Raw genomic sequence first — 144,179 nt, 5'->3', positions numbered from 1 at the left:
TGACTGTAAGAGACGTTAACAAGGGTTAGTAACGTCCTCAGTTTCCGAATGTGAATTACATCTTTTGAAGTTCTGCTTTTCATTAAAAAAAAAAAGCACTCCGTCTTCAGGCCACGAGTGGCCTACCGGGTCCATCAGACCGCCGTGTCTTCCTCCGTGGAGGATGCGGTCAGGAGGGGCGTGGGGTCAGCGCACCGCTCTCCCGGTCGTTATGATGGTATTCTTGACTGAAGCCGCTACTATTCGGTGGAGTAGCTCCTCAATTGGCATCACGAGGCTGAATGCCTCTCGAGAAATGGCACCATCGCATGGCGGCTGGATGGTCACCCATCCAAGTGCCAACCACGTCCGACAGCGTTTAACTTCGGTGATCTCACGGGAATCGGTGTAGCCACTGCGGCAAGGACGTTGCCTTGCTTTTCATGCATATGTGAAGTTATTGTGTAAAGGAATCGTGAGTCTTCAGCGACGGAATATTAACAGGGCACACAGCTTAAAAATACTTAAGTCTTGCAAACGAATGGAAACATGATTCAATGTTCAGTGCAACTAGCGTCCTATGTAGTCTCCGTCTGCTTTATTGCGGATTACACCTATCCTTCCACATTTATATGCGAATGCCGAACGCACTAGGGGCCTAGTTGTCCTGTGCCCCTCTAAGTTTCTAACTGTCCACCTACCTGATGTCACCTAAAGGTGTCCCCGCACAGGTGCAGCACTCACATCGTAGGTTCGTCTTTCTTGAGGTGAGACTCTACAGTAATTAAAAAGTTGTTGTCATCAGCTCCGAATACGTTTCTTTCCACTTGTATGGTACATTCTGTGTAATCGTTAATGCAAACGTGGAATAATATTGTCAAGGGTAATAGTTGGGCCTGGGAAGATGCCTATTGCATATTCTTCTTCGTCTGATTTTTCTGGAACTGGTATTGTAAATGGTGACTACACAGAGAACCTCTGCGCGTTTTAGATATGGTGGGTTGTAATTAAATATCAGTAATATATTACCCATGTTCAGTAAAGACTCTTTATGCATTGTCTTGGCAAGTACACTGTCGGTTAAAGCTCTAGAAGTTTTATTTTTAATACTGAACACTATTTTACTGATTGGCTGCTCCTAGGCGGTAGGACAGGCACTAGTGCAAGCATAGAGTTATAAAGCGTACAATAGCCTGGTTTTGTAATATTTGTGGTTTTGAGAAATTCTGTGGCAGGTAAAATTTAGCGCTGCTAAAACATTTGCTTACAAGTATCCCCTTTCTGTAGGATGAAGTGTCATATCAATTTCTTTCCTAATTTTTGTTTATACCAATTTTTAGTATCATGTGATCCTTCTTTTGGATATTTTTCCACATTGTGTGTAATGAAAACGAATTTCAGTAATTGCATCCAGCTATTCTGTATGTGTATACTCTTGATGTATTTTGATCTCATTTATGTCGTTTAAATGAAACCTTAATTTAATGTGTGTTGTTAACTGGCGACAAATAGAGATATTACATTCTACACACATCAAAAAAAGTTTTGCACCACTTCGGTTCCGAGAGTTCCGGAAACTGTACAGAAAATTGGAATAGAGATCCTTCAGAGGTGATTGTCCAGATTGCGAACACACCAGTACCTTTAATACCCAGTAGCACGTCCTCTTGCAATACGCGTGACTGTATTCATCGTGGCATACTATCCACAAGTTCATCAAGGCATTGTTGGTCCAGATTGTCCCACTCCTCAATGGCGGTTCGGCGTAGACCCCTCAGAGTGGTTGGTGGGTCACGCCGTCTCTAAACAGCCCTTTTCAGACCATCCCAGGCATGTTCGGTAGGGTTCATGTCTGGAGAATATGCTGGCCACTCTAGTCGAGCGATGTCGTTATCCTGATAGAAGTCATTCACAAGATGTGGACGATGGGAGCGCGAATTGTTGACGAATGCCTCGCCAATATGCTGCCGATGTCGTTGCACTGCCTGTCAGAGGATGGCATTCACGTATCATACAGCCGTTACGGCGCCTTCTATGACCACCAGCGGCGTTCGTCGGCCCCACATAATGCCACCCCAAAACAGCAGGGAACCTCCACCTTGCTGCACTCGCTGGACTGTGCGTCTAAGGCGTTCAGCCTGACCGAGTTGCCTCCAAACACGTCTTCTACGATTGTCTGGTTGAAGGCATATACGACACTCATCGGTGAAGAGAACGTGATGCCAATCCTGAATGGTCCATTCAGCATGTTGTTGGGACCATCTGTACCGCACTACATGGTATCGTCGTTGCAAATATGGACCTCGCCATGGACGCTGGCAGTAAAGTTGCGCATCAAGCAGCATATTGCGCACAGTTTGAGTCGTAACACGACCTCCCGTGGCTGTACGAAAAGCATTATTCAAAATGGTGGCGTTGCTGTCAGGGTTCCTCCCAGCCATAATCCGTAGGTAGCGGTTATCCACTGCAGTAGTAGCCCTTGAGCGGCTTGAGCGAGGCATGTCATCGACAGTTCCTGTCTCTCTGTATCTCCTCCATGACCGAAAAACACCACTTTGGTTCACTCTGAGATGCCTGAACACTTCCCTTGTTGAGAGCCCTTCCTGGCACAAAGTAACAATGCTGACGTGATGGAACTGCAGTATTGACCATCTAGGCATGGTTGAACTACAAACAACACGAGCCATGTACCTCCTCCCTGGTGGAATGACTGGAAGTGATCGGCTGTTAGACCCCCTCCGTCTAATAGGCGCTGCTTATGCATGGTTGTTTACATCTTTGGGCTGATTTAGTGACATCTATGAACAGTCAAAGGGGCTGTGTCTGTGATACAGTATCCACAGTCAACGTCCTGGGAACTGGGATGATGCAAAACTTTTTTTGATGTGTGTATTTACTTACTTGTTCATAAGCCTACTTTCTTACTGACGTAAACTTTGTTATATATCTGTTTGTTAAATCGAAAACAAAGTAAGAAATATGGGTCTTTATGCACGTTCTTAATAGGCCTGAGATGGTTGGAAAACCGAATTCAGTATTTCCTAAATGTTTCCTCAAATATTTGGTTGAATACTGTCATGTATTTACACATTTAAACATTAATGTCTCATTATGTTCTGTGATTCCTCCTCTTTCTTCCTTCGACTAAAAAATATTTTAAGTGGGCAGGAGGGAGTGTTTTCCGCCTGTCCACAATATTCCATTCTGTTACATGAATAAAAGAATACAACAAATGATGCTAAGCCTGTCCCATATTATTATAAACATTATGAAAATGAGGACAGGTCACTGTTTACCAGCCAGAGAAAGAAGCACTCAACAGCAGACAGTTCTCTACTTGGAGAGTTCTTTAGGTTTGCCTGTATGCCCCTCAGTGCCTTCTGTGTCTGGTGAGCAACAGCCTCTCCTCATGTGGACTTTTTCCTTATTGGGCATATATCGGCCAGTGAATCTAATCTGATTTAGTAATGTTGGCGAAGGCCATGTAGAAAGGAAGCTATATAACGTGGCAAAAAGGGAAACAGCATATCAAAACTCCAGGCCATCTCGTATCCATTCACTGCATGGGCCAGTTGAGAAGTGCAGCTCTCCACTGGTGCATGCAATTAGAAGTTTCATATTATGTGTAAAAAAGAGTGTAGGGACATATTTTCTACTAGACTCAACATAAATTTGTCAATATGCAACTATTGTTTGCAATTTTCACCTCCTTGCTGCATTCTGAAATGTCCAATCAGGAGGAAGTAAGTGACCCAGAATTTCACATATTTGAATGCATGACACAGCAGATCTGAGGTAAGATGTTGGCACATGTTTTTAGCATTTGCAGTTGGATGCTTCAGCAGTATTCACTGTAAATAAATGTCCACTGGCTGAACAAATCATCAAGTCAAACTATTTCAGTCTACAGGGTATCTGGAAAGAAGGTTCTGATATTTACATAGCCTGTAGTGTACAACAGTGGAAGGAAAAAAGTTCCTATAAACATTGTTCATAAACCTCATATTTTCAGACACATGGTCTGCTACCACTACTGTCAGTTATCACCATGCCTCTGCGCTACTCTGCGCAACGTGTGCTCGATGTGACTGCCAGCCATTGCATTGCAGCCTTCCTACAAACAAAAATTAGGAAAGAAGTTGATATGACACTTCATCCTACAGAAAGGGGATACTTGTAAGCAAATGTTTTAGCAGCGCTAAATTTTACCTGCCACAGAATTTCTCAAAACCACAAATATTACAAAACCAGGCTATTGTACGCTTTATAACTCTATGCTTGCACTAGTGCCTGTCCTACTGCCTAGGAGCAGCCAATCAGTAAAATAGTGTTCAGTATTAAAAATAAAATTTTTAGAGCTTTAACCGACAGTGTACTTGCCAAGACAATGCATAAAGAGTCTTTACTGAACATGGGTAATATATTACTGATATTTAATTACAACCCACCATATCTAAAACGCGCAAAGGTTCTCTGTGTAGTCACCATTTACAATACCAGTTCCAGAAAAATCAGACGAAGAAGAATATGCAATAGGCATCTTCCCAGGCCCAACTATTACCCTCATAGAATCGTGGATTCATTGGAACACCCCTGGTTGAGGCCAGATTCTATTACAGGCATTGAAGACATGTTCTCACAGTGTAGCCACATCATTTATGGAGATCGCATACACTAAAGTCGTTACATGTATCTAAAGCTAAGAATCCACAGTATTAAGGACAGGAGAGTGGGAAGACCAAGGTTTTGGTCCTCCGCTATCAAACCATTGCTTCCGAAAGATTCGTGTTAGATGTCGTCTCACCCAAAGTTGCAAGGGGACCAGTGCCCCATCATGAATGGACCCCATTGCCAGTCGTTCATGTAATGGCTCATTATACAGCAACACAGGTAATTAGTTCCAAAGGAAGTGACGATACCTAGCACCATTCCATGTGTTGTGTAGAATGTAGGGACGTAGCAATCCGTCCTCGTGGATGCATGCCCAAATGTTGACACTAAATTGGTACTTGTGTACTCTCTCTTCAAGTGGACATGGGTTGGAATTGGCCCATATGTGCATATAATGGCAATTTATGATATCAGTAAACAACACGTTTGCCATGAACTGCAGATTATGAACACACGTTTGGAGAAACCATGGGACAGAATTGCAATCCGGAGGGCCAATAGTGTGGCAGCAGAGTCTGGACTCACTGCACATGGTAGGGATAGAGCAACTGTTCATGGAGGACTGGCCAGATAACAGACTAAGAAACCCCTTCCGCTTCAGCTATGCTGCAGACACTCGTCCCATGGTTGTCCTCCACATGTTCTAATACCCATTGTTCTGTATCAGGTTTGCGAGTTGTCCAAGGCCTGAAACGAACCTGTGTTTGTTGCGCAAAGGATCTTGTTTCTGAAAACAGGTTACTAAACATCTATACAGGGGTAGCTCGCATACGGTGTCATGGATATTTGGCAACATACAGGTCACATGTGTGTAGGAGGTTTCCATTTGCTTGTCCTTTACGGAAGACCATATATGCTATCTCCTGTGTTGTATAGTAGGCCTCCATTGGGAGCCGTGCGTCCAGTGGCGGAACGGAAACAAATTACAGTAATGTACTGCTGTGTCATGACAAACACTGCGCCATATGAACACTGTGGTTACACCAAATGAAAATAACGTACCTGACTGGTACACTACTTACTGTAGTACACTGTGAAATATGCGTTGCACGTCGCTGCTCTCCTGACGTTAACTACAGCCTGCCTGTAACGAATTAGTTAACAATAGGGACTTTTAGCATATAGTTGCTGTTGTGATCAAGTGTCGCCACGCCGCAGTTCCAAACTATAGTATATCAGGACTCAGGAGAACCCGCAATGACATTAAGTAAAATCTTCTATTTAAATACTATTCTCCAATAGCAGACCCTTTTCCCCAACAAAGAGTAGACGCAGGGATGATTTGGACGTAGAACATTGAATTACGTTCGTGGGAGATGTTTGCGATACCGTTAAAGAACCGAAGTCGCCATACAGCAATGTTCCCACGACACGTTACTCTCTGGTTGTCAATGTCCTCTTTCATATACACTACCAATTCCGCATGGAGGTGTACTTCCATGAAGTTGTGTTCCTTCGACATTTCAAGAAACTTTCTTTGTATCTGACAATAAGCCTTTTCTTGAGTATGTAAGTGCTTAACTGACTTAATACCATTAACTGCATCTCATTAGCACATTTTGAAATCATCTCAATCGCAAGCACTTACAATCCTCATCTGTAACGTGATTCATGGCCCGTAATATTTTTGAAGAATCAAAAATACCCTCCATCATTATTCTTTTCCTTTTAGTTGTATTATGCGCAGGACTGGAATGTTCATATTCATTCTCTGACATTTGTGATGCTTTCATTTCATTTAAGAAATAACTTAACGCACAATGTCGGTAATAGAGTGTTTCTGCTCAACTTATCGAGAAAAACTTCTTTTCCAACCTAGTTAGGACGCACAATGTGGTGGTTTTTGTTTTATTATTAAACAATGTAGGAGGTATTAGTTTAAATAATCATTAATCGTATCAGAACTGCCTATGGTGGCATATATTGAATTGCAAAATACGTAACATGGTTTCAAAAATGAATTCATACGTTTTTGCTATTATTGACCACACAGTGAATGACTTCATAGGTAAGATTTCAGAGTGAGAATATGTGTAAACTACAATGACATTGACGGACTGTAGGTCTAATGAAACAAGAACCCAGTTCCGCATAAAGGTGTACTTCCATGCAGTTCTGTTCCTTCGACATTTCAAGAATCTTTCACTTTGTTGTTATCAAAAAGTCATGAAAGCATGCCTAGCTTAGGTACTCCTTTCCTCATTGCACAGATTTTTGTGCTAACAAAGGAAACATACATAATTTTTTGCAGACTTGAACTTTAAACGTGCAGTGCATATGATTTGAAGATTTAAAATGTAATGAGTAAGAATCTATACCAGTAAGCAAGTAAGCATTGTTTTCGGTGTTCTAGCTTCGTCAGCTGTTGACATAAATGCAGTAAAAGAGGATTTAAATGGATTACGAAAGCATCCTTTTCTCATCACATACTTCCTTTCCTTGTTATCTAAATGAGTAAACAAAAAGTTACATTTACCAGAGAAAATATGTCGTACTATCACATTAAATACGCATTTAAGACCAGAAAAACATTAGCAAATGCCTTCCTGACATAATATTATTAGCATTAACACTGTAATACTAACTATTTAGAACAACTGTTATGTGCTCATGAAAAATATTACCAGAAAAAAAAAACAATCGTAAATAATGTCCACGTAAATAATCATTTCACTCAGTACCGCACCTATGCTTATTGCCAAAGGTACGATCGTATGGGTTATAAAAGTGGAATTTGTGACTGGAGTCATCATCAGATGTAAAAACAACTTCGGATGTGCCCCATAGAAGTGTGCTAGGACCCTTGCTGTTCATGTTGTACATTAATGACCTTGCAGACAATATTAATAGCAAAATCAGGCTTTTTGCAGATGATGCAATTATCTGTTATGAAGTACTGTCTGAAAGAAGGTGCATAAATATTCAGTCAGATCTCGATATGATTTCAACATGGTGTAGAGATTGGCAACTTGCTCTAAATGTTCAGAAATGTAAAATTTTGCACTTCACAAAACGAAAAATCTTTTACCCTATGACTATAATATCAGTGAGTCACTGTTGGAATCGTCTATCTCATATAAATACCTGGGTGTAACACTTTGTAAGGATATGATCTGGAATGATCACATAGGTTCAGTCGAGGGTAAAGTAGGTGGTAGACTTCGGTTTATTGATAGAATACTGGGGAAATGCAATCAATCTACAAAAGAAATTGCTTACAAATCACTCTTACAACCCATACTAGAATACTGCTCAAAAATGTGAGACCCATTCCAGCCAGGGCTTACAGGATATTGAATGTATACCGAGAAGGACTCCACGAAAGGTCACAAGTTTGTTTAATCCGTGGGTGAGTTTCACAGGGATAGTGAAGGAACTAAAATGGCACTCTTGAAGACAGACGTAAAGTATCCCAAGAAAGTCTATTAACAAAGATTCAGGAACTGGCTTTAAATGATTATTCTAGGGATATACTATAACCCACTACATATCGCTCACACAGGGATTGTGCGGATAATATAAGAATAATTACTGCACGCACAGAGGCATTCAAACAATCACTCTTCCCGCGCTCTGTATGTGAATGGAACAGGAAGAAACCCAAATAACTGATACAATGGGACGTACCCTCTGTTATGCACCTCACTGTGGTTTGCAGAGTATAGATGTAGATGTAGAAATAATAATCTGCTAATGTTTTGGGTCATCTAACATGGCGGCGCCAGCTTCATAACAACGTCCAATGTAAGTCTGGAGCTCACTTGCTATTTTACAGTCTTTTTTTAGATGGTCACATTGACCACACTGGGAGTGTATTGTTTGTTTTCTCAAAAGTATTTTTCAATGTGTCCACTGTCGTGGCAGTTACAGCATTTGGTGACTGTGCGAGATAGCAGACCCTCTGGCTCTTCATACACTTATTAAGGGCCATCAGATCAGACTGCCTTGCATTTCAGTCTTGCAAACCTGAATTTGCACACATGCAAATTAACGTCATTGCTCTACCGTATTATACTGTCATGCAAAGTAGGCAACAGGATTCATTGTACCAGAATGTACATAACAAGGAGTAGGATGCATGCATATCATAATTCTGTTCATTTCACGTAGTAGACGAGTGGGAACTTTCGGTCTGTAAGGAGACCAACAGCCCACAGTAACAGGAAGTCGAGGGATATGCTGTCACTGGGGTTTTGTTGATGCAACACCTATATACTTGTGTTTAATCCTTTTATTTCAGCTCTAAGAGGAGTAGATATTAATTGTATATTTGAATGTTTTTCCTGTACCTACATCGCCGCTGCTGGCATGACACTGGACAGTGTGTCCTTCAAGAGGGTGATGATAGTTCCTGATCATCACACAACTAACCAATTCATTCGAGTATGACTACCACAACCCCGCACCAGATCCACTATACCAAGAATTATTTTCATTTCATCACTGCAGGCAGCAATCGTTGTGGCGTTCTTCTTTTATAATTATGCTGGAACGAATTATCCAGCTGTAACTCCAGGTTAACTTCAAAGTACACAGTCAACAGATGGAGTCTTGGTTAAAAATGCTCGAAGGAATACTCAAAGATAGTATCTAAAAATGACTAGTATTAATACAAAATTTAAATTATTTAAAGTAACTTTCAAGTTTGAGTCATTAAGTTATTAGACTCAAAGTTGGAATGTGTTCTGAATATACCAACATATCTAATACCATTTAATATCAACGTATTGGGTATCAAGATAATCGCATAAACTGACAGATTTTTTAATTTTATGTAAGCTTTTGCTATGCAATAGAGTGGGGCCAATAAATTGAGAAAATTGGTCACGATAGGCTGGATTTCTCTGGACAGTGAACGAGGATTACTCCCTGGAATTAAAACAAACAGTATTGTTAGGGACCTCTAATTGAGATTAAGTACGAGGCACATTAGAAATCAATGTCTCAAAGAGATCAATGTTAATGCTGCATGTTTTGTAGAAAACCACTGTACAAGAAATTGTAACTTAATGAAATACATGGAATGGGCCTGAGTATTCTGTAATGATATACATACACACATCAAAAAGAGTTTTGCATGACCCCCCTTCCCAGAACTCCTGAAGATAGATGTTGACTGTGGATATTGTATCACAGACACAGTCACTTTGACTGTTCAGAGACGACATTAAACCCACCCAAAGATGCAAACAACCATTGATGAGCAGCGACTATTAGACGGAGGAGGTCTAACAGCTGATCACTTCGAGTTTTCAAATGGTTCAAATGGCTCTGAGCACTATGGGACTTAACATCTATGGTCATCAGTCCCCTAGAACAGAACTACTTAAACCTAACTAACATAAGGACATCACACAACACCCAGTCATCACGAGGCAGAGAAAATCCCTGACCCCGCCGGGAATCGAACCCGGGAACCCGGGCGTGGGAAGCGAGAACGCTACCGCACGACCACGAGCTGCGGACTCACTTCGAGTCATTCCACCAGGAAGGAGGTACGAGGCTCATGTTGTCTGTAGTTCAACCATGCCTAGACGGTCAATATCGCGGTTCGATCGCATGTACATTGTTACTTTGTGCCAGGACGGGCTCTCAACAAGGGAAGTCTCCAGGCGTCTCAGAGTGAACCAAAGCGATGTTGTTCGGACATGGAGGAGATGCAGAGAGACAGGAACTGTCGATGACATGCTTCGCTCTACTGCAGTGGATGGCCGCCACCTACGGATTATGGCTCGGAGGAACCCTGACAGCAAAGCCACCATGTTGAATAATGGTTTTCATGCAGCCACAGGACGTCGTATTACGACTCAAACTGTGAGCAATATTCTGCATTATTCGCAACTTCACTCCCGACATCCATGGCGAGGTCCATCTTTGCAACCATGATACCTTGCAGCGTAGTACAGACTGGCCTAACAACATGCCAAATGGATCACTCAGGACTGGCATCACGTTCTCTTCACTGAGGAGTGTTGAATATGCCTTCAACCAGACAATCGTCAGAGACGTGTTTGGAGGCAACCCGGTCAGGCTGAACGCCTTAGATACACTGTCCACCGAGGACAGCAAAGTGGAGGGTCAATGCTGTATTGAGGTGACATTATGTGGGGCCGACGTACGCCGCTGGTGGTCATGGAAGGCTAAGTAATGGCTGTACGATACATGAAGGACATCCTCTGACCGATAGTGCAACCATATCAGCAGCATACTGGCGAGACATTTATCTTTATGGAGTGGGACAATCTAGACCAACAACGCCTTGATCTACATCTACTACATCTATACTCCGCGAGCCACCTTACGGTGTGTGGCGGAGGGTACTTATTGTACCACTATCTGATCCCCCCTTCCCTGTTCCATTCACGAATTGTGCGTGGGAAGAACGACTGCTTGTAAGTCTCCGTATTTGCTCTAATTTCTCGGATCTTTTCGTTGTGATCATTACGCGAGATATATGTGGGCGGTAGTAATATGTTGCCCATCTCTTCCCGGAATGTGCTCTCTCGTAATTTCGATAATAAACCTCTCCATATTGCGTAACGCCTTTCTTGAAGTGTCCGCCACTGGAGCTTGTTCAGCATCTCCGTAACGCTCTCGCGCTGACTAAATGTCCCCATGACGAATCGCGCTGCTTTTCGCTGGATCATGTCTATCTCTTCTATTAATCCAACCTGGTAAGGGTCCCATACTGATGAGCAATACTCAAGAATCGGACGAACAAGCGTTTTGTAAGCTACTTCTTTCGTCGATGAGTCACATTTTCTTAGAATTCTTCCTATGAATCTCAACCTGGCGCCTGCTTTTCCCACTATTTGTTTTATGTGATCATTCCACTTCAGATCGCTCCGGATAGTAACTCCTAAGTATTTTACGGTCGTTACCGCTTCCAATGATTTACCACCTATGGCATAATCGTACTGGAATGGATTTCTGCCCCTATGTATGCGCATTATATTACATTTATCTACGTTTAGGGAAAGCTGCCAGCTGTCGCACCATGCATTAATCCTCTGCAGGTCTTCCTGGAGTACGTACGAGTCTTCTGATGTTGCTACTTTCTTGTAGACAACCGTGTCATCTGCAAATAGCCTCACGGAGCTACCGATGTTGTCAACTAAGTCATTTATGTATATTGTAAACAATAAAGGTCCTATCACGCTTCCTTGCGGTACTCCCGAAATTACCTCTACATCTGCAGATGAACTTGTGGATAGTATGCCATGATGAATACAGGCATGCGTCAATGCAAGAGGACATGCTACTGGGTATTAAAGGTACTGGTGTGTTCGCAATCTGGACCATCACCTCAGAAGGTCTCACTGTATGGTGGTGCAACATTCAGTGTATGGTTTTCATGAGCAATAGAAAGAACGGAAATGATGTTTATGTTGATATCTATTCCAATTTTCTGCACAGGTTGCAGAAAAAGAGGTGATGCAAAACTTTTTTTGATGTGTGTATGTAATATGTGAGGTACGTTTAACTAATTTGTGTTATCTTCCTTTGATTCCATATTTCGTACAAAGGGCTCTTATCTGCATAAGTCACAGGGATGTGTGAAGGATGACTTGTTAGTCGAATCATACTCCACATTCCTTGCAACTCTGCGTGAGTGTATAATTAACATCCTCTACACGGTGCTCAATGTGGTGACTGGACTGATGACCCCAAAGAGTACAGCATCACACACACGGTGCTCCATGTGGAGACTGGACTGGTGACCCCAAAGAGTACGACAGCACAATCGATAAGCCACACTCGAAACACTTGTAGTACAGCGGTTGCATGGGTTGGCAGTGCGAATTACACTGAGGTCCGCCAGGTGCCAGCGCTGCGAACCCATGGGCATCACGTGTGTGGATAGCTATTGGTCGATGCCTCGTTAAATACCGGAGTGCTGAGCTACGGCGGACATTTCTCTTCAGTGCGCCGAGTTGTGTACAGTGTCCCAGTTACCACCGAGTCCACAAGCTGCAGTGATCGCCCGTCATCTCAGAGACTCTGCCTCCGTAGACATAGTAGGCGTGTTCTGGACTCTACGTAGGCAACACTCAGAGGCACAGTGACAGGACTGTAACATTTTAGAGAACTTGTGATAATTTGAAACGTCTAATTGTGCTGTACATTTCACAAGAAGAAGCATCATATATTTATTTCTTCATATTTAATGAATATCATTTTATTACTAATTAATGGGAATCTTTCTGATGGAAGATAACCTTCACCGACCTCCTGCATTCCCAACACTCCACACTAGCACAGATATATGGACTCCCTGTTTCTTTATTAAAATGTAGCAAATAAAATCCAAAGATAGTCGATTCACTAACAAGCACTATTCCTCAGGGAAAAATATTCGATAAATCTGTAATTTGAAGAAGATCTAGTGAGTCTCTTCGATACACAAGTGACAGATTAAATTATTCAGAATGACAACGCAATTGTACAATATGTTATTGTAATTTTAGCGTTTCATGTAGATATATAACACCCCCACACGACTCCTTATGCATAACAAGTATATTTCTCAGCTCTGTTGCATATTTTAATGACAACACACCACCAGTTATAACCCAGATATTTGCAAGAACAAAGGTTTTACAACAATTGTTTAAGTTATCTATACTTTAAGGTATCTGCTATTGATCTTGAAGCACCTCCACTGTATAATTAACTTTACTTCTTGTTCAGCTTTTTGAACAGATCCATGTACAGGTAATGTCTCCTCTTGATGGCTGTGCTTCTGGAACGAATCTCAGTATCTACAGCGCACATAATTTTTCCTCAGTGTCAGACTGTAGAGGCAATTGTAATATTTAATTATAGTTACACTGGTAAATACAGTATGTTCCTGGCTTCCAAAATTCTTGTAAGTCTCGTACATATTTGAAGATCTGTAGACAACTTTGCAGGTTTAATTGTCAAAGCAATTTGGCGATCTGTGCAAAATAATTTTACCTCTGAAAGTCCTGTCTTCAGAATGAAAGAAAAGGTCGATGGTGTTTCGATACCGATGGCATCAGTAATTCAGCGGGTAAATTCGATAAGAGCCAATCATAATGTTCAATTTATTCACATTCTTTGTGCTAGGATATAGGAGCTTCTGCATAGTGGTGGGAAAGTTAGTGTGTGTTGAAAGCAGGAAGTGTAACACGTGAAGGACTGGGGTATCATGTTAGGACTGCTGGGAAGAGTGCATTCGATGTTATTCTGTGCTATTTGCAGTTAAGCATGGTTAGATATGTGTCTCATGTCGCGCTAGGAATAATGCGCACTGGACTACTCTGTCATCAGGTGTAAAGACATGTGCTGCCCAGAGGCATATCGCGTATGAGACCAGCGTGAGCGTGCCTTGGAGTTCTGTGATGATAGCATAACACTGGCTGTATACTCGAAAATAGAAACAACTTTCACCTGCATACGGCAGGAGCTCTTCGCTGTGACAGCTCGTGTGCCCATGGAGCGTCTGCGCCTCCACCTGGTCACGTCAGCAATGGTGCCTAGGTGAACACGTATTTCGAGAAGGCAGGTGTAAAGTATGATAGGGATGCCGCCGCCTCATGCTTGAGGGGACCCTAATGGACGTCTGTGTGTGGTTTGACAGCTGATGATCGTGTCACTTTGCAGGACTGCCACTAACCTCCTGTGCGGTCCAGTGGACAGGATGTTTGTGTGTGTGTGTGTGTGTGTGTGGGGAGGGGGGTGTTATGTCTGTGTACGTTGTTTGCATGTCTGCTGCATTATTTTGTGAGCAGGTCTGTAGGGTGTGCTATGCGTTGTTTGGACAGTTTTTGTTTTCGTGTCTGCACATCAGTGTACTGCTTTATCTAGGAGCAGTTTGCATGTTAGTGTTGAAATTATTTCCATAAATTAGGAGTTGTTCATGTGTCTGGAGAGCGTTATTTAGAATTAGTTTACAGGTCTGCAGACTGTGTACTGTGACTCAAGCACATTAGGGCGAGTGTTTTGCATCAGTGTGATAAATATACTCTATCCATAAATAAAATGTTCCTAAATAAATGAAGTACATTCCTTCCTTACACTCCCCAGCAGCCCAGTGCAGGCTGAGTAATTCTTGTGTCATTTCCCCCTCCAGACCACCATCTTGGATTACGTCACGGTAGGGCTGAGAGCACCCTCTGGTGGCAGTACTGTGTACTAGGTCAGTTGGACTCTAGATCTCGTGGTGGATAGGCTGCCTGCAATATAAAGACTCATGTCCAGCACAGGCAGAGACCTTTTCCTCTGCCATTCCCCCCCACCATCTTGGATTACATCACAAAACAGACGACAGTGCCCTCTGGTGGTGGTACTGTATGCTAGGTCTAGATCTCGTGGTGAACACACTGTTTGCCGCCATCTTGGATAACAGTCCTTGCGTCATCAGCTGACGTCATGGCTGTCATCTTACATTACGTCATGGAATGGAAAACAGCGCCTTCTGGTGGTGGTACTGTGTACTAGGTCAGTTGGAGTGCGGATAAACCTGGCAAACACACTGAATGGTGGTGTGGTGCTGTCTCTAATTGTTTAAATAAAGACTGGCGCATGATTTCGACAGTTGACGATTATCAAGCATGTTTGCAGAGTGTTTTAGGTGGATTATTATTTTGACAATTTACGAGTTGTTTGGCTCTCTGGACGTAAATGTATTGCAATATTTACGAGTGGCTGGATGCCTGTAGGCTGTGCAATGCGCTATTTTGACAGTTTACAATTAGCAGGTGCGTGTGTAGAGCATTATATATGAATTACTTTCGAGTAGTTTGCAGGTCTGTATACTGTGTGGCATGTCATAGCGTATGTTCTGTATCACTGTGATAAATATACCTCATCCCTAAATAAATTGTCCCAAAATAAATAAAGTACACTCCTTCCTTTCTCCAGCAGCCCAGTGCAGGCTGAGTCCTTTTCCCACAAATCCCTAGGAGGAGGTGGCGGTAGGGTGACTTAGGTTAGTGGAGGTAGTCCAAGTGTCCCGTTTTCCGCGCCATTTCTTAGCTTAGCGGCTCAGAGACGCAGACGCTGTACCTAGGCTTGTCAACTGCAGTGGATGACTAACAATGGCAAAGATCTTCATTTACCTAATAACTGTCGATGTGTCTGCATATTATCTGAACTGTCGATGGTCTTGGAGAGGCTATATCACATGTGCGTTCCACGCTAGGTGGAAAACGGACGTCTGAACTTTACTTCATAAAATGACGCGTCACAGTTGTTCAGATACGTGTAGTGATGGTAATAATTAAACATCTTCAATACTTTGGAATGACCATATAAAATTAATCGTCGGTAAAGCAGATGCCAGACTGAGATTCATTGGAAGAATCCTAAGAAAATGCAGTCCGAAAACAAAGGAAGTAGGTTACTGTACACTTATTTGCTCACTGCTTGAATACTGCTCACCGGTGTAGGATCCGTTCCAGATATGGTTGATAGAAGAGATAGAGAAGATCCAACGGAGAGCAGCGCGATTCGTTACATGATCGTTTAGTAACCGCGAAAGCGTTACGGATATGATAGATTAACTCCAGTGGAAGACTCTGCAAGAGAGACGCTCAGTAGCTCGGTACGGGCTTTTGTTGAAGTTTCGAGAACATACCTTCACCGAGGAATCAAGCAGTATATTGCTCCCTCCTACGTATATCTCGCGAAGAGACCATGATGATAAAATCAGAGAGATTAGAGCCCGCACAGAAGCATATCGACAATCCTTCTTTCCACCAGCAATACGAGACTGTAATAGAAGGGAAAACCGACAGAGGTACTCAAGGTATCCTCCGCCACACACCTTCAGGTGGCTTGCGGAGTATGGATGTAGATGTAGATGTAGATGTAGAAAAGGAACAGCTGTAACTAACTAGATTGCATTTTAGTCGCTGAGAGCACTTCGCTGCATCCGTTTCTTGGAAGTAATAATGCTGAAGCCACAAGTGTGTAGACTTGCAGTATGAACTCAGTGCACGCTGGATATACGACGCTTACTCTTGAGAATAAGGTGAGATGATGCCAGCAGAGGTGGCCACGAGGGCGTTATGGTGAAGCCTCCTTGTGTCTAGACTGAGATATGTCAGCTCTTTGACGTACTGCTTTTCTTGTAGATGTCACCACCTGATCTCTCACGGAGTTTACATGGTCTCGATACCAGACTGAAATTCCGCAGCAGGAGTATTCCGAGGTATCTGCACATCGACTGTACATTCTGTATAACTGCCTGATGTGGGTATCAGACACATTTTCGCCAAACTACTGCTACATATTACAGAACTGAGAACAGGAGCCTATTGTAGAGAGAAACGGAGGTGTGGAAACTGAGTTTCGCTGTGCGGTGCAGCTGGCGCAACTTCTCCTTCGATTTGGTCTTCAGTTCTTCGAAGTGTACAGAAGAGGACCAAGCAGTGAACCTTGTAGGTTTCTAGCTGGAAGGCGGCACTCAGAGAACAGGTCATCCCGGCCCTAGCATACAGGTCTTTTGGAATTTCCTGTACTTCATTGGATACACCTGCATAAAGAGTTTGCACAACAGACCTACCTGTCACACAGAGCAGAATGTGCATTAAACCTTTCAGCACTTCCCATATGCATTTCAGTACAATTTGCCATTGTTACAACCTCTCGATATACCACAGCATCATCCACAAAAAGCCTCAGTTAACTTCCGATGTTATCCACAAGGTCATTTATGTATATTGTGAATAGCAACGGTCCTACGAGACTCCGCTGCGGCACACCTGAAATCACTCTTACTTCGGAAGACTTCTCTCCATTGAGAATGACATGCTGCGTTGTGTTATCTAGGAACTCTTCCATCCAATCACACAATTGGTTTGATACTCCATATGGTCTTACTTCGTTCATTAAACGACTATGGGGAACTGTATCAAACGCCTTGCGGAAGTCAGGAAACACGGCATCTACCTGGGAACCCGTGTCTATGGCCCTCTGAGTCTCGTGGACGAATAGCGCGAGCTGGGTTTCACACGATCATCGTTTTCGAAACCCATGCTGATTCCTACAGAGTAGATTTCTAGTCTCCATAAAAGTCATTATACTCGAACATAATACGTGTTCCAAAATATTGCAACTGATCGGCGTTAGAGATATAGGTCTATAGTTCTGCGCATCTGTTCGGCGTTCCTTGAAAACGGGGATGATCTGTACCCTTTTCCAATCTTATGGAACGCTACGCTCTTCTAGAGACCTACGGTACACCGCTGCAAGAACTGTACACTGCCGGCCAGAGTGGCCGAGCGATTCTAGGCGCTTCAGTCTGGAACCGCGCGACCGCTACGATCGCAGGTTCGAATCCTGCCTCGGGCATGGATGTGTGTGATGTCCTTAGGTTAGTTAGGTTTAAGTAGTTCTATGTTCTAGGGGACTGATGATCTCAGAAGTTAAGTCCCATAGTGCTCAGAGCCATTTGAACCATTTTTGAACTGTACGCTATCTGATCAAAAATATCCATAAATCCTATGCAATCAGAACTTGACCATTAGACGCAACGAGGAGCGAACCTGCCAGTATAAAATGAGGCAGCGAGTATTGTGTTTGTCAGTGGAGAAGTAGTAACAGCAGAATGAGTTGGTCATTGGATGTCCCCCGAGTAACAAATCCCTCAGGGACATTTCAACCCTCTAAGCTGCTCAAGTAGACCGTTAGTGATGTGACTGTGGAGTTGAAACGCGAGAGAACCACCATGGCCAAACCAACACAGGCAGACCTCTTGTACTGACCAACAGAGACCATCGAACGCTGTGGAGAGTGGTTGTAAACAGTCGCATCAAATCAGCAGAAGGAATCAGTTGTGAGTTCCAGAACGCCATCAGAAGCCCAGCTAGCACAATGACGGTGCTTAGGGAGTTAAAAGTAATGTGGTACGACGGTCGAGGACCTCCTCATGAAACACACAAGCTACATTTGAAGAGGTGTAAAGGGCGACGCTGCTGTGGTGAAACGAGTGATTTGGAGCACTGAATCATGCTATACCCCTTTGCAATCGGATGGAAGGGTTTAGGTTTGGCGAACGTCCACAGAACGTTATCTGCCATCATTTGTAGTGCCAGCAGTGAAGTATAGAATAGGTGGTGTTACAGTATGGGAGTGTTCTGTGTGTGGTCCCTTTCTTACACTCGAGAAAACGCTGATTGTGGAAGGATAAAAAATGGTTCAAATGGCTCTGAGCACTATGGGACTCAACATCTTAGGTCATAAGTCCCCTAGAACTTAGAACTACTTAAACGGACTGCAGCGCCAGAACCGCACGGCCACCGCTGCCGGCTGTGGAAGGATATAAACACATTTTACAGCAATATGTATTGGGTACATAAAAGGAACATTTCGGAGATGATGATTGTACACTACTGGCCATTAAAATTGCTACACCAAAAAGAAATGTAGATGATAAACGGGTATTCATTGGGCAAATATATTATAGTAGAACTGACATGTGATTACATATTCACACAATCTGCGTGCATAGATCCTGAGAAATCAGTACCCAGATCAACCACCTCTGGCCGTAATAACGGCCTTGATACGCCTGGGCATTGAGTCAAACAGAGCTTGGATGGTGTGTACAGGTACAGCTGCCCATGCAGCTTCAACACGATACCAAAGTTCATCAATTGTAGTGACTGGCGTATCGTGACGAGCCAGTTGCAAGGCCGCCATTGACCAGACGTTTTCAGGTGGTGAGAGATCTGGAGAATGTGCTGGCCAGGGCAGCAGTCGAACATTTTCTGTATCCAGAAAGGCCCATACAGGACCTGCAACATGCGGTCGTGCATTAACCCACTGCAATGTAGGGCTTCGCAGGGATCGAATGAAGGGTAGAGCCACGGGTCGTAACACATCTGAAATGTAACGTCCACTGTTCAAAGTGCCGTCAATGCGAACAAGAGGTGACCGAGATGTGTAACCAATGGCACCCCATATCATCATGCCGGGTGATACGCCAGTATGGCGATGACGAATACACGCTTCCAATGTGCGTTCATCGCGATATCGCCAAGCACGGATGCGACCCTCACGATGCTGTAAACAGAACCTGGATTCATCTGAAAAAATGACGTTTTGCCATTCGTGCACCCAGGTTCGTCGTTGAGTATCCCATCACAAGCGCTCCTGTCTGTGATGCAGCGTCAAGGGTAACCGCAGCCATGGTCCCCGAGCTGATAGTCAATGCTGCTGCAAACGTCGTCGAACTGTTCGTGCAGATGGTTGTTGTCTTGCAAACGTCCCCATCTGTTGACTCAGGGATCGAGACGTGGCTGTACGATCCGTTACAGCCATGCGGATAAATGCCTGTCATCTCGACTGCTAGTGATACGTGGCCGTTGGGATCCAGCACGGAGTTCCGTATTGCCCTCCTGAACCCACCGATTCCATATTCTGCTAACAGTCATTGGATCTCGACCAACGCGAGCAGCAATGTCGCGATACGATAAACCGTAATCCCGGTAGGCTACAAACCGACCTTTATCAAAGTCGGAAACGTGATGGTACGCATTTCTCCTCCTTATACGAGGCATCACAACAACGTTTCACCAGGCAACGCCGGTCAACTGCTCTTAGTGTGTGGGGGAATCGGTTGGAAACTTTCCTCACGTCAGCACGTTGTAGGTGTCGCCACCGGCGCCAACTTTGTGTGAATGCTATGAAAAGCTAATCATTTGCATATCACAGCATCTTCTTCCTGTCGGTTAAATTTCGCGTCTGTAGCACGTCTTCTTCGCGGTGTAGCAATTTTAATGGCCAGTAGTGTATATATCAGCATGAAAATCCATTATGTCATAAAGTAGCGTCTCTGAGGCAAAGGTTTGTGGACAATAACATTGTTGAAATGAACTGGACTGCCCAGAATCCCGAACTTTAGGTTGAGTGAGAATGTCGACCTCGCTCCATACCCAGCATCCATTATCATTACCTTCTCCGGTTTCGGCTCTTGAGTAGTAATGCGCTCCTCAGATATTCAGACGCCTCACTGAAAATGTCCCCAGCGGAGCTCAAGCCGCCATAGAGGCAAAGAGTGGACACATCCCATATTAATGTCCGCTAGTAGGTGTTCGGATATTTTTGGTCAGATAGTATACGTGTATTAGGATAACTAGTTCTACCTGACTCTCTACCGAGAGTACTTCGCCTTAGTTTCCACGTCGGCGCTTATACATCCAAGGTCGAGGCGTGGTCAAGTTCACATTAAGGTGCAAAATCCATTCTCATAAATTAACGAGACTACGCAGCGTAACCAAGCAGCTGTTAAAGGCGGGCTTGTTACACACGTGAGAGACAAAGCAGCGTAGACACATTAGACTACAAAAGAGGTAACTTCTCTACCAAGAAGGCGCCGAAGGCTTGCCGGAAGGGACATAGAGAATTACAGATCGACTCTACTCTCTTAATTTGATTCATAGTTCTCTATTCGATTACTATTTCGCAGTGTCACCGTCATTTCTTATCACTACACATTAGTTATTATTTGGACTACGTTATCTTTCGATCATCCTGCAATATCATCGTGTAATCGATAATGTGTTTGCCTTTTTTCGGCATCCACGCTGTCTTTTACAGACAATGGTATGGAACAAAATTCTATAAAAAACAGCTACTCGTGATCATCAACTCTAAACTTGCATCTGTATCTTTGAACCAACCTAGATTTCATCGGAAACACGTTTTCCTATTCGTTAACTAGCTCTTAGAAGTAATTTTGTTCCACATTTTTATTTTTATTTATTTTTATTCTACACGTCTAGTTCTGTACGACCAAATTGGGGAACAAATCTCGAAGGTCATGGAACCTGTCAGTACATGAAATTACAACACAAAAGTAATAACAGATAAAATAAAATTTTGTTGAACCCAAATAAGTCATAAGTTTATGTAAACGCAGGCAACCATGTAACACAGGAATCAGCTTAATTTTTCAAGGAGCTCCTCTACAGACTAGAAGGAGTAACCTAAGAGGAAACTCTTCAGTTTCGATTTGAAAGCACGTGGATTACTGTTAAGTTTTTAGAATTCTTGAGGCAGCTTACTGAAAATGGGTGCAGCAGTATACTGCACACCTTTCTGCTCAAGAATCAAGGAAGTGCGATCCAAATGCACGTTGGGTTTCTGCCTAGTATTAACTGAGTGAAAGCTACTAACAAGAAACGACAGTATATATATATATATATACTGGGAGGCTAATATCAGAAAACGCAGACTAACGAACAGAAGTCGACAAGAGGTTCGTGGACTTAACACCAGTTATTGCCCAAAACGCTCGTTTCTGAACCAAAAATATCCTTTGAGAATGGGAAGGGTTACCGCAAAATATAATAGCGACATAAGCGAATGAAAATAAGCAAAGTAGACTACTTTCCGTGTCGAACTATAACTTACTTCTGATAGCGTTCGAATAGTAAAAATGGCAGCATTAAGGCTTTCAACAAGATCCTGAACGTGGGCTTTCCACGACAGTTGACTATCTATCTGAACATCTAGAAATCTTAACTGTTCTGTTTCACTAATCATATGCCCATTAAAGCGTTGCGCTTTGTTGAATTGTGCGTTAGGAACTGTAAAAAACTGAGTCTTACTGTGATTTAGCGTTACTTTATTTTCTACAAGTCTTGAACTTATGACATGAACTGCACTATTTGAAACAGTGCCACTGGTGCATACAACGTCCTTTACTACCAAGTTAGTGTCGTCAACAAACAGAAATATTTTTAGAATCACCTGTAATAACTTCTTGTACCTCGCCTTTTTATTTTCTCCCGGTTTTGAATCTTTCCTCTTAGAGTTCTCTCTTGCCGTTTCTAAATTTTTTTCTTTTTTAGTTTTCATTCTCAACTTCCAATTAGTTATCCCGTGAATTTGTGTTTACCTTACAGATACCGGTTCTTATCAATTTGTGTGTACCCAAAGGTATACACACTATCAGTTGGGATGCTATTAATAACATGTCTGCTAATTCACTTCATTTTATAGCTAATGTTAGGACGATTTCTTCTCTCACGACCTCACCTCTATAATCGGTAATATCTACTATACTTACATCTACAACACACAGCGAGGGGAAATACTATTTGCTACATTCTTCTTAATTTATTCATGTGAAATGACACGATCCTCACTATCCAAATTTAGAATCATTCTTACCTCCTCCTCGATGTCTTCTCTTATAACTTCTTGCTTTACTGAGATATGCGACATTATTACACTATTTCTACGAAACAGCACTTCACTCAACATAATACCATGTAATCATATCCATTATGAAATGCCTGGGCTCTAACTGTCGTAGTCCCAGGATATGTCTCGGACAACACTTTTGCGTCTCAAATGAGCCTTTTTCAACAACTTCTCTATCCTCTGGAACTAATCTAGGGTTGCTGCTCGTTGAATCAAAACTTAGATTACCACATTGTTCCTGCATGCCTCTGTTAATGCGACATTTTCTGCTGTAGTTCCCATGTTTTATTTCTCTCCATATTTATCATGTCTGCTAATATCTTTCGAAAATTAGCATCCTAAAGATCGCAACTCGAATTTTATCTACAGCAAATCTGGGGTATGCTAGTACACTGCCATCGCGAACTCAAGGCCATAGTACAGCTTTAATGATGTCATGATTTGAGACAACATTGAGGTTGCAGATTCATATTGTAGATTCATTCAATCAAATTTGACTTATCCAGCTGTATTTTCTGATAAAATACATACATCAAAAAAAATTTTGCATCACCTCGGTTCCGAGAGTTCGGGAACCTGTACAGAAAATTGGAATGGAAATCAATAAAAACATCATTCTCGTCCTTTTTATTGCTCATGAAAACTACGTGTTGCATGTTGTACCACCATACAGCGAGACCTTTAGAGGTGGTGGTCCAGATCGCGAACACACAACTATCTCTAATACCCAGTAGCACGTCCTCTTGCAGTGATGCATGCCTGTATTCATCGTGGCATACTATCCACAAGTTCATCGAGGCACTGTTGGTCCAGATTGTCCCACTCCTCAATGGCGATTCGGCGTGGATCCCTCAGAGAGGTTAGTGGGTCACATCGTCCATAAACGGCCCTTTGCAATATATACCAGGCATGTTCGATAGGGTTTATGTCTGGAGAACGTAATGGCCACTCTAGTCGAACGATGTCGTTATCCTGAAGGAACTCATTCACAACATGTGCACGATGGGGACGCGAATTGTCGTCCATGAAGATGAATGCCTCGCCAATATGCTGCCGATAATTTTGCACTATCGGTCGGAGGACGGCATTCACGTGTCTTACAGCCGTTACGGCGCTTTCCATGACCACCAGCGGCCGAACGTCGGCCCCAGATAATGCCACCCCAAAACAGCAGGCAACCTCCACCTTGCTGCCCTAACTGGACAGTGTGTCTAAGACGTTCAGCCTGATCGGGATGCCCTCAAACACGTCTCTGATTATTGTCTGGTTGAAGGCATACACGACACTCATCGGTGAAGAGAAGGTGATGGCAATCCTGAGCGGTCCATTCGGCATGTTGTTAGGCCCATCTGTACCGCGCTGCATGGTGTCGTGGTTGCAAAGATGGACCTCCCATGGGCGTCAGGAGTGAAGTTGCATATCATGCAGCCTATTGCACACAGTTTGAGTCGTAACACAACGTCCCGTGGCTGCACAGAAAGCATTATTCAGGAGTTCTGGAATCTGGGGGGGGGGGGGGGGGGATGCAAGACTTTTTTTGATGTTTGTATAAAATTAATCAAAACTTATATGATTTTATATTCCCAATGTTTTAAAATACTGTTAAATGATTTACATTGAAAATTAACATTATAAACTTACAATAACAGACATTATTGACACTCTGGTCATCATACCTAGGACACATGTACATTACATTAAACTACTTTGTATTAAGTTTTTGTGTTAGTATATGATTTAATAGTGCATATGTACATAAATAAATATGTTACTGGCAAAACTGTGAACTCTGGCATTTTATGGGATACGTAGGTAGTACGCAGAATTCCAAAAATCATTAGGAAGGGCATTAAATACAGCTTATTTAATAAATTCCCAAGGAAATAAATGTTGGTTATGTTTAAGGCAAAGAATGAAACAAAGATAATTTAAATATTTTGAAAACTAAAGATCCAGAGACATCATTGTTGTAACAGTTTCAGTCCATTTCGGTCAGAGTTAAGTTGTGTTACAGCGTCTTTTTCCGTAAATCGAGGTTGCACGATATGACTGTGAAAATGTCGTGGTCGATAATCGTGTAAATGTAATGAAACAAAGATTAATAGCTCTCAGGTTAGCTGAAACTCAGAAATCTACTGGCACTTGACAGAGATTTGTGAAGTGCATTCGAAAAATAAATGTCAGAACCGGCGTTTGTTTGAAAAAATAAAAGTTTTCTACGATTGTAAATATCATTACAATTCTGCCAGTTGCAATAAATAAAGCATGAAAGAAGTACTGGTTTGAAGTTCGAAGGCGTGCTGAAAACCAATACCTCTGAATTTTTTTAGCTGACAATTCTTAAGGCTTTTGTAATTAAAACAAACATAAGTAACATTCTACATCTCTATTCTTCATGTCTACATATTTACAGCCATCTGCCACTCAATTGTAATGTGTAACACGGCGGTGTGTCACGTAACTATCTTGATGCGTGAGAAACAGCATTGTGTAACTGAGTTTCGAACTCGAAGAGTTCATGCACACAGGGAGCACCATCTCCTTTAGTGTGCCAATGCCATAGCACTCACTAATAGTGAGGCAGAGCTGAAGCTAGGACAGCCTGCACTGTTGCTAAATTTATTCAAGATGGCGGCTGTTCCCTCTCCCCTCACCCTGGGGATGGGGAGGGGGGTGACGGGGTAGATGTGGCAATGTCACATTGTTGATCTCGCTACCCCCACTCCTCCCCCTCCCTCTCTTCCCCCACTCCTTCTCTATTCTTCCACTTGTGATCTGGCATGAAAAATAGTGTACACTGAATTGCTGGAGAGGAAGGATATAGGGTAATGTCTTTATTTACCATTGAGGATATTATCCTACTGCTGGATTGTCCTTCAGCCATCCCCACCTGCCCCCAATTCCTGCCACTCCCCACCCCCACTTTTACCACCTCACTTTCTGATTACTCTTGTGTGTGTTCACCTTGAAGTTTGAAAACCGACTGCTCGAGTCCACAATACCACCACCAGAGGCTGCTCGAAACTGTCCTACAGCTGCCCCTCCTGTGTCCAACTGCTCACACCCACCCCCACCCGCCCCACCCGCCCCACCTGCCCCACTTATGAATTAGTGGGAAAAAGGCTCAAGGAAGCTGCTGTCTTAATTTTGATGGGAATATGTGTTCAATTGGCGAGATGCTGGTGTTGGTTCAAATGGCTCTGAACACTATGGGACTTAACATCTGAGGTCGTCAGTACCCTAGAACTTAGAACTACTTAAACCTAACTAACCTAAGGACATCGCACACATCCATGCCCGAGGCAGGATTCGAACCTGCGACCGTATCGGCCGCGCAGTTCCAAACTGAAGCGCCTAAAATCGCTCGGCCACACCGGCCAGCTGCTGGTGTTGGACAGAGAAGAGTTTAATAAGTGTGTTACCTGTAAGTTTATAGCTGAGGACTGCATCCATAGCCTCCTACATGAGGAATGGAAGGAAGTGATACTGGATGAGCGTAGGGGGATTATTTTTCAGTAAATAATGGTGATGTCGTGAAACAGACTGAGGATGAATTTTGCAAATTGTAGAGCCTACTGCCTGGTTGAAGCTGTTCATGTTTCTTCAAATGGCCGGTTAGTCCACAGTGCAGGTGACAACTTGGTTGTCCAGTTGCACTACCCGAAATTGAATATGCTAGAGGTGCTCACCTTGGTGTATAGGGCTCAACTGTGAATGCTTGAAACGGGTTTTGTTCCCCTTTCCGATCGCGTGTATGCATGTGTTCACCTTCCTGTGTACTTTAGCACATAATACCACTCGAAATTGGCGGGGAGATGTCCTACAGCCACTGCTAGAAGAATTACCTCCTACCAGTCCAGAAGTGAAATATTTGCTAAGGAAACGGCACACACATATACAATGAAGAGCCCAAGAAACTGGAACATCTACCTAATATCATGTAGGGCCCCCACAAGGATGCGGAAGTGCCGCAATACGACACAGCGTGGTCTCAACTAATGCCTGAAGTAGTGCCGGTGGGAACTGACACCATGAATTCTTCAGGGCTGTCCCTAAGAGTACGAGGGGGTGGAGATCTCTTCTGAACAGCATGTTGCAAGGTATTCCAGATATGCTCAATAATGTTCATGTCTGGGGAGTTTGGTGGTCAGCGGAAATGTTTAAACTCTGAGTCTCCAGCAGCTTGAACAGTCCCCTGCTAACATGCAAGGTACATGAATTCATGAGGTTGTCTCCAACCTGTACACGTCCACCTGCTCGATGGAGTGGGCCTTCGGCTCCAAAAGCCCATATCAATTATGTTTCATTGAATGGTTCGCACACTTACACTTGTTGATGGCCCAGCATTGAAATCTGCATCAATTTGCGGAAGGGTTGCACTTTTGTCATGCTGAACGTTTCTCTTCAGCCGTCGTTGGTCCCGTTCTTGCAGGATCTTTTTCCAGCCGCAACGATGTCAGAGATTTGATGTTTTACTGGGTTCCTGATATTCACAGTACTCTCGTGGAATGGGCGTACAGGAAAATCCCACTTCATCGCTACCTCGGAGATGCTGTATCCCATCGCCAATGTGCTGACTATAACACTACGTTCAAACTGACTTAAATCATGATAACTTGCCATTGTAGCAGCGGTAATTAATCTAACAACTGCTGCAGACACTTGTTATCTTATTTAGGCGTTGCCGACAGCAGCGTCGTATTCTGCCTGTTTAGATATCTCTGTATTTGAATACATATGCCTATACCAGTTTCTTTGGCGCTTCAGTGTACGTACAATACAAGAGGGGACATGACAGAGAACTATCACTGAAGAGCGAGTTGTCTCCTACCGATCTCCAAATGAAATAACTGCTGAGGAACTTGTACACAGATACATGATAAGAAGGGACAGAACAGCAAACTGTTACTGAAGTGTAAGAAGAGTTACCTCCAATTGATCTACAAGTGTAAAGCTGCAGAGGAACTTGTATAAACACACATACATACATGGTAAGAAGGGATAGGTTAGCAAGCTATCATTGAAGTGTAGGAAGGTCGATGCACGCTACCACAACTGAAGGAAAATGCTTTGCTGCTCTAATTACACATCGAAATTGTAGTGAAAAACCACGACTCATAAACAATGGGTCATAATGCAACACACGCATTGTGAATTTAGAAAAAGCATTGTAATAACACATATAGTGCGAAAACCGACCGCAAAAGATCTTGCCAGGAGAGAGTGGCTGTAGTTGCGTGTGTGTTGAACTCTGTATGTGGATACATACAAAATAGATTATAGCCAGTCTTACCTCCCCTTCTACCTACTCTCCTCCCTCCCTCTCCTTCCCCCTTAGCTGGGGATACCAGTTTTACGGGTCTGTTCTACCATGTTGCTGATGGTATGCAAAGAGATCCATCTGCTGGCAGCGATATAATGTTTCCAGTCTGCAGAAATCAGTCACAGAGGGTAAAAAGACTCAAGAACAGGATGCAAGCTGTTGTGTACATAGTTCCACGTAATCAGCGCGTACATAACTTTCCCACTAGAGGGCGCCCCGCTAAGCACAACAGCCCAGGTGCAGTGCTCGTCTGTCTCCGCTCTACAAGATGGCGCTGTCATAGAGACGGACCAAATTCTGCTTCCGCATATTAATATGTAACGCAGCCAATGATATTGCTGCTAACGTAGAACCTTTTCTCCTCTAGGATCACACTCGCGCAGTGATACCTGAACGCGCGAGGTATTATAACGAGTGTACAGACCTCCGATTAATCAGTCTGCATTTATCTGCACCTGTCTGTATCAGTCTGCCATAGTCTGCATTAGTCTGCATTTGTCTGTACCAATCTATAGTCAAGTTTCAGTCTGCACCTAATAAGATTATATATTCCTGTACATAGCCATGAAGATAAATGAATAGACACTTTGTCAAGTATCAGAGATATGTGAGAATAAGATTAACGTACCAAGACCAAAGGAACTTCAGATTGTCAATTGTAAATAGCATCCAGAATCAAGTCAAGTAAGGTTTATAATTGTTATTATTTTAATAAATGTGTGTGAAAATTAATCAAGTTCTGTTTAAAGTTGGTCACCGTCAATCTCTACTCTAAGCATGCAAGTGGCATTTCTATCGTCTGACCTAACGGCAGAAGATAAACACGCCACGATAAGACCACGAGACATATTGCTGACACTCGCCTACTTCGTTAGAGCGACAAGTCAAATAATCTGATGGTGTGTGTACCGAAGGTCTTACAATACGCACACCACACAAGCCGTTAATCATATTTCTTGGAAAGACTATGGCCCTGGAACAATTTCTCGTTGGAAAAAAAGTGATATACCAGACTATTGGTCGCGGATGCAGAACAAATGGTCAACACCTATGTACTTTCAAACGTTCTGGATGTGCTGTCCTGTCTGAAACTGATCCTCAGCTAAGTAAGATCAGTCTCATGTAGGAAAAAAAAAGAAGTAAAACATCCCGTGATAAATGAAATACACATCGATCTCTCACTGTGTACCAATCTACCACCTTTGCCGCCGACTGGTGGGGTACAGTGCCCCAAACTTGTTAACCTCCGCCGCTGCATGTCGCTATAACTCATCATCACTCGCATTTATTCTAACCCATCAGGTAAACTGTCCCAAAGCTCTCTAGTAGAGGTTTCAGATGCTCCACTGTACTGAATAACAGCCATGTCAGTGTGTGTGTGTATGTGTGAGTGTGTATTTGTGCAGGGTCTACAGGCAACAGCAGAATGTTCTGAGCATATAGGTTTTGCGCACTGATAACATGTAATCTGACTTTTTCTATCTTTCTTCTCTACACATTATGTACATCTTCTCCTTTTAATAAATAGCTGGTGGTTTCACTGCCCATTCCTGGATCTGGTGCTACTGATCAATTCATTGACTTCTTTACCTCTGCTACTTGCCTTCACAAACTGGTGAAGAAAGTCTGATGTATCATTTTTTTACTATTATCCGAATTATGCGTGCATTCATTACACTTATATTGATAATGTTGAAGAAAACCGCCAATGGCCGGCACACTGGTTTTCTCTTCACACTGTAGCATCACATCTTCTGGTCCATGGTGTCAACACTGCCATTTGTGGCATTGAATTTCATTATAACTTCAGGCTTCTTTACTTGTAATGATGACACCATTGGTTGGTTATGAAGAGAGTTAAGGACGTAACAGCTTTGCTTTCCTCATGAACATAAGAAGCTGTCATCACATCTGGTTGGAAACCAAATAGTATACAGTTTCATCACGTCCTTTACGTGTAATGAAATCGGCAGGTCGTTCACCTTTGTTTTTTCGGATAGTACCGAGTAGGGTCAGATCTTTTGACAGAAAATAATGAGCTTAATCGAAAGATGTAAAAAAATTACCATAGGTGATATTATGTCCAGACTTTTCATGTTGAATCACCAGGGTTTTCGCATTCTCTCCAAGTTTCACAGCTCTGGTTTCTTGCTCATTCCCCAAATAAACTTTCATATTCCAGCAGTAGCTTGTTGCACTGTCTCAAATTGTCCAGAACTTTATTCTGTATCTACCAGGATTTGATGGATGTATTGTTGGATTGGACAGAGACCTTGAAATGTGAACAACTGTTCACCCATAGTCATGTGCCTGGAACTTAGGCGTCCCTAAGGGTAATTTCCCATATCTCAATAATTTCTCTGATTGGTTCCAGTTTGTCGCTTGACCCATGTTCACGTCGGGCTGCTACACTGTCAAAGCACAACATTCTAGCGTGGCAGCGGTTTCACTGAACAGTGGTCAGCCATTCTCAGCACTCCAAAGTCGACTGATCATTTCTTGACTAATAAACTCCAGTCAGGATCAGAATAAAAGAAACTTTTTCATTTCATGCATATCTATGTCCACCCAGTCCTTGTAAAGGAATCGACCTTTCTTGTTGGTCCACATGCACACTTTGTCAATTAGGGGCACAGGAAAAAACAACATGAAGCAAGATTCTTCATTATCACAGTTCTTAATCGAATAACTTTTAGGTCCTTGGTCTTCTTTAAATATATCCTTTCTGCTCCACCTACTAAAAATACCAGCTTGAGGAGTTGTAGGCCATATTTGATTCTCATTACGCGACAGAATAAATCAGACTCCATCTTTGTAAAGGCATTCTTCATGATCATCATCTTCGTGTAGTTCTGAGTTTTCAGTGACATCTACCTCATTAACATAATAACTAAAATATTCACATTCAGTAGGTGGGTTTTCAGAATCAGAGGACTGCTCCAGCATTGCCCGTATTTCCTCATCTTATAGTCCTCTTCTCTGTGATATTTCCAGTTTGTAGAACAGACAACCGTTACGAAATAATGAACCAACATAACAAGTGCTAATCGCAAGGAGGACTGTTGAACACTGAAAGAATAACAGTCCGAGTCAACAATGGCAATTGGCGTAACAGACGCTGAGCAGACAGACATAACGTTTGCCGAAAAATTGCTTCTAACAGCACGGGAGGAAACATGCACCAACACTTGAACACAAAGGTAAATTTTTGTACTTTTTTCAAAATTATAACTAACTTGACAAATTATGAAAAGTCATAAAATTTCATTAAAATAAAATGTATAGTTACGCATAGAGAAGATATTAGAGATCACGCACAGGGCTCTGAGGCCTGATGGTAAGTAAGTGGTTAAAAAACGAATATGTGACAGTGCAAATAGTGGATATGGTGCTAAAATCAATGAAATTTCCAGCTAAAAAAGTGTACACTCACTCTCCAGGTGTATTTTTATGCTTGCCACAATGCATAATGTGCTGACAGATCTCACCTCACATCGTGTAAACGTGTGCTTTTAAAACGAACACAGCAACAGTGCAAACAATGGATATAGTAAAGAACCAATGAAATCTCCAGCTAAATAAGTCTAAACTCACACTTGTGGTATGAACTTATTCTTGCTACGATGAATACTGAACCGAGAACACTGAATACTGCGTTGAATATACTACGAGATAACAAATAACATCATCCAGCTGTCCTTAAACATACATTCACCAAGCAAGTTCCTCACACTATGATGAGCAGAAGACTTCCCATATAACGTAATTCTGGTAGGACCAAACAACAACACGATAACCAATATTGAGTGAACATTGCAGGCTGGATGGACATTTTTTCCTAGCGAGTGGTACCATTGTGTCTCAGGGGGAGAGAGACAAAAGCCTCTTATAAGCGAGTAACTATTAAAAAAAGAGCACAATAGCAACGACTATGTTACGCTGCAAGTGCATCACTGCCTTGGTTTTACAGGGAGACAAAACCATGTAATAACACCACATAACTATCGTAGAAGAAACCGTCCACCAGAACGGTGCATGTGTTTTCACCTCAATGTGTGATACACACTCTCATCTCCCCTACTCGCTCACTCTCTTCCCCAACTGCTGCATGGAGATACTGGTTTTCCACGTTCTTTTCTATCCTATCGCTGATGGTACACAAAGAGATCCAGCTGCTTTGGTCGGTGTCAGTCTGACAATGATGTTCTGTTTCAGGTCTGTGTAAATCAAACGTATTTCCAGGAAACGCCGACCCCTGGAACAACAGCGAAATAATTGCCTATTTGTCATGGAAGGGCCAACAGCATGCTATAGCCCTCATCTAATTTCATGGTGGGAAGAGGCAGCACTAATCAGAGGTGAGGACGCGGTGACCAGGCGGACGTAGTGACTGGCGGTCGTTGAGCTCGCTTGCAAGCGATTGGTATTCAGTACACTGGCGCCAGGCCAGCCACAGCGCTGTCGCCAGCCGCTTCCAGCAGCCATCCATGGTCTGAGCACTCAGAATTAGTGACTGTGGATGTCATGTAAATAAACTTACATACACGTGGGTATTACATATAATTCAGATACACAAATGTCAATACAGAACAGCGGCTTCCACGCAAGCTGCTCACACATCGGGGAAAAAAATAGTCTTTTTACACCCAACAGCAAGCTACAGTTCGCATCCCTCCAACTTCAGTTTTTCGTAACATCCACCTGAGTGAAACTACGAACTCGATCTACGAAACTGTTGTCGATGAAAGATAAGGTGACATATTATCCTCAGTTTTACGTATTTTGCATCAGTTCTCGCTATTTTACCACGCTTTTCCATATTTCAACACATTTGTCCCAGTTACTCGAATTCCAGACCACCGGCATCTGAAAATTTCCGCTTCTGGAGAATTTCCTCACAATAATGTCCCATACTGCAGGTGATATTGCTAGTACTAGTAACAATAGAGACGTTAGGCGATCTAATGGTTTTCGTGGACCCTGTCAAGCGTTTCAGCAAAATTTTCATATCAGGTGCCACACCAACGGTAATAATCACAATCACAACACATTTATGGCAACTACAATAGGTAGAGAAGGAAAGACAGAAGTTATAATCCAGATTATGTGCCTCAAAATGGCAGTACTAATCATACAGGTATTTCGCAGAACTATAACCAACAGTATGTAGAGAATAACCAAGACTGGAGGAATGGACACCCATAATTGAGGAATTAGCTGAAGACAATAATCGATAGTCAACTAATAGGCTGGAACACTAATTACAGCCACATATAACCCTGAAGCATTGGTTGTGCTGCAGAATAGGGGTTGTGATAATGATGCAAAGCTATTAAGATTTAATGATGGAGTTGATTCAGACACATGCTTTTCAACAAAACTAACAATAACAAACAAGCAATTAATGCCAAGTAGCTGAGATACCACTGACTGGTACTATCAATACAGCTTCATCTTTGAATGTTGTGTTATCTGATCTCTTTCAAAGAATATGTGGCTGAGTCAGAGTTTCAACTTTACCAGTCAATAAACTTAGATTTTTGGGAGCAGTTGGCACCCGTTCAAGAAATATTAGCATATGATGAGACTCGATGTAATAGTAGAAAATGGAGCGAGGAGTTGCTCGTTTCTTTCAGTTAATGGATTGGTCGTTCAAGGTATGATAGGCTTTGATTCACTATGGGCAATGGGTGCAAAGATCGACTTTAGTAGAAAAATGTTATTTTTCTTTAAACAGGGTGATTACTGTGGTCAATCTGTTGAGGACTGAAATTATCGGAAGCAAGCTCTCACGTGAATTGAAAGAAGAGCAGATAGATCTGATGACAGTTGAATCTGGTGTGCATCAGCCTGAATACAAAACATTCATGTGCACTAAAGAGTCCAAAGAAGCGGAAGTTGCAGAATCAAGGTGTTTAACTATTGTCTGAATTGTTCACTTATTAAATAACTATCGTAAAGTGTTCAAGCAGAAATCAGGTGTAATCTATGTGTGTCAATGTCACATAAATGTACAAGCACATAAAATCTTTTGTCACAGTTACTAGTCTCTCCCATGCTCAAAAGACTTGCACAGATTAGAAGGACATTAAGGTGGGTGCTCTTAGAACTGTCTGACAGTCCTCATAGCAGTCAGCAAGGCTGATGGAAGTATTCGTTTAGTGCTAGACACCAGAGAAATTAATAGAATTATTATACTTTTCAGAACTAGACTGGAAAACATTGATCAGTTAATTCAAAATTTTCATGACCTGAAATACTTAACCACTATTGATTTAAGGAGTTCGTTGCAGCATGTTTCCTTTCATGAAGAGTCGCCAAAATACACAGCCTTTATTCATGCAGGAAGAAGATACCAATTTAGAATTCCGCCTTTTAGTCTAAACGTCAACTTGGGAGTTTTCATAACCACAGCTGATTTGGCTTTATGACCAGAGATACTAAATAGTGAATGATCTGTTCACAGCGGCCATGATGTGGGCTGATCATCTAGAATTAAATCATATAATATTACACAAGTATTCACAGGCTGGTGTCACTGCTCGAAAAATCTTAGTTTTTTCATGAGCAGATCAAGTTCCTTGTTCTTTTCATAACATTTCATGGAATACTTTTAACAAGGCTAGGTTATCTGCATTGACTAATGTGTCTGCTCCTCATACAAATAAACAATTGAAAGAGTTTAAAGATCTCTCATTCTTTTATCGAATATTTTTTCCAGATCAGTTACTTAGTTCTGAAACTCCAGTGTATTTATTGACGAAAAATGTTCAGTGTCTTTGGTCTAAAGATTGCCAAAGGGAGTTCGATGGTATGAAACAGGCATTACTCAATTAAAAATTGCTTTAACATCCTGACGAGAGGACTCGCTTTTGTTTTTTGACAGTTGCATCATGCATTGGACTGGGCTCTTGCTTACTTCAAATAAGAGAAATAGATGAAAAACCCACATTCTGTACCACTGAATTCGCAAGTAGGGTCTTGTCTCACGCGAAAGATCATATTTGACCGTTGGTTTCGAAGATCTTGCTGTTGGATGGGTGGATTGAGGGGTAAAGGGACCGAACTACATGTTCATCAGTCCCTTGCTCTTGCTGTGGTATGGGAATTCTGTAAATTTCATCACTATTTAGCCAGGACTTATAGGACAGTATACTGTGATCATCATGCCTTGAGTTTCTTAATGACATGCAAACTTTTTCATGCATGATGAGCTAGCCCTTCAAAAGTATTACTTTGTGATAATCCATTTAAATGGGACAGATAAGATAACAGGTGACCCTTCAAGACTGCTTGAAGGTCTGCAACAAATTCATGAAGTAAATGATCAGCTGACTGATCTAAAAGTGTTATTGATGAAGAATTTACCCCACCGTAAATACTACTTAGACCTATGTAATAACATGACCAGTTTACAGAGTGGTGATCATAGGTGGAGTGTAGTAAGAAAACAGACATTATAAGAAACGAATCAAAATTTATTTGAGCGTTATACGATCGTCAATGACATTCTGTTATACTATAACAATCAACAACTGCGCCATTGACGTGTTGCCATTATGGCAGATTGTGAAGATAATTTAATATGGTACATCTTCTATGGATGGGGATCTATGGTGTCATGAAATGTGCACATAAAATAGCCACATACTGCTACTTCTAACACATGCAGGAAGGTACAGACTTTGCTAAAATCTTGTGTCATTTGTCAGAAGGCTAATCTTTTGAACTGTTGTTGCAAGTGTGAATTACACCTAATGTTACCCACAAAAGCATTAGAACTCATCACAGCCTATGTGCGTGGAGCCCTGCCGAAGGTACGGTTAGGGTTTGAATATATAGCAGCATTTTATGATTTATTTTCAATATACCTAAAAGTGTATGCTATCAAAAGTGCTATCAGTTCCACCATTATTCAAAAGGGAAACCATTTGCCATAATGTCAGACAACAGCTGCTATTGTTGGCAAAACTGCTTAGCAAACCATCAGATGAGGCAAATTCTGGTTTCAAAATACCATCCAGAGGTGATCCCCATAAGCCATATGTTTAGAGAATTCAACAGATTTGTTGGATTTATTGTCAGAACAAGTGGGCTACTTGGGTCGATTATTTAAAACCATGTGAAGAAACTGTGAATCAGTAACCTCATTCTTCCACAAACTGTACCCCAATGGAACCAGTGTTGCACAAACCAGAGAGAAACGAGTGGTTAACTCCACTGCCTCAGGTTCCAAGGGCAATGTAAATGGTTGCGATGAAATGGTTTAAGTCTCGATCCGGCACACAGTTTTAATCTGCCAGTAAGTTTCAGGTACCGAGTCTGTTTGCCGAAAAATCGTGGATAAATTATGGCTCGTCCCAACCAGACATCCGAGAGTTCTACAGATTAAATATTCATGTATTTACGATCATAGCAGTGCTGAATAAAGCAAAAGGAACGGTCGAGATAGGGGAATGCAGAAGGATTGCAAGTAGAATATCGGAAATGTATGTATGAAATTAATTTAATGAATTTGGGAAAAGAAATAAATGTAGAACTCAATAGAAATACATAATGTTGTTTTCTATAAAACACGTCTGCAAAAATACTTTTACTGAATGAAATTTAGGTCCTTTCGGTACGTGGCTACTTGCATATTTTCATCTGCCAAAACAATACCCCAGTTGGGTTAAGAAAGAAACTACAGAGCCAGTTTCTCAACTCAATAGCATCGTTTGTATGTCTGCCGGTTTCCTTGGTATTAATGTGCGACCTCAATAGGGTGGTTTTGATCATTATGAGAACGTGGTAGTGCCTTCACTAGGGTGACGAGACGTCCCGTATTTTGCAGGATCGTCCCTTGCGTAGATTAAGCGTCCTGTTGTCCCGACAAAATACATACCGGACGTGTAATGTCCCGTTTTGCATTTACCGTCTCAAATATTTTGAAATCGCGTATTTCTAAACAGCTTGTAGCATATTGAAATGGGGAATAAATGTAGTCATACGCAAAAAATAAAGAAAATACACTCTTCGATTACACCAAACTGAACGTGGCTCGATTTTTGAAGTCCTTTGGGTTGGTACTATGTAATTTCACATGGTGAGCAGTTCTTCACTTCCGCTTTCTTTGTGCATTACCTACTGCTTCAGGTCGCCGCATTTAGAAGTGTTGTTTTGGACCGTTAGAATCACCGATTACGTTACTTGACCTCATGTCCTGCAAACTTTTCACAGAAATGCCAAAAGAAAGTGTGTTTTTGCTGACCAAAATAGAGCTGAGTTTCTATCTCTGAAATTACAACAGCAAAGCGAGAAACTATTTTGCACTTATGTAAACCTACTTTTTCAATCGACCATGGTGTTCGATCTGACGTGCATCACATGAATATGAAAAAACACAAGGTTAGCTATTTCAAACAAACCTCCATCGCATATTATGATGAGAATAGTGCCATTATAAATCATGTAGAAAAAAGTCTTACTGATGAGGAAGGTCAGCTAGCTTTCCAAGAAATCGACATAATAATTCCTTGAGAACGATGGACTGCGCTATTGCGGTCAGCAGGAAGCCGTTTGAGACGAAATTTACTTGTTCCAGAACAAAATGTATATTCGTAATAGTAAATGTTCTGGCCCCATACGAACTGGTGAAATTTGTGAGAAGCTGAGTGAAGTAAATTTCAGTTATGTTGCTGTAGAGAAGTGCTGTTTACCATAAATACAGTGTGGAGTGAAGAAAAGAATAGGTTTAATGTGGAAACAACGAAGGAAATAATTGTACGGTAGCTAAAATTCTTCTTCAGGATACTTCACTTGTTGATTCTTATGAAATTCTATTCGAAAATATCAGACTCCGAAATGAAAAACATTCTTCTGCAAAATCTAACAAAAAAGGTTTTTTTTTTCAGAGACTACCCACAGAGAAACTCCCAGCCTCATCGTGAGTGAGAAATATGTAACCTATGTAAGTAGTAGTCATCGTCTATGTTTCTTGTTATATTAAAGTGATATACTGTGTTTGCATTGACAACAATAAAACAAACATTTACTCAGTTAGTAATGCAAGTAGTTCTGATGTTTTTTAGTACGAGTTTCAACAATGATCTGTGTAGTTGTAGCACAAACCAAATATTTTAACACAAATCAAGGATATAGATCGGCTATCGCCCATCCCTGTTTCAGTCAAGAAAATTGTTGGCCTTGCTTGAGCTCAGTTGTTGTTTTGTTAATCAGTTCAGTTCTTAGTTGCAGTTCAATTTAATGCAAGTGCTACCATTTAATGTTTTTGTGTTGTGTGCTGTTGTGGCATTTTCTAATTACAGATAAGTTTGTAACAATAAAGAAGAGAAAAACTGATTTTGTTTCACCTGCTAATGTTATGGTAAGTTAAAAATATGTAAACACTATTTCGAGAGCTTAATTAACTATATATTCTATCTGTCTCCTTATAGAAGACCTGGAGTCGTTATTTGGCGCTGTAAGACATTTGGGGCTGCAATATTTCGATATATCTTTACAAGTGCCATTAAATTAAAATCAGTGCATAAAAATACACTTGGATTTGTCTAGCCTACAAATCACGCTGATCAACAAAAATATCGCCCAAACAGCGATGGTTGCAATTCTTTAAAACATTAGCAGCGCAAATGACAAAATATCGCCCAATCCAGGCGGTACTCAATTATGAAAAGCATTTCCGATACGGATAATGTGAATAGGCTTCTGTGCATGGGTATGATATGCATGTAAATGGCTGATAATGTATTTTCTGTAGCAAATAAATAGCTGAATAAGTGTTTAAGAGGTAGATTTAAATGATTTTAATTGATGGGCAACGTTACACATTTCCAGTAAACCGGAATGCAACAGTCGCTAAAATTTGGCGAGTTTCATTTTTTTTCTCCATGGGAACTTTTACCCTCCATTTTGTATCCCAACGATACATCATGTTAATTACTTATATATTAGTTGCATCTGGAACAACTAAATCCAGAGTAATACATTGCTTAACTGTCAAAGATGAAATGACAAAATTAGTCTGTTTAGTACATAATTAAATATGTATTGTAGTTATTTTAACTTTGGCGTACTCCCTGACATGTCTACACATATTAACAAGGGGGCGGGGGGCGCTCTTTCCTGTAGTGTGTGTACCCTGGCTCTACAAATGGTTTAAATGGCTCTGAGCACTATGGGACTTAACATCTCAGGTCATTAGTCCCCTAGAACTTAGAACCATTTAACCCTAACTACCATAAGGACATCACACACATCCATGCCCGAGGCAGGATTCGAACCTGCGACCGTAGCGGTCACGCGGTTCCAGACTGAAGCGCCTAGAACCACTCCCTGGCTCTACACATCTGCCGTAATTCATCTCATAAAAGTACACATTAAAGACGTGAAACTTGTATACGAGCCCGCGATCGTGGTGGACACTTTATTTATAAATTTCCGTCTGGATCATATATGTCATCAAACTCTCGTTACTGGTTTTGGCTTACTGCCGTCATCGGATCCTTTAACCAGACACAGATATCATCTTGGAATAATCTGCGCTCATCTGTAATGAAAGTAGTAAAGACTGGTTTCACTCAGAAGAATGAACGCTCAATCAAATAAAACAGTTTCAGCTGAAAGAAGGAAAACGTGTTCCAGACGAGAGAACGTTTTCACTTGAAGAAGGAATGAATAATTCAGTCAATATGCAAAACTGCAACGGGCTGTGTCGATGGTTTCATTGAGTTGCTGTGAGAGACTAGTTTCAGTCGAAAGAATAAATTATTGATTCAACCTATGTGTAAAACTACAACCAAATGAGTCCATTGGGTTCTAACAACCGACTGAATCGATTTTCATTCGGTTAATGCAGGCCCACGGCTCATACGGGCCAGGCAGCAAAACGGGCTGGGCGGGCTCAAACCAGCACCAGGCGTGACTCTAACCGACACGCACTGCCCTTTGGTGAAAAAAAATTCGAGCTTACCGAATATCGGACCAGATTTGCTACTGTATTCAAGACGCCTTGCAGACAGAGCTCAACACGTCGCTCTTAACGGAACAAAATGGACAGATGGAAGTGTAATTTCCGGGGGAACCGGAAGGAGGTGTGATAGAACCATAGAAAGCGTCGGATGCTCTCTAAGGCTGTTCTCAGATGATACGGTTGTCTATTACAAAGTAGCAATGCCAGAGGATAGTAACGACTTGCAGAATGACCTCCAGAGAATTGATGAATGTTGCAGGCTCTGGCAGTTGCCTCTGTAATTAAATATAACATACTGCGCGTACATGAGGAAAGAAATCCGCTACTGAACAACTTGTAATGGTACTTGAATTATGTAACCATTACGGCCCCTCAACTCAACCTCTCGATACCAGCAATATCCTACTATGTTTCTGTAAAGTAGTTGACATATTTCTGAGACAACATTCAGAATTGATTTCATTAATGTAGAGGTATTTTGATACATCGATATGTTTATATTGCAATGATATTATTCTTATGTGTATTCTTTCTTTTGTCACTATGATCTTTGATGTACTTGTAACTCTGATTTTTGGGCGTGTAAGCGATTATTAGTAGTTAGAGAGTCGGACCTTGAAAAAAGTCGTCTTGGACGTCATGTTGGAAAGACGCATAACGCAGTCAGCTTATAAAAAGTGAACTTTAACAGTGAGGAAGATGTTTTCAAGTATGTTTTGTATTGTGAAGTGATGTTTTGTGTGTTACGTGACAATTGAGCCATGATTTTACAACGAGACCAGCGTCGGAAACACGAAAAGATGAGTTCCTAGTTTATTCATTATTACATGAAATGACTTTATTAACTGTGCTCTAATGACACCTGCCACATAATAACTTTGTTGTTGCCCTAAAATGCAGTATTTAGCAGCGTGAGCAACACCACAATCATTTTTAAATTTTGACCTTTGTTGTGGTAGGGTTGATAGAATCTACACTACTGATGACAAATTGCTGTGAATGGTATCTACCGTAAACTATCTAAGTGTAACTATCCCACGAGACCTTAAGTGGAATGACCACATAAAAGAAACGTGCCGCTGTGCTAAGATTCATAGGAAGAATCTTAAGAAAACATAGCTCATCTGATAAGTAACTGGCTTACGAGGCGCTTGTACATCCGATTCTTGACTATTGTTCATCAGTCTGGGAGGACTGATAGAAGTGATAGAGAAGATCCAACGAAGAGCTGCTCGTTTTGTCACTGGCTCGTTTAGTCAGCGCGAGAGGGTTACAGAGATGCGTCTAAAAACTCCAGTGGCAAGAGTGGAAATGTGCATCACAGAGAGGCTTACTACTGAAATTTCGAGAGAGCATTTTCCGGGAAGAGACGGACAACATGTTACTTCCCCCTACATACATCTCGGGAAAAGACCACGGCGAGAAAACCAGAAAGTTTAGAGCTAATACGTAGGCTTATCGACGATCACTCTTCCCACACGCCATTAGCGAGTGGAACAGGGGGCGGGGGAGGGAGGAATCAGTGGTGTTGTGTAGGAAATACCCTCTGCCACACACTGTTAGATGGCTTGCGTTGCATGAAGTAGATGTAGATAAATGCTGTTTATCAGTATCTCAGTTGCTTGCAACTGACACGGTAAATGACCTGCAATGGTATCAATTGTGAAGTCAGAGCTGAAGTCATAAATGAGAGAATGTATACAGGGTGAAGAAAAAACGGCCGTACTTGGTGGTCGGCATGCGATTCCTCACCCTAAAGTGAAGACAGAAGAGCATCCAGCAAACACTAGTTCCACCAACAGGTTTAATAGAAATGCTTTAAAAAAAAGAACACGCCTCTGGCAATGCTGTAACCAGTTGCAGCATGGCTAAAACCGGTAGCATGCTCTGCATTCTGTTAAAGCTGTCCCATTAGCTCAGTGAAAGAAGGCAGGTGATGGCGAGGGTGGCGGGAGGGGGTGGGAGGAGGAGGAACGCATATGCAGCCTTGCTGAAGTTGTTCGAGTTGCATACATACCAAACTTTTTTTTCAGTTAATGCATCTACTGTACACTTCGACAATCCTGTTTCCTGTGTATTTCTTTCTATTGCTGTAACTTTCATTTAAATGTTAAGACATAACATGAAATTCTTACTAACATAAACGACCACTTTGTTTTGTCCAAGTCACAAATAAAGCCAATAGAAAATAATATTGGATACAGTAACATCGTCTGTATCTAGTATGTTTAACGTCCAGGGTTATTTTCACAGAGGAGATACCTTCATACACAAACAACATTCACTTTAGAGAAGATGTTCAAAGCGACCACCTTGCAATTGGAAACACTTCGCCATTCGCTGGATTGTACTTTTTTGGATGCTGTGCAACACACCTGCACCCACCATTGCCGAAGCGGCATGCACGCAAGCTGTTAGAACTTGTACATCCATGGTTAGAGTACTACAAACTTCTTGTTCCTTTAAGTGTCCTCGCAAATAAAAATCTAGTGGATTAAGGACCGGAGAACATTGGACCTCCACGACCATTCCATTTCCCCAGAAACATTTTAATTAAATAGCTGTGGACATTCATTTCAAAGCATGGCATTGTATGATCTTGCTGAAATCATAACTGTCGCCGAACACCAAGTGGAACGTCTTCTAACGCGCCAGGCAAAGTACTGCAAAGGGACAGGGCACATTCACCTTGTCTGGCAATAGGTAAGGGCCCAACAGCACTCCTCCCACTTTTCCAGATCACAGGTTCATGCCCAAGTATGCCTGAAAGCCACACTCACAGGTGACATGTGGGTTGTGTTCCTACCAATAACGGCTGTTGTGGGGGTTGAAAATACCTTCATGAGTGAAACTGGATTCATCGCTCGATATAACGTTATTTATGGAATGTTCTTTTTGTTCCACTTGGGGCAAAAGCCATTCACAAAACTGTGTTCATTGAATGCGGTCTTCTCGCCGCTGGTGTTGAGTTAACATTTAATGATATGGATGTAGTTCTTCATCATGCAGCACTTCAATAACCAGTCCTTGATATATCAGGGACTGCCTTGGAATACCACCAGTACGTCATAAATGGATTGGTGAACGGTTTCAAGAGCCACGTCCTCTGTTTGTGGAGTACATCCTGGCGTTGGACGACCTCTGTCCATTACCTGTGGACGAAGATTACCGGTTTCCCGGAGGCGTTGCTCTAGGCGAGAAAAATATTGTTATCGGGTACATGTACTCTATTGGGAAGCTGCCCTACATGAACTTGACAGGACCAGTTATAGTTCTGCGGTTATTAGAAACACGGATGCAGTTTCATGGACTCGCTATCACATGACAAAATTATGTCCTGCTTATAAGCGACGAGAACTAGGGAATGAACTTGTAAAAAATTTAAAAAAGGACTCTCCTGAGGATTTGAACTATAGGTCCACAGTGGATGTTGGTTTGACGTCCGAGCAGTCTATTCAGTGAGCTGCGACGGCTGGTGGTGTATTGTGGGGTGATGCATGTTCCTCTGTACATTCTGATGCACTGCGTAATGTGGCCGTGTTGCCAGCATCTAGTATTCGTACAATTTTCAAAATGCACCCTATCTGATTTTGCTAGACAAACTTTTGTCTTGACTCTGGATGAGGAATCAGATGCTGACCTCCAACTGTTGAATTTTTTCTTCACCTTGTATAAGCCTCATGAAGGATGCAAAACAATGGCTGATAATCAAAATAAGCTGAATGTAGTGGAATGAAGAGGAAGCCAGAGGCTAATCATTCCTATGAAATATATGTACTACACTGCAACAAGTTCGTGGCAAGTTATCATTCACAGGTAAATTACGATGGCAGTCGAAGAGTCTTTAAAGAGAGAGACTGCGGTGTTGCAGAAGGATGCTTAAGATGTGTTTCTGCAAGCAATGAAAATTTGGTCATGGATCCCCCTCCATCGCCTTCAGAGGCTAATAAATCTGCCCATGTGTACAATCAGAATTGTTACTGCCACAGTTTTCGGAATGATGTCAGTTGAAATAAATTATATTGGTGTAAATGTAACTGTGCTGTTTGGCTCAATAGCTTAAGCAAATGTAACTGATAAGAGAATAGTCCCATCAATATAGAATAATAAGACAATTATTCATAGAAATTATTTGGCAGCATCGGATTATTGGCAGGGACGAAGTGTCGATCGAAAATCATTTTCAAGTGAGTGGAACACTCAGTGAAATACTTTTGAACTGTATTTCTCCCTTTCATGCACAGTACAAATAATGTAAATGCGGGTGTTATGTAATTCCTTGGGATGAACTAGCTTTAACAATCGCAGATTTATACAGACTTCTCGAAATGGAAACTCTTACAACTGGATACCAAACTAAAGTCTTCCACTCATAACCGCTCTTTTAATCAAGAACAATATTATCAGGCTTATTTTCATATAGAGGATTGGTGACTGACGATATCCATAATAATTAATAACATTGAAAAAGTTTTAATTAAAGTTATCGATATATATATAATCTCTCATCAGACTAACACCTGCAGTAAAGTAGCGTCTCAGGGAAATCAAAGAGGGCTTAATGCACCTACTTTTGTTTCTAAATTATACTATACAAATCATGCACAGGTATTGTTAGTTCTCTTGTCTTGTTTTCTGTGCTCTGAATAAGTCTACTTAACAGCAGCGTGCGATACAGTGGGCATTTCCTTGTGATATGCTACGGAAGAGATCAGGGCATTTTTTGTTAAACTGCAAGAAAACTGATTATAGTTAATTTATATGGGACAGACTTTTGCCATAAAGTTACTGACTAAGAATATCTGAGGAATTGTGGAGGGCACGGGAAAAGTAGTGCTTAGTATTAAATTCTATTACATGTCGAATAAGTGATAATAGGATCTGTGGACTATATGAAGGGATGTTAAATTGAATATAAGAATGGAGCTGGGCGCTTAGCTTTGTGAAAATGAAAGTGTACAAAGATTGAATGGCTGTGTCAGAGTATAGTAATGGACCATAGTCCTTGCTATATCACTGAGTGACGAATTATAAAAGTTACAGAGATTTTAGTGCAGTAATTGCTGAGAACAAGTGTAGGATCCACACTCCTTTCCCTCTATACAAAACGCAATCATTCATGATCATTTAATTATTATTGAATGTTGTGAATAAAAAACTAAAATCATTCCATAATTATGTGTGTAACAGTAAATAATAATTAACATTCAAATACGTTATTAACTATCTTGTCTTCGGAAATGCAGCAACAAATAACTGATGATCGACTGAGCAAAAATTTAAGATCAGTTATTGTTATGAAAACTCGAAATTTAGTCGCCGTTACAGTGAAGGTACTTGAGGTTTCTCCATCTGAGGTATAGATATAACGAACAGTTGGGCATACACAGTAGATAACAACATAAATATCTTACATCAGAGAAGTCGACGACAGCACATCGACAGAGGGTGGCTACACATTCTATGGAAACTTTTAGCCTATTCGTACAGCAGAAATTTCAGCCATACAGAAGACAGTTGCTTATGGAAAACTCAGGATGCTGAAATATTAATTCTGGCAGATTCAAAACGTACTTTACAAAATCTAGAACATCAAATACGGAGTCTACGAATCCACATCTACATCTACACAGATACTCAGCAAATCACATTTAAGTGCCTGGCAGAGGGTTCATCGAACCACCTTCACGATTCTCTATTATTTCAATCTCATATAGCACGCAGAAAGAACGAACACCTATATCTTTCTGTACGAGCTCTGATTTCCCATATTTTGTCGTGGTGATCGTTCCTCCCTATGTAGGTCGGTGTCAACAAAATATATTCGCATTCGGAGGAGAAAGTTTGTGATTGGAAGATTCCGTCACAACGAAACACGCCTTTCTTTTAATTATGTCCAGAACAAATCCTGTATCATTTCTGTGACACTCTCTCCCATATTTCGCGATAATGCGATAATATAAAACGTGCTACCTTTCTATGAACTTTTTCAATGTACTCCAACAGTCCTATCTGGTAAGGATCCCACACCACACAGCAGTATTCTAAAAGAGGACAGACAATTATAGTGTGGGCAGTCACCTTAGAAGGTCTGTTACATTTTCTAAGTGTCCTGACAATAAAACGCAGTCTTTGGTTAGCCTTCCCCACAACATTTACTATGTGCTCCTTACAAATTTAAGTTGTTAGTAATTGTAACACCTAGGTGTTTAGTTGAATTTACGGCTTTTAGATTAGAATGATTTATCGTGTAACCGAAATTTAACGAGTTCCTTTTAGCACTCATGTAGATGACCTCACACTTTTCGTTATTTAGGGTAAACTGCCACTTTTTGCACCATCAGACATCTTTTATAAATCGTTTTGCAGTTTATTTTGATCTTCTGATGACTTTATTAGTCGATAAACGACAGTGTCATATGTAAACAACCGAAAACGGCTGCTCAGATTGTCTCCCAAATCGTTTATATAGATAAGGAACAGCAAAGGGCCTATAACACTACCTTGGGGAATGCCTTACTTGATGACTTTCCGTCAATTACTACGAACTGTGACCTCTCTGACAGGAAATCACAAATACAGTCACATAACTGAGACGATATTCCATAAGCACGCAATTTCAATACGAGCCGCTTGTGTGGTAAAGTGTCAAAAGCCTTCTGGAAATCCAGAAATACGCAATCGATCTGAAATCACTTGTCAATAGCACTCAACACTTCAGGTGAATAAAGAGCTAATTGTGTTTCACAGGAACGATGTTTTCTAAACCCATGTTGACTGTGTGTCCATAGACCGTTTTCTTCGAGGTAATTCATAATGTTTGAACACAGTATATGTCCCAAATTGCATATCGACGTTAACGATATGGGCCTGTAATTTAGTGTATTACTCCTGCTATCTTTTTTGAATAATGGTGTGACCTGTGCAACTTTCCAGTCTTTGGGCACGGATCTTTCGTCGAACGAACGGTTATATATGATTGTTAAGTATGGAGCATACTCCGAAAGGAACCTAATTAGTAAACAGTCTGGACCAGAAGACTTGCTTTTATTTAGTGATTTAATTTGCTTCGCTACTCCAAGGATATTTACTTCTACGTTACTCATGTTGGCAGCTGTTCTCGATTCGAATTCTGGAATATTTACTTCGTCTTCTTTTGTGAACGCATTTCGGAAGACTGTGTTTAGTATCTCTGCTTTGGCAGCACTATCTTCGATAGTATCTGCATTGCTATCGCGCAGAGAAGGCTTTGACTGTTTTTTGCCGATAACATACTTCACATACGATCAGAATCTTTTGATTTTCTGCCAGGTTTCGAGACAAAGTTTCATTTCGGATACCGTTATAAGCATCTCGCATTGAAGTCCGCACTAAATTTCGACCTTCTGTAAAAGGTCGCCAATCTTGGGGATTTTACGTCTGTTTAAATTTGGCATGTTTTTTTCGTAGTTTCTGCAACAGTGTTCTAGCCCGGTTTGTGTACCAAGGAGGATCAGCTCTGTCGTTTGTTAATTTATTTGGTATAAATCTCTCAATTTCTACCAATACTACTTCTTTGAATTTAAGCCACATCTGGTCTACAATTATATTATTAATTTGGAATGAGTGGAGATTGTCTCTCAGGAAGGCGTCAAGTGAATTTTTATCTGATTTTTTTAATTGGTATATTTTTCGCTTATTTTTCGAGGATTTGGCGATTACAATATTCAATCTCGCTACGACAATCCTGTGTTCACTAATCCCTGAATCGATTTAATGTTCGTCATTAATTCAGGATTATTTGTTGCTAAGAGGTTAAGCGTGATTTCACAACCGTTTTCTATTTGTGTGGGCTCATGAACTAACTGCTCGAAATAATTTTCAGAGAATGCGTTTAGCACAATTTCGGATGATATTTTATGCGTGCCTCCAAAATTAACCATGTATTTCGCCAATATATCGAGGGTAAATTAAAGTCACCACCAACTATTATCATATGACTTGGTTACATGTTTGAAATCAAACTCAAGTTTTCTTTGAACCTTTCAGCAACTGTATCATCTGAATTGGGAGGTCGGTAAAAGGACCCAATTATTATTTTATTCCAGTCGCGAACAATGACCTCTGCCCATACTAACTCACAGGAAGTATCTACTTCAATTTCGCGATAAGTTAAATTACTTCTAACAACAATAAACACGCCACCGCCAGCCATGTTTACCCTATCCTTTCGGACACCATTAAGTTCTTCGCAAAAATATGGGCTGAGCTTATATCCGGCTTTAGCCAGCTTTCAGTGCCTATAACGATTTGAGCATCAGTTCTTTCTATTAACACTTGGAACTCTGGTACTTTCCCAACACAGCTACGACAATTTACAACTGTTATACCAATGGTTCGTGTATCTACGTTCTTCCTGTGTTCAGCCTGCTCCCTTTGTGACTGAAGCCCTTCTTGTGTTTTCCCAAGACCCTCTAACGTAAAAAAAACGCCCAGTCCACGCCACACAGCCCCTGCTACCCATGTAGGCGTCTCCTGCGAATAGTGGACACCTGACCTATTCAGTGGAACCCAAAACCCAACCACCCTTTGGTGCAAGTCAAGGAATCTGCAGCCTACACGGTCACATAACCGTATGAACCTCTGATTCAAACCCAAACTCGGCTCTGTACCAGAGGTCCGCAATCGGTCCTGGCGACTATGCTGCAAATGGTCAGCTCTGCTTTCATCTTGCAAGCAAGACTGGCAGCCTTTACCATTTCTGTTAGCCGCTCGAAACCAGAAGGAATCTCTTCTGATCCAATGTGACACACATCTTTGGTACCGACGTGAGCAACCACCTGCAATTGGCTGCACCCTGTGATCTTCATGGCACACGGAGTGCACATCGGTTTTCTTACCCTTCTTGTCAGCCAAGTCCCTACGGGCCCCATACCGTGCCTAACGTTGAAGCTCCCAACTACCAATAATCTCACCCTCTGTGATTGCCTGGATCTTGCAGGCTGATTGGTTTTCTCTGAAGCAGGGCAGGCGACAGCATCTGTCTCAGCGACAGTGTCAGCCACAGACAGCACCTGGAACCTATTTGTCAGACAAACCATTGAGGCCTTACGTGCAGCCACCTGGGAAGCCTTTCACCGCCTGCTTCGCCCTTGGGCGACCTCCCACTCGACCACAGGGGAGGGGTCAGCCTCAGTGCGAGCAGTAACTAGGGTGGCCACAGGTGGGAACCGATCAGAGGACTCTGACGTTCTGGACGTCCATTGGATCCCCATGGCCGGCACACAGCAGTGGTGGCCATCCACTGCAGCCTCAAGCTGTGTAACCGAAGCCATCACAGCCTGAAGCTGGGAGCGAAGTGTCACCAACTCGGCTCGCATCCGCACACAACAATCACAGTCCCTGTCCATACTCAAGACCATGGAAAACTAAACTATGCAGATAAACGGACTATCGACTCGCGCTACAGCAATCTACTGTACACCCTGACGAAAACGCACGAAGTGTCTAGTAATATACAGATATTCAAAAACCTAACTATCGAAGCACTCAGGTGAAACTAAATAATTCGCCCCTGATTAGGAACTTGTAATATGTCACAAAATCGGTTAGCTTTCCGACGCAAACGAAAATGCGAGAACAGTGGCTATTAAATATTAAATTTACACGCAGAAATTCAAGAAACTAAACTATTAAAGCACACAGATGATATAATAAAATTCGCTCCTGGTTAGGAACTCGTAAATGCCAGAAAAGCGGTTACTTCCCTGTTGCTGCGTCTGTCTCGGTCGGCTACTACTGCCTGAATAATTATTTCTATGACTTTTTGAGCTAGTTGAGGAAGCTAAACGAGGCTGCAAAACCATTCTCCTAGTGTGGCTTAAGGCTCATCCAGGCTTAGTCTGTGCTATAATGAAATTGTAGAACATTGGAATGGCAGTGCATTGAGAATGTAAATCTTCTCATACAGCTGTGTTACACAGACTTTATGCACAGTAAGAACAGTTGTTTCTATCAAGAATTTCTTTATCACTGACTCCTATCATAAATAGATAATGGTACACATTAGGCTAATATCCAACGTACAGGCCAACATATAACTAGTTCATGTGCAATGACCGGAATATCCATAGAGCGAGTATAGCCTAATGCACATGTTCTCCACATATAACCAGGCAAGTCACGTGATTTTGGGATGACACTGCTTGTCTACAATTTGCTGTATTAGCAAAACTTGGGTATTACATGTATTCACCTTGTTTTATATACGTTTCGCATGTTTGAGTTTTAGTAACAGTTATGGATGTAGGGAAGAAGGGCCAGTTAGTTTTCATGGGTATGTGCAAGAAATGTATAATTGTAAATGTCATATTTATAAGAGGCACTTTATGTGTTGGAAAACATCAAGACATGGTATTATAAATCTTGTACTGTAGAGATAATTTCTGCGATCTTATGGCTATGTGTTTACGAGACAAGTGCTGGATAAAATTGCAGGTGTGTTTGAGTAAACGGCCAGTCAGTGCACACATATTGGTGCTATGTTCATACACCAATAAAATTTATATATGATAGTCTGTGTAATTTCCTCCTCAGGGGACACCGCCATAACGTAGCACATCCATGCGGGCGTGGAGGTTTGCGCGCTCTGGACCCAGAGGACTAAGCCGGCGGTAGTGTAGCTACCAGCAGGGCCACCCATGCCGGACAGGCCAATGGGGAGGAGCCAGACGAAGTGTGTCCCACAACGACTTATCTCCTGTCTCCTGTCCGATCCTATCCTAAGCCTATCCCTCTCCCTTATCATTCTTAACATCCTACACCATAGGGCAGGGAGGGCTCTAGAGGTGTGGTGATACCAGTCTCCCTAAGGGAGTAAACCCAATACAAATCGCCTGCTGCCTTGCAGTTGGTAGAGGGATCTAGAAAGGCTAAGGATGCTCCCCTGAACATGGGGCCAGCTACCCTGCGAGCTGTAAGGGGCTACCCCCCAAATGGTTTGTCGGAAGATTAACAATCTCCCCCTGTAAAACATCAATTGTTGCGAGTGCTAGCAAAGGAATAGGCTGGACAGATATTTCGATGATGACCCCAGCAAGCACAAAAAGGATAAGAGATATGTACATAGGAACATGGAATGTACGGAGCCTATATGAAGCTGGAGCCCTACGTCAGCTGCTAACACAAGTAAACAACTACAGTATAAAAATATTGGCTCTCCAAAAAATTAGGTGGGAGGGGAGTGACTTAATGGAAGCAGGAAATTTCACTATCTTCTATAGTAGTGGGAAGATAAATACCTTTGGAACAGGTTTTGTGGTCGCTAAAGAACTGAAACATGCAGTGATGTATTTCCAACCAATCAATGAACAAATGTCCATATTAAGATTAAGGGGAAAATTTTTCAACATTACAATCATAAATGTACATGCACCCACAGAGGAGGCAGATGAACAACAAAAGGACGAGTTTTACAGCAAGGTAGAACAACTGTATGATCAGGCTCCCAAACTTGATGTCAAGATATTAATAGGAGAACTGAATGCAAAAATAGGAAAAGAAAAGGCCTTTCAGCCAACCATAGGAAGACATAGCCTCCATGAAATATCAAACGACAATGGACATAGGGCTGTAGATTTTGCTGTAAGCAAAAACATGACTGCCGGCAGTACATGTTTCCCACAGAAAAAAATACACAAAGAAACATGGATTTCACCAGATGGACAAACCAGAAATCAGATAGACCATATATTGATTGATCAGAGACATGGATCAGACATAATGGATGTTAGGAGCCAACGTGGAGCTGACTGCAATTCAGACCACTATCTAGTGAGAATTAAATATAGACAGAGGATCTCACTATTGAGTAAACAAAAAGGCCACAAACAAAAGAAATTTGACATTAAGAAACTGAAGTTAGAAGAAATATGGAGAGCATATCAGATGAAAACAGAAGAGAGGATTAAGAATGAGACCGGCACATCAAATGAACATGAAGTAATGCGGAAACGATGTAAGACTGCAATCCTCAAGGCAGCTGGAGAGGTTTTAGGACATGAATGGGCTCAAACAAAGGAAGATTGGTTTGACAAAGAATGTATGAGAAGAATTGAGGAACGTAATATAGCACAAATGAAATTATTTCAGAGAACAACTCGAGCAAATCAGAATGAATATAATGAAAAGCGCCGTATAGCAAAGAGGGTCTGCAGTCAGAAGAAAAGAGCACTAGAAAAGATAAAAACTGGAAGATATTGAACAGTTAGGAGAAGAGAAGCAAAGTTGTGAAATGTACCAAAAGATTAAAGAAGGGAAGACCGGGTTCCAAGGCAGATCAAATATGTGTAGGAACAAAGAAGGGGATTTGATAGGGGAGAGTAATAAAATACTTGGCAGGTGGGCAGAATACTTTCAAGTGTTACTGAACCCAGAAGTAGAAGGGTTAGAACAAGAGGAACAGGTGGAACTAACTTGCTATGGACCAGAAGTTTTAACACCAGAACCTGCACTGGGGGAAGTGATGCAAGCCATTAAGACCTTAAAAAACAGTAAGGTACCTGGAGAAGATCAGATCCAGGCTGAACGTCTCAAGTATGGTGGAGAAACGCTGAGAAAAATAATTCATAAAATAATACTGAATATCAGGCAAGAGGAGAGCATGCCAAAGAAGTGGAAAACAGCTATAATGTGCCCCATACATAAAAAAGGAGATAAATTAAACTGCCAGAACTATCGAGGAATCTCCCTACTAAATACTACATATAAAGTTTTCTCCAAGATTCTAACCAGCAGGCTTACTTCATATGTGGAAGACAGAGTTGGAGACTATCAGAGAGGCTTTAGAAGAAATAGGTCAACAACTGACCAGATATTCACATTGTGCATACTACTTGAAAAACGTTATGAACATCAAATTAACATACACCACCCCTATATCGACTTTAAACTAGCCTATGATAGCATCTCAAGAGTGGCATTGAAGAATGTAATGGAAGAGACTGGAATACCTAAGAAGCTCATTAAACTTTCTATGATGACCCTCAGCGAAACCAACTGTAAAGTAAAAATACAGGGTGAAATCTCCAGAGAAGTGAAAATGAAGAAGGGACTTAGACAGGGTGACAATATCTCCTCTTTGCTATTCAACCTTTGCCTAGAAAAAGTCATAGGTCAGATAGAATTAAATTAAGGGGGAACCTTCTTAAATCGTTCACTGCAGTACCTAGCCTATGCTGATGATGTGGCATTACTCGCATGAAACACTGCTGTGCTAGGCAAAGCCTATCAACATCTGGAGAAAGGTGCAAGAGAACTTGGCCTGACAGTCAACATCGAAAAGACCAAGTATATGACAATGACCAACCAACAAAACCTACCAAATCTCAGGATAGCCGACAGGGAGTTTGAAAGTGTGAGAGACTTCAAGTACCTTGGGTTGACTATCACTGAGACAAGTGACATTGGCAGTGAGGTGAAAGCCAGAATAGCAGTAGGTAACAGATGCTACTTTGCCGCATTACCTACGCTTAGGAGTTCGCTTCTATCATGTAAATCCAAAATCCTCATTTAAAAAACAGTTATACGACCAGTTGTTATGTATGGTGCCAAAATGTGGAACATGACTGCAAATGAGGAAAGGATCCTTAGCAAATGTGAAGAAAGGTGCTACGCAAAATATATGGCCCAGTATATCAGCAAGAATGTTGGCGCATCCGTACGAATGCAGAACTACTACACCTATTTGAAGAACCTGACATTGTTACTACCATTAAAATAAGAAGACTGCGGTGGGCAGGGCACGTGGTCAGAATGGAAGAAACAGAGCATGTAAGAGGATTTTTGATGGCAAGGCTGGAGTCAGACAGAGGAGGGGACGCCCCAGAAAGAGATGTGTGGATGGAGTTGAAGAAGACATGAAAAAGCTGGGTGTCAGAGAATGGAGACAGAAAGCCATGGATCGGATAGAATGGCAGGATATTGTGATGCAGGCCCTCCAAGGGCTGTAGAGCCGAGTAGTAATAGTAGCAGTCTGCGTAATTTCCTCCAATTTATGCAGGTTCTCAAACCATTGTTTGCATCTAAGTATTTATGCATAAGAGAGTTTCCTATACAGTGTCATTGTAACATAATTAATTAAAACAGATTCGACTATATGACTCAGTGCAATACACAACTTTTAAAAAATGTTTGTGTCACTTCTTCTATTACCCCAAAACTCGGGCACTGATGCTGTATTTTAACTTGTTTGCTTCTTTTCTGATGTGACGGCGAAAAAACTGAAAATAATAATGGACAAGCTGGTGGTACAAATCACTTGCCTTATTTATTGTAAAAATTTCACATTGTCATAAGCGTTGTTTTATCATGACACCTCACCACCCTTTACAGTGTCACTGTGGCATAATTAATTAGAAGAGAGATTCAATAATAAGGGAAATAGGAAACGTAAAAAAATATTGTTGGCTGTCACTTCTTATCAAGTTACCGAAAAGACGTCAACAAAGTGGAGTCTGAGCTGTAGTACTGTGGCAAAAAAGTACAATACCGCACATCTTTGAGCCAGCTTCAGTTGTAAGATGTCGGTAAAACCCGTATACAAAGTTTCACGGTACTTCTGAAGGCGATTTATTTGTAGCAGCGAAGTAATAACATTCGAAATACGCTAAGTACTATACGGGCTAAAATGCGCTGTCTCAAAATCACGTGATCTGAGATGCAGAAGACGTTACGGTCAGAATCCCGTTTCCGCTCATTCGAATGCTCACTGCATAGACATTTATACTCTATGGTGCGGCATGTGAAATCAAATCTAGTATCGCAGTTCCAACGATAGTCGAACATCCTTGTCGACTCTGTCGTCAGTGCGTGCTATGCTGCTATCGAAGATGGGAAGGAGGTATTCAAACAAATGCGTATTCGTGATATTGTTGATGGATGGAAATAAATAGTGACAGTCTGAAATACAACAATATTTTGCTGTTTTGAGATTAGTTGATTTTTAAATGCTTTGATCTGAATACCGAAGATGATTTATTCAAGTTGTATTGGCAGGAGTTTAATAACGAGTTGCAGCATAACTCGACATTGTATTCGTAGGTACGATTAATTCATATAGTAAGCATGATCAACTACTCATATTGCGTAGATAAACGAGAGAAAACATCACATAGCATTGTGTCAGATGTAGGTGAGCATGTGTCACATATTAACTTCTAACAATCAGTGTTTTCGCAGATGCAGTCAGAAAACTACGACGTCACAGAAAGAAATTAATAAAATACGACGATATGCACTTTCGCGCTACATGCAATTTGTTCAAGGCTATGAGACGCTTTTGGAGAAGAAGTTCCCCGCGGCTCTACGTACGTACAGGATATTTACTGCCGGAATTAAGGATTTCTACAGAGACTTGAAGTCATTCTTTCAGATCTCAATGCAGATACATACCGCTCTGAGAGATCGCGCACTTTTAAGTCGAGGTGAACTTGAATTGTATCACAAGATGAAGAAAGACATAGTGAAAGTTGCTCCAATGCTCTTTCTATCCGTTTTGCCTTTTACAAATTATATAGTTTTGCCAATGGTGTAAGTATATCATGTCTTTTGCACTTGGTTGTCTATCAGCATATTTTGTGTGAAGTCTAACTCTGAACGGAAGTCCACATTAATTACTAGCTCTGAGTTATAATCAAGACTTTTGGAGTATTAATTTTGCTACAAATGTAATTTGAAGCTGCCATGTGAATCAATCGTGTCTGAAATTTTGATAGTGGACGTGTGAATGTGGGTACTGTAGTTTGTGTAACTGCTTGTTTCCATTAGTATAGGCCTAATATGTCACATTTAGATACTTCCCTATGCACTTGATAGGTATATTGTACATGCACAATCTGCAAATCACTGTAGAGCTTTTGACACGACATTTTCAAAGCTTACCTTGCGGGTAATCAGAATCATACAATACATGAAGAAGATAAGGGAATGAAGTGTTCAGCTGGGTGGTAGTGCCATCTGGCTCAATATTTTAATACCAACATACCTTGCAATCCTTCTATGTTACATTAGCCATCCACTCCACGTATCAGCTCCTGATAGTAAAGAGCAGTTCCCATAATACCTCAGTATATGAGGAGTACTTACTGAGTGCAGTGCAGTAAATTGCCAAAATATTCAGGCACTAACATGCCAGAGGAAACTCGAAATCAGTGCTGAAATAACATAGTAAGTTAACAGATTGTAGATATTTTTAATGGTATTTACTGTTTGGACATTTCTGCTTACTTTGCAAACTGGATTTCTGTGAATTGCTTTCCAGTCCAGAAAGAATTTAGAGATCTGCTGCAGGAGATTAAAATTAATGATGAATATTTTTCATTAATCAAAGCCACTTACCACCATCATTTCATCTTTCACTTCAGACGTGCGGTACAGATTGACATCGTTACATAAGTACCTTCATGTTCATTTGTAACATCATTGCGGCCACCCTTAAGCTATCGGGTCACTGTGGTGGGCTTTAATTGGAGCCTCTGATAGCTCCAGAAAATGTGCCCCCCCCAAAAAAGGGGGGGGGGGCATGAATGAGATTGTGAGTGTTACCAAAATTACCACTGGACCAGAAGCCATAAATTAGAAAAGGCGACTGATGACCCACTAATGCTGTCAGATGAATATGAAGAGAAGTTACCTGCAGAAGCGTTAAGACTTTGAAATCTCTCAGGAGGAACCAAATGGCGTCTCCCCAAAGTTTGTGGGTTGGTTGATGTGGGAGAGGGGACCAAACAGCGAGGTCATTGGTCCCATCAGATTAGGGAATGAGATCGGCCGTGCACTTTCAGGCATTTGCCTGAAGCGATTTATGGAAATCACCGGAAAACCTCTCCATTAAGTCCTCAAGTGTTTCACACTTATATAATGTTGGCAGCAAGTTAAGGTGACAAGTCAAAAAAACTTGCTGCTAGATGATTTTCATATTCCAGCAGAACGTAATTTTGTTCAGGATTCATTTGGAGGGCATAGGTGAGGCCAGTGTGTTAGCATCCAGCAGAGTTTAGATCAGAGATGATTATTTTCATGGTATCAGCACTTCTGAAAGCGTAACAGAAAAGCAAGGGGGGAGGAGGGGTGCCAAGAGCTGGTTGTAAATATGCAATGAGAATGCAGCAGACAAACAGTATGTTTTGTGGCAGTAAGTTGTTTCAGTTGTGCCAGATATTGACTCGAACATGGAATATGCAACATATTTGGAAAAGCAGCAGTCATAAGCCTAAAATTAATTGGAATGTTCTCTACAACTGTAAAAAATATTTTATATTGTGATATACAGCTGAAATAAGTACTGTTTGAAGTATTCAGTAACTGTAATTGTTTTTCCTCATATGACAACACATGTTGATTTTGTCAGCTCACACACAGTCTGTCACCCTCCCAACCTAACATAAACATTGAGTTGGACAGTTGATGTGTTTGTCACCAAAGCCTTCATTCCAAAAAGGCAGAGAAAATACCAAAGACGTAGTGATCGCAATTTTAAGTCCACCCATTAAGAATATCAAGTAGTTCCATTTTTGGTGCTCAAAATATGTTGCCCTTTTCTTATTGGTTATTTTAATCTATGTGAAAAGAATGCATTATTAGTCTATGTATCTTATTGGAAGTGGAGTGCCCTGGCTAGCATTGGTCCTGTAGCCATTAATATCTAAAGGTACTGGAATTCTTATACTCACTTCTAAGCACATTTAAAATTACTCTTCAATGCTTATTGTCAGTAATAAAACTAAGCTTCAGCTGAAATTTGATTTGTACTTTAACAGTACAAGACACTGATGTTTTTTCATGTTGCCTTTTTTTCCCAAAAAAAAGTTCAGAGTTGAATCATGCACTCTGGACCAATGTCATTCTTCTAGCTCCTACCTTATGTAAAGCAATAAATTGGGAATTATTAAAAGGAAATTAAATGCATGTCCCATTATGTAGCCTACTCCTCCTACAAATTGTATGAATATCTAGATTCAAGAATTGAAAATTCATGATATCTACAAGGCAATGGACTGTGAAGCTGTGTGACAAGTGTTAGTCTCAGGTGGAGACATAAGGCCTGTGCTGTCAGAAATGTGGTAGCTATTTCCTCTGAATAATACTAGTAGTCAAGTAAACTTTTAAATACAATAAGGGAAATTCTGGCAAAATGCAAAAATGTACGTCAAATAGCAGAATTGCTGAGTTGCAACAGGCTCACAAAGAATAATGAAGACTTCACTAGCTTTTGGAAGAATCTTTTTTCCCCATGTGAAACTTCATGTGTTGAGATGGTATTTGATATTATTTCAGTGGTTACAAAGCTGAGTCAGATTTACAAAGAACTTGAGCCCACTTATCAATGTGACGTTGCAACCCGTCTGGCCTGAATGCGTGCACCAGTTTGGTTGGCAAAGCTGTCGTAAAGCCATTGTATCCTATTTTAAGATAAGCTGCTCTAACTGGTCCTTGGTAATCTGGATACTGACACTAGGACCAAGTTGACATCCATGCTGGTCACACATTCTGTCAGGGATGGATCTGGGGATTTTACAGGCCATGGGACTACCTTAGTATTGTGCAGACATCTCATAGACACATTTGCTATGTGTGGATGAGAATTGTTGCATCATGTTGAAAACGATACTGTTGCACGAGAAGTAACTCGTGAGGATTTAGTATCTGATGGTGATTTGGATTCCCTGTCTAGCCTTAGTATTCACAGGGAAAACATACACTATGTTTTGCATATGCAGAATAGGATAGAAAAGACGATGCAGGATGTCTTTTATGTACCGTGTGCTGTCAGAGTTCCCTCAGCCATTACCAGCCATGATCTGAAGTCATACCCAATGGCTCCCCATATCATGATGCCAGAGTATCACCGCTGTGTCTCTCCAGTACACTGGAAGAGTAGAACCTCTCCCAAGGCCATTGCCATACTCGTTGAGAATGGTCATCAGGGGTAGTGCAGAACCACGATTCATCACTGAACAGAACGCGATGCCACTCATCAGCAGTACCACTCCTAACAGCCATTTGTGTTGTGGTGTTAATGGCAGCCTACACATGGGAACATAATTTACTAGTCCGTCTGCTGCTAGTGTCTGAGCAACGGTGCAGGGTAGCACCCAGTGTTGTAGGAATCTATTACTTTTTCTCAGATGACAGGAGCAGGTGTGAAGGGATTACAATGTGCTCGGTGTACAATATGGTGATCCTCCCTTGTGATAGTCAGACGAGGTTGACCAGAACCGTGACAATGAGTATGCCTGCCCATATGTTCCCATCTGGTCAGACATCGAACCAATGATCCGAATGCCCCATAAATCAGGATATTGTACGATTCAACCAGCTGGCCCAGTGGAGGTCCACAGTGAGGTCCCTTCCAAACTTCATCAGGTGCTGATAACATGCACAAGCATGCAGTGTCTCCGTGTTCTTCAGAGTGATCACTCAACATATGACCCTGTTCATGCACCTTATATACTGTACTGGGCCTGGTAACAATACTAATGCACTGTGGTGGCCATTCTACCTGTTACAGAATTGCAACTCTCATTTTCATATCCACCAGTGATGTGTACATGTACAAAGTTATATTGCCATCTGACCATGTCTTGTGGATGCTTCACTTTTTATGTCAGGCTTTTCATATCAAAACAAAAAATCACATGAGAAAACTGTAAAATTATGAGAGACAGAATGACTGGATAAACCAGAGGATTTGATGTCCCCTATTGGCTTTGACTGGTTATGTCATATTGTGCCCTTAGATGCTACACAAACATCAGTTCCGTATGTCGAGTAATAACATAGCATGTAGCCATGGCATGAAAATATAAACATGAAATACAGAATTGTACAAATTCATAAAATAAATATTGAAGATAAGGGAGAAACGTAGGAAATTGGGAGTTGGAGGGGGGGTGGGGGGGAGACTGCAATCAAATATTAGCCGCAAAATTGATAATCCACAGAACAAAGCAATCACACACTAGTTTTGAAATGCACGCGCCCACACACACACACACACACACACACACACACACACACACACACACACACACACAACTTACCAGTTGGCTTGCAGCCCATTGTCAATAACCTAATGTCTGAATCTATTGTGGTTATTATTATTATTATTATTATTATGTGTGATATAAGGATTCCAGCATTCTTCATTTTCCTGTAACAAATGTACATTTTTCCTTCAATTGGTCCAAGTTTTGGTGTGAAGAATCTCCTTCAAAGTTCTGAAAGTCGTAAGTTCTTTCTTTTTTTCTGTTAATCTCCTGTAGTTGTGCTCATCAACTGTTGGCAAACACATGCCCTGCTATCCTACTTCTTAAAATTTATTAGTTTGATATGTGCTTTTTTAGTGTAAGTCATGTAATCTCAGATGTTTAGAATATCTAAGTGAAATATAAATTATTTCTGTCCATATAATATCCATTTCTCACTTCGCTGTTGGTAAGTAGTGATACAAAATTCATTGAGCATTTTGATGACATTGTTGTCAGCATTGTACATCTTGGGCTTTACGTACACTTTATTTCCAGTGTTAAAATGTTTACTGAATGTCTAGATACCTGTTCCCTCGACAACTGCTGTGCTCTCATTTCTGGACCATTCAGCAGCGCGTGGAATTTGATGTTCATAATCTTCGGTCACGTTTATACCACTGTCGACCAGTGTTCAGAGCTTTGCAGGCACAGTTGGACAATATAGAGGATGAATCCTTACACAAACCATGGGCAAGGATTTTAAGTTTAATAGGAAGCGGTGTGCATCCAAAAACCGAGGATATTGTGAAGTGCATTGACTTATTTAAAGGACACCCATACCACATCCTGTATCTCTATACTGGTCATGTTGTAAGTATGACAGTTCATAGATTGTATCCTTATGTGGAATTAGGATAAGTTATGAAAGAAGTTGGTTAGAATTAGTAACAGAACTACTGTTGGTATTGTTATTTGAGTTTATAAATTACACAGTTTTACATTTAATATAAACAGATAGATAAAAAGTCTACTCACTAAGTGGCACACACCCACACAAAAGGATTTAGCTATTACAAGCTTTCGGAGCCAGTGGTTCATTCTTCTGGCAGAAGAGTTGAAGGTCAATGAAGAGGGGTGAAGGAAAAGGACTGGGGGGCTGTCGGAGAAAGGGGACAGTTCAGAAATGTCACACAGAACCCCAGGTCAGGGGAGACTTACCAGATGAGATGAAAAGGAAAGACCGATTGTTGGAGACTGCACCGGATAAGGTTTGAAATCTGAGAGTTTAAAGGTGGAAGACAGGGTAATATGCAAGACAGAGATTACTTCTAAAACATTGTGCAGGAGTTGATAAGACTGAAAAGCTAAGTGCGTTGTATACAGGGTGTTACAAAAAGGTATGGCCAAACTTTCAGGAAACATTCCTCACCCACAAAGAAAGAAAATATGTTATGTGGACATGTGTCCGGAAACACTTACTTTCCATGTTAGAGCTCATTTTATTACTTCTCTTCAAATCACATTAATCATGGAGTGGAAACACACAGCAACAGAATGTACCAGCGTGACTTCAAACACTTTGTTACAGGAAATGTTCAAAATGTCCTCCGTTAGCGAGGATACATGCATCCGCCCTCCATCGCATGGAATCCCTGATGCGCTGGTGCAGGCCTGGAGAATGGCGTATTGTATCACAGCCATCCACAATACGAGCACGAAGAGTCTCTACATTTGGTACCGGGGTTGCGTAGTCAAGAGCTTTCAAATGCCCCGGTAAATGATAGTCAAGAGTTTTGAGGTCAGGAGAGCGTGGAGGCCATGTAATTGGTCCACCTTTACCAATCCATCGGTCACTGAATCTGTTGTTGAGAAGCGTATGAACACTGACTGAAATGTGCAGGAGCTCCATCGTGCATGAACCACATGTTGTGTCGTACTTGCAAAGGCACATGTTCTAGCAGCACAGGTAGAGTATCCCGTATGAAATCATGATAACGTGCTCCATTGAACGTAGGTGGAAGAACATGGGGCCCAATCAAGACATCACCAACAATGCCTGCCCAGATGTTCACAGAAAATCTGTGTTGATGACATGATTGCAGAATTGTGTGCGGATTCTCGTCAGCCCACACGTTGATTGTGAAAAGTTACAATTTGATCACGTTGGAATGAAGCCTCATCCGTAAAGAGCACATTTGCACTGAAATGAGGATTGACACATTGTTGGATGAACCATTCCCAGAAGTGTACCCGTGGAGGCCAATCAGCTGCTGATTGTGCCTGCACATGCTGTACATGGTACGGAAACAACTGGTTCTCCCGTAGCACTCTCCATACAGTGACGTGGTCGATGTTACCTTGTACAGCAGCAACTTCTCTGACGCTGACATTAGGGTTATCGTCAACTGCACGAAGAATTGCCTCGTCCATTGCAGGTGTCCTCGTCGTTCTAGGTCTTCCCCAGTCGCGAGTCATAGGCTGGAATGTTCCGTGCTCCCTAAGACGCCGATCAATTGCTTCGAACGTCTTCCTGTCGGGACACCTTCGTTCTGGAAATCTGTCTCGATACAAACGTACTGCGCCACGGTTATTGCCCTGTGCTAATCCATACATCAAATGGGCATCTGCCAACTCCGCATTTGTAAACATTGCACTGACTGCAAAACCACGTTCGTGATGGACACTAACCTGTTGATGCTACGTACTGATGTGCTTGATGCTAGTACTGTAGAGCAATGAGTCGCATGGCAATGCAAGCACCGAAGTCAACATTACCTTCCTTCAATTGGGCCAACTGACGGTGAATCGAGGAAGTACAGTACATACTGATGAAACTAAAATGAGCTCTAACATGGAAATTAAGCGTTTCCGGACACATGTCCACATGACATCTTTTCTTTATTTTTGTGTGAAGAGTGTTTCCTGAAAGTTCAGCCGTACCTTTTTGTAACACCCTGTATAACAGAGGTGGAAAGGGGGGATGGCAAAAAATAGACGAGTCAGAAAATGGAAGATGTAGGAAACTAAAATGGAGTGAAGAAAGGAATAGTTACTGTTAATAAATGCTGAGACGGAATGAATTAACATAAATTAAGGCCAGGTGGTTGGCAAGAACTAAGGACATGTTGTGCTAGTTCCCACATGCGGTGGGAAGAATCCAGATGGCGTGTGTGGTGAGACAGGTACCAATGTCATGGCTGTCATGTACAGCATGCTCTGCAACATGATATTGTGTGTTGCCTTTATATGCCCCTGCCTATGTCCATTCATCCTGACTGATAATTGGTTGGTAGTCCTGCCAATGTAAATGGCCAAACAGTGTTTACTTAACAGCTGATGTGTAACGTGTCATTTCAAAGGTGGCTGTATCAGAGGTAACATGTTGATTTCACCCTCACCGTAGCCAGCTACACACTTTCGTCCACATCAAACCTACCAACAAACAACAGTACTTACATTTTGACAGTTGCCATCCTTTCCATGTCAAACATTCCATCCCATACAGCCTTGGCATTCAAGATGGCATTGTTTGGATGCAGACTCTTTACAGCAATACACCACCACCCTCAATTCAGCCTTCACTGGACATAATTATCCCAGCAGCCTAGTTCAAAAGCAGATTTCCCAGGCCATCACATCCAATTGTGGTACTGCTGATCCCTTCAAAAAACAACTTCAGAGCACACCACTTGTCACCCGGTATTATTCTTGTCTTTAATGTATCAATTAGCTACTTTGACAAGGCCATGACTTCCTAAAATTGTGCTCTGAAGTGAGATGCATTCTGTCTAAGATTTTGCCCACCTCATCTGGAATAGCTTTTCGTCGCTCTCCCAATCTCTGCAACATCCTTGTCAGACCCTATGCTTCTTCTGCACCTATCTCCCTACCCTATGGCTTGTACTGTTGTGACCATCCCCATTGCAAGATTTGTCCTATGCACACACACCCCCCCTCTCCCTACCACCATCTATTCCAATCCTGTAACTGGCAAAACATATAGTATGAAAGGGAGAACCACCTGCGAAACAACACATACCAGCTGTTACGTAAACACTGTTCGGGCTTTTACATTGGCATGACTACCACCCAGTTGTCAGTCAGAATAATGGGCATAGGCAGAAGGGGTATACAGGCAGCACACAATATCTTGTTGCGGAACATGCTGTACACAACAGCCATGATCACAGTGCTTTTTTCACCACACGCGCCATCTGGATTCTTCTCCCAGACACCAGTTTCTCAGAACTCCGCAGGTGGGAACTAGCACTACATGTCCTTGGTTCTCGCCACCTACCTGGCCTTAATTTACGTTAATTCCTTCCGTTTCAGCATTTATTTACAGTAACTACTCCTTTCTTCACTCCATTTTAGTTTCCTACATCTTTCATTTGCTGACTCATCTATTTTTTGCCGTCCCCCCTCCCACCTCTGTTACATACAATGCACTTAGCTTTCCACTCTTATTAACTCATGAACGAAGTTGTAGTAGTGATCTCTGTTTGGCGTATTACCCTGCCTTTCACCTTTAAGCTCTCAGGTTTCAAATGTCGTCTGGTGTAGTCCCCAACAATTGGTCTTTCCTTCTCATCCCATCCGGGAAGCCTTCCCTGGTCCAAAGTTCAGACTTTTCTGAACTGTACCTCTGTGCATACAGCTCTCCAGCCCTCTTCCTTCCCCTTTAACTCTTCTGCCAGGAGGAGGAGCCACTGGCTCTGAAAGCTTGTAATAGTTAAATCCTGTTGTGTGTGTGTGTTTTCCCCTAACGCCGCTTGGTGAGTAGATTTTTTTATCTATCTGTTTAAATTATACTATCAACAATTTTACATTTGTAAGATTAATTATGTTAAAGTTCATGTTTGTGGGTACCGGTTAAGAATGCATTAGTAAAGCTTAAATGCAAGAAATTTTATGAGGGTTCTTTTTTTTTCCAACCTCCGATAGGCTATAAATAAAAGACAAGTTAATAGAAAACAATTATTTTTTACCAAAAGTTTTTGTACACTTATTGTTACTTTTGAGCATAATCACCGAAAAGATTGAGACATTTATCGAACCTGTGGACAAGCTTTGCAATACCCTCTTCATAAAATGTTGCCGTCAATGATTGCAAATGAGTATTGACATTGTTTTGAAGATCTTCATTGGTTTGAAAGTACTGCCCTCCCAGCCATGTCATTAGTTCAGGGAAAAGGTGAATGTCTCTGGGTGCCAGGTCAGGGCTGTACGGCAGATGATCGAAAATGTCCCATTGAAATTGTTCAAGGAGCCATTGGGTTGTGCTAGCAGTGTGTGGGCGAGCATTGTCATGGATCAACACAATTCCTGAAGTCAGCATTCCTCTTCGTTTGTTTTGAATGGCTCTCCACAAACATCGTAAAGTTTAACAATAAGCAGCTGCATTGATAGTGGTTCCGGGCTGCATAAACTCTACAAGCAATACATCTTTTTGCTCCCAAAACATGTTAGCCACAACCTTTCTGTTGTTGAATGTTTGTTTGAATTTTTTTTGGTTTGTTTGGTGAATTTGGATGCATCCATTGTTGTGATTGTTGTTCTGTTTCCGGTGTGTCATATTTGATCCAAGTTTCATCTGCAGTAACAGTTGATTCTCTCCTTCGTCATTATAACAGTCAAGGAAATTTAAAGCTCACACCATTAAGTGACTTTTGTGGGCGTCAGTCAACATTTCTGGACCCAAATGAGCACAAAGTTTTTTGTACGCTAAATGTTCAGTAACAATAGAGTGTACAACAGGTCTTGAAACTTCTGGAATTCCCATAGACAAAGCAGTTATGGTGAACATACGATTTTCTGTAACCATTTTGTCAACTCATTCAGCAAGGTCAGCTGTAACGACAGACTTGCGTCCTTGGCCCCTTTCATCATGCACATCATTTCGGCCATCTTTAAACTTTTGGTACCATTCACGCACACAACCATCAGTCATGAAGTTATCACTGTACACTTGGCTCATTCTCCAATGAATTTCTGCTGCACTGTTCGCTTCTGCTTGCAGAAACCGAATTACACTTCATGATTCACACTTGACGGGAACAAAAATGATGGCAGCCATGTTTACGTGGCTGTAGTGCAATGCAGATTGATGCCTTGAGGTTGGCAATGGCGGAGTGTGTAGTGCGAGAGTTGCGCAGTAGCCTGTAGCACATGTCCACTTCCTGCCACTCGCGTAGCTTCTATACTAAGCAGTTGGAGGTTGTAAAAAGAAAAAAATGGCCTAGTGTAATGCCATGTTTATATTTCACTGCTACTTTCTGATGTTTCAAATTGATTGCCATGTAGTCTGTTCGATTTGCTGTAATAGTTTCTACTCATTATCAAGATTTTGTGCGTACAAAAAAATAAATTTGTCTGGAGAACATTTCCAGGCTGCAGGCTGTATTTTTTGTGATGTTAAATTGTCACTAACTGTGAAGATTGGCTTAAAAATGTATTGACAAAGAGCCCCATGTAATGCAACAATTTATAATTGGTAGTGTGAGCTCAAGTTGATCAATAGACATCCTAAGAATTTTTTCAGGCAAGACTGGGCTTTGGCACAGCATGAATATGAAACATTTTATATCAACAGGTGTGAAAAAACTTTGTTGCCAATGGATTCCACATAATCTGACTCCTGATCAAAAACAACACATTAATTGGTACAGAAAAACTCTGGGTGTTTTTAGCAGAACCTAAGCCTACCAGAGTCTGATGAATTCACAGTGCTAATAAGAAGATGGTTGTTAGGTATTTTCCAAAATGGACCATATTGCTGTTGTAGCATCAGAATATAGATGTCCATTACTGTCAAGTGGCACACAAATGTATGTTTATTACAAATTTTTGATTAAGTTCACCCAAAAGGCAAAAATTTCATGTCATGATGACAAATCGCTGCATGCAGCAAAACTAGAGACTTATTATCTGTATGCCCTAAAGGTCAGCATCATGGACTGCCACCATACAGGCCTGACCTAGCACCTTGTAGAAAAAAATAATTTAAAATATTTGAAAAACTAATCTTGTTTGTTTTTGTAAAAAAAATTCAGTTTCACCCTTGTAAACGAGTGTTTTTTTTGTGTTTTTTTGTGTGTGTGTGTGTGTGTGTGTGTGTAAACTGCAATACACTATTTCAGGTAGACCTTTTCCAGCAAAATGGTGAAATACTTTGCTGTGGAAAGAATGGAGCAATGGCATATTGAAATGCCAGCTTGCTGCTCAATGTTTTCATTTACACAGACTATAAGCTAAATGGTGTTTTGCAAGAACAAGACACAAGGTTGTAATTTGGCGGCCATGTCCAAATCCATATCTGCCATTGTGATTTGAAATTTTATAGTGGTCTGATGCATCAAGCATTGAAACACAACAGAAAATAGTATTCACACTAGCTTTTGAGTTCTTGCACTTTTTTCTAATAAAAGTGCACAATCAGACCCAAACATATGCTCCCACGCCATCGGTGATACTGATCATAGATTACTGCAGGCCATGGAAGTGTGTGGGTGTGTGAAGGTGCGTACTTTAGCTAACGTGAATACTGTTTTCTGTTATGTGTTTCTATATTCCACACATCAGTCCACTAGAGGTGAGTTGTTGCCTTTCCCTTATTTTACATCTTGTTCCATCCAGGAATTTTCATTATTGTTATCATTTGAAGTTTTCTTTTGCTCTGTCACCCAAGACAAGCGTCACTCTGGTCATAACTTAGTCAGTGCCCAGAACCTTTAAAGTGAGTCTGAGTATATACAATCTTTTACATCCTTCTCAGTCACTTACGGCGGAATAAAGAAAAGGGACCATAAGGTATACTGATTTGTCTTCTGTCTTACAGTTTTTGCTGATTTTTTTTATTTTTTATTTGTTGCTGAGCTTTTGGAGAACTAAAACGGGACTTTTTAAAAACTTTGAAATTATCAAATTAGAATTCATGTTGTTATGGTAGTAGAGGATGAGATAAGTAAAGTAAGAAACATAATCCAATGCAGTTAAATAATTACTGTAAAATTATTTTCATAGTTAAGTGAAAAAATATAGTTGATTGAAGTTTCTCTTGTCCTTTGAAATCAGTATGGTACATAGTGTAGCAAAAGAGGTATCTTACAAACATCTTGTTCAAGCCATTCTTGAATGTTGCTTGTCATTTCGGGAAATTCAGTGGGTGGTATTAATAGGAGTGATAGATAAGATTCAATTGAGATCTGCACATTTTGTTACTTGGTCATGTAGTCGGTTCAAGAGTGTCACAAGCACACTCAACCAACTCCATTGATATACACAGAGAAGCCTACTGCCGAACTTAAGAGTATTATGAACAAAATGTTATTTTCTGTTTTGAAATGACCATGACAATAAAATCAGAGAAATTTAGCCCTAGACACGGATTGTAGTGTTGAAGATATAATGATGTTTTGTGTGTAACTTGGCAACAGAATCAGAGATTGATTGAATTATCGTATAGTAACAAGTCACTAAATACCTGACATTCTTTGGACATGGAGCAGCAGATTAATTTATTTGAGATTGGTAGGAAGCAAAATTATCATTTCCGCGCATTTTCATGACCACGATGCAGTCAAACACAGATCGACACTAAGGGACAAAAAGATTTATTGACTTTAAAAGAAATCAACAGTACACAATTGAAAATGATTGTTTCAAAAATGATAGGAATACGATAATGTTCCTCCTGCTTCAGTGCTGCGTTCGGTCCATCAGCGTGATCATAATTTCTGGAGATAAACTGATAAAAAATGATTAACATTCAATTAATGAGGAGATGGATATACTTAAGGATAATTTTTCTAAATAAGCACACTTCATATATAACACACGTTTTTTAATGCTACGTTCCTTTTTATATTACAGTTACAATAGCTGGTGCGTATTAACAAAAGCTTTGCACATCACAGGCAATACTTGAGATTAATGTCCTCTTGATGGTGCCTGCTTGTAATTAATTATATAAAACTATATGTTTTCTGATTGAGAAGACAATTGGCACATTTACAGACTATTTTGCACAAATTATAAAATACAGATTGTGGAATGCAGCAAGTCTGCATCCGCCTTTCATGGAATAGAAACAGTAATAGGTGAAGTGCTCAAGGCCTCGTTTGTCTTGAAACAATAGAATTCTTTTTATATCATTAATCAATACGTGTACATAGAGATTTACAGCCGCCGCGCAGGAGCGACAAAGATAAAGAATAATAGATTCTGTTGGGTGCTATGCGATGGTTCATTTCTTTTACATTACAATTGTTGATAACTTGAAGCCATCAGGCATTTACTATTGAGCATATACTAATGTTTGTGAGGCAAAAATTACCTATATTACAAGATCTGCCAACAGTTGTTCATCTCGTGCACTACTTGCAAATGGAACTTTAGGAGGATGAAACAATAAGATACAATAAATTTTTCTGTCACTGTGTTGGGAGGTTTCAAGGAATTCTTCTTTTCAATGGCAGGTATGGTGAGGGGAGAGATCAAAAGGAACAAAATGGTTGATGCTGTTTAATTAACCAGAAATTAGTACACTTTATTAATTATATTTACAGATCTTCCACATAATGCACCTGTGTTTAAATATTAACAATTCCTTTGACTCGTAAGACAATGCATCTAAGGCCTATAATCTACTTACAGTAAAAATGCAGAGTACATGCTAGGTGACAAATGAACTCAGCAGCATTATTAATAGTTATTTTTGTTTCTGTCTTATACCATCTACTTGTCGGTCATGCTAGGCCCATCCATTGTTTTCCCTTGTGTAACGAGCCACCCTCACAATGTGGTTTTGGATCCAGGCTGATGATCTCCCAAATATTAGTGGAATGTCCACATCTTTTGATACTAGTATAGCCTTCCCAATTCCTTGTCTTAATATTAGGAGATGATTCACAGATGGTTGAAACTGGTCCTCAGTTTCCTTCGCGAAAGTGGTTTTTATTTTCAGTTATAATATTTTGCATTTCTCCTGGAGCAGGGTCAGGGTGGCCGTGGTTGGGGCCTCTCTCCGCATTTTCTGGGTCTGGTACCTATGGCCACTTCCCCCGGGCAAGGACCGCTCTTTTATCCCTGCTTTTCCATTTTTTGATTTGACCCGCCCTTTTACACCTTCTGGTGTGTGCGTATGTTTTTAGCTTCCTCACTTTATAGTTTGACCCTTCTGACTGGATCTGTCCACTTTTCATGGATGACTTTTTCAAAATTTGAGTAGCCATCCTATCATCTGACAGTTTGCCCCCGTAAGAGCGTAATTGGTTATCATCACGCCATTAAAAATCTCAAAAATCAATTATCTTCACCTTGCCCAATGATGATCTGATCTTTGCCTTTTTTTGCAGTGATGAATTTGTGTCTTAAGTATTTGTTTCGATCCTTTGTCTTGGGTCATTGTGATACACCTAGCACTCATGCTTGGTGATTAGATAGCTAAAGAAGATTAGCCTGAGACAACCGAATTTCCTCTGCTGCTTTGATTCAGTTGTGTGTTTTGAATCGGCGTGAACAGATTCTGACAGGCTGTATTTAGAATGTCATGCAAGATTTTGAAAACCAATGTATGACAGTTTTTCCACTATCATTTCGATTGTGATACACCAGTCTTTGAGCACTGGGGTGTCCGCATCTTAACAATTCCCAGTTCTTCATAGAAATGTGGCCTGCTAGTTTGTTCTTTATCATTCAGAATTGTTCAACCTCACTGGATGCATCTGTGCCACCTATCCACTGTGTCATAGTGATGCATTGTTGTCATACACTTCCATTAATTCAGCATGGATTATTTTAGCTTTGTTGCTCTTCAGATGAAGAAAACATATTATCATGTGATACTGTACTTTATCGACGGGCTCTGCCATTATGTTTTGGCTCCTCTAATGGTGTGCTGTGTTACTATGGCCTGTGGATTTCACTGTGTACCATGACTGCATATATACATATATATACACACACCTACAAACAAACAAACAAACAAAGAAAATTATTTCATAGCTTTATTTTTTTGGTATGATTATTAAAACGTTTGACTGCCTGCCTTAATGGTCACTATGTGCGGTGTTACCTCACTTGATCAGGAACGTAGGATAGAGAATTTAGAAAGAGAATGGAATTGATGGAAGTCTATACACTGGGAATTAGTGAAGTGTGGTGGCAGGAAGAGCAGGTGAGGCCAGGATTACCAATACAAAATAAAATAGGAATGTAGGTAAGTTACTATGAACAACATAGTGAACGCATTCTCATAGCCAAGGTAGCTTTTTGTCTAATATCTGCCCAAGTAGTACAAGTTGATATTTCTATTTGCTCCACAAGTGATGAACAGAATGAAAGAATGTATGATGAGATAAATTAGGCAGTAATTACCTGCAATAGCTCTATCAAATTTGTATGTTATTTGTAGCAACAGGCTGTCTGTATGTTCCTAGTTAAATGGAAAATCTGTGTGTAAAAGCAGGCCTTGGCCCTTTGTGATTTGTTGTGTAGTCATGGAGGTATGGGCAAACAATCTCCATGCATATTTAAGCATCACGGTGCTCAAACCAACTTTCCAGTAATTCTTTAAGGGGATACTTGAAGAGCAGCAACATGCAAGACGATTCCTGCAAACATTTGGGAGTACCAGGATTTTCCAGACTGGGAATATGCATCTTATGTAGTCTCAGCTGATGGGTAGCAGCATCTAGAAACATATACTTTGGAGTGCTGCCAGAGATCTGTTGAAATTGTGTGGTAGTATTAAAATACTACCACACATACCAGATTTAGAACATACTACAGTGAGTCCTCTTGTACCTTTAAATTAGTGTACTGGTTATTAATAACAAATCCTTTGATTACACATGCATGTGTACAGAACCCTCCATATTGAGTTCATATTCGTGAATGCATCATGCAGTTGACTGCCTGGCTGTTTCCTTATCTTGCTCCTTGCAGCTGAGATTATTCAGTTATCAATAGCAAAATGTGGTATAATTGCAAAATAAACTCTGTTGTTTTACTTACTTTCTAACACTGTGATGAAATTGAGTTGTGTTGTGTTGCAAAAAATTGATTGGCTGCTGAGTGCAATTAAGTCACCTGCCACAGACAATACAAGAGGCCGCATAATTTGCAAATGTTATTACTTCAGTTGCTGTGCTTGCTGATGCAAAAGGAACTGCCATTATGATGCCAGATAGTTACATCACGAGTTGCAGCTGAGGGACCAGAGTTGAAATATCATCCACTCAGCAAGAAAGCAGAGCCAACACGTGTGGCCCGGTTACATGACATCTGAGCCACAGAATTTTTATTGCTTACTTGATCAAAACCGATGCTGTACAAAATAAGAATGGGCCAAGACCTTATGAATACTCATCATTTTTACTCGGGTATGAGTCTCGGCCTGTGAGTCTACGTGGCTCAGCCAGTCACTCTGTCCAGACTGTGACACTGCTAGCTGTGGTGCCGCTGCTGGTGCCGGGTCCAATGCTGTGGACTTACTGCTCTCCAACCAGCGGGCCCACTTCAGCTGCTGCCAATCTCCTGCCCTGGAGATAGCTAGAGCCAGGGACTGTGCAGCCACTCAACTGCCATTGCTTGTACAGGCAAAATACTTGCTGCCTGCCTCTGCTCATGTGGGCAGCTGCTGCTAGTGATGGGCACCATCTCATCCACCCTGGCTCCACAACATTATTTTGTGTGCTATGTCTGGGGCTGCCAGGCAGTCCCTAATCTGCATTATGAGCTGTCACGTGCTACTGTGGCCAGCAGCCTTGCTGAGCCACTGCTGTAATCATCAGTGGCCACCTGACACTGTAAGCTGTCAGGCCACCCTGCTGCCAATCGCACCTTCTCGAAGGCTGCGGGGTGTTGACTTCTCCATGTATCATCACGATTGCTTTTGTTGCTGAACAATATATTAATGTTTAAGCATTGATGTTTCTATGACAACATGTCAGACGACTACCGGGCATCCACCCACTGCTACCCTGCCCTTTAACTACGGTGTTCTACCACCCACCATAAAGGCCTACCGCCATGACCTCTATAACACACTTATATGTGGATAAGGCATTCTCCTCTGATTAAGACTGCTTGTGGTGCAACAGTGAGCTGTGCTTAAAGCAAAAAAATATTTGTCATATTTAATACAGTGCGTGTTTTTCAAACCCTACTTATTCGTCGACAGAGATGTGTGGCGAGTACCATTTCTGTATGATTACAAAAACTGTTGAAATGCCATTCGAGTTTACTGTTAATTCTCATGATTCTCTCTTTGATGTAATTCAGATGAAAAGAATCTACCTAATCAGGAATGGTTAGCAGGAGAATTGTGTTCTCTAATGTAACAGACAAATGTGTGAGTCTTGAAGGGCAGCAGCAGCAGCAGCAGCAGCCTTTTCAGTAATCAGTAATTGTAGGGGCAACAGCCTGGATGATTGACTGGTCTGGCCTTCTAACATCAACCAAAACAACCTTGCTGTGTTGGTACAGCGAACGGCTGAAAGCAAGGGGAAACTACAGCTGTAATTTTTCCCGAGGGCATGGTTAAATGATAATGGAATCCTCTTGGGTAAAATATTCCAGAAGTAAAATACTCCCCATTTGGATTTCCAGGCCGATGTCACCATCAGGAGAAACAAAACTGGCATTCTGCAGGTCGGAGCAAGAAATGTTACATTTCTAAATTGGCAGTTAGATTAGAAAATTTAAAAAGGGAAATGGGGGTAGGTTGAAATTTGATATAGTGCGAACTATGGAAGTTCGGTGGCAAGGGGAGCAGGACTTCTGGTCAGGTGAATACAGGGTTATAAATACAAAATCAAACAGGGGTATTGCAGGAGTAGGTTTAATAATGAATAAGAAAATTGGGATGCTAGTAAGCTAATATTAACAGTGCATTGAATGCATTATTGTAGCCAATTTATATGACGGTAAGACAGAGATTTCAGAATCAGATTTTAAATTGTAAGACATTTCCAGGAGCAGATGTGGACACTGACCATGATTTATTGTTAGGAACAGTAGATTAAAACAGAAGGAATTGCAAAAAGATAGGCAATTAATGAGACAGGACCTCAATTACCGTAGGTTGTCGTAGGTTTCGTAGAGAGCATTAGGTAACCATTGACCAGCATGGGAAAGGAATACAGTTGAAGACCAATGGGTAGCTTCAAGAGATGAAATTAGTGAAGGTAGCGGAGGATTAAATAGGTAAAAAGACAAGGCCTTTGTAGAAACCGTTGGATATCACAGGACATATTGAATTTAATTGATGACTGGAGAAAGCAGGTGAAAATAAATACAAACATTAAAAAAATGGTTAAGCATGAATGGCCACATGACGTATGTAAGGAATTAGAAGCATGTATGACTTGAGAAAAGACATATACCAGCTAGAGGAAAATTAAAGAGGCCTTTGGAGAAAAGAGAAGCAGCTGCAAGAGCTCAGATGGAAAACTAGTACTAAGCAGTGAAGGGAATGCTTCAAGATGGGAGTATACAGAGCTTCTATACAAGGAGTTGAACATGAGGCAGCATTATAGAAAAGGAAGAGGACATAGATGAGATGGTACATACGATATGGAAGGACAATTTGATGGAGCAATGAAAGACTTAAGTTGAAACTAGCCCTATGGAGTAGACGACATTCTGTCAGGAATACTGATAGCCTTGGGAGAGCCATCCATGGCAAAACTGTTCCATCTGGTTTGCACGATATTTGAGCCAGGCAAAATATCCTCACTCCAAGAAGAATGTAAAAGAAAGCAGGTGTAGACAGGTGTGAATATTACCAGACCATCAGTTTCATAAGCTATGGTTGGCAAAATACTAACACAAATTCTCTACAGAAAAATGGAAAAAACTGATAGAAGCCAGCCTTGGGGAAGATTGGTTTGGATTCTGGGGTAATGTAGGACCACACGAGGCAATACTGACCCTGTGATCTCTATTAGAACACAGGCTAAGGAAAGGCAAACCTTACATTTATAACATTTGTAGAATTAAGAGAAAGCTTTTGACGTTGTTGAGAGGCATACTCTTTCTGAAATCTTGAAGGCAGTAGGAGTAAAATGGAGGGAGTGAAAGGCTATTTACAACTTGCACGAAAACCAGATAGTAGTTACAAGAGTCAAGAGACATGAAAAGGAAGCAGTGGTTGACAAGGGAGTGAGACAGGATTGTAGCCAATCACTCATGTTATTCAGTCTGCATTGAGAAAGCAGTACAGGAAACCAAAGAAAAATTTGGAGTAGGAATTAAAGTTTAGGTAGAACAAATAAAAGCTTTGAGGTTTTCTGAGGACATTGTAATTTTGTCAGGAGCAGCAAAAGACTTGGAGAGTGTCTTGAAAGGAGGATATAAGATGAATATCAACAAAAGTAAAACAAAGATAATGGAATGAAGTAGAATTAAACTAGGTGATGCTGAGGGAATTAGATTAGGAAATGAAACTCTTAAAGTAGCAGATGAGTTTTGTGACTTGGGCAACAAAGTAACATGATGGCTGAAGTAGAGATAAAATGTAGACTGGCAATGGCAAGAAAAGTGTTTCTGAAGCAGAAAACTTTCACTTCAAATATAGATTTAAGTGTTAGGAAGCCTTTCCTGAAGGCGTATAGCCTTACATGGAGGTGAAAAGTGGACAATAAACTGTTCAGACAAGAAGAGGATAGAAGCTTTTGAGATGTGGTGCTACAGAGGAATACTGTAGATAGCTAGCCTGTAATTAATGAGAAAGTTCAATAAAATTGGAGAAAAATTTTTGGTCACAACTTGACTAAAAGAAGGGATCAGTTGATAGGACACATTCTGAGACATCAAAGGATCACTAATTTATTATTAGAGGAAAGTGTGGAGTGGGAAGGGGGATGGCGGTAAAAATCTTTCAAGGGATACCAAGAGATGAAAACACAGTAAGCAGATTCAGAATGATGTAGGTTGCAATAGTTATTTGAAGATGAAGAGCCTTGAGCAGGATAGAACAGCATGGAGAGCTGCATCAAGATTATTTTCAGGCTGAAGACTACAACAACAGTGTAACATTTAATATACTACAAATTTGCAATAAATATTAGCATTGTACCATCTCTACATGCTGGTCAGAAGATCTTTATTTATGGATTCATTCTCTAGCAGTCTCCAATCCAACTACTACTCCACATCAGCTACACCTGTTTCTGAGTAGACTGAGCCAGTGGGCAAACTAATTTAGCCTGTTGTTGGGTAACCTATAGTTAAATGTCAGACTCATGGTAAAAAGTTCTAAGAGTTGCCAAAAGTGAAAGTAGTAATTGTTAGGACTCACCAGGGACCCACTATAGCCTGACATTTTTTACCACACATTCCTTGAAAAGAGCAGCCAGTGCTGTTTTACGATTTTTTATTACACTCACTGAATCAAGCAGAAAATTAAGAAGAGGGTAGCTTCTAAACAGATTTCCATAATGTTAGAGACAAGAAACTAATTCTTTACCACACACATCCGCACACGTTTTTGGGGGGGAGGGTGCTTATCATAATTATTAGAATTGTTTCATTTGTTGAGTGTCTTTAAAAAAAAAAGCAGAAGATAGATTCACTTCACTGTTTTGTTCCAGAGACATCTTCTTAAAATGCATGGCATGCATGTTGGATGGCGACGCAGGTACCGGTTATCTGATCGAGCTCGAATCATACATGAAATGGATATGGCAATTTTGAGGGAAGGTGGAGTGAAAGCAATGAGCCATGACCAGCTGAGATGGGTATGATACTTGTATTTAAAGGTGTAACATACTGTGTTTTGTATCCAGAATCTTACTGAGGTGACTTTCAACAGGCTTGTTTCCTCCGTGGATTAAATCCTGTTAATGTGAAAGAAGAAGATCTGATAGAATGGATAAATAACTGGATTGTAGTCTCAAAGCACGTGGATGAAAACAGTTTGTCACTTTTGCTACATTGCCCTATTCTGCTGGCATACAATCAGCCCGGTAACTGGGCACTTATATATTGAGTCTCATTTGAAATTTGGCTCTGTACCCTCTCATAAATTTAGTATGTAAATTACAGGCATTTCTTCAAATTTCCACCTTCTGATAACTGAATGCTGAGAGAGCATAGGCAAGGTAACTGATGCCATCTGGGATTTATTGCAATGATCATTCTAACACTAATCATTTTATGGAAAAGCTTGAACCATCTGTGTTTATTTTTTCATCATACTGTATTATCGGACTTAATAAAGAATTTTGAAATTTCTGCTCACTGAAATTTATCTTTCTCTTCCAAAGTGGTATAAATTGTCACAATAAAATGAAAGTGACATTATGAAAACAGTTAAAAAAAGCTTGTTGGTATGAGATTTGAAATATATGTATAAACAAACAGTGTGTATTCCATAGTCATGGAAACCACAGCTTTAACTGTGTGAGCAGCATGTTACATGACTTTCAAGCTTTGGTTTTGACAATATGCTGTATATAATAGTAACACACTTTTCATATAATTAGGCATGTGTGTTGCCCAGTTCTATAATTTAAATTTTTTGGTGCACAGATACAGCCAGCTCTTCAAAACAGAATTACATTCGGAAGCAAAGAAAAGAAAGTTAATTCCGAGTACTGGTACACAAAATAAGTGAAATAAGATATTTTTGTCTGCATTAAAGAGACAGTGTTCTTTTCTTAAAGTTCTTAAGATAAAAAAATAATGTACCCCTCGCCAAATAAAACTATGTATGAATTGCTGTATACTGATATAGTTCAATGAAAATGAATCAAGTTTTTATTTTCCTTGTTTCTGCTCTTGGAACCAAACAAAATGACATAATTTATAAAGTTATAACTACTAATAAATTGTGTAAATGAGTTTGTCTGTCTGTATTGGAAGTATCATCAGAAGGTGCATATATTGGAGCTTCAAGTGACAGTGTGGTCAATGAAGACTTACCACTGTCTCCAGTTTAGTGCAGACAAGAAATTGACTGCAGCCTGGTTGAATGTACCATTCTGACTTTATTCTGAAGTGATTTATAGAAACTGCAGAATATCTAAATCAGCACACCTGACAGCCTGTTTTCTAAGGTAAGTGTAGTGCCTTAACCATCCACCAGCTTTGAAAACACATACAGTTGGGACTCAGTTGTTGCTATCGACAAGTTAAATGTAACAAAAGAAATACTGCCACATTCAGTTTTGATTTCTGCTAAATAAAATGATCTAGTTCTGTGACACTGTCAAACTGCAGATCTTCTGATACCACAGAGTGATATTAGAAAAGATTTTCTAAGGCACCTGTTGTTGGGCAGATGTGCTGATCATCACTGCCTCCTGTGTCTGGTGCATATGGGACAACCTTCATTATTTTCAAACTGGTTGCTGTTGCCTGGTCCCATTCAAATGTATGAATCACATTTGAATTGCTGGTACTAGGTGTGCAAATATATACAGTTAAGGTGAAAGATGAGGAAACAACTAATATGGAATGTGGTGTCATTTTGAAATGGTGTTCCAGTATGGATTTAGTCTGCACATTCTGAAAATAAGGTTCAGAATTCCATCGTGTGCATATTTCCATAAATTACAAAAGTTTATTTTACAACTTGACGTTTCTTTATGGCAGTTTTAATAACATGAAAATTTTCTCTGGAGGGGTCAGGTGCATTAAGCAGTTTTGTACTAGTTTTAAAATTAAGCTTGCCTAATGTGTACTGCTATGTTCCTCTCGAGACTTCTCCTCCAAGTATCTTTCACGTTTGTGAGTACAGTGTCTTCAACATCCAACAATAGTTATAAATTGTATATTTTCCTCAGTATATCTGTACTGTTACTTATATCGTGATGGAAGTGCTGATTTCCTCCCATAAAACAACTAATTGTTAGAAAAATAATTTGGGTGAAGAAAGTAAACTTCTACATACATGTTGCATGAGGCAGTTTGAGTAATTTCATTGAATTTTCACTCTGCAGCAGAGTACACCTATTTTAAATTTCCTGGCATAATAAAACTGTGTGCCAGATCAGGAATAGACTAAGATCTTTACCTCTTGCGATCAAGTGCTCTGTATGAGCCATCCAAGCATGACTTGGTAGATACCTGCCCAAGAAAGGCAAAAGACAAAGGTTCAAGCCCCAGTTCAGAACCCAGTTTTGATATGCCAGGAAGTCTCAGATCAGTATATATTGCTCCAGAGTGAGAACTCAATTCTGGGAACAATCCTTTAGGTTGTGGCTAAGCCGTTTCTCTATTATCCTTTCTTCCAGGAGTGCTAGTAAATTTGGAAGGTTAGAGATAAATAGTGTGTAATTTGCAGCTAGTACATACCTAATTATTTTTTGTACCAAATTTCCGAGTTATCTTATTGTAATGCGGATTTACAGCCAAAAGCAGAAAATGACATTCAAAACATTTCATAGTTGACTCCATGCTTATAATTTCACCAAATCTCAGTCTCTCTAAAACGATGTCCCTATTAATTATTCTATTTCTATAAAAATACCATCATCAACTCTTTTTGTTCTATCCCTGCTGTATAGCTGTCACAAATTTCTTCATGAAGCCCAGTTTTATACGTAGAAGTGGAACTTCTTTTGTCACTGCTTCCAAAAAGACTTATCACTGTTCTAGTTTCATATATGCAAGAAAGAAAATTTGATGCCACCTGCTTATTGGCTGAGTAATATTCCAGTCACCTTCATGCCACACACAGGGTACATGAGGCTTATACAATACACACAGCAGAACATTAAGGTTTTCATGTCTTATTGAAAGTCACGAAATGGATGGTTGTTACATATAACAATTTAAACTGTATTTAGTACCTTTTCTGAAAAACCTCCACTGTCCTGAATTGGAGTAATATATGTCACAACTGTCAGAATGTCCCAGTATACAGATACAGATATACCTCCAGCAAAAGAAACTGACCTGTGCAGTTTCTGTCTTGACACCTGAGATCAAACATCCACTGTGCTTTCACAACTCTCTTTGTAAATTTGAACAGATTCATCGGACTGGACACGAAACACTTCCTCATAAAGTATGTGATACTATTTTCTTCTTCTTTGTGTATGCACCAGGAGAAATTTGTATAAGAATACAGTACAGTCTCTTCATGAAATTTAAAGCAGTGCCACGTGTGAAAGCACCCATGTGATTTACCAACTGACCTGCCTACACTGTGAAGCTTTCTATGTGGGAATGACCAGCAACAAACTGTCTATTCGCATGAATGGACACAAGCAGACAGTGTTCGTTGGTAATGAGGATCACCCTGTGGCTAAACATGCCTTGGTGCACGGCCAGCACATCTTGGCACAGTGTTACACCGTCCAGGTTATCTGGATACTTCCCACTAACACCAACCTGTCAGAACTCTGGAGATGGGAACTTGCCCTTCAGTATATCCTCTCTTCTCGTTATCCGCCAGGCCTCAATCTCTGCTAATTTCTAATTTCAATTTGCCGCCGCTCATACCTCACCTGTCTTTCAACAACATCTTTGCCTCTGTACTTCCGCCCCGACTGACATCTCTGCCCAAACTCTTTGCCTTTACAAATGTCTGCTTGTGTGTGTGTGTGTGTGTGTGTGTGTGTGTGTGTGTGTGTGTGGGCGCGCGATTGTATACCTGTCCTTTTTTCCCCCTAAGGTAAGTCTTTCCGCTCCCGGGATTGGAATGACTCCTTACCCTCTCCCTTAAAACCCACTTCCTTTCGTCTTTCCCTCTCCTTCCCTCTTTCCTGATGAAGCAACTGTTTGTTGCGAAAGCTTGAATTTTGTGTGTATGTTTGTGTGTCTATCGACCTGCCAGCACTTTCGTTTGGTAAGTCACATCTTTGTTTTTAGATATATTATTATTATTATTTTATTCACATAATTTTTCCCTGAAATGCCATTTTGAATTACTAATGTTTACAATATTCGCACACGTTTATTTCAAACTTTATAGCCTAAAATACCTTTAACATCGACAGAAAACTTAACAAATTGAATAAATAAACTTCCCTGTGTATTTTAGTAACTTTAGTTACTCAATAGAAGGCACATCAATATTATAAACACAGTTTTTCTAAAGATTGATTATTTTGATGTTGGCAGTTGTAAGTAATGCAAGAGTCATAAATGTTGATGCTTGGCAATTCTAGGGCTAATTCTTAGATATTTAAAGCATTGAAAACCAAAAAATGTGTTCATTTCTAACAAGGAGGTTAAGTCAAGATCCATATTAAATTGATTTAACCATATAATTACTGCTTTTACCTATTCACAGTTTTTTGAGCTATTTTGCTAATTAATCAAATTCCCACGAATTTATGGGCTTCTGGAATATTACCGGCAATATTCCCTGGGAATATTTCTTCGCTTTTAAATTACCGGGAATTTTAGAACACTAGCATACTAAAAATTATTAGTAAAAGTCCAATTATACATTGTTGAAGTTACAATTCAGAGCTTTAACAAGAATACATTGGACCTAGTGTATCTCATAAAAGACATCATAACTATCTTAATTACTATGAGATATTATCACTCTAGGCTCCTTAGAAAACTATTTTTAACCATCTACGATAATATAGTTCAAAAGGGGGTATCAGATACCACAATTTTCAAACCATACAGGGCCAAGAATATTAACAGCTAGTGCAACATTTGTTGCAGCTGCAATAATAAAACTACAGTATCTGATAATAGGTCCTATTTGGTATATCATCTGATTTCGGGTGTACTGGATATTGCATTTTAGCAAAATCACTATTCCTATATTTTGTAGCAATATCTTCAATTCTGTAGTCTCATGACTGAACAGATTTCAAACTACCAAATTTACATGAAATTATAAAAAAAATATTTTTCTATATGTACATATGACCAGTTACTAATCCTAGACCCATTCTCTATTTATGCCAAGAAAAATATTCAGTGTTGTTATTCATTTCCTCAACTATAAACTGAAATACATCATCTGTATTTAACAACCTATAGAAAGCTAGTAGGATGATGACAAAAGTCATGGGACAGCGATATGCACATATACAGATGATGGTAGTATCGCGTACACAAAGTATAAAAGGATTGTGCATTGGTGGAGCTGTCATTGGTACTCAGGTGATTCATGTGAAAAGGTTTCAGACACGATTATGGCCACACAACAGGAATTAACAGACTTCTAACATGGAACGGTAGTTGGAGCTAGACATATAACATATTCCATTTTGGAAATTTTTTACCTCTACCAAGCACAATACAGTGGCTGAGAGCAGCAGCATTTGAGTGGAGTTTGCTAAGAGATAAGCATGAAATCAATGTGGGGCGTACGACAAATGTATCTGTTAGGATAATTTGGCATTAATGGGCTATGGCAGCAGGCAACCAATACAAGTGACTTCGCTAACAAGCACGACATCGCCTGCAGTGCCTCTCGTGGCCTTGTGACCATATCGGTTGGATCCTAGGCAACTGGAAAACTGGCCTGGTCACCTAAGTCCCAATTTCAGTTGGGAAGAGTTGATGGTAGGTTTCAAGTGTGGTGCAGACCCCATGAAGCCATTGACCCAAGTTGTCAAAAAGGCACTATGCAAGCTGATGGTAGCTCCATAGTGGAGTGGGCTGTGTTTACCTGGAATGGACTGGGTCCTCTGGTCCAACTGAGCTGATCAGTGACTCTAAATGTTTGTGTTCAGCTACTTAGAGAACATTTTTAGTCATCCACAGGCTTCATGTTTCCAAACAACAATGGAATATTTATGGATGACAGTGCCCCGTGTCAGATCATTCTGGACAATTTGAGGGAATGATTAGGTCATGCACGTCACCTGACATGAATCCCACTGGCAATTTATGGGATGTAATTGAGACGTCAATTCATGTACAAAATCAATTTTTCTGCAGGGGACTTCCAACAATTTGTTGACTCCCTGCTGTGTTGAGTTGGTGCACTATGCCATGTGAGAGGAGGTATCTCATGACTTTTTAAGGAACTATTCTTGTTTTATAAATATACTAGGTACTGCATGTCACATGGTTAATGATAGTCTCACCTGACTATTAACTTCTGCAAGTGTAAATTCTTATCACAATCAATTTCCTCACCAAAGCCTGCCTCTTCCAATCCTGCATTGCAATGAAAGATGTTTTACAAGTTGTGCTTTACACCACCACCACCACCACCACTACTACTACTAGTTTGTGCACTAGTCCTCCAATTAGTGATTATGAGCACAGAGATATAATCTTGTATGCTCAGTAATTGTCAGTAAATTATACCTGAGAATATGCATATTTATAAGTGTATGCCACACTGGCTTGTTAGCCATTAAGCATCAGCTACAGCAAACGCGTTATTCATGATCACAAACCAAACCATTCAGTTCATGCTGTGAAAATGCACTCCAATTTCATACAACGTAGTATCAAGTTGGTACCTCCTGTCACATAGCCCTCCGGTTGAATCTTGTCTGAGCACCCGACATCTGGCTGTGATGGCACAGGAATGTGTTCATTATTTGAACATACAGTGTTGCATTTAGCTGTTATCAGTAGGACACCCAGATCTTCACTTGGTATCTGATGCAGTTGTGGTGGCCCACACCACACAAAGTGTACACTGAACCATTCCACATGCATGACATGCTTTGTGGGAAGCCCACTTATTGAACCTGATCTGTTAGTTTATTTTTGAAATATTGAAAATACGTATTTTAATTAATGTCATTTTTTGCGATTTCTACCCCCTATGTAACAATATGTGTATTGTAAATCCATTTGACTAATAAACTCTTCCTGTTCCAAACATTACCATATGTGACCATTCATAGAAAGAAGGTGTGGTGGGGAATGGTGTCCACATCATATTGGTGCACCAAGGTAACTTTCACTTTTGTCAGCAGCTATGATGGGTGTTTATTTTGTCCCTCCAGAGAATATTTGCACAACAATATTGCCATATAGCAACAATTTGCAGCTAAAATCCACATGAATTAAGAAACAAAACAGCTGCCTATTGTTTTAATCCACCATTAAAGTACACTTTAGTCTTTCTGAAAGACCTTATCATCATGTTTTTGACAACATGCTATTAGGAAGACTGTATGTTAGGACGGTAATGACAATCAAATTTAATAAGAAAGAAAAAATATAAAATTCAGAAAATGTAATAAAATATTTATTGATTTGTAGTAAAATATAGTAATCATACACACAGTTTTTACACAAATTTTTATGCAAATGTTTACGACAATCAACCATAATCATCACCGTCAAATCACTGATAGTTGATTCATGTCAGGAACCCAATGGTTCCGACAAGTCTATTCTTTGTAAGCGCTAATGGCTAAGAGCAATGAATGATGGCAGACGTCCTATTCTTGGTCTCTTCAATACTGGCTCATCTTTTTCAGGTCCAGATCCTTTCAAATCACAGTGACTATCCTCTGCTTCTTTATGTGGACTTATCTCTGACTTTTTGAAATTTTCTTCTTCAATTACAGATGAGTCTTTATTTTCAGTTTTTTCTTCTTGGTAATATCTCTTCCTGGCCGGGTCTCCAGGTGTGTGTTCAGTCTTCTCCTGTTTAGCTTGATTTGAAACAGTTTTCTTGTTTAACTTTGAACCTGTGTTGTGGGGGTAGGGGCAGTACTTACCTTTTTTACAGGTTCCATGCTTCTCATACTCGGGGCATACATAAGAATGCCTCTTCTTGCACTGCTTACGAAAATTGTGAAAGAAAAAAAAACCCAAGGGGTTATAAGAGAGAAATTTAAAGGAAAAACAATGCAAACATTCCATATCCATTACTTTACAAGAGGAACAAACTTTCAGCAGCACCTAAATAATATAATACTGCTGATGCTATTAGTACTATTACAATTCTGCAATTTACAAAAGAAATAATTGACCTCATATCAGATCACACAACTACTATACACTTACAACAGGTATTGGCTGCAGTAAGTTTGAACTGAATGTGCCTAAATATGACATTTATGTCAGCAACATTGCATCAGATTCTGTACTTTTACTTTCCTTAGTAAGATTATATTCAAATCAACGTAAATAATTTAGGAATAAATGGGATCACTCGCCAAACAGCAGACGCACTGAATCATCAACAAACGCGTGCGCGCGCGCGCGCACACACACACACACACACACACACAGCTGTATGCTGTGCTGGCTGGCCACACACTTGTAAAAGGATTTTTTTCTGAAAGCTACCAAGTTTTCACTCTTGTATGTGCGCCTGTCAATGACTCAGCACTTCTGCTATCCAGTGAGTGGTCTCCTTTAGTCCCAAATTATTTATATTCGGCCAGAACTTTCCTTGCTGTATCTGTATTCAAATCAGTTACACAATTCTGAACTGGGTGACTCACAGTGATTTCTCCACTTTGAAATTAAGCTTTGTGAGCCTTCTTGAGATTGACACTAACTCTGTTCACAGTTCTAAATTAGAACAGATGAGATGTATCAGACTGGCCAAAATACATTTCCATATAAAGTACCTGACATTAGGATTCCTGTTATCTGCTTTAGCCTACAGTCACACTACAGTCTGATTAAAATTACTTAATAGTGGACACTTCATGCGCTGGAGCTGGTTTCCATCCATTAGAGCACTCAATGTCACACCCAAACCATTCCCCGTTGCCAGATTGCCACAACAATTACTCATTTCACTACCAATTCCTTGTTCAGCTTTCTCTTTTTGTGTGGTTGGATCCCAAATCCTGGGTCTGGCCCTTTCATATTTTATCACGCATAAGACACGCACACGTGTATGACGTTGCATGAAGCTGAATTTTTTTAGGACTACAACTCATCATTGCAACTCTGGCAGCACACCAAAGTCAAATATGGCAATCTAATGCTGGGTAGTGGAGTGGTTGGCATATGAATCTGGTGTGTTGAAGGTCATAGATTCAAATATTGCCAAATGCTGTGTAATTTTATTATTTATAAATCTGATCAAAAGCCTATTTTTTTATTCAATTAATTTATTTCACTTTATTTTTTTATTTCTAATACTTTGTCACATCTATTTCATCACTGTACTGACTTTCCTATTTGCTCTTATTTTTCTTCCTATTATTCTGCTTTTGTTTGGAATCTGCCTGTGTCACATATAATCTGCAACCAAGTGCCTACCAGGACTACTCATCGGTTGGTAATGCAGCAGCACGTCACCAGTGTGAGGATAGTTTCAAGTAACTAACAATAGCGAGAAATTACAATTCACTTTTAGTGCTGAAACTAATTTTTATTTTTTTGGTCTCAAGTATGCTCTGACAGATTAGCTTTAACCACAAAGTGATTGTGATTTTAGTTCTGTTGCTTACAGTTGACTGCCATTTTGCCAGATATATTGAACATCTCAGGATGTGTTAGGTTAGGACACGTTTGAATTCAGGGCTACAAAACATGTCGTCGGAAGCACATCAATAATTAGCCTCTTAATATCAGCTGTCGATAGAGCACCTTGCATTTCCGTCATACCAAACAGTGGCCACTTCCAACACTGCTCCATGTTACACGTTAACAGCATTTGTGAAGTGACTCACCATGTCGTGTGTTGCTTATAAATTGAGCGGCAGCCAGCAGCTGATGTGGCAACACTAGCAGCAAGTGACATCAGTCAATTTGAATCCGACTATAACTTTTGTCAAATGACTATCAACACAGTCATCAAAATTTCTTATCCTAGTACACTAAGGTAGTGTAATTACACATTAACTTCTGTAAATGATTTTGACAACTGTGTGCTATGAGACAGCCTAATGGTACTCTGTAATAAAACCAGTAGCCATTTGACAAAATACTAGTCTGACTGTAGACTACAATCAAGTTTTTTCCTCATTTTTTTGCTATTCCAATTGGACCTTAAGTAATTCCATTCATTCAGGTGGCTGTGTGTAGTGGTACAGGAAAACTGGTGTCCCAACATTAAAGGGGTCATGATCCAAGTCTAAACTGTATTCTGAGGCCAATATGAAAGTGCACTATCAATTTATCTATAAATTTAATATTGTGAACCTATACAGCAGAAAAATAATTTGTTCTGAATTAAATCATTCCAGTGAACAAGGGAGTGACAGTTATTTCCTTTGCAGTTGCAGAACAGTTACACAACAGATTCTCTTATAGGTTACATGAAATAATTGTTTATGAGATTCCACAATTATTTTTAACTATTTATTAAAATGCTTTATGGAAAGTTTGAAATTGATAACAGTGTCTTATGATAATTTTACAATAATTTAAATTTTAACAAAATGACACCAAAAAATTTTCTGAACTGAAGATGCTGTTTCTTGTGGCTTCAGAGTTGTTAGTTTTTGGAAACTTGTATTAACAGCTACTACCAGAAGTTAACAAGAAATGTTTTTTCAATCAGCTGAAATTAAATATTTTCGTGTATCTCCATTTTACAGTAGTTGATAAATTACTTCCAACACAGAAGATTGATTGATTGATTTATTTATTTATTTTAATAGAAAATATTGCCCCAGTTTACCTCCCACGCTACTTCAAATGTCAGTGATATAGATGAGAGCAGATGATCGTGGCTGGCCGACCACAAGAATAAAAAGGAAAAGCCAGCCACTCTGCGATACATTAAAAACATCCAACCTAAAAGCATTAGAGTGGAGAACACAAAGGAACGAATGACATGTGTTAAAACTTATATAGAATGATAAAAACCCACTGACGTATATAAAACTTAAAACTAAATTAGCCGATGAGGTGTTATCAGCTACAATTAATGGCAACGAGTCCGGTAACTGAAAAGTCCATCGCAGGGCAGCCAAAGGAGGACAGCTCACCCAGATATGGGCCACTGCCAGTCTGGCGCCGCACCGACACTGAGGTGGGTCATCACGGCACAGGAGGTAGCCATGTGTCACCCAAGCGTGGTCAATGTGGAGCCAGCAGAGAACCAATGAGTCCCTGCGAGAGGCCGCATGGAGGACTGCCACACATTCGTAGATTCCTTAATGGCACCCAGCTCGTTGTGCGTGCTGAGGTTATGCCATTTCATCTTCCAAAGCAGCAAAACCTTGTGGCGTAGTACTGAACACAGGTCAGTTGCAGAGAAGCCAATCTCAATTAGCGGTTTCCGCATACTGTGTTTGGCCAACCTGTCATCAAGTTCGTTGCCTGGGATTCCAACATGACCTGGGGTCAAGACAAACACCACTGAATGACCAGACTGTTCCAGGGCATAGATGAACTCCTGGATGGTTGCTATCAAAGGATGATGAGGGTAGCACTGATAGAGAGTTTGTAGGCCGCTCAAGGAGTCAGTACACAGAATAAACACCTCCCCTGGGCATGAACAGATGTGCTCAAGAACATGAGATGTAGCCACCAGCTCGGCAGTGAAAACACTGCAGCCATAAGGAATGCTGTTCAATATCTCCTCCACGAACATACGCGAAGCCGACATGAGCATCAGCCATCGAGCCCTCGGTGTAAACCACTTCGTGGCCTCGGTACTCGTCAAGAATCTAGAGGAAGTGGCAGCGGAGATCCGCAGGTTTAACTGAGTCCTTGGGGCCATGTGAAAAGGTCCTACAGCTGCTGCTAGACCATGAATGGCTACTAAAAATAGACACACACACAATACAGAGCCCTGCGGGACCCCATTCTCCTGGATATGGGAGATACAAACTTGGATCAGATGGCAGACTCTGGGGACACAAGATTATCAGTGGTAGAGCGACCCTGGTGGAAGCCGCCCTGACATGGAGCCAGTAGGCCACATGGCTTCAGGACCCACCCCAACCGCTGACACACCATATGTTCCAGCACCTTACAAACAATGTTGGTGAGGCTGATGGGCCGATAGCCATCCACATCAAGAGGGTTTTTACTGAGTTTGAGCACCGGAATAATGGTGCTCTCCCGCAATTGTGATGGAAAGACGTCATCGTACCAGATCCGGTTGAGGACGATGAGGAGATGTCGCTTGTAGTCAGATGAGAGATGTGTAATCATCTGACTGTGGATCCGATCTGGTTCAGGAGCTGTGTCGGGGCAATGTGCAAGGGCACTGAGGAGCTCCCACTCTGTAAATGGGGCATTATAGAATTCACTGTGGCATGTAGTAAATGAGAGGACTTTCCCTTCCAGATGCCACTTGAAAGTGCGAAAGGATGGGGGGTGATTTTCCAACGTAGAGACTCTAGCATAGTGCTCAGAAAAGTGCTCGGCAATCGCTTTTGCGTCTGTAGATAACACGCCATTTATGTTAACGCTGGGAACACCTGTTGGGGTCTGGCACCCAAAAACACGTATGATCTTTGCACAGACTTGGGAAGGTGACTTATGGCACCCAATGGTCAAGACATATCTCTACCAACACTCCTGCTTCCGTTGTTTGATAAGTTGGTGAACACAAGCACAGAGCCGTTTTCAGGCTATGAGGTGCCCCAGGGAAGGGTGCTGCTTATGCTGCTGTAGAGCTCACTGACACTCCTTAATTGCTTCAGCAACTTCCAGCGACCACCAAGGGACTGTCTTTCGCCGGGGGCAACCCAAAGAGCGAGGGATCATGTTTTCTGCCACAGAAACTATTGTTATAGTCACCTGCTCGACCAAGACATTGATGTTCCTGTGCAAGGGAGATTCAACTGTGACAGCAGAGGTGAAAGTTTCTCAGTCTGCCTTGTTTAAAGCCCATCTGGGCAGGTGCTCATGGGCTTGAGGCTGGGCAGTGACAGGAAGATAGGGAAGTGGTCACTACCACACAGGTTGTCATGTGCTCTCCAGTGGATAGATGGGAGAAGCCCTGGGCTGCAAATTGATAGATCAATGGTCGAGTAACTACCTCGAACCACAATGAAATGTGTAGCAGCCCCAGTATTTAAAAGGCAGAGGTCGAACTGAGACAGTAAAGTTTCGACATTTCTGCCTCTGCCAGTAAGCACGGTGCCACTCCACAAGGGGTCAGGTTTCCTGGAGGGCAATGCAGAAAGCAGGTGTAAAACTTAACAGTTGTCGTAGTTCAGCCAGGCGGTGGAAAAAACCGCCAGCAATTCCACTGGAGGGTGACATCATGTAACTGGGAAGGCATGGAACATTCAATGAGGCGGTTTACACCTCAGGGTCACCTGCCGTCACTGATTTTTGGCTTAGCAGTCTATATCCATTTCGTCTGAGGGTCCATCGTAATCTAGGTCCTAGCAGACTCCAGAATCTCCACCTCATCCGTAGATGCAGAGCTTGGAGGTAGCGGTGGTGTGGGTAACACCGCAATTCCCTTGGTCTTGGAGACTTTCTTTTTGGATTTCTCTCACTTTTCCTTGGGTTTCCCTGGCTGGGAGGACTTCAGTCTCCGGGACTGAGGATGAGCAAGAAGCCCTGTGACCAGCTAGCAGAAACCTGGGAATGTAGTGACCCAAGGGACCCCTTCCTAGCGAGAGCAGCCAAGACTGGAGGACATCATCTCTCTAGGAAAACTGGCCTCTGTATTCCAAGCTGAAATTACTGCATTCTGGCTTAGAAGTGGGGATAGACATCCCTGATGGTTTTGGGGTGGGGGTGGGGGTGTTGCTCCTGAAATATGTGGTGCAGGAGTTACAGGGAGGGTAGTGCCCCCCCCCCCCCACTATCAAGGGGGCAGGTGCAGTCTTCTGGCTCTGAGAGGTGAATGGGGTTGACAGAACTGATGGGGCTACAACTGTTGTAGCAGCAGTGTGAAGGGCGTAACATGCTGTCATGCATACAGGATGTAGGCTTTCAAATTTCCTCTTAGCCTCAGTGTAGGTCAGTCTGTCCAGGGTCTTGTACTCCATGATTTTCCTTTGTTTCTGGAGAATCCTGCAGTCTGGCGAGCAAGGCGAATGGTGTTCTCCACAGTTGACACAGATGGGAGGTGGGGCACATGGAGTATTGGGATGTGATGGGCATCTGCAATCTTGAAATGTGACACTGGAAGTACAGCAGGAAGACATATGACCAAACTTCCAACATTTAAAGTACCACATTCGGGAAGGGATATAGGGTTTTACATCACAGCGGTAGACTATCACCTTGACCTTCTCGGGTAATGTATCACCCTCTAAGGCCAAGATGAAGGCACCAGTGGCAAACTGATTATCCCTCAGACACCGGTGGACACGCCGAATGAATTTTACACTTCACCGTTCTAAATTGGCGCACAGCTCATCGTCAGACTGCAAAAGAAGGTCCATGTGAAATATGATACCCTGAACCATATTTAAGCTCTTATGGGGCGTGATTGTTACAGAAACGTCCCCCAGCTTGTCACAAACAAGTAACACCATAACTGGGCAGAGGATGCTGTTTTGATTAAGGCTGACCCAGATCTCATTTTGGACAAGCCCTCCACCTCCCCAAACTTATGCTACACAACTCTTCCACAAGAAACAAAATTCAGTTCTTTATTAAGTCTTGTGTAGCTGTGATTCATTGACACTGAACTGTGCCTCAAAGATTTAACACAGAAAGTTAATACTTTTAAGGACTTCAGAAATCTAGAATAGGATTCTTCAAAGGAAACTAAGCCCCCAAGAGTGAAAAATAGCATCTATTCAAACACCTACTGCAATCATGAGCATCATTCTCTCAATTTTTACTTGACTGTTGACAATGAAGTCATCAGTGAGAGCATGGAGCCCAAACTGGGAAAGGATATCAACTTAGTCCTCTCAAATTAACTGCCTCAGCATTCATTTCAAATGATTTGGAGCAATCACAGAAAACTGGAATCTGGATGTTTACACAAGGATTTGAATTTCTGTCTTTCCCTGTGCCACCTTACTCATTTCAATACAGTATGAGAATAATAATGTTCAAATAAAACCGGCTAGTCCAAATACCATACTACGAAAATTCTCAACAGCAATGAAACAGATAAGCAGTTATCCTCCTCAAACCCTTGCTAAGCACAGCACAAAATAAATTAGAGTATTTACTTCTTGTGACATGTGAGTGCAACAAAATTTTACATCTAAAAGTATGTGTTTACGCTATGACATGTTTCATTAAACTATCCGTTCAGTGGCAGTGACCTAACAATTTACTACAGATGTGTCCTTGTGCTTGTTGGTTATTATTATTATTATTATTATTATTATTATTATTATTAGTGGTTTAGGACCCTAAATGGTGAGGTCATGTGTGTCCTTGCATCGAATAGAGAGATGAAGGTGGTGAAAATCTAATAAAACATTAACAATAAATTTGAAAACTCAATTGCATCAACACAAGAACTCAAAATACAATTGTGACATTGCAAGATCCATTAAAAAAAATCAGCCATTAAAGTCCGACAAACTAGAGTAACTAGATAAAATCAAAGACAAAATACCTACACATACACTGTTAGGAAGCAGACAGATTACTGTGACTGGATGACTTCATAGAAATAATGGGTGACAAAAGCCACTGAAATCTTGCACCCAACCTTTTGGGAAGTAGTCCCAAGATCACACAATCTTAAAATTTGTATCACCCTTGCCTCTTTATCAGTTAAAATAGAGAGTAAGTCCTACGGGAGATCCAGGTCTGTTCTTGGATGATAATAAAACACTCAATTAACGCATGTTGTATTGACAATTGTTCCACATCTGACATCTCTTGACATAGCAGAAAGCCATGTGTCAATGAGCAATGTCCCATAAGCCTTGTGAAGGCTACTTCTTCAGCTTATTGTGGTTGGAAGGAGGTAAGCCATAGTTTCACTCAGGGTTTCACTGACCACAGCTTGTTATTTATTTACTTCCAGCCACTGAGTCTGGTCTTCTGAGTGACATATATTGTAATAGCATGCAGGAGGACTAAACAGGACAAGCAGGATGTGGAAGGGAACAAACCACCTCGGCAGCTGCATCTTGAAGTTCATTTCCCAGAATCTCTAAGTGCCCTGAAATCCAGCATAAAATTATTTCTTTTTCCTACCTTTACAAGAGAAGGAGAGCATCCTGCACTTTCTGCAACATTTAATCTGTTGGGTACATCTGACCAAAAGCAAAGAGGACACTTTGGAAATCCGAATCAATGAATTTCTTGCCACAATGGAATCTCATTTGCTCCAGCGCCCTCAGCATAGCTAACACTTCCACACAGTAAGCTGAAAGCTGTTCTGGAAGGCTTATCCTAATGATAATGCCCGAGAACACAATGGAGCAGATATAAAATCCTCCATCCATCTGTGTAAACACTAATAAAATCTGAATAGCAATTTAAAATCTCATTAAACTTAATACTAAGAATATATGCTGGGGGTATAATTCTTACTGTATTAGACCTCTTTAGTACTACTCTACTCTACTCTACTCTGGCTTTGGACCTGACTGCCTTCCCACCTACACCAACTCAAGGCTCTCCCTCAGATATCCTGAGTGGTCTTGTCACCCATGTACAGTTGCAGAACATTACAGCAGTTGCTGGCTAACAGAGATGGATGCTGTCCATTCTGGAACAGAGTGAGTCCTGCATGCCCGCGTGAGGTGGTGGCGGTTAACTGTGGAGGCCCACCAGCCTCAGCACACAAGCTATCAACTCGACTCATGTGATAAGTTCCTGTTGACAGCCTAATACCCTTATGGTGAACCACATTCAGCATTTTGAGATAGAAAGGCCTTCCTGATCCATATAGTTGTCATCCATATTCAAGCCAGGGTAACTCAAAGGCTTAATAAAGTTGGAGAAGATATGCCCTATTGGCTCCAAGACCTATGACTGACGAATTTAATGATGTTTAACACCTTGAAGCATCTCAGTTTCAGTTTCTTAAGGTGAGGCAGCAATATTAGCCTCTCATTAAAAGTAAGGAACAGATATTTCACTATTTCCTTAAAAGCAGGAATGGTATTCCCCAGTTCTAAAAAGATAAAAAGAGCAGGAGTAAATAAAACCAAGACTTTCAGTGTTCTCCACAGAGAATTTAAAACCACTAGTTTTGCTTATTCCTCCAACTGCCTAATCGCCAACTACAATTGCCAAAGAGTCATTGCAAAGCTGGAGGAGACACACAAGATGGAGAAGTCATCCACAAACAAGCAACACAGTACGGGACTCATTACTGTGGACATAATACTGTTGATGCCATTACACTTTAAACACTCCCTTGAGGGACAAGATCCTTCTGATAGGAAGGACTGTATGAATGCTCGAAGATGTCCACAGAAACCCCTTGCATAAAGCTGCAACAAAATATTATGCCTGCCTTCAAATCTAGGAATACACAAACAAGGGGTTACTTATGCAGGAAAGCTTTCTGAATGACCATTTCAAGCAGAGTCGGGTTATCAAGTGTGGAGTGAAGCCTCCTGAACTCTCAATGGGAGTGAAAGTAGTGACCTAGTTTCAAGAACCCACACTAGGTGCTAATTGACCATATTCTCCAGTCTTTCCTACACAGATTCAGGGACCGATGCTATGTTAATTATTGGGGTTAGTCCAATTCCTTCCGTAGTTTTAAAAAATCATAATTACAATAGATTCTTCCCACAAGTTGGGAAGTCTCCTTCATCCAAATATCATTAAAGAGCTGATCAACTGTTTTGACATGCTGTACGACTGGGCACAGTACGACGAGCTACTGACAATGGAAACTAACTCCGTGAGGGAAAAAAGCTAGTTGTCAATTGTGCTCCACCACAAGACAAGAAATGCCTAGTTTCTTAACTGGCTCATAGAAAACAATACGATTATGTTTTGAGCAGTAAAGGAATGATTTTGATGTCTCACACTAATGTACCACTTGTGTGAACAATACTATTTCTTCCTTGTATAGATATATTTACATATGACCAGCAAGAGCATAAATTGTTCCAACTAGCCAGTAAGAGGAAGACTTATCCATATTCAAAGACAGGTTTTAATCTGATGACACATGATTGTTCCTCAATTGCCCCTCAGTTAAAAACTGACACTGAACTGTGGATTCCAAAAAGAGCTAAAAATTTGGAAGAGGGAGTTTACTGTAGTGATAATACTCATAACTATCAACTATATTAAGAAATTATTGAAAAACAAAAGCATTAACATCAATGTTCAATTATAAGTCATTTTTTTCTTACACAGGAACCACTCATTTTAACAGACCTCTTATCTTCTGTAAACCTGTCAGTCTTGTTAATATTGTGAACCCAACCATTGCTGTCATAAAACTAATTTCTTTTTAACTCACCCACAAAGGAACTTTAATTTTTTTGCTAAGTTATCCTGTTAACTTGGTCCTTTCTGACTATTACCATATTTACTCGAATCTAAGCCGCACTTTTTTTCCGGTTTTTGTAATACAAAAAACCGCCTGGGGCTTAGAATCGAGTGCAAAGTAAGCGGAAGTTCTGAAAAATGTTGGTAGGTGCCGCCACAGCTAACTTCTGCCGTCGAATATATGTAGCGCTACACAGGCATGCTTTGCAAGCACAAAGATAAATACTGGCGCCAAAACCTCTGTGTCAGTAAATAAATTAAAAAAAGGTGGAAGACGAGCTTTTTTTCTCCGCTCCGAGTTTCGACCACTGCATTTTCATACATTATCCAACGAAGTAAATACAAATTCCGTATTGTTCTTCTTCGAATGTAACAGCATTTCAATGGGCTACGAAAATCCGACTGGCAAGACTGGGATGTTTGTCAATATGGTTAACTGTACGTTCTGAATTTTTTCCTACCTGTGAGAAGAGATGGTTGCTAATAGGAACTTTTATGAATTGCGAATCACATGCAGTATTCTCTTCACCATAAGATTAATACGAATATAAACATTTTGCCATGTATTCTTTCGTGTTTGCTGCTATGTCATTTAAATCCTGTCTGCCTAATAAACTACGAAACTAGAGTGAGACAACAGCAAACGCGGAAGAATATACATACCATGTCATGTTTATATTCGTATTATTCTTATGCCTAATAGTGATACAGTCAGAAATGAAGCATGGCACTTGACTAGATTTTTAAATCTAAGATGACTAATTTCTGTGCAGAATGTAATGTACTAAAGAGGCGTCGGCAATGATTTTCAAATGGAGAAAAATTTTCGCTAAACTCTCATTCAGAACATCATCTGTCATATGCAGTCTATTATTTGGTTCTTGTTGATCATTATCAAAGAAAGCAGCAGTGTAACTAACAGCAAATAGTCGTCTCTTGCTATTGTTTTGCTAATATAACGATTCTCTCTCTCTCTCTCTCTCTCTCTCTCTCTCTCTCTCTCTCTCTCTCTCTCTCCCCCCCCCCCCCCCCCCTCTCTCTTGCGGTGGTAGCGCACACACAAAAGTAAGCCATGCCGCGAGCGGCGATAGGCCGTAAACACTCATTATCAGAATGCAATAAACAATGCAGGACACAGTACAGTAATGCATTTTCAGCTTAGAGTGACGTAAACACCTATAACAAAGAGAACGGCACTTATCAGATCAAAGAAAAATAAGCAATCAATTCAAACCAGACGAAGCGCGTGAAAAAGGAAGGGTACCTGTATAAATGAGGACGGAGCGCCTGACGCATAGCAATGGCTACCTGGTAAAGCTTAACTGCTAAGCTTACAACTCTAACCAAACTACTGTAGCTGTATCGTCATTCATTCGACCTAAATTGTGTCTCATATTACAATGGACCAACTTTGTTTCGATTTGGAGGTGCGGCATAAAACTTTTCTCTCCCCTTGAATTTCGAGTCTCAAATTTCAGGTGCGGCTTAGATTCGGGAAAATTTTTTTTCCTTGATTTCAAGTCTCATTTTTCAGGCGCGGCTTAGATTCGAGCAAATACGGTAATGTCCAATTTTACTACTGTTACTATTGTCTCAATTTTTACACTCTGTTTAGCATATTACAGTCAACAACTGCTATCAGGCATGGCAGTTTCCCCAAAAGCTATTTTGAATGGGGTTGAGGGCAGCAATGATGAGAGTAGCTGCTCACTACCTATCAATCCATGACACATTCTGAAATGGGACAGCAATATCTAAATGACTGGAATAAGCACCAGTCCACAAAAATGTAATCTACCACAGAAGCTCATGTAGCATCACTTTCTAAAAAATTACTATTCTTCTCAGATTCCTCTAAACCTGCTGTCCACATAGCAGTCAGTCAAATATCCAAGAGGATTGTAATGTAGGACAGAATGACACCATGCAGCTTTTAACCGCCATCTGGAAGCTAATTCTGTGGAGATGGGTGGTAATGCACATTTCTTTGTTAAATTAAGAGAACTATTACCACTGTATAATGACATCAGTTACACCTAATTGCATCATAACAGGTCCTTGTGTTGTGATGATATACTCTAAATAAAAATCTTCACAGTACCCATCCCTGTGGTAGACATCCTGCAACTAAAAAGGTTGGTACATAAAAATTACAAAGAACCGATCAGCATTAATACTGAAAGTCTATACCAATAAAAACATTGGAACATGCAAGGGAGGGAGAGAGAGAGAGAGATGGGCCAAAGGAAGAGAGCATTCAGAAATTGAAAAGGAAACCCCAAAGAAGCTGTTAATGTTTATCACATAAGACAGAAGAACACCAATGTCCATAAATTAATCTTCCATTAAAAATCATGGCAACTTTATGTGGAACTAACTATGGCTGGGCAAGATGAGACCTGGATGGACCGCCAGTACAAGATCACTTAGCTTGAATGCAACAGCCTACGAGGGTAAAGTCTTAGGAAGTGGCAATGATTATTTGTTGTTTGTTTTTGGTGCACAGTAAATATTTAGATATTATACATGGCCTGATCACTTGCATATTTGAGGTTGGTCACAATTAGTGGGAGGAGAGCCAAGGGTTTAAATGTTACACACAGAATCACTTCATGACCACAGATACGGTACCACAACAGTATGGGCAATGTCAACACAGTGCCAGGTCCGACACCTTGCCAAACTGGCAGATGGGTTCCAACTAGAACAGCACCTAAACTGGTTACAAGGCTTCACACCCAAATCATACATCTCCTGCTGTCGAGTAGATCCTAATTCGCAGATTAGTCATGGTTCAGCCTTTGAAGCGAGTACCTCTGTCTGTACATGTGGCTTGCTGCCTGAACACATTGCAACCCTATTAATGCTGTGAAAAAGGATCCTTATGGTATCGCCACTGTTCCTTCTTAGGACAATGTTATGTTCGCTTTTACACAATATAAATGTCTGGTCTACGCCAGTGGCAATCTTGCAATGGAATATGAATTTGTTTCATGTGTATTTGGAACTGGGTCACCAAAAGATGCATAATAATGACTGGAGCTGCAAATCACATTGTGCGTCTGGATTGGACACCTCACTCCCTGACAAATTCAGCTTAACCCAATACACTATATGACATAATACTATGAAATCATCGTATCTTGTATTTTCTACTCCCATTAACAATTAACTTTTTCTTCTAATTTTTATTCTAGTTTCAATTCAGTTACCTGCATGATATGTGACACAGAAATATTTCAAATGATTAGCTGCACTATCTCACACAAATTTGTTATCCTTATAATTTGAATGTGCTGATTCAATAGGATACATAGTTTTTATTAGAACATCATTAAAGACGTGGCTAACTGAAGTTACAGTAATGACATGTAGTGGAAAAAACGTTTTCAGATAACTGGCAGAATCTTTTCGCTTTCTGGAAAGATGTTTCGATTTCTTGAAAACTAACTTTTAAGATGTTTGTAACTAAACTTCGAGAATAGATACACTTTTGGCTTTCATTCCATAGCTCTATTAAATTCCAAGATTTGACACTATTTTTGCTACCCATGTATCAATGAATCCAATGACACTCCTCACTAATTAAGCCACTAATTAGATTTTCATCTACATCTACATATACATCTACATGAATACTCTGCAAATCACATTTAAGTGTCCAGCACAGGGTTCACCAAACCACCTCCACAATTCTCTATTATTCCAATCTCGTTTAGCGTGTGGAAAGAACAGAACATCTATATCTTTCTGTATGAGCTCGGATTTCCCTTATTTTATCATGGCAATCATTTCTCCCTATGCAGGTCGGCGTCAACAAAATAGAAAGTTGGTGACTGGAATTTTGTGAGAAGATTGCTCAGCAATGAAAAAGCCTTTGTTTCAATGATGTCCATCCCAAATCCTGTATCATTTCAATGACACTATCTCCCCTATTTCACGATAATACAAAACATGCTGCCCTTTTTTTGAACTTTTTCAATGTACTCAGTCAATCCTATCTGGTAAGGATACCACACCGGGCAGCAGTATTCTAAAAGAGGACAGACAAGCATAGTGTAGGCAGTCTCCTCGTATAGTTTATTGTAATGTATTCAAAGAGTTTCACAGGCTGTGTTATCAGACCCCAACTTGTCATTGCCACACATTCAGTGGTAATGTAACATGAAACACACAACTTAAAAGTGTAATCTCTGCTGAGCCCATCAAACACTCAAGGAGAATGCTATGAGGTACATTGAAACTGCTGAGAGAAAGACTGGCAAACCATGTATGAAAAAATGTTTTATCTTTAATGGTTGATGGTTGATGAGAGGCAGTTGCACAGAGAGCTCCTCACAATGAACATTTTGACAATGTTTGATAATAGCAAGCACCATCAACCTTATCTGCTTGTTCGTGGCGTTCAGCCTACAAGGGTTCACTTTAATTTCAATTTTTGCTATGTTCTGTTGAATGAAAAAGACAGCATACCTATTTTTTCAGTTTAACAGAGATAGGATCAGCCAAATTATTTTCAGTCAATACAACAATGACATTATGTATAATTGAGATGTGCCAATTGTTGCTTGTAACATGCCCTGCTTTCAGAAATGCATTTCCGCATTTCATAACGGACATGCAGTCTTTCTTGTAGTATGGAAAATTACTTCCCGTACAACCTCTATGTTATATGGAAAGCATTCTTCACAATTCACTCAAGTATGAAGAATCCTAATCAGTGGAAACAAACTATAGCAGTATTCGTAAAAAATTTTCTCCTGTCCATCAAGTACATTGCAGTTTGAATATTTAATAAATATAAAGGCTTGGCACAAACAGTCAAATTATCACAGCACAGAAATATTTTTAGAGATCAGCATGCTTTAAAGAGCTTTCACGAACCCACACAGCAAATTATAAACGAAACAAAAAATCTGGAATTAAGTGCAAAAACCACAGAAACTAGAGATTTAACAGTATGAATATAGTTTTAAAATATAGTGGTTATTAACACTCACCTTTGATCCTTCTGCACAATAACCTTGCAGAAAACTCTCACATATAACTGCTTTGGAATTAAGTTTTACATGTAGGTATGGGCAATTTTCACGAGTGCAACACCCTTCTAAAAAATATTTGCAGGTTGGCATTTTTTCTGGCACAATCTGATGTGACAGGGGGCAGTTGTCTATGCTACATTCTCCCTGAAGAAACCTATTAAGAAAAAGCATGAAATCCTTTCTTTTATTCTTGCTGAAGCATCATTACTTAAATTCTGCAGAAGTAAGAATGACAATTTACCTCTTGCAAACAGCAATCTGTTTTGGATCATGGACAAGTTGACACATTCCTTTGTCTTTTCTGGGACATTTACCGAATCGACGATAAAACGCACAAGGTTGATTAATTTTTCTCAGTTTGTTAGTAAGCATTGCAATGCTTTTATTTTTGGCATGGCTGAAATCAAGATAGTGTCAATAACATTTTTGTATTTAGTTTGTTAACAAAGCTATGTTTCTTTAGGTAATTGCAATAATTATGAACCAAATAACAGAGACAACACTACTCAGCATTTTACTGCACTTTTGATACAAAGATCTGCACAATGAAGAACAATGATTACAGTTCAAAAGTTGAAACCATTCTAGCAGCAATTGTGAAACTAGACTAGAGGCTACTACACATGGAATGTGAGTAGAAAAATTATAATTATATAATTAATCCAGATTAAAATTTATCCAAGGTATGTGAGGAAGGGAGAAACTGTCTTCATCTTGATTCTGAGTGACCTGCCTCTACAGCCCCCCCCCCCCCCCCCCCCAATTCCTCAAACCCTCCTCCTTTAATTTCTCATTTGGAAGAAAGTACCTGTAGTTCTGCAAGCTAGGAGTTATGTTTACTTTATATGTTTTTCTATTGAATGTAGGCTACTGGCAGGCACGTGGTCTGAGTGTAAGAAATGGCTAGCCCTTCTGCCTTATAATTTAGTAAATTTCTGAATGAATTTTCCCTTTCTTCTTTATATGTTATATAAACACTTGCTATGAAAAAAAAAAAATCACAGCAAATAAAGCTTCCCATAATTTTGAAAATATCCACTCTTTGAAACAGTATAGCTGCACTAAATGATGTGTTAAAGAAGATGTGTGTAGATTTTTAAGATTATTCAGCAAATTCTTCCTCCTTTCTCATAGCTATCATGCAACAAAGAACATAAAATGAACCATATCACTATAAAACTAACACTAATATTATTAAGAACATAAGTTATAATGTACCTATGGTGCAGTATCAATGGTGCACCAAATAATACAAAGGCTATAATTAATGCAAATAAAACTTACTTCACAATACTCCTTGCTGTATGTGTATTTGTTCTCACCAAAAGGCTGGATGATTTTTGTACAAACGTTACTCCACCAATGTAAACTCTCTTCAATGGCAAAGGTTTTCCATCTTTCGGACAATTATTATTCGTATTTTGAGGAACTTGCCTCAATGTTTTTCCCTTTGCATCCATAATAAACTTGTTTCCTCTAATATAAATTGTTCGTGATTTATCTGTCTTATGACCTGCAGACAATTTTTCAAATTCTCGGATGAATACATAGGTATCATGTAACATCATGAACCTACACATTAACACAATGGAAATTGGTGATACAAGGCAACTATGCAGTCTGTAACTTGAATACACAATTTAAAGCAGCAACAATTTTACATCTATATCTGAAACTGTTTACTCCTTACGTGCTCATTTTTATTCATTTAAAAGAATGAGAAAGACTGGGAGGGAGGGAGGGAGGGAGGGAGGGAGGGGCACTGCTGGAACAGGACAGGGAGATCAGTCAGCCATTAACCTTGACTTTATCTAAGCGACCATTTCAGGATCAAAAAAATGATTAAGGAAACTTTCAAAGACCTAAATTAGGAACTTTTAACACTGTTTGAATTCTACTCTTTTTCATCCTCATATCTCAGAAGCCAAAAATAGCCTGCCCAAAGAAAAACTAAACTGATGAAGCTCAAAGGTCTTCTCGGAGTATTGCAGTAGATATCTCTGCACTGTTGACAGGTGTACACGCACCCACACACTATCCCTAAGGAGGGGTTCCTCTAGCTCAAAGACTTCCATGTGCACACAACACACATTCTGGAATCCTAGTAGCCGCTTTCTGTTTTTTTTTTTTTTTTTTTTTGGTTGGGTTTAAGGGCGCTCAACTGCTGAGGTCATTAGCGCCCAGTCACTGTTGTTTGAGCACATGGAATCTGGTAAAACTCAAGGGGATGGAGGGGACACCAGAAGGACCCGACAAAGATGCAGACAAAATAAGTAAAAAGATTAAATGTCCTTGGACAAACCAGTTAAAGTTATAAAACGCAGAATACGAGCAGCTGCTCGAGCGTCATCAGCTAAAACATCCGGTAAAGTAGATGGCAGGGACAGGACAACACGAAATTGACTAAAACGGGGACACGACAATAAAACATGGCGCACTGTTAATGCCTGACCACAAGGGCACTGCGGGGCTGGGTCACCGGAGAGCAGGTAGCGGTGGCTAAACCGGCAATGCCCAATCCGCAACCTGGTCAGAAGGACCTCCTCGCGCCGAGATGGTCGGGAGGATGTTGTCCAAGCAGTTGGTAGCGGTTTTACTGCCCGGAGCTTGTTTCCTTGGAGGGATGACCAAGCATCCCACCACAACGACACAAGCCTCTTACAGACATCCCCACGAACGTCGGATGACGGGACACAATGGGAGGCTGGCCGAGGCAGGACGACTGCAGCCCTGGCTGCAGCATCCGCAGCCTCATTCCCAGGCACTCCCACATGTCCGGGAACCCACAGAAAGCTGACAGAACCACCATTATTAGCCAAAGAATGGAGGGACTGCTGTATCCGTTGTATCAAGGGATGGACCGGATAGGGAGCTCCAAGGCTCTGAAGAGCACTGAGTGAGTCAGAGCACAGTACATATGATGAATGGTGGTGGCGGCGGGCATACTGAACGGCCTGATGGAGAGCAAAAAGCTCGGCCGTAAAGCTGGAACACTGGTCGAGGAGCCTGTATTTAAATGTGGCGGCCCCGATGACAAAGGCACAGCCGACACCATCGTCAGTTTTGGAGCCATCGGTGTAAATAAAGGTGTGACCGGCAAGTCGAGCACGAAGTTCGGCAAACCGTGAGCAATACATTGCAGCCGGAGTACCATCCTTCGGGAGTGAGCTGAGGTCGAGATAAATATGAACCGGAGCCTGGAGCCAAGGTGGTGTCGGGCTCTCACCCTCTCTGAAGGTGGTAGGGAGGGCAAAATCCAATTGTCGAAGCAGGCGACGGAAGCGGACTCCGGGGGGCAGCAGGGCAGACACATACAACCCGTACTGACGGTCGAGAGAATCAGTGAAGAAGGACTTGTAAGAGGGGTGGTCGGGCATAGACGACAGCCGGCAGGCATACCGACACAGCAGTACGTCGCGCCGGTAGGTCAACGGTAACTCGGCAGCTTCAGCATAAAGACTCTCGACAGGACTAGTGTAGAAGGCTCCGGTCGCAAGACGTAACCCCCGATGGTGGATGGAGTTGAGCCGGCGTAAGAGGGACGGCCGAGCGGACGAGTAGACGAAGCTCCCATAATCCAGCTTCGATCGGACTATGGACCGATACAAGCGAAGCAGGACAGTGCGATCCGCTCCCCAAGATGAACCGCTAAGAACTCTGAGGACATTAAGGGAACGTGTACAACGGGCCGCCAAATAAGAGACGTGTGGAGACCAACACAGTTTCCTGACCAACGTGAGCCCTACAAACTTAGTTGTGTCCACGAATCGGAGAACAACGGGACCGAGATGTAAGGATGGCGGAAGGAACGCTTTATATCGCCAAAAGTTGATACAAACCGTCTTTTCTTCAGAGAACCGGAAGCCATTTGCCACGCTCCATGAGTAGAGGCTGTCTAGACAACGCTGAAGGCAGCGCTCCAGGAGGCATGTTCTCTGGGCACTGCAGTAGATCGCGAAGTCATCGACAAAGAGAGAGCCTGAGACATTAGGTGGAATGCAATCCATAATGGGATTGATCGCGATGGCAAAAAGGGCTACGCTCAAGACGGAGCCCTGAGGCACTCCATTCTCCTGGAGGAAGACGTCGGACAATACGGAGCCCACACGTACCCTAAACTTTCGTTCCGTTAAAAAGGAATCAATAAAAAGGGGCAGGCGACCGCGTAGGCCCCACCTGTGCATAGTGCGGAGGATACCTCCTCTCCAACAGGTGTCATAAGCCTTCTCCAAGTCGAAGAACACGGCTACCGTTTGGCGCCTTCGCAAAAAGTTGTTCATGATGAATGTCGACAAGGTCACGAGGTGGTCAACAGCGGAGCGGCGGCGACGAAAGCCACATTGGACATTAGTAAGGAGCCGTCGAGATTCAAGAATCCAGACTAACCGAGCATTAACCATGCGCTCCATCACCTTACAGACACAGCTTGTAAGAGAAATGGGGCGGTAACTAGAAGGAAGGTGTCTATCCTTCCCGGGTTTGGGTATAGGAACAACAACGGCGTCACGCCAACGCATGGGGACTTGACCTTCGGTCCAGACGCGATTGTAGGTACGGAGAAGGAAGCTTTTGCCCGCCGGAGAAAGGTGTGCCAGCATCTGAACGTGAATGGCATCCGGCCCCGGAGCAGAGGACCGGGACAGTGCAAGCGCACGTTCGAGTTCCCGCATAGTAAAGGGGGCATTATAGGTTTCCAGATTCAGCGAGTGGAAGGAAGGTCGCCGAGCCTCTTCTGCCTCTTTCCTGGGAAGGAAGGCAGGATGGTAATGGGCGGAGCTTGAAACCTCCTCGAAAAAGCGGCCAAAGGCGTTGGCGACAGCCACCGGATCAACAAGGACCGCATTACCTGAGGTCAGGCCAGGTACCGAGGAGTGGGCCTTAATGCCCGACAGCCGGCGCAGGCTACCCCAAACGACGGAAGAAGGAGTAAAACTGTTAAAGGAGCCGGTGAAAGAGGCCCAACAAGCTTTTTTGCTGTCTTTGATGACTCTACGGCATTGCGCTCGGAGTCGTTTGTATTCAATACAATTCGCCAACGTAGGATGGCGGCGAAAGGTGCGTAAAGCACGTCGTCGAGCACGGATAGCGTCCCTACAAGCCTCGTTCCACCAGGGGACGGAAACGCGACGTGAAGAAGTAGTACGAGGAATGGAACGTTCGGCAGCATGGATGATAACAGCCGAGAGGTATTCGACCTGACTGTCACAACTGGGAAAATCGTGGTCCGGAAAGGTTGCCAGGGATGAGTAAAGTCCCCAGTCAGCTTTCAGTATGTTCCAGCTCGAAGGACGTGGGGATGGGGTGTGGTGCAGGAGACGAACGACACAGGGGAAGTGGTCGCTCGAATAGGTGTCAGAAAGGACATACCACTCGAACCGACGGGCAAGAGTGGTAGAACATATTGAGAGGTCCAAGTGGGAGAAGGTATGAGTGGAGTCCGAGAGGAAAGTCGGGGCGCCGGTATTGAGGCAGACAAGATTGAGATGGTTGAAGACATCTGCCAAGAGTGAGCCTCTTGGACAGGATGCAGGAGAGCCCCAAAGGGGATGATGGGCATTGAAGTCGCCAAACAATAAAAACGGCGGGGGAAGCTGAACGATCAGGTGCATCATGTCAGCCCGACTAACGGCAGACGACGGTGGAGTGTAGATGGTACAAACTGAAAAAGTAAAAGCAGAAAGAGTAATGCGGACAGCTATTGCTTGGAGTGGGGTGGTCAATGGGATGGGATGGTAATAGACGTCGTCCCGAATGAGCAACATGACCCCACCATGAGCTGGGACACCGTCCACAGGGGTAAGGTCATACCGCTCCGAGGTATAGTGGGTAAAGGCAATACAGTCAGTCGGGCGCAACTTGGTTTCCTGGAGTCCAAGGACGAGCGGACAGTGCAGGCGGAGGAGCAGTTGTAATTCCTCCCGATGAGATCGAATACCTCTTATGTTCCAATGAAACAACGCCATCGCTAGTCAAAAAGTTGTGGGAACGAGACGGGGGAAGAGCTGGTCACCTCGACGGCCGCGGAGGGCCAGGTTGCGAGGGAACAACGCTACAACTGACGGGAGGCGGATCCGGTTCCATCGACTGGTCGCCAGCTGCGGCCGCTGTCCCTGGTTGTGTAGGAGGGGCAGCATCATTTGCCGACAAAAGGCCAGCTGAGCGCCTGGCAGCAGAGCGTCCCGGCGAAACTGAGGACGGCCGGGAGCGGCGACTCACGGATGGAGCGTCAGTCGAAACGCGCCGGGGTGGAGAGGGGGATAAAGATTTCTTCTTGGAGGCCTTCTTGGAAGGCCGAGGAGGCACAGGGACGGTGGGCTGGACCCGAAGAAGGTCCTCACGCGCGGGGTCCGTTTTGGAACGCCGGACCTCGGAAGCCGGGGTCCGGAACGTTTCCCCGATGGACGCCTGAGAAGAGGATCGCTTCTCAGGTGGCGTGTGGGGGGAAGGAGGAGGAAGGATGGCCCCTGGGGCAGAGGGGGTGGGGGCCACAGGGGAGGAGGATTTGGAAGGGAGGGATTTGGGAGGTGGAGGCAGAGCCCCCTGATGGGCGGAGGAGGCGGAGGGGGGATAGGAGAGGGGTGAGGATACTGCGGAAGGAGTGGACACAACTGAGGCAAATGAAGTGGTCAATGGCACGGGATGGAGGCGGTCGTACTTCTTCCTGGCCTCAGAATAAGACAGCCGATCCAAAGTTTTGATTTCTTGTATCTTCTTCTCCTTCTGATATGCGGGGCAGTCTGAGGATCTAGGCGAGTGGACGCCAGGACAATTAACGCACCGAGGTGGTGGGGTGCATGTATGTTCCTCACGAAGAGGACGGCCACAATCGCCACAGAGGGGCTCAGCCTCACACCGTGACGACATGTGCCCAAAGCGCAAACACCTAAAACAGCGCATAGGAGGCGGAACGTAGGGTCGCACGTCACACCGGTAGCACATCACCTTTACCTTCTCTGGGAGAACGTCCCCCTCGAAGGCGAGGATAAAGGCCCCAGTGTCGATGCGACGGTCTTTGGGGCCGCGCTGGACTCGCCGGACGAAATGCACGCCTCGGCGCTCCAGGTTGGCCCTGAGCTCCTCATCAGATTGTAGCAGGAGGTCACGATGAAAAATAACCCCCTGCGTCCTATTGAGTGCCAGATGTGGGACAATGGAGACTGGGATGTCCCCTAGGCGGTCGCACGCCTGGAGCGCCGCCGACTGTGTGGCGGACGTGGTCTTGATAAGTACGGACCCTGAACGCATCTTGCTGAGAGCCTCGATTTCCCCGAAGATGTCCTCAATGTGCTGAACAAAGAACATGGGCTTGGAGGTGGCGAATGTCCCCCCATCGGTCCGAGAACAGACTAAATAGCGGGGGAAGTACTTCGCTCCAAGCCGGCGGGCCTGTCCCTCCTCCCATGGAGTGGCCAAGGGGGAAGGGGCAGGAGAACCAGAACCAGAAACGGTACTTTTTCTTTTAAAAGACTCGGCCGCAGAGCGACCCGATACGTGGTGACGTTTCATCTGCGAAACGTCCGCCCCGATACCACCCACTCCGACCAGGGGCTCTCCCCACGGGCGCCACCCAGCCGCAGCAAGGGCCACCTGGCAGGATGACCATTGCCGGGAGTCCTGATGCCCCAAGGAGACGGGCATCTACTCCTTGGCCGACGTGGGGAGGGTGCAGCTCAGGTATCGGCAGTACGATCCCTGTGTTGTCAGGGGGCTACAACCTAGAGGGTACATGACGACCCCACCACAACGGGCTGGCTACCGTGCTGGATTTCTGGTGCCATGGAAAGTCCATCATGATCGCTGGTGCAGATGGAGACGCACTATGGGCGTAACTGGGACAACCCAAAAGGCGTTTAGGCCCAATTTGAGCAATAGTGGGTATGGTTACAACGCCGGTGCAATGCTGAGTGCCAAGGTCTGAGTGCACTTAGGACCAGTGGTACACCACGTAAGGTGTCCTTCCCCAAAAGGCTCGTACTTCTGTAGAAATTTAGAAAAATGGAGGTCAAACCCCAAGGGGGACCATCACATGGAAGGCCGAAACGGTTGAACTCCCTTTAGTCGCCTCGTACGACAGGCAGGAATACCTCGGGCCTATTCTTACCCCGGACCCGCAGGGGGGGCCGCTTTCTGTGTGTAGTGCACAGCCAATCTACTGAGGGAGGCCCTACAATTTTCCACTCAACAGCGGATGCCAAGAAATTTCGCATCCAAAATAGATGCAGAATCATCCGCGACACTGGCTGAGCTCTTCCACTCTTCTCCAAACCACATGACCATGATCATTTCTAGTCTTCAACTGTTTCACCAACCATCTCTAGGAATCCATGTGGCAAGTGTCATTCACACCGTCATTACTGCTATCTACAGCCAGTTGCAACCTGTGGGTTCACTATCTGCCAGCAGGGTCTCCTCCAAGTCTTGGAGAAGACCTACTGGCAAGCATACAGGCTGCACACTGGCATTCTTTCCCAACCGGCCTATTTGCCTGGGGAGCTCCATTACCAGCCTAATGGTGCTTCCAAGACCCCAACAAACCCATGGATCCTTCTGACGCCATCAGTCCTGATGCAGGGGGGAATTGAGGCACAGTCTCCCTGCTGGACAGATCCATTATCTTGATTCTTAGTTCATGATGGAGAAATGTTTGAGTGTATCCTGTGTTAAAATAAGTTAATCAATCTGATGAGACAGCTGGAGCCATAGGGCCACCAGTGCCATTAATCTTTATTCTCCTGGTTGTGATTGGCTGCCCACTTCAACTGAGGCTCTCCCATGGAAGCCACACAGCCTAAGCAATGGCAACCTGGAATGGAGAGTGTGGCATGGAGTCCCTGTGTCCCAAATTAGATGGAGACCTACTCCTCGGCATTCATAATGTGAGAGTCCAGGCAATAACTGTTCATTCCCTGCGTAGTCCGTGGACTACCACTGTGCAGTTACCTGACAACCCACAGGGTTGTTGGCTACCACATTGTGTGCTTGGCGACCTGGAATTTGCAAATACACCAAAACGGATGTGCAATTTTACAGAAAGGTAAAACTGAGAACCAAAAGCAGAGACAGGAAGATGAGCTACGTTGACATCAAACTGAGCATCCATTGATAAGCAGGAAATAGAGAACAGTATTTCAGTGTGGGAAGAGAAGAAATGTCACAATGGCCCAAGATCCTATGTTCCCCACAGAGATAATCACAAAAAGTTCCAAGATCACAAGTTTTTTGGAGTGGGGGGGGGGGGGGGGGTTGAGAAAGGGAATACAGGCACCTAAAAAACTGACAACGTGCAAAGTGGCAAATCACGAATGAGTAGAGGAGAAGGGCAAAACTGTAGAAGAATGCACAACTTTAGGAAGAACAGAAGTCGCATATAAAAAAAAATAAGGAAAAATTTGGAGAAAACAGAAGCAACAGTATGAATATCAAGAGCTCAGAGGACAGGCCAGTAGTAAGATAGGAAAGCTGAAAGGATTGTATGAAAGGGATACAGAAAGGAAACAAACTACGACAATATTATGGGAAGGAGACAGTAGTACAGAGACGGAAGATCTAATAATGCGAGAAGAATGACATAGCACTGAAAGAACAAAATCTAAACAAAACACATGGAGAAGACAATATTCCCCCAGAATTAATGAGATTCTTTTGTGAGCCAACTTCGAAAAGAACTATTCCTTCCAGAATGCAAAACAGGCACAGGCAAAGTATCCAGAGACTACAAGAAGAATGTCATTTGATTCAATTAAAAAAAAAAAAAAAAAAAAAAAAAAAAAAAAAAAAAAACGCAAGTGCTGACAGGTGTGAACATTTTTGAATCATCAGTCTAATACGTCAGGTTTGCAAAATATCAAGCTGAAGGCAGGGAATCAGGATGGGTTCATATTTCATATGTAGGAACATGTCAAGCCTGACTGGAATACAGTCTGCCATTCTGAATGTAGCTGGTATAAAATACAAGAGGGGAAAAGTCATCTGTAACTTGCACTGAAATCCGAGGACAGTTGTAAGAGTCTAATGTACGAAACAGAAGCAGCAGTTGCGAAAGGAGCATGACTGGGTTATAACCTGTACCCAATGTCACTCGATCTGTAAAATGAGCAAGCAGAAAAAAAAACCAAGTAAAAACTTTGAAAAGAAATGTATGGTTAGAGAGAAGATATAAAAGCTTTCAGGTCTGCCAATGAGATTGTAATTGTTAGAGGCAGCAAATGCCTCCAAATTCAATTGAATAAAATTTATAGTACCTTGGTGGGAAAAGAAGTGTTAAAAGATGAACAACAGAAGTCAGAAAAAGTGTAATGGACTTTAGTCCCATTAAATAAGATGATACTGAGCAAATTAAACTAGGAAGTGACTCTGAATACAGTAGATTAATTCTGATATTTGGACAGCAAAATGGCTGATAATGAGGAAAGGGGAGGGGGGGGGGGGGAAATATCTTAATACCAAATATAAATTTAAGTGTAAGGAATTAGTTTTGGAAAGTATCTGCCATCTGTGCAACCTACAGAAAGAACAAGAAGGGTTTGCAGCTTTGACGATGTGGTGCTACAAAAAAATGTAGAAGGTTGGATAGGTGAATCTATTTTACTAATGATCAAATATTGAATCACACAGGGTAAAAAATTTATGGCACAACTTGACTAAAGGACAGGCTTAGCTGATAGGACACATCCTGAGGCAATAAGGAACCTATATAAACATTCCACGTGGGAAAAATATATCTAAAAACAAAGATGATGTGACTTACCAAACGAAAGCGCTGGCAGGTCGATAGACACACAAACAAACACAAACATACACACAAAATTCAAGCTTTCGCAACCAACGGTTGCTTCATCAGGAAAGAGGGAAGGAGAGGGAAAGACGAAAGGATGTGGGTTTTAAGGGAGAGGGTAAGGAGTCATTCCAATCCCGGGAGCGGAAAGACTTACCTTAGGAGGAAAAAAAGGACAGGTATACACTCACGCACACCCACACATCTATCCGCATATATACAGACACAGGCAGGGCAGTGCCTGTGTCTGAATATGTGCGGATGGATGTGTGTGTGCACGCGCGCCGAGAGAGAGTGTGTATACTTGTCCTTTTTTTCTTTCAAGAACAAAACTTTTTAAAGCTTACAAGTAAATTAGATTTAAAAATTGTATCACAACCTTTGCAACTACTGTAGTACATATATTAATACTGTAGTATACTTTTGAATAACTCACGTTTCACAACTAGTTGCTTTGCACTTGTTATCTGGGTTCTACTTCTTGTCAGTCTGGTGCGAGAGGTTTTATACAGAACACCCCCTATTCTTATAAGCCTGGTTGAATCTGAAGATTCACCTTTCTTTCTTGCCGACTCCTTCGACTTCATGGTAGATCCTCTAATTTATGAAAAATAAATTAGACAAGGTTAAATTTCAATAATTTATTTGCACAAGTTCAAACACCAGATTTCTTAAAATATGCTGAAAGCAAATCATTACACACAAATTTCAGGAAGTAGTTTACAGAATTTATGTAATCCGAAGAGAAATGAAAAGAAAAACGAACAAAAAGAAATGAGGCGGGAAAGAACGGGGGAGGGGGGGGGGGGGGGGGGGCAGCAACTCTTGACTCAATGGACTGTGTGTTCACCACATACTGCTCCAAAACATCAAAGCAGTGAGGCCTGTTTCTTTGTTATTAAAAGTGTGGGCTTAGGGGCATGTTGTTGTTGTGGTCTTCAGTCCAGAGACTGGTTTGATGCAGCTCTCCATGCTACTCTATCCTGTGCAAGGTTCTTCATCTCCCAGTACCTACTGCAACCTACATCCTTCTGAATCTGTTAAGTGTATTCATCTCTTGGTCTCCCTCAATGATTTTTATCCTCCACACTGCCCTCCAATTCTAAATTGGTGATCCCTTGATGCCTCAGAATATGCCCTACCAACTGATCCCTTCTTCTAGTCAAGTTTTGCTACAAATTTCTTTTCTCCCTAATTCTATTCAATATCTTCTCATTAGTTATGTGATCTACCCATATAATCTTCAGCATTCTTCTGTAGCACCACATTTCAAAAGCTTCTATTCTCTTCTTGTCTAAACTATTTATCGTCCATGTTTCACTTCCACACATGGCTACACTCCATGCTAATACTTTCAGAAAAAACAACTTCCTGACACTTAAATCTATACTCAATGTTAACAAATTTCTCTTCTTCAGAAATGCTTTCCTTGTCATAGCCAGTCTACATTTTGTATCCTCTCTACTTCCACCACCATCAGTTATTTTACTCCCCAAATAGCAAAACTCCTTTACTACTTTAAGTGTCTCATTTCCTAAACTAATTCCTCAGCATCACCCATTCGACTACATTCCATTATCCTCTTTTTGCTTTTGTTGATGTTCATCTTATATCCTCCATTCAAGACCATGTCTATTCCATTCAGCTGCTCTTCCAGGTCCTTTGCTGTCTCTGACAGAATTACAATGTCACTGGCGAACCTCAAAATTTTTATTTCTTCTCCATGGATTTTAATTCCTAATCCAAATTTTTCTTTTGTTTCCTTTACTGCTTGCTCAATATACAGATTGAATAACATCGGGGAGAGGCTACAGCCCTGTCTCACTCCCTTACCAACCACTGCTTCCCTTTCGTGCCCCTCGACTCATAACTGCCATCTGGTTTCTGTTCAAATTGTAAATAGCCTTTTGCTCCCTGTATTTTACCCCTGCCACCTTCAGAATTTCAAAGAGAGTATTCCAGTCAACATTGTCAAAAGCTTTCTCTAAGTCTACAAATGCTAGAAATGTAGGTCTGCCTTTCCTTAATCTATTTTCTAAGATTAGTCAGTGTCAGTATTGCCTCATGTGTTCCAACATTTCTACGGAATCCAAACTGATCTTCCCCGTGGTCAGCTTCTACCAGTTTTTCCATTCATCTGTAAATAATTCGTGTTAGTATTTTGCAGCAGTGGCTTAATAAACTTAGGGGCATATGTATGGAATTCTTGATATTTTGCAGAGCCTTCTCAACAATGAGGGAAGCAGTGACAGCAACTGAGGAAATAGCTGACTCCTTTGTGCACAAAACATCACACTGTAGTTCCAGTCAGTACTACACATTCCTGAGAGGGTCTCCTACAGATCAAATACAAATTACATTAAACATTTCAAGGGTATAAATGGCATTAATATCAGACTAACTGAAAGTAAATTTGTATGTTATGAATCTACTATTGTGATGAATTACAGCCTCTAAATATCATCAGTAGTTGGTTACACATGCATAGATACGTTGCAGTAAGTTAGTGAAGGCACACTCTATGGGAGGATGATGCAATATGTTATAGATTCAGATAATGCTCAGTAGAGCAAGTACAACAGCTGCTCATTTTTCGGTGATTTAAAGAGCAACATGTCTGTTTAGCACAGTACTAGCCAATGAACTTCATTAAATGTGTTCAGTGTGAATGCAACTTAATGAATCTCTATGAATTTAACAATCCCTAAGTATTTACCAGTTATTAATATTTAAAAATTGTCCATCATATGATAGGCTTTTATACTGGCATTGTCATGATTGCTGTTATGTTGGACGTAGCATGTATGTCTAATTTTGTACCACAATGGTTTAAGTACTCAACTGAGTTTTTGAATTCGAATTAGTGATGAGACAAGGAAAAGCCTTACTCAACTTTTTTAAGGTTGGTTTGACCACCATGGAATGTATGCTAGGCATTGAGTGCCCAGGAAATTACATTGGGACCTACAGTTTACTGTCGACTGAACACTGTAAAACATGGCATTTTTCACATACAATTCCACAGGTGAACGAAGTGAAAAGTGACAAAAATATTAGTACTGAATGAGATTTGGACCTGTGTCAGCACCACTGAGCAACATTATAAGCATCAGCAGTGGGGTAATTCTGACCCCCGGGTCAGTTTCACCCTTTTCTTTCAATTTCTGGAGAAACTTTTAAATCATGTTGAAAATAAAAATTATCATGTACTACAATGGAATTTGTTGATTTGAATTCACACACTTTAAAAAATTTAGAAAATATTATAGTTCAAAACTGTTTAAGCAAACTCTATATCTACTTATAAAGTTGCAGGAATGTTAGCATCGCTGACTAGAGAAAACAACTCTTAGTCTTATCTCTGACCTTTTATGGCAGCACTTCAGTTTGTTCTCTAATTCTAGTGTGTTAAACCATGTATTCTTGTATGTATCGAGTTACTATAAAATAGTGTACCTTGTACTCTGCACCACTGTGTCTTCTATCATTCACTATCACTAAGTAGCAGAGTTCCGCTTGGTGACACCACAAATTGTGGTGTCATGCTATGTTTTCTCACTTTACTACTGAGCCAGTTACCATGCAACAAAAATTCAGCCATTATCGCACTCTGACAACATATTTCGTGCGAACAGACAATTTTCCTGCATCTTTTTTTAGGTGCCACACTACAACACAGAACATTCATGTGCAATGCATCAAACTGTGTTCAAACCTGAAACATTGACACACCTGTGTACTGTATGGACTGCCCAGTGCATCTACGGTGTTCAGCCTCTATCAGTGCGCAAGAGATGGGTCGTTTGAACTTTGAAAATACAATCACATGTCTGGTGCTCCGCAACATCGCATCCAGTAATCTCCAAGGGACTTCAATTGAGATACAAACAGTCACTACAGTGCCCGACAGAGACAACACCCAACTAGTTAGACAACATGCTCATGCCAACGTTACTGTTTTGACTGCACTGCGTTTAGGCAGTAAACATTTTCACGATTGTGCCTTTCAACTGGTTGAACAGTGCTCCGACATTGATTTCCGCCCTACTATTTTGTCAATCAACAATGTTTAACCCTGCAGTCTCCAATGGCCTCATGATGGCAGGAACTGGAACTCGCATGAATTCAAGCAACTATCACCATGCACAACTCTTGTCTCCATGCAATCCCAGTTGACCGAGGTATCACAACTTTGCCCATCTGTTGCTGACGAAGCCAGCATCCCCTCCCTTCAGTTGCAGTCAGCCATTGCATCACACCTCCATCCAAACGGCACCTACACTATGTGACTCAGCCAAGTCACTGCCTCGCAAGAGGATGACACTTCGCTACAGCAGCTGTCAGGCACAAAACAACTTGTCGTGAGGTGGGCACCAATCTTCCAAAAGCGCCACATGTTTATGTTGGTTCCACCAGGTTTTCGGCTCTTCCACACACAGGTGTTGCTCTGTGACTCGAGTGCCTTACATGGTGTATTCTTGTATGTACCGAGTTACTATAACATCATCAAGCAGGTTGCGTACTCAATACCACTGTGTCATCTATCATTCGCTGTCAGTATGTACCAGAGTTCTACAGATTCAACTGTGAAAAAACTTTAATGGCCCAAAAGAACTGGTTAATCCTATCATCAGTTCTTACATGTTAAAATTCACACATTTTAATGAAGTTGTCTGACCTTGTTAACAGTGCAAATAATTTTAACAGTTAAAAATTCAGATTTCTTTAAGACAAGGTAACACTGCCCCCTAACCTTTTTCCCCACAGGGGTCACACTGATCACCAAAATACGATTGAATTTTCACTAATCCACACATATTTGCCCAAATAAGGTGTAAAACTTAAGTGTAATTTGTAATTACTGCTTATAAATTAAGAATGGGGCAACAACGAATTTAAATTCTTAGTTTGACAGTCTGTATATTGTTAGTCATGTTCTGTTTATTGCAGAAGTTTTATATTGAGATTGGTGTTTTGTTTTAACTGTAAAGAATGGACACACTATGCTATAGCCTCATTAGACAGTGAAGTTACAGAATATCGTGGAATGTCAGATCCCTTAATCGGGCTGGTAGGTTAGAAAATTTAAAAAGGGAAATGGATAGGTTAAAGTTAGATATAGTGGGAGATAGTGAAGTTCGGTGGCAGGACGAACAGGACTTTTGGTCAGGTGAATACAGGGTTATAAATACAAAATCAAATAGGGGTAATGCAGGAGTAGGTTTAATAATGAATAAAAAAAAAATAGTAAGCTACTACTAACAGCATAGTGAACGCATTATTGTGGCCAATATAGACACGAAACCCACACCTACTACAGTAGTACAAGTTTATATGCCAACTACTTCTGCAGATGAGAGATGATGTTTGGTTTGTGGGGCGCTCAACTGCGTGGTTATCAGCGCCCGTACAATTACCCAATCTTTGCTCAGTCCAATTTCGCTACTTTCCTGGATGATGATGAAATGATGAGGACAACACAAACACCCAGTCATCTCGAGGCAGGTGAAAATCCCTGACCCCACCGGGAATCAAACCCGGGACCCCGTGCTCGGGAAGCGAGAACGCTACCGCGAGACCACGAGCGGCGGACATACTTCTGCAGATGACGAAGAAATTGATGAAATGTATGATGAGATAAAAGAAATTATTCAGGTAGTGAAGGGAGACGAAAATTTAATAGTCATGGGTGACTGGAATTCAAGACTAGGAAAAGGGAGAGAAGGAAACATAGTAGGTGAACATGGACTGGAGCTAAGAAATGAAACAGGAAGCCGTCTGGTAGAATTTTGCGCAGAGCATAACTATCACAGCTAACACTTGGTTTAAGTATCATAAAAGAAGGTTGTATACATGGAAGAACCCTGGAGATACTAAAAGGTATCAGACAGATTATATAATGGTAAGACAGAGATTTAGGAACCAGGTTTTAAATTTTAAGACATTTCCAGGGGCAGATGTGGACTGACCACAATCTAGTAGTTATGAACTGTAGATTAAAACTGAAGAAACTGCAAAAAGGTGGGAATTTAAGGAGATGGGACCTGGATAAACTGAAAGAACCAGAGGTCGTACAGAGTTTCAGGGAGAGCATAAGGGAACAATTGACAGGAATGGGGGAAAGAAATACAGTAGAAGAAGAATGGGTAGCTTTGAGGGATGAAATAGTGAAGGCAGCAGAGGATGAAATAGGTAAAAAGACGAGGGCTAGTGGAAACCCTTGGGTAACAGAAGAAATATTGAATTTAATTGATGAAAGGAGAAAATATAAAAATGCAGTAAATGAAGCAGGCAAAATGGAATACAAACGTCTCAAAAATGATATTGACAGGCAGTGCAATGGCTAAGCAGGGATGGCTAGAGGACAAATGTAAGGATGTAGAGGCTTATCTCACTAGGGGTAAGATAGATACTGCCTACAGGAAAATTAAAGAGACCTTTGGAGAAAAGAGAACCACTTGTATGAATATCAAGAGCTCAGATGGAAACCCGGTGTTCTAAGCACAGAAGGGAAAGCAGAAAGGTGGAAAGGAGTATATAGAGGGTCTATACAAGGGCGATGTACTTGAGGACAATATTATGGAAATGGAAGAGGATGTAGATGAAGATGAAATTGGAGATATGATACTACGTGAAGAGTTTGACAGAGCACTGAAAGACCCCGAGTCGAAACAAGGCTCCCGGACTAGACAACATTCCATTAGAACTACTGACAGCCTTGGGAGAGCCAGTCCTGACAAAACTCTACCATCTGGTGAGCAAGATGTATGAGACAGGCGAAATACCCTCAGACTTCAAGAAGAATGTAATAATTCCAATCCCAAAGAAAGCAGGTGTTGACAGATGTGAAAATTACCGAACTATCAGTTTAGTAAGTCACAGCTGCAAAATACTAATGTGAATTCTTTACAGACGAATGGAAAAACTGGTAGAAGCCGACCTCGGGGAAGATCAGTTTGGATTCAGTAGAAATGTTGGAACATGTGAGGCAATACGGACCTTACGACTTATCTTAGAAGAAAAATTAAGGAAAGCCAAACCTACGTTTCTATCATTTGTAGACTTAGAGAAAGCTTTTGACGATGTTAATTGGAATACTCTCTTTCAAATTCTCAAGGTGGCAGGGGTAAAATACAGGGAGCGAAAGGCTATTTACAATTTGAACAGAAACCAGATGGCAGTTATAAGAGTCGAGGGACATCAAAGGGAAGCAGTGGTTGGTAAGGGAGTGAGACAGGGTTGAAGCCTATCCCCGATGTTATTCAATCTGTATATTGAGCAAGGTATAAAGGAAACAAAAGAAAAGTACGGAGTAGGTACTAAAATCCATGGAGAAGAAATAAAAACCTTGAGGTTCGCCGATGACATTGTAATTCTGTCAGATTCAGCAAAGGACTTGGAAGAGCAGTTGAACGGAATGGACATTGTCTTGAAAGGAGGGTATACGATGAACATCAACAAAAGCAATGTAGTCAAATTAAGTCAGGTGATGCTGAGGGAATTAGATTAGGAAATGAGACACTTAAAGTAGTAAAAAGAGTTTTGATATTTGGGGAGCAAAATGACTGATGATGGTCGAAGTAGAGAGGATATAAAATGTAGACTGGCAATGGCAAGGAAAGCTTTTCTGAAGAAGAAAAATTTGTTAACGTCAAGTACAGATTTAAATGTCAGGGAGTCGTTTCTGAAAGTATTTGCGTGTAGTGTAGCCATGTATGTACGTGAAACGTGGACGATAAATAGTTTAGACAAGAAGAGAATAGAAGCTTTCGAAATGTGGTGCTACAGAAGAATGCTGAAGATTAGCTGGGTAGACCACATAACTAATGAGGAGGTATTGAATAGAATTGGGGAGAAGAGGAGCTTGTGGCACAACTTTACTAGAAGAAGGGATTGGTTGGTAGGACATGTTCTGAGACATCGAGCGATCACCAATTTAGTATTGGACGGCAGTGTGGAGGATAAAAATCGTTGAGGGAGAACAAGAGATGAATACCCTAAGCAGATTCAGAAGGATGTAGGCTGCAGTAGGTACTGGGAGATAAAGAAGCTTGCACAGGATAGAGTAGCATGGAGAGCTGCATCAAACCAGTCTCTGGACTGAAGAAGACGACGACGACGACGACTGACTTTGAATAAAGTAAAGAAACAACTAAAAAATTGAACTGCAATGCCTAGAACTTAGCAAACGTGTCTGGGCACAAGATTGAATCTAGATGCGGATAAGGAAACATCGGAAGAAGTGATCTTGTTAATTAAAAATAATCAAGAGACAAAGTGTGTCACCATGAGACTAAGTATATCAAAGAAACTTTGAAAATCAGTGGAAAACTACTTAAAAATGGACCAATTAAGGCATAAAAAGTTTGCCACAACACAAGAAGAACCTATATTAGCAAGTTCTATTGCCATTACTGCTGACTGGTGGTGTCCACTGCATATTACAGATATTAAAGTTGTAACAAAAACATTCCTATATGTAGTTGGACACAGTGACAGGCAATTCCAGAATAACTATCCAGGAAATGATATGGCCTACACATTTACCAAATGAAATTAAGTTATCCTCAAATCAAGGCTTCCAAACAATCTTAGTTGCAGCAAGGCAGAAGTGAGAAAGAACAACTTCCCAAATATTTAATTAATTTGGGAAAAATCCAAAGATAAAATGTAATGTATTCAATAATTATGAAATTGATCTCTCAGATCATCCAGGAATGAAGAAACTGATATTTTGCCTGTTGCAAAAACGGGTGATGTACAGATGGAACACACTACAACAGAACTCAACATGGTTGGTTTGACAGTGCAGTATTTACAGATTGGTTAAAAAAGTGCTACTTCTTCATAGTAAAAACCCGCCTGAAACAAAGATAATGACAGGAGGCAACCTAACTTCACACTTCACAAGTGAAGTTCTTCACGTGAAGAAAATGACAGTTTGTGTGTATCCCAGTGAACACAACTCATTTGGCACTACCTTTGGCTGTGGGTTATTTCACCCCTCTAAGATTTGCTGGACAAAACTACTAACTTGAGTTCAAAGTAAGCAATCCACAGTTCTCAAATGTACCTAAGGCAATGCCCTTCTTAATGGACTCATACATAGTCTACTGGACAAGATTAAGACAAATCTCCAAAACATGTTCAAGGCATGTGGGATGTTCCCATTCAAAAAAGAAGCTGTACACTAACTTCCAAGTTAACAGTACATAGAAGAGAAAAAGGAAGCTGAATCTTTGCTTTCTTATTCAAAGCCTCTACATAAAAAAACAGATAGCCCTTTCAAATACAAAAAGAAATAAAATTGATGTAAGCCCGTGTAAAGCTGTTTTAGCTGTTCATGGATTGAACACTAGTCAAAAATCATTCAAAAGACAATATGTCTGCACTATACAAAAATTTCAAATTGTCTGCAGGTACAAATGTTACAAACAATCCTCAGCCTAGTTGTTCCAAGTCGTCCACAGCTAATAAACTATCAAAGGCCAAGAAAAATCTCTTCAAAAAGTGTGATAATTGTTCGTAAGAAGATAAGCATGGTGTAATGAAATTACCAAATTCTGGAAAGTGATGAAAGTGGTTTTGATTCTTCAGATGAACCTGCTGTTGAAGATGTGCCGTTTACTAACAAGGGGAAGCCACAACATTGTGATCATTGATTTACTTCCAACTTTACTATGGCAATTCTGAGAAAATCACGAGAAGTTTTAAGCATCTATTATGTAAGCGATGTGTCTGTGCATAAGGTGCTGGACATTAGTGTCCATGGTGGTTAAGTTGTTCAGTTTTGAGCTTTGCAAGTCAAGCATGTATGAGGCAACGGTTCGACTGCCGCTCAAATCTTTATTTTTGGTCAAGTATAAATTCTGTAATATTCAAAAATTTGCATCTATACTATTCGTTCTTGTTACATTAGCAACATCTTACCAGTATGCAGGTTAACTGCCAAATGGGGCTGCCTCTTTGTCTGCAGCTAGAGGCGTTGAGGTGCAAAGTGGTTCCAGGTATCTTACCAGATTACATATACAAGGGATTTCATAAATCACGACAGGCATACATTTTCAGGAAAACTGTGTTTTTCCATTTACATGTCAATAGTTATAAATATGTCTGTTCTAATAATTAAATTTAATTAAAAAAGTATGGATTCAAATAACATGAAACTCACTAAAACTTCAGGCAACTACATGTGGTTTTTTTAGTTCCGTCTCAAATGTCAAATTAAATAATATGACCAGTGATGAAAAGAAAATAGATTAAAAATCAGGAGTGAGTGGGAATCTAAGTCTCACTTCATACACGTTCGTCTTCTGAATCTCAAACATTAACCATTTTACCAGCATAAACTCTTATGCCTGGGACCTATGCATAGACACACCAGATAGGAAATGGATGCACCAGATAGGAAATGGATGCAAAATCTTCGGTTGAGATTTTCTCAGAACTGCCAAAGTAGTGCACCTCACTACTTGCACATTATGTTGTTTCTATGGCCTACTAAAGGTGTACAAAGTTTGAAGCAAACCTGTGATACCAACGTCTTAGTCTCCAGTTGTTCAAGATATTTTTCCAAATCACTTTGTTATGGTGAAAGTAGCTGGGGGTAAAAAGGGGAAATAAAACTTTTCACTATGTTTGTATTATTCGGAATAATTGCAACAAAGAAAAAGGCAGGTGAAATAATGGGGTCTCACTCCACTTACTCAATGAAAACTACATTTGGTCCAAAACAACATGATATATTCACTGCCCCATTCTGTGACGCGATTGGCAAGTTGCCTCCACCATAGCTACAGGCTGATGATAACAGAATTCTGTATAAATTTACAGGGAGAATTTTAATAAAAGTAGTTTAATATTTTTGGTCAATAAAAATTTTGTAGCGTATTTTAAATAAAGGGTTGATAATTATATTCATAGAAATGTGCGTAACACCAATACTACGCTTACCAACATTTTACAAAACACCCAGTTTTCAATAGGGATCACTAAGAATCCAGGACTATTCTGCACATTATTATACAAAAGAAATTTGAGAGGTCAATCTAACCCCACATCAAGGGGTAACAGAGATTCTGCAAAAACATCAAAAAAAGGGGTCAGTCTTATCCTGGATGATAATATTTATCAACAGGCCAATGAAATTTAACACCAATTTAAAAAAAATTAGAGGTGACCTACAAACAGGAGAAAATAGGAAAGCTGAACATTTATTCAGTACCCTTTCATGATGAAACTAAACTTCATGGCAGATTAAAACTGTGTGACAGGCCATGACTCAAAACTGGGACCTCTTGTCTTTCGTGCAAGTCGTGTTTGATATCTCAGTCAGTAGAGTACTTGTCCATAACAAGCAACGATCCTGGATGTGTGTCCAGTCCGTATCAGTGCACACACTGCTGCAGAGCAAAAATTTCATTCTGGAACACTAATAGTGATTACAACAAAAATTTTTGATGGAACTACAAACTATGTCATCAGCTTTCTCTATGTACGAGGTTTTCCTCACAATTCTCAGTTTTGAACTTAAAACCGAAACAAGTGCTGTAGCAACATTCTCTGTCTAACGTTTTGTTATTAATAATGTGGTTATATGAAAATGGAAAGTGCACAATTCCACAGGCTTCAATAATAGAATACGAAAATTAAGGGCATTAACAATTTCAGTTATCATGATAGCTAATGATTCACCATGTTTATTGCAATGTGCACGTATCACTTACCTCAGAGGGTCACATTTAGTGTTTAAATATAAAAATTGAGAATAAATACTACACATGTACATATTGCAGTACTTACATTCTTAACAGTTTTCTTGAAGATATGACAATCTTCTTTCCATCATTAAATTTTGAATTCCTTGTTGAAGAATTACGACCTCTGTACAATACTGGAAACACACAACCTTTTGGCGATATGTTCTTTCTCTGAAACTTATTTCCACCATTTTCATATCTGCATGAAACTTTCTTGTAATTTCTCAACAGTCTGGATTTAGCAAGCCGCCTGTCTATTTTGTATTTTGAAGCAGCACAGGAGGGGCTTGTAGGTAAATCTGGTTTACCTTTCTGCACAACTGTTGGTAAAAGTTTTTGACTAAGTTTGTATTTTTCTGGTCTATTCGAAGCTAGAGGAGAGTTCACTGAGAAATGCATCTGGGCATAGGAAGACTTCTTTTGCTTTTCTGACTTCTTTTTGATAGTTCTGCCATCTTGTATTTCTGGATTTTTCTGAAGTGTTTGATACTGTTTGTGGATTAAAGCCTTTTGCAGTGCTCTGTTTACACACCATGATTTAGTTTTGTCTGGTATTCGCACAAGTTTTGTATCACTCACTCTGACCAGTTTGTTGTGAGAAATCTTTTTCATTAGCGAACAGTTTTCCACTTGTTTTGAACTTTGTATCTTGTCAGCACCACACCTATTCCATTTTTTATTTTGTGCTGCTAAAGTGCAATGATTATTGCTGCCTATGGGGTAAGTACTACTGTGAAAACTAGATTTCGTATTGTGTGTGTTTGAAACAAGACTTCTCTCCCCAGACACAGACAAATTTGACTTTAAGATTTCAGTGACTTTGCTTTCTTGCTTAGTCCTGTCAGGCTGCGTATTTACCAATAAATGATTTGAGCGTTCCACAACATGAGAAAACTTTTTTGGATTAATATGAACACTAGTAGAAGCAGTTCTCTGAAAATGTGGGTTCAGATACACACATTTACTAGCAGCTGGAAATGATCCACTACCTTCAGAAGACTGAGTAACCTTTTGCTGAACACTCTGGATATTATAACATTTATTATGTTTGCTGGCATCAGAATTTGAGCGGTCTCCTGTGTATCCAAGTGGAGCACTTGCAATATCCATTTTATGATGCATTAAAGCTCCTGATGTTTTCAAAATTCGTGGGTTAACATAGATAGTGTTCTTCCAAAGTCTGTCTCTGTCGATTAGAATCTTTGAGGCACGGAAAGCTGAAAAATAATAGTAGTAGTTATAAAAATGCCACAAAAATGCAATAAAATAAGACTTCTCAAAAGCTATTTCACAAAGTCAAGAGCTCTTCATATGGACAATCACACAAAGTGAAAGAATGATTACTGCAGTGGTAGGTAAACTGATAGATCTGAATAAAAGTAAACATTTTTAACTCATTGGCTTCAAATATTTTACATAAATTATCATCCTTAGCAATATCTGTATTTCTGTTACTCTATATTTATTGCCATTGCACATACAGGTAAATACTTTAAAACTTTCACACAACAGTGTATTTTTTGAAATGTAGACATTTCTTTTAGTGTTGATTGGTCATTTTAAGTGTCACCATCAATGGCTAAATTTAGTGTGTATTACAGAATACTACAATTCCCACTGGCAAATTGACAATCTTGGGGGAAGGAAATGCAAAGTCTTCACTGAAATCTTAAATGGTTTTCTTCAAGCTGTCTCTCACTCAGGTCAACCAATACGAAGTGTTTATGATACAAAATTTCTGGGTACTTACAGTAACTGGTTAAGCAACATTATTCATCTTTTTAAAACTTAGCTCAGCTAATATTTGCTCAAAGGAGCTACTGCTTCAGTGTCCAAAGTAGATACCATTGAGGCTCCATACTTTGGCCACTTTCATTTATTAATGTCATTCTGGAGAACGAACCTCCTTTAAAAAATCACTGCACAAAAGAGGCCACCATAACAACAAGTAGCGTCCATCATAAGCACTACTGCCAGTACTTGTTTCAAAACATGCAGAAACTTTCAACCGCCTCACAGTATTCCCCCCCCCCCCCCCCCTCCTGCCAACTTGTCTGTAATAATTTTTCTCTACAAAGAAAGTAGCAAATGTGACTACAGCACAGGTCTTGATCCAGTTCAAAAGAGTTTGCTACTCCAGAATTAGGATATTTAACACACTCTGACCAGTTACCAAATGTCCTCGTAAACAACTGCGGAATTTGTCACCAACCAGCTTTCAGCTTGTTAGGCCATCTTCAGGTGACAGTTCAGTTCAGTGTGACAGCTGTGACCTGAAGATGGCCTAAGTGTCCCTGTAAACCATTTGTGAAACTTTACTAGTCTTATCAAATATTTGACAATGTGTTTTGTTTGACATGTTTGTCAAACAGAGTTTGCTTCAAGTGTTTCAGAGAAATATTGACCAATGGAAGACGTTTGTGTTGACATTTTGTGAAAAAGGACTTATAATTTACCTCCTGTATCAAAACAGTACTGCCAATTATCAAAATGGTGGCAGTGCTGCATCTCTACCAGTCATGTATTATGCAGGAAGATCTCAAAAAGAAAATCAATATTCTACACACAACTTACATGCAGGAGTACAGTAAAATAGAAAAATTCTAAGCTCTCTGGTTCTTCCACAGGGGATTTTTATGTTACCGCACTGTGGTACGTCTATGAATTTTCATTACAGAACCAAGGAGAAGAGAACACATTCACATAACTGTCTTCTTTTACAATGTGAATGCGAAGTAACTAACAAATTATTTAAAGTCTGACTGTCCATTTGGGGGAAGTTTATATGATCAGCAAGTTCCGAATGTAATTTCCATCGCCATGTTTTCATGGGCATATTTTTTCTCTGTTTCAACCATTCCCGCACCCAGAATCTTGTTACCATTTTCTTCTTTAACACAATGCTAGTCAATGCAAGAAATGTTTTATTTGCACCCATTCCACTAGTGCCAATATACTTCAACACAAACAGCATCTGCTTCAAAAATAAGGTTAAATTGACAAACTTTGTTGGAAATCTGAGAGAATAAACAAGTATGATTGATAATGGTGGTGCCCTTAAGAAGCTAAAAGCCAGTTTGAGACCATACAATTTTCAGAACATTAGAAAGCATTTCCTATTAATATAATGTTCTGCCAAGCACTGATGAAAAACTCAATCTATGTTCTGGTGCAATTTAGAAGTATGTAGCCAACATCAGTTAACAAGTTTTAAGGTCACAAAGGCAGTTCACTTGCTAAAAAAAGAATGGACCCAAAAGTCCAATTTCTTGTTTCCTTACCAAGCCAGAGGGTAGGGAAGGTGGTTTGGGGATTTCATAGGGATGAACTAAGAGGTTACGAAGGTTAGGTGGACGGCGGAAAGACACTCTGGCTCCTACCCTTGTAACCGCCCCCGGTGTAAAAGCTGTCCTATGCACCCTGCCACCACCACCTACTCCAGTCCTGTAACCCGGAAGGTGTACACGATCAAAGGCAGAGCCACGTGTGAAAGCACCCACGTGATTTACCAACTGACCTGCCTACAACTTGAAGCTTTCTATGTGGGAATGACTAGCAACAAACTGTCCATTCGCATGAATGGACACAGGCAGACAGTGTTTGTTGGTAACGAGGATCACCCTGTGGCTAAACATGCCTTGGTGCACGGCCAGCACATCTTGGCACAGTGTTACACCGTCCGGGTTATCTGGATACTTCCCACTAACACCAACCTGTCAGAACTCCGCAGATGGGAACTTGCCCTTCAGTATATCCTCTCTTCTCGTTATCTGCCAGGCCGCAATATCCACTAATTTCTAATTTCAATTTGCCGCCGCTCATACCTCACCTGTCTTTCAACATCTTTGCCTCTGTACTTCCGCCTCGACTGACCTCTCTGCCGAAACTCTCTGCCTTTACAAATGTCTGCTTGTGCGTGCGCGTGCGTGCGCGTGTGTGTGTGCGTGTGTGTGTGTGCGTGTGTGTGTGCGTGTGTGTGTGTGTGTGCGTGTGTGCGCGCGCGCTTGGAGGGAAACATTCCACGTGGAAAAAATATATCTAAAAACAAAGATGAAGTGACTTACCAAACGAAAGTGCTGGCAGGTCGATAGACACACAAACAAACACAAACATACACACAAAATTCAAGCTTTCGCAACCAACAGTTGCTTCATCAGGAAAGAGGGAAGGAGAGGGAAAGACAAAAGGATGTGGGTTTTAAGGGAGAGGGTAAGGAGTCATTCCAATCCCGGGAGCGGAAAGACTTACCTTAGGGGGAAAAAAGGACAGGTATACACTCGCGCACACACACACACACACACATATATCCATCCGCACATACACAGCCACAATCAGACATTATCTTCTTGTGTTACACAAGCGCTCTGCAACATACATGTACTAATTTTTATTTACATGACAAACCCTATTTTCAGGGCTATATTTTAATTTGGACTAATGGATCTATGCAGATATTTGTAAAAACGACGATGATACATCATTCTATATTAATGTAATACTGCCGCCTTCTGAAGAAGACAGATTTAAATCTGTCAAAACCTAGGTAAAGATTACTTTATCCATTGCAACTGGCTGGCTGTTTTTAGTCTTATTATGTTTCAAAATTTAACAAAAACTGCATAATTTTGGAAGTTTTAAAAATTAATAACTCAAAACTGAATGGTCTAAAAAATTTTAATTTGGGATATTTCTGCATCAACCATTACTACAAGCGTACAAAAAAATTTTCAAAACCTGAGATGTAAAGAACCAGACCATTCATTAAACTCACATGGACTGGTCCATTACCAAAAATTAGCAGACAGAAGCAGAAGTCCAGTTGGAAAAGGTAATAAAAGAAACCCATCTACACCCTGTACATCATTTTACAACAAACCAAAGAAAATACTGACACAAATTCCTGCTTTTGCAAGTAACATACTATTAAGGGTATGATGTGCTTAAATTGTAGCACAGAATATCACTTCAACTGTTTTAACGTAAATCCTAAATGGAAAGTGTGGCATTGCACTAAATGTGACACGCAATGTCAAAACCCAAAGAAAAACACCGACAAAGACATAATTATTACAGTACTTTTAGAAGACTTACGTACTTAAAAATATAAATATTATGAGTACAAGCAAAACTAACAGAAATCACAATGGCGTATCACACAGTGATAAGATAAAAAACGTGGAAAGTGTTTTAGTTTCACACCTGAACAGAATCCAAGTTCACAGTGATAGTTTTTGTCAGTTGACCAACAAGGAAAAACTTCAGAACAGCACTGGACAAAAACTGCAAAACTGCAAGTATTAGTATTACCAGACAATCGTGGATCTTGACTAGTTGCAACTATCAGTCAGCACAGTTCAAAGCAACCACGGCTGTGAAACCAATACCTCATTATCAGAAGTGGTGGTGGTGGCAGCTTACGGGTACTCAACATCATGGTCACCAGCATTCTGACAAAAATTCTGCATGCAAACCTCATGAATGGTGATGAAGGCTGTCCGCCCACGTGCAGAGCAGTTTATGATGCATCAAAGCCTGCCTTCCTACCCCGACAGTTTAGGGATGAGGCCTGATAGTTCACAAAATGTCACCACTCTTGTAACACTGGAATCAGTATTGGTGAGTACGGTGGGCAGATCTCTATCGACACCGAGGGTTATTTGTGATATTAATATATAAGACATGGTCTAAATATGCTGAATTGAAAGTGACATACCACAAGTGAGACCGCCAAGTGATGGATCCTCCCACCAGAGGAGGAAGCCATGCCTTAAACGGCTATCTCTGATGCACAGCCTGGTAAGCAGAACCCCCTTCCAGCAGTGTGGCTGACACGTTCCGCCATGCCTATGTGGTCGATTTGAGCAACCAAAGCTTGTTTTCTGTCACCATCAACCACACAGTCTACTACTGATGTATCTGTCAGAATGAGATGACTGTGTGCAATGGGATGGGACATTGACAGGCAACACCATCCCGAGATGCTTGCTTGGCTGCATTGTTGTATCCCGATGCGGCCAGGTACAAAGCAAAAGATCACCTCTTTGCCACTGTGTTGGCGCCACTGTAAGAAATCGCGAACCAACTGGTCTACTGGGTACATTTGGTGAAGTGCTTGTAGCACAGTAAGCAAGTCAGAACAGACAAGGAACCTTGTATGGTGATTACTGAATCCTATCCAGTGCCATCATAATCTAATACTACTCTGCATCATAATTTGTAAATTATTACGGAAGACGCGCATTGAAAACCCTATCAGGAAAATCAGGAGAACAACCGAAGACATTCTCTTGCTGGGATCCATATGTGTAAACTACAATGAAACTGTGGTACGTACTTAATATGGAAGAAAAAGTTGTAAAAACGTAACCTGGAGTACTGTGTCATGCTTAAAAATACTTTGAGGCTTCGAAGATACCAAGGCAGCAACACATTCCATCCACGGCTGTGTATTCAGAGGTCTGAGATCTATATCCTAGAGACAGTCAAGCAGCACGTATCCCAAATGGCTTAGTTGCATGGGGACCATGCCTGAACAGCATTTTTAGTGCCTGTCAAACCAAAAGAACACTGCATCGAATCCAAAGTGGTGGGCATCAGTCTCTGCACACAGACTTTGAACTGGACTAGTCTGAAAAGCGTCAGTCGATATCTGAAATGCCCTCATGGTGGGCAGTATCTAACATCTTGAGGTAGAAACACAGACTGATCCACAAACCACACTGCCACAATCTAAATGTGATGGAACAAATGCCCTATAAAACTGCAGGAGGCAGGACCCGTCAGCTCCCCACACTTTTCCGCTAAGGCATTTCAAAATATTCAATAACTGGAAGCCCTTTGTTCATACGTCTTTCATGTGTGGGAGCCAAGTTAATTTTGAGTCAAATAATAAACTCAAAAAGCGCAGTGTTTCCTGAAAACTTAAAATATTTCCCCCCACTGTGAGCACTGGTTGGTTAAAACTTCCAACGAGCATGGCTAAAACTGACACATGTAGTCTTCTCCAGTGAGAAGCGGAAACCAGTTGTCTTGGCTGAGGTTTTCAGCCTCCTGATCAGATGTAGCTACTTCATTATTATTGTACAATTGGAGGAAGAATAGAAGATTGCAAAGTCATCCACAAGCAAAGAGCATTTGACAGGGCTCCTGACTGCAGAGGAATGCCATTGATGGCAATGGCAAATAATGTGACACTGAGTACACTGCCTTGATTCACTCAGTAGGTGGGATTATACTAGACATGGCTTACCCCTCAACTGGAAGGGCAAGGGTAAACTAGCTGGGCTAATAGCAAGAAATGTAAGGGGGGGGGCACTGCCATGAGTGGTAATATACCGGTGGTCATAGGTGTTGGAGCAGCACCTTTTTTAGGACAGAACCAAGTCAAGTTCTGAGAAAAGTAAAGATTGAAACAAACCTTCAGTTTGATAAAGAAATCAAACAGCATAATCCTGGCACATTGGATAAGCGAACACAACTGTTGGTTAAAAATTTATAGCAATCAGCAGAAATTTTATTTCGACCTGATTTCATCACAGTAAATGTGAAATGCCAACTATCTTTAGTGCGTCAAAATATTAGAGGGCTTAGAAGTAAAATTAATGAACAACTTATGTGCACTGATGAATTAGAGTCATCAAACACTGTTGATATAATCTGCCTCTCTGAATATCATGTGATCACTGGTATAGATATGTTAAACCTTACAGAATTTAAGTTAGCCTCCCACTTCTGCATACAAAAGATGGAGAAAGGAAGAGTTGCCACATCTGTTTTTAACAGTTTTAAATTTAAGAATATTTACATTAATAAATTTTGCTTAGAGCAGCACTTAGAAGCATGTGCAACAGAGATAGAATTTCATAATAGGTCCTTTATAATACTAGCCATATACAGAGCACCTTCAGGAAATTTCAACCTGTTTATAAACAGTCTTGAAGATTTATTATCTCATCTAAATTAAAAAAAAGAAAAGAACTAGTGGTTGCTGGTGATTTTAATATAGATGTCCTGAAAAAAAAACTGTCAGTAAACACTTACTGAAATCAGTTACATTGTCATTCAATTTAATTTCTACTGTAAATTTCCCAACTAGGGTATACAAATGATCTAAGACTGCCATTGATAATATATTTATAGACAAGGCAACAAAGCCACATTACAAAAACAGTAGTAAATGGGCTATCTGGCCATCACATGCAACACCTAACATTAAATTTTGAAAATTGTCAGGGTAAAAGATCTGTCAGAACTGAGTACAGAAGGCCAATAAAACAGTCAAAAACTCTGAAATTTAGGAGATTGCTCAAAAAAATTAATTGGCTGGATGTTTACAGCATCCAAGACACAAATGGAAAATACAAAACATTCATTAATAAAGTTAGCACCTTATTTGAAAATTGTTTTCCCCTGAATGTAACTCATATTAAGCAGAAGTCTAATAAGAAACCATGAATCACACAAGGGATAAAGATATCATGTGAGACAAAAAGGAACTATCTGATACATAGGGACACCTTTGATACTAGCATTATAGCTCATTACAAAAATTACTGCACAATATTGAAGATTGTCCTGCATTATGAGAAGAAGATAAATACATCCAGCAATAAAATAAAAATAATATGGGATATAGTTAAGTCAGAGACAGGTAGGACCAGAAATGAGGAGGAATAAATAGATCTAAAAATAAATGAAACCCTGGTAACGAACACATGTGTTGCAAACCATTTAAACAAGTATTTTGTCTCTCTTACAGATAGCATGGGGTTGTCAAGCTCAGTAAATAATGCAATGGAATATCAGACCAGTGCACACAAGCAATCTCAGTAAAATGGAATTGACACTTACTTCACCCAAAGAAATAGAATCCATCATAAAGTCCTTGAAATCAAAGCATTCTAGTGGTTATGATAACATATCGACAAAGTTAATAAAAGAGTGTTCATGTGAGCTTAGTCATATCTTAAGTTGTTTCTGTAATCAATCACTTGTAACAGGAACATTCCCGGACTGGCTTAAATATGCTGAAGTTGTACCTCTCCACAAGAAAGGGGACAAAGAAATGCAGTCAAATTACCGACCGCTCTCACTTTTGCCAGCTTTTTCAAAAATCTTTGAAAAGGTTATGTTCAAGTGTCTACTTAAGCAGCTTAGTGAAAATAACATACTGTCAAAGTTACAGTTTGGGTTACTTAAGGGTTCTGATATTGAGAAAGCTATTTACACTTACAGTGAAAATGTCTAATTCATTGGACAACAAATTGAGGCAACTGGCATATTCTGTGACCTGTCAAAGGCGTTTGTGTGAATCACAGCATTCTTTTAAGAAAATTAAAATATTATGGTGTCACTGGTAGGCTGCAAAGTGGTTTCAGTCATATCTTACTAATAGAAAACAAAGGGTGTCATTACATAACACTTCAGCAGTAAGCAATCAGACATCATCTGGCTGGGAAGAAATTACATGTGGTGTTCCCCCAAGGTTCCACACTAGGCCCACTATTGTTTCTTGTGTATATTAATGACCTGTCATCTGTTACATTATCAGATGCCAAGTTTGTCTTATTTGCAGATGATACAAACATTGCAATAAATAGAAAAGAAAATATAAATTTAGAAAGGGAAGCTAATCAAATTTTTACTGACATTAATAAGTGGTTCATAGCCAATTCACTGCCATTAAACTTTGAAAAGGCCCACTATATGCAGTTCAGAACTTACAACAGATTTCCTTCTGGTGTGTGTATAAAATATGACAACATGGAAATAGGAGAAGTTGAGAGTGTAAAATTCTTGGGATTACAACTTTATGATAAATTCAGTTGGGAGCAACATACTAACAAACTGATAAAGTTTTATTGATTGGCGACTCCATGTTGTCTTGTGCACTACGACCAGATAACAGATATACTTGAAAAAAGAGACAGCATTGGTCGTATATTTTTTACTATCGCAAAATCGATTTTCTGTCACTGAGTGACCATCTTCAGTGCTATATTGTATAACTTAAATTAGGATGCACTGTTGTCACTCAGTGACAGAAAATCGATTTTGCGATAGTAAAAAATATACGACCAATGCTGTCTCTTTTTTCAAGTAAACTGATAAAGCACCTAAACAAGTATGTGTTTGCAATACGAATGATGTCAGACATAGGAGATATAAATATAAAAAAAACTGGCATATTTTGCTTATTTTCACTCTATTATGTCATATTGTATCATATTTTGGGGTAACTCCACAAACTGAGAAAAAATTTTTAGAGTACAGAAGCGTATAATAAGAGTTATGAGTAGTGTAAATCCAAGACCATCATGTCGAAACCTATTCAAAGAACTGGGCATATTAACCACAGCTTCTCAGTATATTTATACCTTTATGAAGTTCGTTGTAAATAATACTTCCCTTTTTCCAACTAACTGCTTAGTACACAGTATCAATACTAGGAATAAGAACAATATACATAAAGATTTAAAATCCCTTACTCCTGCCCAGAAAGGAGTCCAGTATTCAGCAACGCATATTTTTAATAAGTTACCAGCAGCCCTTAAGAGTTTAGTTTCAGACAAGGCACAATTTAACACAATTTAAAAGAATTTTAGTGGTCAGCTCCTCCTATTCTATCCACGAGTTTCTCAACAAGTGCAGTAGACCATTTTAATGAACATTTATTATACTTTAATTTTTGACAATACTTGGTTGTAACAGCCAAGTAACAACCTACTGTGTGAATGATGGATGTATGGAAAGCAGATGTAAGTCTTAAGTCTGTAAATAGTGGAAGTTTAATTTTAAATCTTGTACATAATCTGACTTCTTAACTGAGAATCACTGAAATGAACAATTTACTGTAATTTTTGACAATACTTGGTTGCAGTAGCCAAGAAACTAGCAAATGTCTGAATGATGGATTTAATGAAAGCAGATGTAAGTATTAAACCCGTAAATATTAGAAGTTTAAATTATACATAATTTTACTGTTTATTGACTGAGGATCATTAAAATTAATGAAACTCAAGTTTTTCTACTTACATTTTTGTAATGTGTTTATCTAACATGTTCCACACCCAGGAGGATTCCCCTCTTTTATGGGTCTATGGAATGAATAATTAATCTAATCTTTCTCTTGAACATAGCAGTCAGACAAGGCATCACCAACATGATACTGAAAGCACCGGTCCTCAAGGATTATTCATGAAGTTGGTAAAAGATGATATACCTCTAAGTAATGTTGTATGCTTTTTCGAGATAAAAAACATACAAACCAAATGATTTCGGTGTAAAAAGGATTGCTGTATTGCCACCTCCAGCAGGATTGGAACAGCAGCACCTGAAACTGCACTGTGAGCAGCTCAGGTGACCTCGGGATCAGGCAGCCAGACGAGGTGTTGGTTGACCATGTGTTCAAGAGTCTTATCCATACAACTGGTAAGGGGTAGGCTACATGCTGGTAACTGTTAGGGATGCTACTGTTGTGCCTGGTTTCCTTAATGGAATTAATATTGCCCCCTTCAGAGTCATGTGGTACTGTCCAACACACCATATCAACTGAAACAATAAAGGAGCTGTCCTTTCACTTCACAACACAAATGATGGAGCACAGCATAATGAATGGATCTCATCAGGTCTTGGAGCAGTCTCTGACCACAGACAGAGCCGATTCTAGTTCCCACAAGGAGAATGAAAGGTTGTAGACTACTTCATTACACAAGAAGAAGTGGAGTTTCCTCATCTACGCAGTCCTACGAAACACCTGAAATGCAGGAGCTTGTCTGGATGACGCAGGGACTGCAAGCGTTCAGCTAAAACATGAGCCATTTTTCAACAAGGCCATAAGGGGTTGTGTACTGACCTTGCATGAAATCCACCTTACTGATTCCTGAACTTTTGCAGTGGAATTGGACCAATTAATGGATATTGCGAACTCCTTCCAGGAATCCCTCTTCTGTTCTTTTATCAATCGGGTCACATGTGCTCTTGCATAAAGGTTTTCTGTAGCTGGATGGTGTTTGAAATTCCGTAGAGCTGTTCGCCTGGCTCTGAATGCCAACCAACACTAGTGAATAAAACATTCTTGGTTTTCCAGTTGCATCAATTCGAATAAAATCCTCGAGCTTTCGATGGCCATCTCCGCCATCGTCTTCAGAAATTCACTGACTGCCAGGGCTGCTACGGTTTCTCACTTATATAAGCATGATGACATCATCAGCAGCCAGGGGCAGGTGCCACCTGACATCAGCAGTGCTGCCACAGGCAATAGCTCCGCTAGCTGCCCGGATCGACTTATGTGCGCGTGCCACATTGGGTCAATCTGATTGGTTGCTGATGCTGTCATCATGCCTATACAAGCAGGAAACTGTAGCACCCCCAGCAGTCAGTGAATTCCCGATGACGATGGCTATCGAAAGCTCGAGGATTTTATTCGAATTGACACAGCTGGAAAACCGAGAATGTTTTATTCACGTATGCCGTCTTGAAAGACTCCAAGGACATGAACCAACAATAGTCATTACACCAAGGTACAGATTGTCATCTGAGGTTATTGCTATGCTCAGGGTGATATGGGCTACTGCATCCTGCGCACAATCCTTTTGTTCAAAAATAGCCTGTCGACAGTACAGCAACCAATTTGCCCTCTGAATCATCGAATCATCCATCTTTGTGGTCTCGTGTCGACCACCACCAGAGTTGGCAGACGGATTCACACTGGGAAATGGTCACTAGAATATAAATCTATAGACACTTTCCACTGAACTGAGTCTGCAATAGCTGGGGAGCAGAAACAAAGGTCAATGGCTGAAAAAGAGCCTCAGCTGTGGGAAAGTGTCATCTGACTCGAGTTCAAAAGGCAGACAGTCTCAGAATGGAGAAGTTGCTCGATAATTTGACTCCTGCACTAAGAGATACTGAGCCCCACAGCATATTGTGTGCACTGAAGTCCCCCCACAGGGAGGAATGGGTATGGGACAGCCCACAAGAGTTCCATCAGTGCATCTGCAAGGAATGTAGATGCACAGACTACAGATAACACAATGTGATGTTAAATGGTGCTAGGACTTTCATGGCAACTTCTTGTATGGCCATGTTAATAGGGACATCATAGGAGTGGCATCTGTTATCAATGGGAACAGACACTCCACCTTCAGCCTTGTCTCTGGTAATATTGTCCTTCCTGTAGAGAGTAACTCCTTAATGCAGGTGTGTCTATGACTTTGAAATGGGTTTCTTGCAATCAGATGTAGGTCAGTTTCTCCTGGCCAGGAGGTGTAATTCTGCCAAATGTGATCTGTATCCATTTTAATTCCATTGCAACACAGGTGTCCCTGTGGAAGCCATTGATTAGCGATGGTTAGTCTTGCCTTTCTCCCTCAGATGCAGTGTTTTATACAGGTCAGGGGTAACGTTAGCCGGTGCCCAGCTATCCGGTTCCTCCAACTGGAAATCCATATCCTCAGGAGTAAAACTCCCATCTGAGAGGGAGAGAACTCACCGAGCCGAAGGTTTAACTGCCACTTTCTTTCGACTTTGAACTACTTTTTGACGGACTGTTTCCTTACTTATGGGGGGGGGGGGGGGGGGGGGGGGGGGGGGACTTGGTTGCTTGGGTTGAGGGGACAGCTTGGTAGGCTTACGACGGTTGGCAGCAGTATGTGGCTTAGCCATCACCAATGGCTTTTGAATGATTTCTGGTTCAGTGTAGAGTTTTCCCATAGATACACTGAAAAAAACATGTTCGTACTTGAATCTGTGGTCAGTTTGTGTGAAGGTGTCACACTTTGTGACTTGCTACTTAACGGCCAATGCAAAAGTAGCAGCAAAAACTAGAGGCTGCTTAGCTTTGAAAGCTTTTTTAGCTTTACCACACAGTATGTGTCTCATGACTTTCAACTGCTGCCTTTTCCTTTCCTCATTGTAAATCTCACACTTGCTGCTCCATATGGGGTGATCCCAAGAGCAGTTTTTACATTTCAGAGAAAGTGTACAAGAATTGCCCAATTCGTGACCTGAGCCTCCACAATTTCCATGTGCAGCCCTCCCATTACATCCCGTACTGGTATGGCCAAATCTTTGACATATGAAGCATCACACCGGATTAGGAACAAATGAACAAACCTTAAGACAGAGATAGCCTGCAAGGATGTGTTCAGGTAATTCTGTACTACTAAACGTTATAATAAATGTTACAGATCATTCAAAACAGTCTCGACTGGATAGTCACCTAAGGCCTTACATATCCCAGAAGCTTAGATACCTGGTTTGAATTAGCAGTTTCAACTAGAAGAGTTCCATTATGAAGTCATTTAACACTTTTTAGGGACCCAGCAATACCTTCCAATGGCTTGTGAAGGCATTCTCAAAGATTTCCCCTATTCTCTTTATTGCAATGACAGTGTTATTGCACACTAATGGCCTGTTAATGTGGTTCTGAGACTACTACTCCAGGGGACTGACCAACCCAGCTCTCTGACGAGTGGGTGTAGGTACTACCTCACAGTACACCTGTCCCGTCAGTAGTAGTAGTTTGACGAGACCGTTCCATAGTGACACCAAGAGACGCTAGGGAAACCAACATCGACCTAGACAGAGCTCTGCATGCCTGAGCAAGCCTTACACGACCGGGGGTGGCAGGTACCTCAGGGGTTGCCTGCCAGACTATTTTATCTCAACAGCCATTCACTTCACCGGCACCTAACATAATTTGAGGGTTTTTTTCTGAATAGGTGTGTGTACATTCCTCGCAATCCAGGCAGTGAAGCCAAGGTCCCCATTCTCCGAAACATACAAAATTCCATTGCCGCACCTCACCTCATGGTGGTCACTGAAGCGAGCTGGAGCTTACGGTAAAGGACCGGCGACACTTACCAGTTCCCAGCTCAGGAACCCAGGGTCTCCTAGCCTGTACCCAGCAAACGAATGCTGAGCCCCTGGGGAGCCATTATTAGAAATATGGAAGCTAGTAAAATCTGCTGACGGCAACTGTTTAAACCAAAATGATTTTTTGTTGTAATAGGGATCAAATAATATGTATAAAAATTAATCTCAAATGAACACACTATATCTGGAAAGATACCTGAACAAATTCATGTACACAAATGGCACACACTGCAATATGCCCACAAGTACAACTAATCACATTGGTCCCGTGTAAAAGAAATCACAGTGGCTTATAAATGTTACCGATATTTGCACTCATTTCAGAAATCTCCAAACTATAGACAGCTGTATTGGTCGCAGGTTGGATACTGTGCATGGCTTACATCTTAACAGGTTTGAGTCAGCAACTGACAGCCAAACAAATTTCCAACTTTGTTACAACAACAGTAAAAGCAGCTATAGCAATACTGACAGCAACAATATAAATATCATCATCATCATCATCATCATAATCATAATCATCATAATCATCATAATCATCATAATCACTTGCAGCAGCAGAATAATCGTCACTGGAAACAAATGAGGAAAATCTTCAAAATCCTGCAAATGATACCTCATTCACATATGGGCCATGTTGTTATTGTTTTCTTCTTCTTCTTCAGTCCAAAGACTGGTTTGATGCAGCTCTCCGTGCTACTCTATCCTGTGCAAGACTATCTCCGAAGAACTATTGCAACCTACATCCTTCTGAATCTGCTTACTGCATTCATCTCTTGGTCTCCCTCTGATTTTTACTCTCCACACCTCCCTCCTGTACTAAATTGGTGATCCCTTGATGCCTCAGAACGTGTCCTATCAACCAATCCTGCCTTCTAGTCAACTTGTGCCACAAATTCCTCCTCTCCCCATTTATTTTCAGTACCTCCTCATTAGTTGTGTGATATATCCATCTAATCTTCAGCATTCTTCTGTAGCATCAAATTTATCGTCCATGTTTCACATCCATACATAGCTGCATGTTAACAGCTGAGGATACACTAAAGATTACAATGGCTAAAGCATCACTATCATCATCAGTATCAACAACAAAACATGCAGCATCTGCACCAACTCTAGCAAAAACACCAACATCTCCATCACAAACAACTATAGCAGAAGTAGTGCCCACAACAGCAGCTGTAGCAGCACCATCACAAACTTACGCATTTCATAACAACAGCAACAACAGTAACAACTGTACCATCAAAGAGAGGGAAGGGAGCTACAGAAGAAGAAGAAGAAGAAGAAGAAGAAGAAGCAGTGTCACATGTCATGGGTAGGTGGAAAGCAGACCTTCAATCCTCTCTGCCTAAATGATTTTTTGGTCTAAAGCAGCAAGAGGAAAAAGCCCACAAGATTAGTAGTGTAAAAGATTCTATAGACCCACTCCAAAATGTCCAATCTGAAAGGAATAAAAGTGTTTATCTTAAAAATTTACTGCTAATCTGAATATGAAAGTGGTAAAAGATAAAGAATTTACTGTAAGGAAATGATAGATCGGTATTTACCATCACAATGTAAGAAAGATTACTGGAGTTTTCATTTTTAGAATTTATTGTAAATAAGGGATAGGTTTTATATTTTTTGTTTAAGTGAATATTAGGCTACTGAACATGAGTCTGTGGTGGTGTTGCTACACAGCTGCTGCTGTTAGTACTGCTGCTGCTTCTGTTCTTTGTGGTGGAGATGATGACGGTGTTTTTGTCGGAGTTGGTGCACTGCCAGTTTTGTTGTTAAATTTTATGGATGTGATATAGTGATATGCAGAAAACTGCACATAAGAGGTGCTGTGGCAATCTGTTAACCAGTCACTCAGTTGCTCTCTTATGAGACTGGATTTAGATTTTTTGTATGAACAGAACTTTGAAACTGCTGATATATTTAGTGAAAATTTTAAGTCAGTAATAATATCCTTCTATAAATCAACTAATGTTATCACAAATACATTTTTAGATAAACTAGACACGACATTAGATGTTGGAAGACTACATGGATGCACTATGTTATAGTAGCCTACATGGAGATCTGAATACAGATTTTGTTACAACACAAATACAGTGTCACTGAATTGAAGAATCTACTAAGACAGTGCAATTTACCCACTCAATAATCGACCCGCAGAGACCACACTTGTCTGGACAATATTTTGGATTTAAAATTACAGAAGAATTGTGATGACAGTGTTCCTACTTGCAGATCAAAATCCTATATCCTTACGTTATAGAAGTAGGTCCCCTCTTGATATCAAGAATATAACTACACCAGTCACAAAAGTTATCATCAGATGTGTCACTGAGGATAAAATTATCAGCTTTTGTCATTCTCTTGCTGAAGATTGGTTTGGCTAATGCTATGGTGACACTTCACTTTATGATATGTCATTTATACAAATGATATGCCCTCTAATTCTACAATATTTCTGTTTGCTGATGACATTAGCTTTGTAGTGAAGGACATTATGGGCAACACTGGCTCTGTTTCTGATACTATAGTTTGCGACGTAAGTTCATGGCTTGTAGAAAATTAACTAAGGTAAAATCACACTAAGAATAAGTTTTTACAGTTTCTAACAAACAATTCAACAAAATCCGATGTTTTAATTTCACAGAATGGGCATATGATCAGTGAAATTTAACAGCTCAAATTTCCAGGTGTCAGATAGTAAATTGACAGAATGTTCAGGATCTTGTTCAAAGACTTAATGATGCTATTTTTATTATTTGAACAGTATCTGAAGTAAGTGAACAACACGGAAATTACTCTACTTTGCTTATTTTCACTCACTTATGTCATATGGTATTATATTTTGGGGTACCTCTTCCCAGTCAAAGGATATTTTTGGCTCAGAAACCGGCAGTTCAGGCAGTATGTTGTGCAAGTTCACAAACCTCTTGTTGACCCATGTTCTCTAGTCTGGAAGCAGTTATCACTCAGTTCATACTAGGTGGAAATCCAACCTGCATTTGGACCGCACTTCCTTAACTCTTGTGCAGAAACGTGTGCAGTATACTACTGCATCCAGTTTCAATAAGCTACCACAAGAATTCAAAAACCTTAGCAGTAATCCACGCACTTTCCAATCTAAAATGAAGAGTTTCCTCATGAGTCACTCCTATTCTGTTGAGTTTCTTGAAAAATTAAGCCGATTCTTATGTTTGCCGATTGCATTTACTTAAGCATATGACTTAACTTTCTTGGGTTTATGAACATTTTATTTTATCTATTATTAGTTTTATGTTGTAATTTCGTATGCTGACACGTTCCATGACCTTTGAGATTTGCTCCTCAATTTGGTCCTATAGAACTAGACATGTAAATAAATTAATATTTGACAGATTTTTAGAGGCATTTTTTAAAGAATTTACTGACAGTTTTTCCATATAGAAATGCAAAGTAACTGTCAAAGCCTTCAAAGCAGACAATATCCATGTTATACCACAGAGCCAGCCAATTTTAAAAATCAAGTTATATTGTTTTACAACGTATACAACAGCTCTATAGACTGGCCATGACAGATTAGACCATGTTAAATCTAGGAATAAGAATAAAACATGCCACTGTGGAATCCAAAAAAACACAGAACCAGTTTTGTGACTAGAGTCAGCACAGGTTGTTACCATCATCATCTGGATGGTGCATTATCTGAAGGAGGCCTACTACTAGAGGATAGAACCTTTTATACTTTTACTCAATGACTGTGCAATCTAGACTTTCTTACTAATTTCAGATATGATCAAGGTCCAATAGTACCTCAGTTTTTGGGCAAAGTGTAGTTGAATAATATCGAAAACAGCCACCAGTTTGAGAAAATTACTTTATTCAGTAACATCATCTCTAAGAACTTCTGACTACTCTATGACAATTGGTTCAAAAATTAACATAGGTGATCAAATGACTTCAATTCAATATTCAGCTTCAAAATATATAAACTCTTATTGCACACTATTTGCATGCCACAAAAAGATGCAGGTAACTTTTGTATCTGTTTGCTCATTAGTTACCTTACAAATAACAATGCCTAGCCTGCCCATTGTTAACTGTGACAGGAAATGTTTAACAAACATTCAAAACAACATACAACACAATCCTACCAAAAAATTATCTACCCATATCATTGTGTGGTTGATGATTTTAGAACACTTACACACAAGTAACAGAACTAGGTGAATCTGTATCATCCTCACCTCTCACCCAAAGGCACTCTTTCAGTGAGGAATATACTTTTATACAAATGGTTTCAAAACAGCAGAAAACAAGTACTTAGTGCACTGTTTAGAGACTTACAGGTAATGAAACCATTAGGCCTACTGACTAATTTATGTACAGTATCTAAATCCCAAAAACTAACACAGTAAAAAAAATTCTTCAGACACTTGAATAAACCAAAATGTTTGTCTTATTATTACATGGTGAGAAAATGTAACTACTCTGTTTAGCAACCATCTATGTATTACAATGGTTGATTGCAAAATTCACAGCTATCGAGTAAAGCCCATTTCATCCACTAATAACAAAAGAAATGGAAACTTAAGTGACGGGTCAATTTGGTTACAACCATCATGAATTTTATGGGAGAGTTGGGTTCAACTACTAGCTTGACTATGCTCTAAATTGCAATATCAATGGCATGAAATGTTAGTTAATAAATAACACACTGATAACTGCTATCGGATTTACATCCAAACCCCAACTATAACTGAAAATAATAGTAACTCACGAATTCCATCGGATTTTCAAAACCATAGGCACTATCTCTCTAAATAATACACCAAATTAACTGCTGTATTTGAGCAGCTGAAAATTAATGTGACATTTCTGCTACTATGCGACCAGGAAGCTACATATCTTGAAACACCGAAGAACTACCTCAATGAAAACCCAACCTGTAATTACTCAAATACGACAAAATGAGAAAAAATAAAATCGCTGAAAAATTATCCAATAACACAAAAAATTACTCAGTAAAAACAAGCAATATAATGTGCAAATACTTACTATTGCCTACACAGTGTGTGTTCTCCATTTTTAATTTCGATATACTTTGGTTCGACATTCGCTATGCAGTTCCCTCAGCTTGACACAGCAACAGTTGTATTACAAACGCAGGCACTAGTGAATGAACTCAAATCTTATTTTTTGCGTCACAATATCGCTAGATTTTCAATTAATTCCATTAATTAGCATTTGTTCAAACAGCCCACACGCTCGATGCACTCCATATGGTGTAACATGAAGTTGCCCAACACACCTCCCACAAAGAACACAATCTGTCAAAGATCAAAATGACATGAGGGGAAAAAAGTTATTCTTGGTTCCCACCAAAGTTCTTCACCATCTAAAAAACCCCAGAGCCGATCAAATCATATTTTACAACCTGAGGAGATGGCATATAGCATGTATATCCGAGAGCTGTTAAAAGTCAAACAAAAATTAATAACTACCATATTATGGAAGACATTTAAACTGAGAAAAATTAGCCATTTCGTTTATCATTATTACGACAGAAGTTACATAATCAGAAACGTAACGCTTTGAACTCCTGGGATTATTTTTGACATGGTTAACACGACTACGTTAAGACATGAAATCATTTACACAGTGAGTCAGTGACACTTCTTCCTGACATCACTATGACGTGTTCATACCCAGTTTCGACTGTCGAGGATGTTTATCGACTATCATGGTCGAATCGACACGGAGCGCGGTTAGCACGAAGCTACGTGGTATACTTGTTGTCGTAACCAACTGGTCGTAACTCAATAACTATTAGAAATAATGCCACTGGTCGCTGTTTCCAATACTCATTAATTTCAAGTAATAAACTGCGGTTAATCAGGATATGCATTTCAGAAATGCTGTCTGCAATTTGCACAGTGTCAGTGTATGCCTCATAAGGATAAATATATTGAAACTTATTTAAAGATTACACACCAGTGGATAAAGCACATCTTGCCTCATCTTATGCGATTTGACCTCTTTATTGACTTCTTTTTAACTGCGCTGTTCATTCTTTTGGGGACCATATGCATAACGTTATGTCGACTAGTCACGTACACAAAATTAAACATACTTTGCACAACACAACAGTAAATGTAGTATTACTATAAGAATATCATAGATCCGTAAAAAGATTGTAATTACGAAGTAGCGTTTTCACTGTGGTAAACATTCTTGTACACAAATTAAAGTGGCAACTCATTATTTTCAATTGATTCATTAACTGCAATTTTGAAAACTATTATTGCCTTTTCTTTTTATGAAAGTAAGAACCAACCAAGTTCACACTCGTTATTTTCATGTTTTTTTTGTTTTTTTACGAAAAGTGCTTATCACTAAGCTCTTTCAATGGTAAAAGTGTGCTAGTTGTGTGAAATATATTCTAATTTGTGCGA

The 144,179-nt window shown here is 40.8% G+C and overlaps 2 protein-coding genes across 2 annotated transcripts; one reads left to right on the top strand and one right to left on the bottom strand.

Moving 5' to 3' along the window:
• Positions 1–54,945: 54,945 nt before the first annotated feature.
• Positions 54,946–77,380, top strand: LOC126188278 (LETM1 domain-containing protein 1). The gene is made up of 5 exons (XM_049929861.1): positions 54,946–55,202; positions 55,341–55,691; positions 60,712–61,000; positions 76,726–76,872; positions 76,947–77,380. Exons 1-5 carry the CDS (start codon positions 55,132–55,134, stop codon positions 77,121–77,123), a joined length of 1,035 nt encoding a protein of 344 aa, XP_049785818.1. The 5' UTR covers positions 54,946–55,131; the 3' UTR covers positions 77,124–77,380.
• A 6,867-nt stretch (positions 77,381–84,247) lies between these two features.
• Positions 84,248–143,398, bottom strand: LOC126188277 (uncharacterized). The gene is made up of 7 exons (XM_049929860.1): positions 142,783–143,398; positions 122,912–124,085; positions 111,546–111,706; positions 101,620–101,848; positions 100,577–100,732; positions 100,294–100,489; positions 84,248–84,808 (listed from the first exon to the last, which is right to left on the bottom strand). Exons 1-7 carry the CDS (start codon positions 142,838–142,840, stop codon positions 84,431–84,433), a joined length of 2,352 nt encoding a protein of 783 aa, XP_049785817.1. The 5' UTR covers positions 142,841–143,398; the 3' UTR covers positions 84,248–84,430.
• Positions 143,399–144,179: the final 781 nt, after the last annotated feature.

Source organism: Schistocerca cancellata, chromosome 5 (assembly GCF_023864275.1).
Source record: "Schistocerca cancellata isolate TAMUIC-IGC-003103 chromosome 5, iqSchCanc2.1, whole genome shotgun sequence".
In the NCBI taxonomy this organism is placed as follows: domain Eukaryota; kingdom Metazoa; phylum Arthropoda; class Insecta; order Orthoptera; family Acrididae; genus Schistocerca; species Schistocerca cancellata.
Note: the sequence above shows the minus strand (reverse complement) of the source record. Positions and strands in the feature narration are given on the sequence as shown.

Coding starts and splice junctions, on each gene's coding strand:
- LOC126188277 (XM_049929860.1), bottom strand. CDS start 142,840: ATGTCGAACCAAAGTATATCGAAATTAAAAATGGAGAACACACACTGT. Junction 101,849..111,545: donor AAAGCAACTAGTTGTGAAAC/GTGAGTTATTCA, acceptor AATTGTCTGCAG/GTCATAAGACAGATAAATCA. Junction 100,733..101,619: donor ACAGCAAGGAGTATTGTGAA/GTAAGTTTTATT, acceptor TCTTGATTTCAG/CCATGCCAAAAATAAAAGCA.
- LOC126188278 (XM_049929861.1), top strand. CDS start 55,132: ATGATTTATTCAAGTTGTATTGGCAGGAGTTTAATAACGAGTTGCAGC. Junction 55,203..55,340: donor ACTCGACATTGTATTCGTAG/GTACGATTAATT, acceptor GTGTTTTCGCAG/ATGCAGTCAGAAAACTACGA. Junction 61,001..76,725: donor ATCTCTATACTGGTCATGTT/GTAAGTATGACA, acceptor GTTTTGTTCCAG/AGACATCTTCTTAAAATGCA.